The sequence below is a fragment of the Seriola lalandi genome, unplaced genomic scaffold (assembly GCF_002814215.2).
Source record: "Seriola lalandi dorsalis isolate HSWRI2012SDOR001 ecotype SW California unplaced genomic scaffold, Sedor1 jcf7180002054062, whole genome shotgun sequence".
NCBI classification, from domain to species: Eukaryota; Metazoa; Chordata; class Actinopteri; order Carangiformes; family Carangidae; genus Seriola; species Seriola lalandi.
Window position 1 is genome coordinate 404,917 of NW_019524615.1, and position 138,616 is coordinate 543,532.

At 41.8% G+C, this 138,616-nt stretch overlaps 11 protein-coding genes across 22 annotated transcripts in view; 6 read left to right on the forward strand and 5 right to left on the reverse strand.

The window, feature by feature from the left end:
- Window positions 1-15,635, reverse strand: part of plekhg4b (pleckstrin homology domain containing, family G (with RhoGef domain) member 4B) — a 23,542-nt gene extending 7,907 nt beyond the window's left edge. For 3 of the 4 annotated variants that reach the window (XM_023403130.2, XM_023403129.2, XM_087173167.1), the window contains exons 1-14: window positions 15,384-15,634; window positions 10,374-10,571; window positions 8,026-9,265; window positions 4,284-4,487; window positions 3,941-4,064; window positions 3,110-3,203; window positions 2,461-2,547; window positions 2,074-2,190; window positions 1,692-1,790; window positions 1,287-1,429; window positions 1,025-1,163; window positions 790-912; window positions 520-684; window positions 1-334 (exon numbers count right to left, since the gene is read on the reverse strand). The exon at window positions 1-334 is cut by the window's left edge and continues 541 nt beyond it. In XM_023403130.2, the coding sequence (XP_023258898.1) occupies window positions 1-334; window positions 520-684; window positions 790-912; window positions 1,025-1,163; window positions 1,287-1,429; window positions 1,692-1,790; window positions 2,074-2,190; window positions 2,461-2,547; window positions 3,110-3,203; window positions 3,941-4,064; window positions 4,284-4,487; window positions 8,026-9,265; window positions 10,374-10,571; window positions 15,384-15,452 (3,136 nt within the window). In that variant the 5' untranslated portion in view covers window positions 15,453-15,634. Of the gene's footprint in view, window positions 335-519; window positions 685-789; window positions 913-1,024; window positions 1,164-1,286; window positions 1,430-1,691; window positions 1,791-2,073; window positions 2,191-2,460; window positions 2,548-3,109; window positions 3,204-3,940; window positions 4,065-4,283; window positions 4,488-8,025; window positions 9,266-10,373; window positions 10,572-15,383 lie in introns of all 4 variants that reach the window. The other variant, XM_087173168.1, reaches the window with a different exon arrangement.
- A 13,076-nt stretch (window positions 15,636-28,711) lies between these two features.
- Window positions 28,712-51,942, reverse strand: nkd2b (NKD inhibitor of WNT signaling pathway 2b). Of its 2 annotated transcripts, none has more exons than XM_023403068.2 (10): window positions 51,673-51,942; window positions 51,526-51,552; window positions 51,296-51,387; window positions 33,794-33,854; window positions 32,837-32,964; window positions 31,308-31,403; window positions 31,068-31,209; window positions 30,500-30,557; window positions 30,242-30,366; window positions 28,712-30,089 (listed from the first exon to the last, which is right to left on the reverse strand). In XM_023403068.2, exons 1-10 carry the CDS (start codon window positions 51,695-51,697, stop codon window positions 29,464-29,466), a joined length of 1,380 nt encoding a protein of 459 aa, XP_023258836.1. In that variant the 5' UTR covers window positions 51,698-51,942; the 3' UTR covers window positions 28,712-29,463. The 2 variants fall into 2 exon arrangements, with proteins under 2 accessions (XP_023258836.1, XP_023258835.1); XM_023403067.2 differs by having other exon boundaries at window positions 30,242-30,369.
- A 3,870-nt stretch (window positions 51,943-55,812) lies between these two features.
- Window positions 55,813-61,636, reverse strand: trip13 (thyroid hormone receptor interactor 13). The gene is made up of 14 exons (XM_023403127.2): window positions 61,510-61,636; window positions 61,127-61,210; window positions 60,266-60,425; window positions 60,030-60,156; window positions 58,973-59,028; window positions 58,810-58,900; window positions 58,648-58,720; window positions 58,500-58,563; window positions 58,312-58,398; window positions 58,011-58,117; window positions 57,642-57,795; window positions 57,212-57,324; window positions 57,015-57,084; window positions 55,813-56,924 (listed from the first exon to the last, which is right to left on the reverse strand). Exons 2-14 carry the CDS (start codon window positions 61,198-61,200, stop codon window positions 56,829-56,831), a joined length of 1,272 nt encoding a protein of 423 aa, XP_023258895.1. The 5' UTR covers window positions 61,201-61,210; window positions 61,510-61,636; the 3' UTR covers window positions 55,813-56,828.
- On the forward strand, window positions 61,627-67,835 carry brd9 (bromodomain containing 9). Of its 2 annotated transcripts, none has more exons than XM_023403124.2 (17): window positions 61,627-61,777; window positions 62,467-62,687; window positions 62,770-62,895; window positions 62,984-63,113; window positions 63,226-63,283; window positions 64,112-64,256; window positions 64,367-64,477; window positions 64,956-65,143; window positions 65,277-65,409; window positions 65,590-65,665; window positions 65,796-65,891; window positions 66,028-66,160; window positions 66,265-66,376; window positions 66,496-66,552; window positions 66,666-66,771; window positions 67,242-67,412; window positions 67,535-67,835. In XM_023403124.2, the coding sequence occupies exons 1-17, from the start codon at window positions 61,729-61,731 to the stop codon at window positions 67,633-67,635; spliced, it is 2,013 nt and encodes a 670-aa protein (XP_023258892.1). In that variant the 5' UTR covers window positions 61,627-61,728; the 3' UTR covers window positions 67,636-67,835. The 2 variants fall into 2 exon arrangements, with proteins under 2 accessions (XP_023258892.1, XP_023258893.1); XM_023403125.2 differs by having other exon boundaries at window positions 65,019-65,143.
- An 80-nt stretch (window positions 67,836-67,915) lies between these two features.
- Window positions 67,916-74,352, forward strand: zdhhc11 (zDHHC palmitoyltransferase 11). 2 transcript variants are annotated; one of them, XM_023403128.2, is made up of 11 exons: window positions 67,916-68,589; window positions 69,493-69,714; window positions 70,216-70,394; window positions 70,507-70,608; window positions 70,704-70,828; window positions 70,941-71,096; window positions 71,200-71,318; window positions 71,406-71,455; window positions 71,546-71,609; window positions 71,708-71,786; window positions 72,167-74,352. In XM_023403128.2, exons 2-11 carry the CDS (start codon window positions 69,493-69,495, stop codon window positions 72,307-72,309), a joined length of 1,239 nt encoding a protein of 412 aa, XP_023258896.1. In that variant the 5' UTR covers window positions 67,916-68,589; the 3' UTR covers window positions 72,310-74,352. The 2 variants fall into 2 exon arrangements, with proteins under 2 accessions (XP_023258896.1, XP_087029295.1); XM_087173169.1 differs by having other exon boundaries at window positions 71,200-71,455.
- Window positions 74,353-75,522: 1,170 nt separating this feature from the next.
- tppp (tubulin polymerization promoting protein) lies at window positions 75,523-89,379 on the forward strand. 3 transcript variants are annotated; one of them, XM_023403104.2, is made up of 5 exons: window positions 75,523-75,821; window positions 81,837-81,917; window positions 82,565-82,900; window positions 86,714-86,867; window positions 86,959-89,379. In XM_023403104.2, the coding sequence occupies exons 2-5, from the start codon at window positions 81,904-81,906 to the stop codon at window positions 87,166-87,168; spliced, it is 714 nt and encodes a 237-aa protein (XP_023258872.1). In that variant the 5' UTR covers window positions 75,523-75,821; window positions 81,837-81,903; the 3' UTR covers window positions 87,169-89,379. The 3 variants fall into 3 exon arrangements, with proteins under 3 accessions (XP_023258872.1, XP_087029296.1, XP_023258874.1); XM_087173170.1 differs by lacking the exon at window positions 75,523-75,821 and adding an exon at window positions 78,564-78,690; XM_023403106.2 differs by lacking the exon at window positions 75,523-75,821 and adding an exon at window positions 81,096-81,319.
- cep72 (centrosomal protein 72) lies at window positions 89,375-93,883 on the reverse strand. The gene is made up of 14 exons (XM_023403102.2): window positions 93,782-93,883; window positions 93,415-93,542; window positions 92,848-93,040; window positions 92,660-92,768; window positions 92,189-92,340; window positions 92,017-92,075; window positions 91,866-91,908; window positions 91,229-91,423; window positions 90,929-91,110; window positions 90,698-90,791; window positions 90,427-90,605; window positions 90,206-90,332; window positions 90,009-90,120; window positions 89,375-89,906 (listed from the first exon to the last, which is right to left on the reverse strand). The coding sequence occupies exons 1-14, from the start codon at window positions 93,855-93,857 to the stop codon at window positions 89,846-89,848; spliced, it is 1,710 nt and encodes a 569-aa protein (XP_023258870.2). The 5' UTR covers window positions 93,858-93,883; the 3' UTR covers window positions 89,375-89,845.
- An 859-nt stretch (window positions 93,884-94,742) lies between these two features.
- LOC111652753 (transmembrane protein 276-like) lies at window positions 94,743-97,775 on the forward strand. The gene is made up of 3 exons (XM_023403107.2): window positions 94,743-94,882; window positions 94,987-95,100; window positions 95,613-97,775. The coding sequence occupies exons 2-3, from the start codon at window positions 95,011-95,013 to the stop codon at window positions 96,153-96,155; spliced, it is 633 nt and encodes a 210-aa protein (XP_023258875.1). The 5' UTR covers window positions 94,743-94,882; window positions 94,987-95,010; the 3' UTR covers window positions 96,156-97,775.
- Window positions 97,776-97,896: 121 nt separating this feature from the next.
- On the forward strand, window positions 97,897-107,853 carry LOC111652750 (kinesin-like protein KIFC3). The gene is made up of 20 exons (XM_023403101.2): window positions 97,897-98,328; window positions 98,544-98,663; window positions 98,898-98,994; window positions 99,122-99,279; window positions 99,407-99,659; window positions 101,850-102,022; window positions 102,619-102,684; window positions 102,861-102,998; window positions 103,108-103,305; window positions 103,513-103,686; window positions 104,336-104,483; window positions 104,563-104,693; window positions 104,793-104,904; window positions 104,982-105,163; window positions 105,244-105,348; window positions 105,429-105,559; window positions 105,661-105,781; window positions 105,885-106,014; window positions 106,322-106,551; window positions 106,679-107,853. The coding sequence occupies exons 2-20, from the start codon at window positions 98,565-98,567 to the stop codon at window positions 106,802-106,804; spliced, it is 2,772 nt and encodes a 923-aa protein (XP_023258869.1). The 5' UTR covers window positions 97,897-98,328; window positions 98,544-98,564; the 3' UTR covers window positions 106,805-107,853.
- A 253-nt stretch (window positions 107,854-108,106) lies between these two features.
- ccdc12 (coiled-coil domain containing 12) lies at window positions 108,107-115,698 on the reverse strand. The gene is made up of 7 exons (XM_023403108.2): window positions 115,548-115,698; window positions 112,656-112,729; window positions 109,653-109,732; window positions 109,413-109,474; window positions 109,297-109,331; window positions 109,100-109,176; window positions 108,107-108,482 (listed from the first exon to the last, which is right to left on the reverse strand). The coding sequence occupies exons 1-7, from the start codon at window positions 115,629-115,631 to the stop codon at window positions 108,403-108,405; spliced, it is 492 nt and encodes a 163-aa protein (XP_023258876.1). The 5' UTR covers window positions 115,632-115,698; the 3' UTR covers window positions 108,107-108,402.
- Window positions 115,699-117,397: 1,699 nt separating this feature from the next.
- The window catches only part of nbeal2 (neurobeachin-like 2), a 32,128-nt gene continuing 10,909 nt past the window's right edge, over window positions 117,398-138,616 (forward strand). The window contains exons 1-29 of one of the 4 annotated variants that reach the window (XM_087173163.1): window positions 117,398-118,004; window positions 124,809-124,897; window positions 125,125-125,289; window positions 125,731-125,812; window positions 126,153-126,265; window positions 126,530-126,612; window positions 127,322-127,407; window positions 127,528-127,831; window positions 127,952-128,058; window positions 128,412-128,498; window positions 129,461-129,544; window positions 129,777-129,875; window positions 130,068-130,723; window positions 130,814-130,946; window positions 131,268-131,387; window positions 131,498-131,828; window positions 132,028-132,110; window positions 132,218-132,310; window positions 132,431-132,602; window positions 133,115-133,248; window positions 134,476-134,635; window positions 134,973-135,075; window positions 135,250-135,400; window positions 135,653-135,808; window positions 135,943-136,102; window positions 136,951-137,039; window positions 137,161-137,874; window positions 137,978-138,159; window positions 138,321-138,477. In XM_087173163.1, the coding sequence (XP_087029289.1) occupies window positions 117,930-118,004; window positions 124,809-124,897; window positions 125,125-125,289; window positions 125,731-125,812; window positions 126,153-126,265; window positions 126,530-126,612; window positions 127,322-127,407; window positions 127,528-127,831; window positions 127,952-128,058; window positions 128,412-128,498; window positions 129,461-129,544; window positions 129,777-129,875; window positions 130,068-130,723; window positions 130,814-130,946; window positions 131,268-131,387; window positions 131,498-131,828; window positions 132,028-132,110; window positions 132,218-132,310; window positions 132,431-132,602; window positions 133,115-133,248; window positions 134,476-134,635; window positions 134,973-135,075; window positions 135,250-135,400; window positions 135,653-135,808; window positions 135,943-136,102; window positions 136,951-137,039; window positions 137,161-137,874; window positions 137,978-138,159; window positions 138,321-138,477 (4,968 nt within the window). In that variant the 5' untranslated portion in view covers window positions 117,398-117,929. Of the gene's footprint in view, window positions 118,005-123,482; window positions 123,634-124,808; window positions 124,898-125,124; window positions 125,290-125,730; window positions 125,813-126,152; window positions 126,266-126,529; window positions 126,613-127,321; window positions 127,408-127,527; window positions 127,832-127,951; window positions 128,059-128,411; window positions 128,499-129,460; window positions 129,545-129,776; window positions 129,876-130,067; window positions 130,724-130,813; window positions 130,947-131,267; window positions 131,388-131,497; window positions 131,829-132,027; window positions 132,111-132,217; window positions 132,311-132,430; window positions 132,603-133,114; window positions 133,249-134,475; window positions 134,636-134,972; window positions 135,076-135,249; window positions 135,401-135,652; window positions 135,809-135,942; window positions 136,103-136,950; window positions 137,040-137,160; window positions 137,875-137,974; window positions 138,160-138,320; window positions 138,478-138,616 lie in introns of those variants that run through there. The other 3 variants (XM_087173162.1, XM_087173164.1, XM_087173165.1) reach the window with 3 other exon arrangements.

Here is a 138,616-nt window from a genome sequence, read left to right on the forward strand (position 1 = left end):
CGATCGGACTCTCTGCAGCAGTCTTTAAAGAAGGCGCCGCATCAGCAGCTGTGGAGCTCCGTGCTGTCGTCAAGGCTCGGGCCAAAGTCTCTTCCAGCTGCTGTTTGGTCTGCTGACATTTGTGCCACACTGTGTTCCACTGCTGCAGCTGCTGAGGACTCTCCAGGGAGAGCACCATGTCATTGAGGGTGCTGAAGTTGTCCATGGAGAACTTGGACGCCTCGGTGTAGTAATCCTGCAGGATCTGAACCACTGATGGTGAAAGTCTGACACCTGTACTGTCCAGGCTGAGTTGATGGAAATAATCCTGACAGTGATCTATCCACTGGTTCGCCTAGAGATTTGAAAGAGTGATAGTAATATAGTAGTATATCAATATAGTATTGTCAAATACAAATAAAGCCGATTAAAAGATCAGAATCCAGCAAGCACTCTCGCATTAAAGAATATTCTGAATCCTAAAATACAACTGTAAGATAACTTTGGTCAGAACGCTGACATGATTTTTTTGATACTTACCGAGTCATAGAACTCATGCAGGTTGGTTAGGACGTCTAGCTGGGCCTTCCTCTGCTCCGCTCTGCTTAGGATGGATCCCAGATGCTGCTTAAAGTCGAGGAGAGCCGAGCCTGGAAGAGACTCCGGAGACTCTTTCACGAGCTGCAGGCCGTGCCTCTGTTGGTGCTGTCAGGATAAGGGCAAGATCGATTTACCACTGGACGTAAAAACTAATTTACAAGGAACAGGTTTAAAAATTGTTTTGGGAAAATATATTATGGCACTATTTACCACAGATTCCTCCAGAAACTGGCCCAAGCTCTCTCTCATCTCCTTAATTTTGGCCACAGAGAGAGTGAGCGATTCCAAAGGTGCGAGTTGCTTCTCTCCCTCGACACTGAACCAGAGTTTGATCTGAAAAGAGAGAGGAGTTTTCATGGATTTGTTATCCACTTCTGGGCTGAGAGCAGAGAAAATCTGCAGCACAGATGACTGTATGTGGAGAGAAATAAAGTTCGGGGATCACCTGTTGTGTTTGCTCCTCAAACCTGCGCACCTCCAGCAGGCTCTCTAACTGTTTCTGAGACTTGTTGGACAGGATCACGAGCTTATGAACCTCTTCATCTACTTGGTTGTACAGTGCATTCAACACGTCTACAGCATCTCTGAATGAACAAAAAGAAAACATGGCCACACAGGTTATGAGAAGTTGGGGTTTTTTTTTTTTCCATCATCACAGGCACTGCTCATTATGACGGTTGAGAGTCCATCCCCTCTTCCTGCACTACCTGTAGTTTTCATTCTCACAGGCCTCTTCCTTCCTGATGCGGGCGAGGACAGTTCCTCCCTCGAGACGCAGTCTGTTTAGACGGGTGTCATCTAGCACACACTTCATGAGATGCCTCTGCTGTTCCATCACCTCAGACACTTCCTGAATCAAAGAAATGATATGATATTAATACATTTTCACAGTGGATCTAAACACAAATGTGACAAGAAACAACTGCTTTTTTTTTTTTTTCTTAAACTCAAAACAAAATCCTTTCAAGGTTATTGATCTCCACTGCACAAAGATCAAGGAAGTTAACCATAAAACAAAGTCCTCAGTTGTTTATTCCAGCAGGGAGCTATTGTGTGTCAGTAGAAAACACATATATCAGAAGGCCAGACTGGCCGCAAGGGCTGGGTCTGACCTTTGACGTCTTCAGGTTGCCGCTGTTGCTCAGTGTGCTGATAGACTCCTGCAGGGAGGAGATGGCTGCGCTACAACTGCTGGCAAATGGTTCAATTTTCTGTGAAAGAAAGACAGAGAAAAAGAGATTGCAGATTCTTAAAATCTGCAAGTAGAGAACTGTCCCCTGCAAGAAATAGAGGGGGCTGAAACTGATCATGTTTCAACTGGCCCAGAGAAGCCATTCCTTGCAACTATACATAACCTTGGCAAAAATAGCAATTAGTATAATTTTCTCTTTTCGATTATAAACAACAAGCATCTAACAGTAAACTGAAATCCCCACCCTTGTCAAGCCTTTAAGTAAGTTTACAAATACAGTATGTGGGATACCGTCCACCCACCTGTCTGAAGTGGATCCAGTGGTTGTGGTCGTAGTGGAAGGTGCCCTCCAAGTCTCGTGTGAGCTGGGTTTGGTCGATGTGTTTCAGCAGGGCCTTCAGAGACGACAGCGTCTCAGTCTGTTGCAAGAAAAACAAACACAGACACACACACACTCAGGTCTCAGTCACAGTGTGTTCCTGTCCTCCTTCAAAGCGACTGCATCTACCCAACGGCCAATCCCTGCCCCCCTCTAATCTCTGTCATCATGGCCTATAGAGATGATATTATACAGGGATTCATCAAATGTTCTTGCTTATCAAATCTACTTGGATCAAGCATCCAACAACACAAATACATCTTGATTTGAGATACGCGTCATCCATCTGATAATAAAAGTCTTTCTTTACCTGCACATTGATGTCTCGCTCAGGTTTAGCTGCTGCCTCCTTGTCCACCAGGAAGAGAATTGAGTAAAGTGCATTTGGTACCAAAGCCTGAAAAACATGCACATGCCATTTTTATAGTCTCTTAAAATTAAGAAAATAAAAATTACAAGACGTGTATATTTCCGAGAAGAACAGCTAAATACCGTGAAATAGGCATTTAAAGTGACTTGTGCATGTGTTGTGGTTTACAGAACTATCAGCCTTACATCAGAGAGCAACTCATCATCATAACATGATGATATGTCTCTGGCGAGTTGGCTGCAGCCAACCCACTCCCAGTGTGTGGTTAAAAACAGACAAGTAAGCACAGGCTTCTCCACAAGAGCCCTGAGGCCAGCCTTTTTCAGAAAAATGTCTTGGAAGTGGAGTCACTACAAATTTAAGGTGTGCCCTTTAAAAAACAAACAAAAAAAAACAAAAAAAAAAAAGAACACACTGTGTCGGTGACTGATGGGCAGAACAATAGGGAATGTGTAAGGAATTCCATAGTGTTGTAACTCAGAGAAAGAGAGTATCAGTATTACAGCTCAGAGGACAACAGATTCAGCAGGGCCTGAAAACTCTTTGGGCGTGTTGGAGGGTAATTACATATTTTCCACTGCGGGCTCACCTGCAGTTCAGACAGCGATGCCAACAGAGCTGGAACAGGCTGCTGCTTCCTGCTGTCTATTACAACACTCAGACCTTGATGACGCCTTTCTTTCCTGAAACCAAAGTATTAAAGTTAGTGCACTGCCTTTGTCAAACAGCTAACTGTGTGCAATACTATATTCTGACAGCTAAGCAAATTTGCTGCTGCCTGGTAAATGAGGAAACCCTGACCACAGGGGTATATGGCTGGGACATTTATTTTGTGCAGCCTTGGTGAGTGCAGGTATTACATTGCTAAGCATGAACATATATTTAGCAATGCCTGTTAGAAAGATCCTGTAAAACTGAAAACTGATGATTTTTCATTCTCAAGTTTACTGACAATACTCTTTTATTTAAATAGACTTTACTTAAAAGTACCCCTATTTAGCATTCATGAGCAGTACATGAGCATTAGTATCAATATAAAACAACAAAATAATACAATAAATGGTTTATAACAAACTATAATGTAGTTGTAACTATTTATTAAATTAAAACAGGGCTGTAATAATATAATATATATGTCTTCATAAAATTGCTGACAAATACTGTGCACTAATTAAGACTTTGTAATGTCCTTACATCTGGTTACAACTATATTATAGTGTGTTATAAACCATTTCTTCTATGTTTGTATATGCCAATAAATGACATGAAGGAGAACTTTAGATTTAAATGCTTATCTGCTTATCTGTATTCATAAATTCTGAATGGGTCGGTCGTCACCTCGGGGGCAAAGGAAAGGTGCGAAACTTACTGGAGTTATTCTGAACACAGACAAAATAAAAGCTAAGTATGTGGGACTTACCGCAGTGTGGAGTAGTAGTAGCCCAGTAAACAGGTGAGGTCATTGACTGTGCAACTCTCACCTGCCCACACCTGAGCTCTTGTGCACACCTGCAGAACTGCCCTCCCACTGCGATCTCTGTTTCCTGGAAGAGAGCAGGCCAGCAGGGGGTCAGCACTCAACACTCACAGGTGTCGACCACCACCAAGAATGAGAGCGTCTAAGCTTTACAGGCTTATGTCACTGTAGTAGACGTACAAGACCATGCAATTCTGCAGCTCTAATATGAATGTGATACCTATTAAAAAAGCTGATGGGTGGAAATGAAAGCATCACCCCCCACCCTCCCTCTCCTCTTCCCTACCTGGCAAGATCACAGCACCCGATGCCAGCAGCTCTTGATTGACCTCCGACGCCAGTTTGGGGAGGGCTGGGTTACTGTCATATGAAGAGCTTGATACTGACGCCGGCCTGATAGCGGCCCCATTGGCAGCTTTAGGGCTGTGTGACTCTTCTCCGCTATGCCTGCGCTGCCCACTCTCACCGCTGATGCCGTCGTCACGCTGTCCTGTGGAGAAGATTAGAGACGGTGAGCACAAATGGGACGGACTGTCTAAGTGATATTTACTGAGCAACTACAGAACAAAAATACAGTCCAATCAGTAGAAATTAGAAGTCTCCTTTCACCTCAGTGCTTTCTCATCTCACCGTAAAACCTCATGAAACAAGTTTATTTTCCAGTGGTAACATAGGTGTGATCTAGTAGTGAGTTGACTCTGACTCATTGTGGAGAGCAGGTGTTTAGTCAGCCTGAGTCATGGGTAACTCTGGGGTTATTAGACTCTCAGATGCTCACCTCCTCCTCTTCAGCCCTCCATACCTCAAGGCTCTGTTTATAGGAATGCTGCTCCTGACATTCCCAAGTGGTACCACGTTTTTTTAGACTTGGTCCTATTCCTGAGGCAGCGAAACAACATTCAAATCTTCACACAGCATCTGTATATTCTGTGCTGGATACTTCACTATGCCTTGGCTATACAGTAGAGCTGCAGCGATTCATCATTAGTTGACCAATAGAACAGTAACTGGCAAGAAATTTGGTAATCGATTAATCATTTTTCAAGCTAAAAAAAAGGTCATGATTCTCTGGTACAAAAACATGTCAAATGTGAGTCTTTGATAAACTGAATATTTTGGGGTTTTGGACTGTTGATCAGGCAAAGCAAGAAACCTAAATGCATCTCTTTGGAAATTACAATTTGCAATAAAAATATATAATAAAAATAACTGTTGATTTGTATTTGAGGCTGGCAATAAAAGCAGCTCTGACAGCAGCATGGTATACACCTAGCTCTGCTGTGGTTCATGTTTATAGGGCCGGAGTATAGCGGCAAAATCTGCTCAATCCACACACTCTTAGCTTTTTTTATTTTTTTTGTTGGGTTTTCTTTTGTTTGGCCAAGATAACATCGGTGCAAAAACTCACACTTGACTTACTCACTTATTGGTCATTTTAACTAATTTGTTTTAAAATATATTCATTTAATCATTGACTATACTAGTCTTGTCACAGTCTAAGAGCCGGTTTGAGGCAAAAGTTGGCACTAATATTTTACCACGCCAATAAAAAAAATACCATCCAAAAATAGAGCGGAAAGCACAGTCATAAACAAGGCTCTTCCATTTTTGGAATCGCCTTGTCATCAGAGTATTAACAGGCCTTAAACTTAACATAAAACCTTGATTGGCTGTTGTTCAACCAACTCTGCCAAAGTATCTGTGTGTGATGGGACACCTGTTGTGTGTTTTCTTTTTAAACAGTTTGAGGCCTCTTTGCATTGTCCTGCCCCGTTCTGTGACAGTAAACCCACCCAGCTCAGCCTCTATTGTCTTCAAACAGTCAGTGCATTTCCTGTGCGACTGTGTGGCCGGGCCTGTGTTTGCTGCATGTTTCCTAAATTGCTTTGTTGTCAGAGGAAGTGACAAAAGTAGAGTAAAGCCTCCTGAGTATTGTCCTGCGTGAAAGTCTGTATTTTTGTGTACTCCACTGGATGCATTTTAAAGCCGCCAAAGGGGGTTAAACCTGCACTGGTTGCTGCTTTGACTTTACTGATCATGTAAATAAAAGGTGACGTGTTTTGATACTGCAGAGTTTGCTGGCTCACATCATGAGTAATTCAACACTTGTTCAACACTTATTTTTTCAGAGCGGTGTGAGTCAGTGCAAGTTAGGTCTCGTGTTTCTGGAGTGAATGGACTCTCCAAAGACACAGCCGCAGTTTGAAAGGCTTTTTTCCCCCCGTGGATCCCCAGTGGCTGATTGGTTCACAAAGGAAACTTTTGTAAATGAGGCAACCCATCTGAGATCAGCGCAGCCCCCAGCCCCAATAACACTGTGGGGTCATCTCATTGTGGGATGCTGGGGTTCCTGTGGTTAGTTTACAGGGTTTACAGGATCTTTTGTTGCCTTTGAAATGTCGTTGTGGGAAACCTGCTTTGCAACAGCTGAAATACAATCCCCTCTGAGGTAATCTCAGCAACAGAGATGTGATTTAACTACTGTATTTTTGCTGAGTGGTTAAGTGTCCTCTTTAATGCATTTAAATAAGCAAATATATGATTTATTTCTTAAGAAATCAGGCCACACAGCTTAAACCTGGACAGTACTGGCTGCGGTCTGGCACTATCCAGGGTAAATAAATTCAATCAGTTTTCACCTCACATTTCAATTCACAGAAGAGGCTGTATTTTCTAAAAACAGCACGATTCCCAATGTGGTATTCTCCCCATTGCCGCTTTCCTGAGCTACCCAGGATGAACCGACACAAAACACAAAACAAAACACACCGACAGTGGTAAAGAAAACACAGGGTTGCGACTGATGTTCTGTTTCCAGGGTAGGGCTGTACCTGTCTCCTGAACATGCCAAAAAACACACAGTGTGGGCTTTGAAAAGCGATCCGTCACCGATGACAGCCTTAATGCTTCAGAGATATGAGCTCAGATATCAGCTCCAACCACCTAATGAACTGTTGTAACCAGTCCTGCTGCAGGGTACGATGACACATCCTGATGAGAAACCACCATTATCGAACTATTAAGAGCGAAACTGGGTTTTCACACCCTCAGGTCATATTATTTGATAAGATAAATGAGCTGTGGACTGATGATTCAGCCCTTGTTGGAAAATGCCACGCTTGTAAACACTGAGGTTTAATGTTGTGTAATAGAACATGTTAGTAGAGCAAAAATCGCTTTGTGTAAAGACGTCTTTTTGATGCTAAAATTGTCTTCTCATATCCCATTCAGATTTTTAAGTAAGCAACAAGAGTAAGGGAAACATATTACGATTAACGGACGAGGTTGCTGTTATTCTATGTTTCTATTATTGTCCAAACAATGTCAGTCCATCTGTCACTACTTTCAACTCCCTTACCCTGTCTCTGGCACTCAGGAGCATTTGTTCTATTGATGATGGAAATCTTTAAAAATTAAAATGAAATTTAAACAGCTGGGCACTGTAGTTTTTAGCAACTATTACTGAAACAGGGCAAACCAGTTCATTTAGCAGTGACTATTTTCAGCTGTGGATTAATACACATTTTGAAGTTGGCGTTTTGTCTAGTGAGCATTCATGGCAGAAACACAGTGTATATGGGGTTAATTTTTCAGTTCTATGGCACAGAGGAATAAGCCATATCAGGCTTTGGCTTCACAGGAAAAAACTTATTATGATCAGTTCATTGTTGTTTTGCTGTTTTCAAAAGGATTTCTGACAATAACAAAAAAGACTTCTGCTTAAAGCAACAGTAACAATACACCACTGTCCTGCAGAACTGAACGTACAGTGGCCACACCAAAGGTATTATCAACAAACGTACTCAAAGGTACTATGCAAAATGGCTCCTTACAGGTATTTTCAATATTGTATTAAATGATATACATATTGTATAACAGGATTATTGAGTTAATATACTTGAGCAAGTTTGAGTGCCTGTAAAGCAAATAGACAAAAGTATTTGCCCATAATATGATGAGACGATGTAAAACATAACTTCAGTGTGATTTCTGGACAAAGGGTTGAACATCAACGGAGCATCACGCACCTGACTCCTCTTTGCTGCTTCTCCTCTCAGAACCAGGAAAAGCTGCCTCGACTTCCAGCTTCCCAAAACGAAGAGCGTAGCCATTCATCAGCTTTTTGGGTGAGATGCTAGCCGAGCCTCCAGAGGAGGACCGTTCCCGGTGGCCTTTAACTTGGCCTGCCTTGTTAGTCCTCTCCAGTGACTTTGAACGTCTCTCTGCACGTCTCTCTGCGCTCCGTAACCCCCTCTGTAAGTAAAGCAAAGGTGTGCTGGGCCTGGAGTCATCACTACTGAGCCAGCCCCGGCTACCCAACCTTCGAGATAAGTGTTCTCTGGGGGAGGTCCGGGTGTCGGGGCTGCCGCCCGCTGTCAATGTTCTCTCTCTCAGGCCGGCACTGTGCTCCGAGCTTTCCTCCAAGATGGACTCGGAGCTGGACCCAAGGCTCATGGGGTTCTGCAAGGCCTCCATGTAAGATTTTCTGAAAAGTCTCCTGCTCTCAAAGGCTACAGAGTCCCTCGGGATGCGACGTCGAGGGCCTGGGTTACTGAGGTCTGTAGTAAAAGACAGCATCTTGGACCCCGACCCTCTTTCTCTCCCACCACTGTCCTCGCCCCCTTGTCCTACCCCACACTCTTCAGTGGGTCTTTCAATCTTAATGATGGGTGTAGCAGTATCCGCTGCACTGATGCTGCGTCTCTCACCGCCGGGGTCCGTGCGGTTTCTGCTCGGTGAGGTGGGCTCAGAGAAGATGGAGTCAGCCCCCTGAGAGTGCAGGGACTCTCTGGAGCTGCGGTGGCTGTCCAGAGTCCCGGTGGATCCGCTGGTGCTGCAGGTGCTGAGTTGGCCGCGGAAGCCGCCTCTGCTGCAGCGCGCTTGCATGATGGCGTCCGACGTGCTGCTGACAAACAGAGGGTTGACCACGTTCATCCACGGCGTCCTGTACACGGAGGTACCAGTGGTGAGCAGACAGTTCTGTAGCGGGTGCAGGTTCCGGTCACGTGTTACATTCTGCAAGAACTCAGCTGTGAAGACGCTGCCATACATGCTCTCTGCGATGGGGATTTCTGCAATGGCCTGCCCACTGGCCGACAAACATTTTATCACTAGCTTGGCAGTCTTGCGGCCTAGAGGGACTATCTGTAGATAGAAGTCTCCTTGCTTTAGTCGGACTTTGTGCAGAGGGGCGAGCTGCAGGACGACTTTCTCGTGGATGCAGAGAGGCCACCCCTCATGATAGAACAACAAGCCTCTGAACCTCACCTGAGAGAAAACAGAGAAGTCAGTCAGTACCCACTCCCATAAAACATTATCATCATCCCTTTGTGTCATGGCTCAGCTGTGGTGTATCTTGCATCATTTCAACAGACATCTGCAAAGCTGTGTTCAAACACATGTTTAACTTTAATGGAGAGGCGAGATGTTTTCATGGGATGCACTGACTGGATGAATCACTGTCAGTGATCATTCGACTAAAGAGGAGAACCTGTCTGATCAGGCCCGGGTTTCGCAGCAACCACAACACAAATCTTCACTGTGACAGCGTAAAAAAAAAAAAAAAACTCTAAGAGGAAGCAAAGGCATGGAGCTCAAGGGTTGACTTTTTCATCTCTTATGAATGTCAAGGCAAAGACTGAGGATGTGATCTTCCTCTGAAGCCTCTCATATTGCCTGCAATACAAAGACTCTCCTGCACAGTAGGCTGTTCTCAGGGGCTAGGCTTAGGTGAAACTATTGCTGTATGGCTATCGTCACAGTGTAATCACCAGAGAGATGAATACAGAGGAATAAAGTTTCAGTGCTTTGGTCATAGAGCCCTAACCCACAGCAATCAAAGCTTTTGAGAGAGAATATTGAGTTTCACTTTGGACACAAGAGTCCATGGCAGCCTCTCAAACAGACCACAGTTTCCCTCTGTTTCCCTCTTCAGAGAAGGATGGCTGCTTTTCAGCTTGTTTTCAGAACAATAATCAACTCTGTCTCAGTCTGGTGCTCCCCCTTCCCACTCAGCAGAGATATTAACACTCAGCAGCATTGTTCTCACATTCTTTTTCCACAAACATTTTCTCTTATCACTCCAGTCGCTCCTCTCTCAAGATGAGTATTTTTCCATGTTTGAGGTGGTTGAGGAAAGCACATGAGTTAGCTTGTCCTGACACTGTGAACCATGTTTTGGTGCTGCGTTTATTTTATTTTCTCTTCTTCAACTTCATCTGAGTCCAACAGTGCTGCAGGAAATCACTAATGTTAGTAGCAAGTAAATCTCTGACTGTGATGCACCCCAAGAGGAATTCAGAAACAAATCACAGTAAACATTCTTGGCTCCCTCGATTTAACCTCAGGTGCCCCCTCGATGATATCAGATACTCACACAGGTTTCTTGTTGGATGATCTGCAGAATCCTCTTGGCAGGGAGCAAGAAGTCGATGAGGCAGCGGAGGCCGTCTCCGCGGTACTGCCTCTCCACCACGCTGAAGAGCTGCCACAGGACGGTGGCAGCGGTGGCAGTGAAGGGGCGGTACAGGGCCGACAAGGTGCTCTGGATACAGTTGTCCAAAGACTCAGCGTCCTGAGGAAAAAAACTAAACTATTTAGGATGGACATATTTAAATCGTGTCAAGCTCGTGCTATAAATAACGTGGACCCAGGCTGTGAGCGGGTCAACCTGAGAGTGATTTTTCCTCCTCAGCCTGTTTCATTTGAGGGTTTCAGATGTGTGAAGTAGTAAAAGAATCCAGCATTTCATGACACAAAGAGCAAAAATGAGAGAAAAGCGTTTACTTTCAATCATCTTGTGACCACTAAGACTTTTCTCAGTAGCACCTTGGGGAGTCCCAGCCCCCAGGTTAATAACCAGGTTACACTTCCTACACAAATAACTAGAAAAATCACAAGGCATCTGCTTACTGTACATAAATTCAACTACATCATCATGCAGTTGCATATGCACGTGATTTACAGTGAATGATCCTGCTCAGCCAAAACAGTCGGGAAGTTTAAACATGACAGGAAACATTACATGTCAGCCATGATGGTCTTTCCATGAGAGAGAGGGGAAACACCTGGTAGGAGTGACGTCACCGCCAGCGGACACAAACAGACAAACTGGAAAGTCCAGAATGGACTCCAGTTCTGGCGGGGCTGGTGCAACGCTACCCTCTAATAACAACCATGTCATCGTTGATTTTTATCTGACCCCTTCATGCCCTGGACGACCACAGCGGTCCCCAAGCAGAGCAGATGATACGTCCGGTACCGTTAGTTACAACTTGTCCATGAGTGAGACGGGACGTTTGGGATTACGGCAGTCCTGGATGAGGTTGACCTGTTCTTGTAGTTATGTTCGCAGTTCAGGCCGTGACCTTCCTCTCAGCGGTGATAGCCAAGGCCAAACATCCCTCCGCTATCTGTCCTTCCCGAATGGAACACAACAGTGGAATAGAGACATCTGCCTCCAATGATAACCACACAGATAGAGGGCGATGCCAGGAAAAGTCCCACACTATGTCGACTGTGTACCGTATTGAAGAACGCGGGGGGTGAGGATGTAGCTCCTCACAGCTAACTTTCACTTGAATGTCTGTGCTGCATTTACATGACAATGTAAGTGTGTTTAAAAAAAAAAAAAAAAAAACGACACGCAGAAATCAAGAGATGGCCTGTGCTCGGGGGGGAATTCAGCCTGTCAGAGAGCCCATGTTTCACCCTTTGTAGGATCTGTCCTGTTGATCTAAGCAGCTCAGCACCATCAATTAGAGGCGAGTGAGTACAGTTCAGTGCATTGGTACACATGCCACCACTCTACTACAAGGCGCTCATTGTGCACTCCGCCTCTCAAAGTGGTATGTGCTGTACAGTGTTGGTGCCCTGCAACAAAACGCCCACCTCCATTAGCACTCAGCCTGCTTTTAGTGAGACAAAAATGTCTCTGGGCATTAGTCACTGTTGCACCCGGGAGGAGAAGAATAACATGGTGTTTTATTGGAGGAAAGCTAACAATGGGAGGAAAGCCCTCACTACATAGTTAGGACAGACCAGCAAGTTTCTCTTCAGCTTCCCAAGGCAGAAAAAAAAAAAAAAAAAAAAAAAAACTGTGGCAGTGTTTTTGAAGAACAATTATTCAACATAGCAGATACTCAGTGATAAATAAAACTGCTTTTCAACCAGAAGTCCATGTAATCCGATGCGACAATATGAACAAGAAAACTGCATTTATCTAAACAATAGCTGCATAACACAGCGTTTACAGTGAGAGCTGTGGCAAATAAACATTACATCATCACCCCGGAGATGATATATTACATAAGGGACAATAGATACAGCTCTCCCATTGTCAGGAAGGCATTTAAAGCTTTTCAAAAAGTGTCACCTGGCTAGTGGGAGACATATCTGCATGTCTCAGCAGAGTGACTGAGCTAAGCCGCCAGAGCTGAGCTTCCCATCCGCTCTGAGCCACAGAGGAATGCAGTGTGTATGGTTGTGTATGTCTAGCCTCAGACCCTCAGCCAGGACAGGAGTAGGAGTGGGAAGTCCCACCCTATCTGATGCCAGGTCTTTGTGAGCGGCTGCCTGTGTGATGGAGGACCGAGGTGGTAATTAATGGCTTCAAGCTCCAGGTGGGACACTTCTGTCTGTGCCGCTGGTAAACCAGCTGTTCCAAGAGGTGCACAGGGCAAGTAAGTAGGCTAAACGATGGGGAGTGGGAGGTGGGGAGGTGAGGGGGGGTGTTTGTCTTTCAGTTTACCTTTTCAACTGAGAAGATGGATTGTGGTAAAGTTTGAGTTAAGAGCAAATCTTTCAGTGTAGAGAGAGAGAGAGAGAGATCAAACATGGGAAAATGTTGTGTTAGTTGGTGATTCTAAAAGTACAGCAACTTCTAAAGCATGTGTCAGAGAGCCAAGTGGAAAAATTAGGAAAAAGAAATCAGAGTTGGGGAGGGGGGGGGAGAGAAGGGGCTACATCACAGAGAAAAGAAAGAGTGAGAGACACACAGAGACAGAAAGCGAGTGAACGCGAGGTGGTCACTGACACATTTAGTGGGTCGAGGACACAAAAGGCGCTGCCTACCAGGCCTCCAGTGGAGCATGAAGCCACCAGGGGAGTGTAACAGGAGAGCCCTGGAGCCCCCATACAGGCTGCTCACTAACCAACCTGCTAACAGCCTCAAAGGCAGCGGGGCTGACAAAGGCCACAGGTTGCTCAGACCTGCCCCGCTGCCAGGTGCCAGGACACCAACAAAGGGGTCTAGTGAGACCTCACTATTGAGCCTGCAGTTTCATTCAGCTTTTGATCTGCACCAGCAGAAATCCTATCTTATGAGAGGAGGAGAGGCAAAGACTGGGATATGAAGTCAGACCAAAGATCCGCACACTGTACTGATAAAACTCCCAATAAATTCAAGGACAACCACGATCCTCATTTCTTATAGAAAGAGAGAGATGACTGGTTACATAACAAAAATCCCTGTTAAATCAAAACATAGCTCTGTTGAATTAATTACAATATGTATCAAAATGAATTATACTTGGACAAACACACACACACACACACACACACACACATATATACACACACACACTCACACACACACATACACACACACACACACACACACACAAAAACACACTCTTTGTCTTTGTATAGACACTGGAGAGCACACGCTTCAACAGCACAATGTTAGAATGGCATTGTAAAAAGACACCTTAGTAAATGTTATAATGTTATCTCAGCAGATAAACTTTAACCCTGAGAGGCCCACACAGATTGTGTGACACAGCCAGGGCTGCTGGGTGACAGCCAGATCAACAATAATGGAAGTCTGGAGGTGATAAACTGGCCCACCCACTTGTGTACGGCAAAACTTACTATTTTTACTTCTCCTGTGATTTACATTTACATTCCTATTATCTGACTGAAATGTAAGAACTAAGAGAAATATTTCTGCTAATCAATTATATTTTTTAAATCACATTTATGGTTAATGTATTATTTTTTTCAAGCTGGGTTATAAAAAGTATACAAGCTAAATGACAGAGCAGTAGCAGAAGAACTTTCTGTTTTTTATTTATTTTTATTTTTTGTATATGAGCAGAGGAAACTATACTGCGTTCTCATGGAATAGTGGGGATATTTTTTTTTTTTTTTTTTTTTTTCCCACGTTAGTTATCAGAAAGATGTGATTTATGTATTAGCAGGCAACTAATGACTTTGTCCTTCAGGATGTAAACAACACTGACAGGATATTGTTCCTGAGCAGCCCTAACAGACTTCACAGCGCTCATAGGGAGACATACTGTATACAACACACATTCACATGTTTGATTAGGCCTTTGCATAAAAGAAATCCCAACAAGGAGGTAAAAGGTGCATGGCGATCCTTCAGCCAATCAGAGCAGTGACGAGCAGTGACAGCAGAGACAAAGGAGACTAACAAGGTCTGTTGATACCTCTGCAGGGTAAATATAGAATGGATGCATACCAAAACAAGTGGGAGGATGATAAAGAAGCCTCACATATCAGAAAGGATACAAACTTGTGTACTTCACTGACCCCAGAAATGATAAACAGCCTGTAAGTCAAATCTTATTTTCATTCCTTTTTTTTTTTGAACCCCCTGATACAACTATTGCTGATGATGGTACAGAGCTAAAAAAATATGTCTCTATCACGATCTCCAATGAAATAAAACTATGATTTACAATACAGACTATTTATGAGTACTAATCTGTAATTTCAGTATTTAGCTCCTGTTTAAGAGTGCACACTTTGTCACTGTAGAGCGTCAATATATTTAGCTGTAATTGACATTCAGTAGATGGAGAACACATTGAGGAGCAACAAATGAACAATTACACTGTCATTGCCATTACTCGAATTATCTATCTATCTGACAACAGCATTTTGCTAAAAATATAAACATTTACACACTGCGACGTATCATGTGCCCTTAATGGAAACAATTTAGACAATAACACCATGGCATACGTGGAACTAAATGAAAATGAAGGGATTCGTGTATATGTTGAGCAATAACATAATCCTAGATCAGGGTACCCGCTGTGCTCCCTCCCCCCTCACTTTATGCATGTGTAAAAAGCTGCCTGCTGTTTTGGCTGCAGAGCAACAAGTCAAAATATCAGCTGTCTACAAGCTGAGGCATTGAAAACACCATCCTCTGAATGTGCACAATAATACACACACACACACGACACTGTCGCTGAAGGTTCCCAAGAAGCCAGGTTTACAACCAACACAGAAGAAAGAGGGAAAACACAACACACTGAGCATAATCACACAAGAAAGAAGCACAAAACAGAAACTTCCAAAAAGTCCCAGTAAAAGTATAATGATGAGAAATTCAAAACCTATTTCAAGCTCGTACCTTAATACTCAGGTAGTTGTCACAACTCCGGGACTTTGCTCTGGAGTGCATTTTGCCCAGTGACAGCATTGAGACACCTGAAAAAAAATCCCAAACCTCAGTAAATAAATAAGTGTCATCAACTCCAAGCGCTAGAATCCAGTGTATTATCCTCTCTGTAAGTGCTGGAAGTCATTGCTGGGATATCAACAGGTCCATTTCTCTCCCCTCTCTTTCTCTCTCTCTCCGTCTGCTGTGGTGTTGGCAGCTGGAGCAGACTAAACTCCTGTCGGAGCGTGAGAGAGGCAGTGTGTGCTGGCTTCCCCCGTCACTCATCCTCCCTCCCTCCAACATAACCTCCCCCGCCCTGCTGCTGCTCTGCTACTGAAGCCTCTTCCAGCTGGATAACTGCGTACTGCTGCAGCTTCAGGCTCATCATTCAGAAAAAAAAAAAAAAAAGCACACTACCTGACCTGCACACCATCACCGCTGTGAACCCCAACACTCCACCCAGCAGGGGTCGGACTCTGACTAAGTCCTCTCTGCCCCCCCTGACCCTTTGCACCCCTACCTCCACCGGCAGCTCCCCTCCACCCCTCCTGCCACAATGGTCTGTCTTTGTCCTGGCAATACAAATGGACTAGGGTTTCAGCTTATTCTGCTGCTTTTCAAAAGGAAAAAGAAAGGAAGACATCAGCATAGGATTGGTGGCTCAGGTCACTCACTACAATGGCGTTCCCCTTAAATATTGTCAGGGGAATACACAATCTGTTACTGGCCCTTACAAATCACTGACACATGTGGAACATCCTCCTGTTACACAAGACAGATATGCCATCTTTAAAGCAGACTGACAAAGTGTTCTTACAAAAGCTTTTCATAAGAGCGGGGTCTTAAAATAAACTTGGTTATACTATTAATTAAAATTCCTTGATGATGACATCTGACAGGCATCACAAGGAAACCCTCACAGAGACACGAGAACACAAGAGGAGGTGAGCATTTCTTTACTGCTGGAATGCAGCAGTTTCTGTGAGAATGCATGCTTTGTGTGAAAATGTGAAGATCGCGTTAAGCCGGCTTGTGTAAACAGAGAAGGTAGTGAGGATAGTTAATTAGGTTGGTTTATATTTAGAGAGAGGCACTAGATTCTTGTCGGACGTCATTAGAGGCAGACATCACAATTATCCAACAGAGACAAGCGGACACACTGTCACTGGCTGCAGTCACACAGCACACGCTGGCTGACACAAACACACTGTAGTGACTGTCATGTTGACAAAAGTGCAGAGGGAAATGCACACTTTGATGTAGTACTCTTCTGGGAAGCACTTGTCACAAAGACAAAACTAAACTGAGAAGTTACCATGTAAATCACTGACTGCACGTATTGTTATTTAAACAGTGGATCTACATTTAGCCTTATGTATACATCCGCTGTATAATCTGCTTTATAAAAAGAGACACACGTGCACCTCACATACGCACTATGCAAATATACACTCCTCTCTCTCCAACTCAATGTTTGTGCCATGGTTGACCCTATAATTTCTGCTGCCCTTGCCTTTTCCACTAGGCTGGTTTCACTGTCAGTGAGGGCAGATTTTCTTCTTTTATGTCTCCTCCATTCCTCCCTTTTTTTCCCTCTTTTTCCTTCTTTTTAATTCTTACTTATCTAATTGGGTTGGAATTACTGCACATGAGCAACAAAATGGGTCAAGCTGAAGTCAACAAAGATCCCAGGATCGGCACACATCCAAGATGCAGACGCGTCGGGCCAACTGAGCCGGCAGGATGCCCGCTGAAGCAGATTTTAGTCCATCCTGTATAATTTTGGCAAAGGGAGTAAGGCTGCAGCCATTACACATGGTGACGACTGATGTTTTTAAGGTCTGAAGTAAATGTTTTTTTTTTAAGCTTAAAATATTATACTGTTATTCCCAAGTTGACAATAGAGAGACGACAGGAAATGAGGGGGAATGACAAGCAACAGAGGTCCCCTGAAGCTTTCATACTGGGAACTTTGTGGTCTATGGTCGACATTTTAACCCCTCGGCCACCAAGGCAACCGGATCTCAACTTAACTGCGCTCCACAATCTGTCCTGAATGTTATATTTTAAGTTTATTGAGCTCATCAAACAATGATTCGATATTTCATTTAAATGAATGCACAACTGCAATGATTGGTTTCTTTCAGCAAAATGGACATTGGAGTGGTCAGCTACTCCTATATTTTTATTTTTGTAATGAAAATATATATTTATATGTATTTTTTGATGATATCACCTTCTAAGTGTAAATTGCTATCAGTTGAGGTAAATCTCAAAAGCAGATCAGAGTTATGATACTGTACCAATCTGTATAATGTAATACAGCATTTTATATAAGACGTGTGAATCACGTTTTATTCTGTTCTCCTCAGTTTTAACCGTTAAAACATTTACTAATGTTGTTAATTCACCAAATAAAACACTGATTTCACATATATCATCATGTATTATAAGTTATATACAGATATAAGACATTCTTGATCCCATAAACAGTTTGTCATCTTACATGCTGCTTATGATTTTTCATTATTTTGCATAAATTGAGGGATTACTGGTAGGTTTAAAGAAATTTGTTATGTGTAAGAGGATGTTTTAGGACATATATGCTCTTTAATACTGTAACAGAGGTATAATGATTCAAACCATCTCACTCAGAAAAGATATTCCCTATATTTCCTCTGCTTTATACATGTCCTGTTTGGGAAGGTAGAGCTGTCGTTCCTCTGTGGCCACTAGAGGTGGCTTCTGTCTGTGTTTGTATTCCTGTATGATTTAGGTCAGGATCATGCCCTGCTGCACCGGGATAAACAGTAAACAACAGAGCCAAGACTTCTGTTTTGAATTCAGGGTGATTTAGTCCACATTGCTGCTGCCCCTGTGCTAAAGACAAAAAGTAAATCCATCAGTGGGCTTCATATTGCCTTATGTACAGTATTCTTTGATTCAAATCAAGAGAGCAGTGACGCTCTGGACAGTGGACCATCAGCTCCCTTTTACAATAATATGTTTGTACAACTACAAGAATTAAATCTTTCCTCTTGTTTTTCCATCAGCAACCATACGGCTTAAAATAGCCTCATTTACGCAGGCTTCTGGTAAACAATTTTTATGTGATCTGAGAAAATAAACAGATAGGGCAGTCCCAGGGGTGGCATGCGATCTGATAAATCCATCAAGGGAACAAATTAGTCAGATGACAAGAGAGCTGCAGTTTCATCATTTTTCATCATCATATCTGACCATAAGTCTACAGATAAAAATATAAGACAGTTTTAAGGGGGAGGACGGACACAGTGGTTGTTTGGATAAGAAGATTTCTGCAGTGAGTATGTAAACACACTCACACAGACACATACACATGAACACACACACACACACACACACACACACACACACTTTTCCACACAAACCTTACCCAGAACATAGAGGAATTAACTGGAGGAAGTATATCTTAGATTCAAGCAAACTTAGACCAAATACACTCTCTGCTGTATGTAGATTGGTGGTGTTTTGTGACGGCCTAAAAAACACACACACACACACACACACACACACACACACACACACACCAAACTGTGGAATGTGACACCTTGGTCCAACCTCACTTCGTACCAACCTCACAGTGCCACACAGGCCACCCAACAACAGTTGTTATGAAATCTTTAAACTTCGCCCCTTTACATTTTAAACTGAGACAGTCGGGGAAATACTTCATCAGTAACACAGCATTGTACAGTCATTTCAATTTACATGAATCTTCACAGCAGCAAGATGTCTGTTAGATCCATCTACATTTATTTATATTAATCTGTTGATTATTTTCAAACAAAGGGACATCTTCATATGGCTTGTTTTGTCTGACCAAGAGAACTTGACACCATCAAATGGCATTTGAATCTGGCATTTTCTCTTGTAGGTACTATCAATACTAGCATTTCATTCAGTGTTTTGAGAGTCTTGCTAACCAGAGTCTTAGCCAACTTTTAGTGTATACGAATTTTAATAATCCCAAATTCTGAAAGGATAAAGTCACTGTTAAACACAGAGGAACCGTGGGCACAAACAATCCAAAATGGGAGGAACTGCATAAATCAGCATGAGAAATCTTATACTTACAGTTCAGTGTTGGACTGAATGGTAGAGAAGCCGAGTCCATGCAGAGGACAGAGAGAGCGAGTCATCACTCTCCTTCTGTCCGCCTCACACAGCCCTGAGAGTTCACATCACATCACCATCCAGGCTCACACAGCCTGAGCTACTGCCCCTGCTGCCCCTTCCCAACCAGCCCCAGCAGGCGGGAGAAAACAGACACTGGGGTGTCTGACTGAACCGTTCCTCCTCTCACACACAGACTCTGTGGAGCTGTTGCACATTTCAGCCTCCAGGATTCAGACTGATGAGCTCGCAACACAAATGCACACAGCTACACAAACACCCACATACTGTATGAAGCCCCCCCACAAACCCCCGGTCGACCACTACCATGCAAGAGTGACTGAGACTTCAGTCTGTATGGAGATGAGCATTCACTCATTTTTTTTTTTTTTTTTTTTTTTAAAGGGGATGCCTCTGAAATCAAATGTCCAGTGTAGCCACATTCTTTTTCTGATGTTTTTGTCAGGAGTGAGGTTTACCCCCACCTACATGGCAGTGTGGTGCAGCTGTTCCACCGACAGCCCGACCATATTCATGCTCTTTACTGCGGGGAAAGCCCTGAAAGAGCATGCCACCTGTCATAGCCCCCTAATGTACCTTAGCCCCCTGCTGTGTGGATGTCTCACTCCAACACAAAAGCCAGTGTTTTCTCTGGGCACGCGAGCACAGGTGGCTGGAGGAGGCAAGGTCGAGTTACAGCGTTGACTCCCACAGTTGAAATCACCAAGGAGTCAAGGAGAGGACACACTCAGTCTGACCAAGAACACACATACTACAATACTGTAGTACTGTGAATATTTGTTGAATACACTCAAGTATGACTTACTGTTCTCAATAAAGAGTATAGGTATGGTAATAATGTTTTAATAAGTAATCCCTGTCATAAAACTTTAATAATCAAGCTTCCTCCCTTTAAAGTCAAATCTAATCCAATCAAATCTAATCTGCACTGTAGGAGAGGAGAACAGGTGGGTCATGAAGATCCTATATTAAACACACTGATGTTAGATTTTACTATTCTTGCACAGACTTGCCTGGGTACCCATGTGCCCATAAATCTGTTTCAACATGAATCTAAACTGTACATTGACTTCATACTGTAGCCTGCTTTATTATGTCATATTAAGCATGTATTTTGGCTGCATCACATTGCATTTATTATATTCTTTTCAATTACTAGTCTGTATTAAGACAACACAAGCAGAAGTAATCTATAGTTCAGCATAAGCACTTCAAGAATTAATGTATAGTATTATATTTCTATTAATTGATAATCTGGTCATGTGACAGGTTATTAAAACAATAGCCTCCAGTAACAGCCTGCTCTTTAGCTTAGCATAACTTACATTTCTGCTTAAAATATAAAAATCACTATAAACTGAAAATAATGATTGACAACCTCTACATGAAACACTGTATAGCGACAATAACGCTAATCAATGCTTTGCTTTCAGATTAAGTGCAATTAACCTCAACCTCCCTTAAATAAACCACATGCTGGTTTAATTCAGAGAACAATCCTCCACAGACAGGACAATGCCTCAGAGATCTGACAGCAGTTAATGACTCCCAAAGACCAATGAGTGCAACTCAACAATCCAACACTGAATCCAAATTAATCCCAACCAAAAGCTGTTCAATTAGTTTGAAAGTCAGCACTCACCTCACTCTGCTCTGCTGCTTTTAAAAAGTCTCCGACAACACATGGAGGAGTCGCTGGCTCTCTGGGCTCTGAGGGGCTGACAGCTGTCTAACCAGAGGAGAGGACCTGCCCCCAAAGTCCTGGAGGAACCTGACATGTTCCATCAAACGCACTGCTTTGTTGACTGAGGAGAATCACAATATTAAGGCTAGCCAGGCAGAAAGTTTCCCAGCCCCCCAGGCATCCCAATTCCTCGGCGGGGCGTAACCCAGTCGTTTTATCTGCACCCATCTCCCTCCTGTGTGTACACTGTGAGGGGAACCGAGAGCAGTGCAGCTCAACTGACCTGCCATGTCAACAAAAGTCTAGACAACTGCACTTTACCTGTGCTTTCTGATTTGCTTATGTGCTCTTTATGGTGTAAGTTTAGTTTTGACTGAAGGTTATATTAATCTACGCAAATCGGTTCTTTAATTTCATCACATTTTTCTGCTAATTGAAAAGACACTAATCAACTTAAAAGCCTGTGAACTCTCTGTTGTTCTGTCAATAATAACAATAGAGGATTAAAGGCAAATGTGACAATAAAGAGCTCAACAGCATCACACACACGGATCTATAGACAATGCCGAGCCTACAAACTGCCTCCAGTACTTCTGATGGCACCAGATGTCAGCCTGCATTGTTATATGGATTACCCAAGCCACTCAGCAAACACCTCCAGGTGTGCATTCCACACCAGGAAGGGGAAAGGTGGGAGCCGCTCCTCTGAATCAATAAAAACACGCCGACTTCTCTCTCTCTTGAACTCTGCGTGCCTGAGCAGAAGGAGACAGCAGTGGAACCTGGGTTAAGTGCTGGTGCTCCCCTTTTAATAAAAAAATAAACGTAATCTTTTCACCTTCACAGAGGCGGAGTAAGGTGCACGAGCAGCTCGTTTATGTGGTCTAAGAAGAAGGGAAGCGCGATGGGTGGCTAATCTTTGGTCTGAACTGTACACCTGGTCTCTGCAGGGTCTTTAATCTATGGAGGAAGAAGCACAAATTAGAGGCCCTCTCCCTTGTCCCTTACATTGGACTAAAGTACCAAGGGTGTGTAAACATTCACCACAAGTGAATCACTGGCAGCCGAAGCTGAAACACTAATGCAAGTCAAGCTGAAGAGTTTGAGAGGACTCAGGTTCAGATGGTGTGATATCTGATTACATGAGGACTATAGATTGAACAGAAATAAACACATCTTCTTACCTCTCTCACATTTATTATATTTGCCACAGCAAGATGACTAATGCAGAAACAATGAAACAAAATAACCAACTATCTGATTAATCCTTTATGGAGTCATAATACCAAACACTTGTTGGTACTAGCTTGTAACATGTGAAGTTTGGTTGTTTTTTCTTCCTTCTTTACAAACAGGCAGACAGATGAAGCCCAGCAAGGTCAGATGTTGTTAAACTGTCTGTGCAGCTTTCAGGCAGAAAAAAACAACAACAACAACAAAAAAAAAACAAGGCACAAACCACTTCCTCATTTCCAGTAAACGTAAAGACGTAAGACACAGCGATAACCATCACAGGACTCATTATAGACCATGCACAATGTCTCTGCACCTGATAATTTGTTCAAAAAAAAAAAAAAAAGCATATCTAAGGACAGAGAGAGAGGGGGAGAGAACGATAGGGAGGGCGAGGTGTTTCCTGTTTCCATAGCTCTAATTATACCCATCTCTTGAGGATAGGGCCTATCGGGAAGAGGAATTTTGTCATTGAGAAACTCCTCAATGACAAAATGCAGAGTTTCCGTACTCTTTACATCTATCTATAAGTGTCTATGTTTAGTTGAACGTGGAGGACGTACTTAGATTTTTTGTAGTAATACGACAATGTAAACGTACTTTGATGGTGCTGTATCAAACACTTACTTTATATTCTATATTTCAGGATTATTATTACCTGTGTATTTATGGGTAAGTGTCATTCTGTTTGTGTAGTTTCTGCTTATGTTTATCCACTTTTACATATCTGATTAAGACAGCCCATCACACAAACTGACATAACTTTGTGGTTAAAAGAAGAATCTGGGCTATTTCCCAATGCATATTTACATGGGAAAATTATTTACATTAAAGGGAATTATAAAGCGCCTTCCTGTTCTTCAGAAAATCAGAGGGATGCTTGTTAGCTGCTTTATCCCTCATTTCAAAAAGACAAAATCATTCCAAACAAACAGCAAATTTCTATGTTTATTACACTCATGTGGTGTTATTGCCAACTGTTGATGTATTTGTCTACTTTTGCAATTGAGAGCGCCTGTTTTAACATAAACTAAACACTCACTCTGTCTGCGAGTTGTTGTCAGAGTAATGATTCCTTCCTGTTTAGAGATGCAGGGGAGATAGATTCCTGGAATTAAGATGCTGAGTCTGGGGCAAAGTGTTTGTAGTTCCCAGAGACATTTCATTAGAACACAAAACAGCAAAAACAATTAAAAGACTTCCACTAGTAAACTAACTGGGTTAACAGCTTCTGAACAGACCTTGCACACTGCCCTCCTCTAGTGGCCAACACAAAGACGGATAAACCCAACCTTCCTGCAGAATACAACAGAACTAATACATGCACCAGACAATAACTGGAGACCGGTAGACTTTCTGTCTGCGCTACTTCACAGTGAATTAGGTTAAAACCTATAAATACAACTAACAACAATAGTAGAGTAAGTCCCCATAAACTTTCTGTCCGTGTAAAAAGAGCCCAAAGTGCAGAATATTAATAATCAGTTTGACAGCCCTGGTTTGTAATCAGCCTTTGCTTCATCCATTAGTATGCAGCAGAGGAGAGACAAGCTGAGAGGAGAGGTGGGGGGTTGCAAGACAGAAAGAGATGGAGAGCGAAGCCTGAGGGGGAAAAAGAGCCATCTGAGCAGCCTTCGTCCAGCAGCTCACATTGCCTGGCAACCTCAACACCAGACAGAGAATGTGTACAGTGGCCTGCAGGCCGCTTCTGCTTACTCTCACCAATAGAGATAATGGCTTACAAACAGTGTAAAACCTACAGCATGTTATAGATTTCAACATTTGAAACTCTACCTGTTCGATTTGGAAGATATTTGAGCTTACAGGGAGGTTGATACCAGCAATAAACTGAAAGAGGAGCGGTCAGGACTAATAAACTACACTGGTGGCTTTTACACAACTACCCGAAAACCAGTGTCCAACTCAAAACAAATTGACTTTTACAATTGTTTTTGTTTTTTATTGATGGCTACATACGGATGATAATATATGCTTGATAAAATAAAATAATAAAACAGTGGTTAATGACACTGATTTTGATGTAAAAGCGCAATATGCTTACATGTTGATGCTGTAATTATGCAGCAGTTAAGAAGTTGAAATATTTTCAGATGGAAAACATGTTAGAAAATATACTAGAGCCGCGATAATTATCGATCAGCAGAAAATGAATCGGCAACTATTTCAAATACAAAGATTTTACATTATAGTCACAATGAATACCTTCACAGTTTTCTTATGTTTTATAAAGCAAATGATTAATTGAGAAAAAGAAACAGTAGATTAATGGATAATGTTAATAAGTGGCAGTCCTAAAACAATCTGATGCAAGGAGCTATAGAGGCAGGGAATAACATCCCGTATGCAGCAATACATCTGGGCATCCTAAGGTTTATACAGTCTTTAATGTCCCAGAGTGAGATTTGTTTCTACAGTCAGTGCATTTTCCACATAGAAACATTGCAGCAGACCAATGCGCCACAAAAGGTACTTTCATTAACTGACTGTAAATATAAAAGACAGAAGTTTTGTCTCAGTTTTGTTATCACCTCTTCTGCCTCATCTAGTGGTGGTCTTGTCGGCCTACACATGTCCACATGTCCAGCTATATGTCACACAGAACTCTTGTCAACTTATTGAACCAGACTCAAATCCGAGCAGAGAGAACACTCTTCTTCTTTTGTGTCAGACTTGAGAGAGTCAGAATTAGTGAACCATTTTCCCTCCAGATTCAACTCTGCTCAGTTTAGGGCTTAATCAAGTGGAAATTGGGAATAGGGGGTTGTGGGGGTGGTCAGGGTTGGGGTGCAGGGTAGAATGGAGCAATTGTTCAGATAAAGGCCTCATGTTGAGCCTGCTTTGATGTTTCTCTGGGGGGATATGCTGGGATTTTACAGTAGCATTTCACTCCATTACTTTTTTGCTCACCGGTGGCGAAAACTGCAGGCTGTAGAAATGATGCAAAGCACGGCTCAGACTTCACTTATCAGTGCTATATTTACCCAAAAATGTTTACTTAGACTTTTCTAGCCCACATTTAAATGGCATAGCATTCAGAGAGGGCCAATCTCGCATTTTCATATGGATTTAATACTTCTGAAAACTGCTGTCTGCTTCGCTCACATGGACACCCAACAATATCAATATTCAAGTGAGATTCCCCTCCGTTTGCCCCACGCCTTTACAAGCAGACAGGCTCCCACTGACCTATTATGTTGCAAAGCCTTTCTCATGCATGTCTTGAATGAAAGCCAGCGTATCGATGGTCTGAGGATAATCACGTTTTCCCGAGACAGGCTTAGCTGCACTAAATAAGCCGCACAGGGGAAAAGGAAAAGAAAAAAAGGTGTGGGTCGAACAAAACTGTTGTATATTGGGAGAAAAGCTGGAGATAACCAAAAGCTTTCCCAGAAAGCTTCGTACACAGAATTGAGAAGCTATAGGCGAAAACATGTCTAAGGGAAGAGTTTCGGAAAGTATTTTCTTCAATACTTCGCCATGCTGCACTTGAATGTGGACACCATTCCTTTCCTACCTCTGTCTTTCGTCCCTCAGCAGGTGCACTGGGCGCATTTCAGTGATGCTGCAGATGTCCTGTCTCCAGAAACCGTCTCCTCTCCGCCGGTTGTCACCGCGGAAGTTCAGCCACTTGTTGCTGAATCAGTGAATCACCCTCCATATGAGAACTTTTCCGGCACGTTTCTGCATATAAAGCGACATTATAGTCTAAAGAGAAAAAAAAAAGAAGAAAAAATCAAACTGCTTTACGGCCAGCGTCTGCAGCACTCACTCACTCACTTTGGGTGGAAGTTGGTGGTTGTCAGTGTTTAGTGCAGGTTCTCCAGGGCGCACAAAGTGGATATTTGCATTAGGCCGACCCCTCCCCTCGCCTTTCATAGCTGCCATTGTTTGTCTCAGCCGGGGCTCGGATTCAGTCCTTCTCTAAATCCCTGACGACCGGAGCAGGGAATGCTGCTTTCTCTGAGCTGAGCTGGCAATTAACAAAAGCGCGTTGATATGAAGCGCCACAAAGAAACTATTATACCAACTCTTTTACTTATTTATTAATTCATAACACACAAAATCTACTAGTCGTTTGAAATGCAGGTCTGACGTAGCTGAGAATTAGTTCGTGTGTTACTGTGATTGTGTTCTTTTCTAAGTTTCCGACAGTGACAGGTGGGGCTGCCCACAAGCATCCACATGGTCACGTGAGGCAGGCGTGCTCAGCAAGGTGACAGGCTCAGGTTGACCTCCTTCAAGCTGTGATAGTGCACTCTAGTGCAATTGAATATTTCTTGAACCTCCCTTTCCCAGATGAAATAAACTGATTCTATGTAATAAAATGAAATATTAAAAGTTATTTTAACTATTTTTCTATGTAACTGAAGAGAGAGACGTGTTGTTGATTGTAGGTCTGTTTAATGGTGTGTTTACAAACCTTTAGCAACCTTCTAAATAAAAATCATAGTTCAGGTTCAAAGTTCATTGTTGACTTTGGACACACCATTTGATGAAATTATCTTATCAAATCATTGGCTGTTTGTAGTTTTTTGTTGTTGTTTTTCAACTGCTGATGAAGATTGTGTGATATGATCGAAAGCTCCAGGACAGCCACAATATGGACCTGAGGGAGGCATTGTTCAGTCAACTGCTCCTTATAAGGTTTGACAATGAACTTTTAAGCCAACATGGACAAAAAGTCCTTAAAGTTTTCATGGGACAAAGAAATTTGAACGTCTATCCATCAATCGTCTATCGATCAAAAGCTCCAGAACAGCCATTAAATGGGCCGTGAGGTGAGGCTGTTTTGTCAGTTAATAACCAGAGTTACCTCTTGTCTGGTGTTGCACTTAATTCAAAGAGACAGCATGTTCCTGTGTTTTGATGGTGGAGCAACTCTTTTGTTTACATGTGGATCAGACAGTGTCATTACTGCATTTACTGCATACTACCACATTTTGCTCCATGTCTTATCTATGAAGCAGCTCTATACAGTCCACAATATATCAGTATCAAATGTCATCCAATATTAAACAATAGTAATATGTGTCTTGAACCCTTCATTCATTAAATCAGCTGGTCAACAGCAGCACCATCCTCACTGATGTATTTCTGCTCTATACTCTGTTCCCCATTGATAGCTATTTGTTGCCACCCGGTGGCTGACTCAGGTTGATCAGCGACGTAGTGACAACTGATTTGTGTGGCCTTTTTCACAAAAAGCTACAGGTGCTAAATAATGAAATAAACAATGGCTGAATTCCCCTGTCTTTGAGGAGTCCTGTGTCAAAACCTAGCTTTCTTATTTCACTTTGTGTTGTGCATGCACGGCGTGTGCAGCTCAGTAGATCTGTCTTTAATCAAATTACGACAAACTAATTGAAACACGAGGGGCCAAATACTGCATGCACCAGAGTTATAGCAGATTGTATAAGACTATTCCCCAGGCTTCAATCTACATGGCAAATAGAAACACCGTAGAGACGTTATTAGACTACAGTGTGAACCCTTTAGGGAGGACAGCACAGTCATGTATTAAAGCTCTCTTCAAGTCCCACTGGTTTGTGTTATTATTTTTTACTGACTGAACAGTTCTTACTTAATTCGCTTAATTTCACTTAATTAAGAGACGTGCAAACGGAAACTGCTTTCAATAAGAAGGCCTTTCTGTTTGAGTCACGTGTTCCCACAGAATAATCTAATGTGGCCGGTAGTAATGTCGAGCTTTTCATTTGCCGATGATGAAAAACAAGATGGCTGTGCAGAGCTTTCAGTCGGCTTCTACTTCTTCATCTTCATGTGATAATTAAAACATCACTTCCACTAACTATCACACAGTAGGCTAATCATTTTACATCACACATACAACCCAAAATCACTGATAACACATTGTTCTGATTGATCTGATCTGGCAAAATATCAACCATGAATCCTATTCTTTAATTTAAAATGACCAAGAAAACCAAACAATCCACAATCAGGATCTTATTATCTAATCTGAAACCAGTTAGGTTTTAATTATTTATTCTCAAGCCTCAAAACTGTCTGAGCGTTAGTTTGAGTTAATGCTCGAGTTTCAACTAATAACATCATACTGATTGTGTTTTGCTGTTGTTGTTCTATTTCTGTCCAAACAGCGGCAGCAGACACATCTTTATTAAGTGCGTCATGAGCAGAAATAAACAAACCGTAGCTGCAATAATGTAAATGAACTATATAACGTTTATTAAAATATATAAAAGACAAAATACATATATGCATAATTATATCCATGATGAAATATGCATATACAGTATAATAATTATACAATAAAATGTGTTTACATATATAGAATTTTTTTATACATATAGCAAGATATTTTTGCATTAAAACTGGCAGTGGTGATTTTATACTCCCTCCCCAAACAGGAAACCCCTCAGTCCACATCAGGCCTCCCAGAGGAGGAAGCCTCTGTGAAAAGCTTGAGAGCAGCAGCACCTTTACACCTGAGATCCATGTTTTGGAAAGGTCTCACACAGAACAACACACCTACTCTGATTTATAGCTTCCTGGGACTTCAACCAACAGCATCAAGAGTGAGAGAGAGAGAGAGGATGTTAGGTCAAGAGTCCTTTGATCTGTTTCTTACTGGTATCTGTACCCTGACTGAAAACGGGTAACGATCGCAGCGGTCCCAGCTGAAAATCAAACACTTCAAAGCTGTGCCACGCATCTTTTTTGTTACACAATAACCTCAGAAAAATATCCTCTCGGTCCAATATCATCCGCCATCACACTGCGCCATTCCTCAGTACATCTACTCTCGGGATATATCTGTATAGCTTGCAAGAGGAGAGTAAAAGGATCCTGGACAGAGCATGACACACTCCCGTGGGATGACGTTAAGTCCTTCAGACTGGTGTGGTTGGTTGTGGTTGGTCCTGTACAGTTTCAGTCACTGCACACTGAGGGCGGTCATGTCTGATGGTAATGGTGGTAGTGGTGGTGGTGGTGGTGTTCGTGGTGATGGTGGTGCTCGTGGCGTTGGACCACAGGAACCACAAACCCCGGGCTCCCAGGATGGCCAGACGCCTGCTCTCTCTCCAGGCTTGGCAGTGCAGAGGGCACAGGGGGCTGCTGCTGCTGCTGGGGGTGGGACTGAGGGGACAGCGGGGTTTTGGACGGGGACATGGCTTCTCTGGCTTTGGCCCTCAGGCGCTTGCTGTGACTGTATTGCAACGGGTGCTGGTGGTGGCCGGAAGGCTGGGCTTGGTGCGGCAAGTGGTACACATCCTGACCTCCGTGGCCCGCTGCGCTGCCACTGTGCAGCATAGTTTGCAGAGGGGGGTGGTAGCCGTGACATTTAGTGGATTTGCCACCCCCGTTATTCCCTCCGCTTCCCTTGTAGTTTCCTTTGGGCGACTTGAGGAATTGCGCGCCCTTGCTTCGAGACTCTGTGGGGTTGTAGCTATCGCTGATGATCTGCGAACGGCGCTGGTGAATAACTTGGGTTTCTGGTTCCTGGGAGCGGGAGCGGCTCTGGCTCTGGCTCTGGGAGCTGCGACCGTGAGGCTCCTGGGGAGGGAAGGCAGGGGTCGTTCCTGAAGTGACAGCACAGAGGCAGGAGGTCAGTCGTAAAAATTTATTGTATTTAAAATCACTGCTGTTTTCCACTTTCAGCAATTTTAATATTTTATATTCTGGAGGTTCACAACAACAAGCAGGCTGTAAAACACAATGAAAAGATGCTTGCCTTCAAATCTGGAGGTGTAGTTCTCTATACCAGCCAGGTCCAGGTAGTGATTCCTCCTCTCTGTGTTCTCATCCACGCAGTAATGCTGACCCTCAGCGGCCGGCGCCTCGTTGTTCTGCCCTCTGCTGCTAAAAATGAATTAAAATGATGAGAACTCTGAAAACACTATCAACAGTTTACACATTTAATCTACAACAATTAATACACTACCCAAAGGCGAGCCTCTGAGCAAAGCATACTTGCTGGGTAGGTACTGACCTGATGTATGAGGACATACGTTTGTCAGCTGAGCGCCCCTCCTCCTGGTGGCTGCGATCTGAAGACAGAAAACACAAGAGCTCAGAACAGCAAAGAGTCATCAGCAACACCCACACTGTCTGACACACTGGGTTGTTGTTTTTTTTTTATATACATTCAATCCATTTGAACCATACTTCTTTGATATGTTGGCTGTTTCTAAATAATCAAATAGGCCTTCAGGGAAGTTCTCATCTTTCAGTATGTAAACAGACCATAAACCAGACATGAACTGTGAGGATGAGAATAAATAATTTGAACATCTGAAAATGTACAGAAGAGGATATGACAGTACTGGCCACAAACACAAAAACATCACAGGAGTGACTGATTGCTTATCACTGAAGATGCAAAGATGAAATAAAAAGCATTTATGGATTAACACTGACTAAACTGACTTGAGAACTGACTAAAAGGAGCAGATCTGGGTTTTAGAACCAAAACTATCCCCCCAAATCTACAGCTCTATAGGACCTGCTGAATAGACCCGCTGCATACTGGGGATCATTCTGTTTTTATTTTCTTTTACCTGTCCCTGTTTCTCTTCTGTGGCACCTCGGCTCTGGAGTGACAGTCAGTTTGACACGCAGAGTCTTGCTCTTGTTGTGGCAGGAGTGATTCACAGAGGCATCCACCACGTCATAGATGGTGTGCATCAGGCTGGACATGTCCTACAGTGACGGGGGAGAACGCAATGTGTTCTGTTGGTTTACATTTGACATATGACATCTGAAAGGGACGGGTTATAAATCAAGCAAATCACACACACCTCCTTTGTAACTTTCCCGCTGTTGTCGAAGTCATAAAGGGTGAAGATCCACTCCTGACGGTTGTCGTCCTCCACAGACACATCACACTCCAATTCCTGTGCATACAAACAAACTGAAACTGAATATCTATAATATAATAAAAACACATAAAGAATAAAAAGGGTGTCTATGTGCATTGTTTTTGTACTTTCACAGTTCACATTTCAAAGACCAAACACAGCAGTATTTACAACAACAGGGGGCAGCAAAGTACATTTGATTCACTCATCACAGCTGATGTCTTCAGTGTGATTCTTCGTCAGTGAGTGTTGTTTTGCGTATTTTGGGGTATTATATGTAACTTTAAAGACTGCCTCACAAACAGCAACAACTAAAATCCCTCTGACGAATGGTAAGGAGCTTAAAAAAACATCACTTTTGTTTTTGTATGAATTCATGCAACTCTAGCTCTACAGCAGAGCACGAAAACAACATCCTCTTTTCTACAACATCCATTCAGCTGCTTCTACCGTGTGTCAGGGGAGCAGAGAGAGCCCCTCCACTGTGACCTTCCCTTTTCTACATTATTCCAGGAAAAAGGAGCGCAACAACTACTAAGTTACAACTTTTTGGCAATAACTTTCATTCAGATGTATCTAGTAACACGGCCATAATTGGAAAAATAAACATCTGGAACATAGGCCCTGCTGCACGCATTGGTGGAGAGCTGACACTGTGTGAAAGGCGGTGTGCATTTACAAGGGAGGAGACCCCAGGGAGAGAAACAGCCCTTTATGGTTCTACAATATCTCCTCAGCTCACATAACCAGCAGTCATCTCCAAAGGGCGGATCTAAGCACTTCTTTAAAACAGTTAAGTCTAAACATTACAATCTATTTATTCTATTTATTGGTCCCTAAATTCAATCAGGATATGGTCTGGAGCAGTGTCAACATACAGACAGATGTTCTGCGCACAGGGTGAGGGCGTACAGCGGCAGCTAGGATGGAGGTTACCCATATAGGTTTTGTTTTCTGACCTATGTTTAAATAACTTTCACTCACTGAAACACAAAACAGTTTCAACAGTCTTGGCTCTTGCAGCGCATGGCTTAAGAGAGACCTTTTTCTGACCTGAAAAATCCTGTCATGTGAAGCAACACTAGTTCACTGTTGCAAGTACTGATTTCACATATTGCTTGCGACTCTTCCAGTGTTGAAATGCCAAGTGCAGGTCCTTGGTCCTTCACAGGCCTAACACACATACATGGGAACTCATGCGCCCCATAATAATTACTGTCCCAGTCCAACTGAGCTGTAATTTTTTTGGACCGCGAAGCATGTAAAGGAAATCCTACTATCAGCAGAACATGCAAGCTTCTCACAGAACAGACCTCAGCTGGTAATTTAACTTTCTTGCTAATAATTTGTGCGCCTGTCCTACTTATTTGTTACACACAGCTCATGTAATAAACTTGTTGAGTGTTTTGTCATCAAAAACTCAATCACGTCACAGAATGGCAGTGTTGCCAGGTTGTATAACTGCTTACATCCAGGCTGATGCGCTTCTTCCCAGGGGCTTTGGTGGCATCTCTAAGTATCTCTCTCTCCCCGTCCTCTGAGTGCAGATACTGCAGGTAGCTTTCACAGCCCTCAGCCTTCTCAGGAGGGAGAACCACTGTCAACACAAGAGGACACACTGAAATCAGGAACAGAAAATGCTGATTTCTCATCCACATATTAGGCAATAGCTTATGTGGTTCAGTAGCTACACTTCCAGATCTCAAGGCCTCACAAAACTATACATTTTACATAGCTCTTGATTGCTTCCTATAAATGTAGTATCCAAACATGACAGCCTTTTCAGTCCAAAGAAAACCTCTCATCAAATGCACACAGCTCTTTTGTCCATACTGCATGTGCATTAGCGTCTCTCCGTGGCTCTACATTTATTCTAGCTCCCAAAATGAAACTAAAACAATATCTTGAGGCTTTTAATTGCTCAAACTACTACCCTTTTCTTTTCTTTTCTTTTTTTTTTAGTATTGGGTATTATGTGGTAGGCCACTACATTAAAAATCGCCGCACAGGACAATGCTATCTCTGGTCCTTGAAGCTTGGTGCGCTCTAATGAAAGCTTTGTATTAACCCAAAATATCTGCCATGCACTTTCTGAACAATAAACATCAAGTTAAAGATTATAATCTTGTGATAGCATGACATATGCATCCACCAGATGACAAACCATCAACCTTTTTTCTTTAATCATCACAAAAAAATTGCATATAAGCATCCCTGAAGTAATAAATGCATACTGGCGATACTATACATAACTATATATGTCAGCTTTCGGGCTGTATTATTTATGGAATCATACACAACTAATACTCCTCATACATACAAATCTATCATACGGTGCCATGTGTGTTTCCTGCAGCATTGAATATTAAAGGATTCTTCTCGCACAAAGCTTATCAATGAATGAAAAGACATCCTTCTCCACTTACCCTCTAGGGGACAGTGTTGATCTGTGAATTGTCTGTCCTTCAGCTCACCATGTGGAAACTCCTGGGAGAAGGAAAGACATGAAGGGAGAGAGAGAGAGAGAGAGGGAGAGAGAGAGGGAGGGGAGGGGGGTCAGAGATGTAAGTGAATCTACAGTTCAGACCACAGACACAGAGAAAACAAACAGTTCCAGCTAAAGCATTTCCTACTCAGATGAGAGGGAGAGGGCTGGAGGCTCCAGTGCGGCCAAACACTTTGAACATCTGCACGCTTATTGTGTTTCACTGTCTGGGACACAGCGAGCGCGGCCACAGCCAAGCTTTCAAGATTCCTCCAAGCCCTTCAAATGGACCCCTCTCGCATCCATCAAAAAGCCCATAATGCACTTCATCATCTGAGCTCTCTCGCTTAGCCAACCTGTTTATTCTCATGCTGCTTGACATGGAACCCGCTGAGAAGTGTTTGATGGAAGACGTTTTGTTGTATTTCCCATTGAAAACCTGACTCTGAGAAGTTTGGTTTATTTAAAGCAAACCTCACAATGAGCTCTCAGCAACATGCGTGTATTTATTTTGAATGGAGAATAATTGCCAGATGGAAATTTCCATGCAGATAGGATGGGACTGATTAAATACACAATTCCATAGCCATAAAACAAAAGTGGGACAAAGGGGTGGAAGGAAAAAAGGCTCTGCTGTCATATGTGAATAATCTATATCCTGCATAAAACAGAACCACAATGTATTCATAACCATCCCACACATGTGCTAATGCAGAGGCACACAGAGGCAAAAGCAACAGGGTCTCCATGCGCGCACACACAGCCATTCTTTAATTACAACTGGATTGTGGAAACAATGAAAATTAAGTGCAGCACAGGCCCTAAACCACAAGTATTTAAACAACAAATGATTCATCTTATTTACGTCATTCTCAGTCCTCTAAGCTGCTCCACACACACTTTGAAATAAAATCTCACCAGATTGAATCAAGGAGGCCCACTGAAACGAGACAAATAAAAAACAGATAGATGCTAGAAAACAAAAGAACTCCATGTACCTTCAACAGAGCCGGGGCTCAAGTGAGAGTCTGAACATCTGCATGCGTTTAGGTGAACGAGCCCCCCTCTTCCTTCCCCTTCCCCTCTTTCTCAGAGTAATGACAGCGCCAGGGCCTGTGGTTCTATTTAACAATCTCATAGCCCGTGATTATTCCTCACTTCAGAGGATGATACCTCCAGCCTGTAATCTGGTCCTGACCTTCACCGCTGAAGGGGTTGGAGCCGGTTGAGTCTCAGGGTCAAGGCTCGGACACCCCCCCTGCAAATTGGCCACCGGAGACATTGAGAGAACACAGCAAAAGAATGGGAGTCGTCGAGCCTTGGGGAGAGGAGGGGAGGGAAACAGGAGAGGGGCAGGAAGTGAGCGGAAGGAATAAAGAAGAAAGAAAGGAGCAGAGGAAAAAGGGCACAAAGGGGGAAAAGAAGGAAGGAAACATAAGAGGAACAAAGATAGGAGAGGAGAAATGCAGATAAGAGTAAAGGCAGAGGAGGATGTGGTTTGTTTGAAAGGAGATAGGGCCTATATATTGCCTCCTCCAGTCACTGTGAGCTCAGAGGGAGAAGTGGTGGTGGGTTTTTTTTTTTTTTTTACAGACTCTGGAAGGCTTCTGAGAGAGGTGGAGACAACTGGTACCACTCCCTGGGCCCCAAACAAGCAGCATTCATTAATCACCAAATACACACAGTGGAAACGAGAGGAGTGTATGTGCATCCCTACACAATCCATCTTTTGTGGTTTCTGCCGCCAAGTTGTTGTTTCCTCTCTGCGCTGGATGCTTTTATCTCCCCTCTTTGTACCGCAGTCCCTTAATGAAGGGCAGTATGTAAGGAGGAGGGAGTTCACACAGACACACTGTTCCGCAGCTCAGAGGAACATCAAAGACAGCCATTGATTCTTCTCATCCCCGTTCCCATGAGGGTGCAGAGCAAGGTATAAGCACCTCTAAATGAAAGACAGGATTCAGCGTTAAATATAATGAAGCGAATCAATCAACCAACTGCCAAAAGTGAATCTTGTCTCTAATTAAAATTCAGATATCAGGAGACGCCTTGCTGAGTGCACAAGGAGGGGATCAGCAGGGCTTGTGTTGAACACATGGCTCCCCCTCCTCACCACCACCACCACCACCTCCATTACATCCATTGGGGGAGCTAATGAGAGAGCAGCCTGGGTCTGACCGCAGTCTGCAGTTTAACGTCTAAACACATGGCATCTCCATCCCCATCGCCCACGGTGTCGGGCTCAAATCTGCCCACCACATGTGTAATTAACTGCGTTCTGGCAACTAGCAGCTCTCATTCTTTCACTATCAGATCACAAGCTGCTCTGTAGGCGACGCAAATGTGTTAGCGTTTTGGAGCAAAGTGTTCCTTGTTTTCCACCAATGGCGTACACCTGAAACTCACGATATGCACCTCTCCGCAGTGTGTGTGATATTATGGCATGGGAAAGACAGATGAAAAATATTGCATGGGTGTGGGACAGGCACTTCAACCAGAGTGACAGGGAGATGATAGGGTAATAGATCTCCCGTTGTCTTAAAAAACAGTGCATTGGAAATATGCACGGACAGTGTTCCATGTAAACAGGCTCCGACTCCCAGACGTCTTGACATAAGAGACACACAGACAGAGGGGTGTGTGATGTTTGTTCCTGTTTAATGCAGCAGTTCTGCCAAGCTTCCCTAAAGCCTCAGCCTACTGCCAGACTTTTATGTGGGATAGGGTAACCAGGAGAAGCTTTCATAGCTCCCTACCAGGTGACATCAGACATCCCCCAGCAGTCTCTCTCTCTCTCTCTCTCTCTCTCTCTTTGCCTGCCTACCACCCATCCTCCCACTGGAAAACACTGCACATCTTTGTTCTCACCCCCCACCCCCCAACCCCCACCCTCTAGCTCAGCCCCTAAATATAAGTATACACACTTCTTTTAGTCCATTCTTCAAACCATACGAAGCACAAGTGATTTTGAAAATGGCATCTTCAGAAACAAGGGAAGCTAACATGAAGATTGTTTACACAGTTCCTCTAGCCTCGGGGTATGAAATATGGCAACTTGATCAGATGTGTGGATGTGTATCCAAGTGCAAACATATGCTGAAAAAAATAAAAATAAAAAAGAACAGGATACTGCCTGGAAGCTTCCTCATAATAATTTCAAAGCTATGTGGTTTTCTGAAGAACTTCAGATAGCTTATTTTTATATAAAGTTGTAATAAGCATAAAAATAACCTAGCTGGCAATATACAGTATAGTAGGTGCAACTATTGTACATTTAATTCTGTTTCTGTCTCCTTTTTTCAAAAATAAAGTTTCTTTGCATTGTCTGGTGCAGTTACTTGTCCAGAGCAGGCCAACAATCTCAGTTATTTCCTTAATTTGATGCAGAGAGTGACTCGGGAGACAAATACTGAGCGGTTAACAGTGGCAGTCCTCCAGGATGTACAGTCTCTAGCAACGCAAAGTCACCTGGAACTGACACTAAAAAGGACGCCACAGGAAAGCCTTGATGACCACGAGCCAACCGGCATTCCCGCTCCCGCTGGACTTTAATTGGGCATGATTGTAGGGTTCCCCAGTAATGAAAATGAGAATTGAATAGTATCAGTATAAAGAAAGGAACACCAGTTCGTAAACAAACTGCATACTCTTCACCACAGAATGAAACTGGAGAGGGAGTGGGGCCATTGAGAAATAAAAGCCCTCCATTCCAAGAGAAACCAACCTGGCCTTGACTCAAAACCAGATGTGAGCGGTTATACTGAGGAGAGGCAGAGTAAAAGAGAGGGAGATGAGGAGCGGAGAGAGGAGGGAAGGGGCTGGGGTTGAAAATATGAGGGAGCTACAGAGAGAAGGCCGGTTGCACAACCTCTGTCTCTTCTCTTGCAAGACAGCAAATGAACAATCTGTTGGTTTCTTGACGGCTGAACAGAAAGCCCCCTCTCCTTTTGGTTCATCAGGCCTCAGCTTTCATTCCAAGTCAGGGTAATTATGGTGCTCAGAGTCAATAGAGCACATTGGCCTCAGCTGGGAGTGAGTAGCAATATTAAAACAAACAGTGCTGCACATACTGCTGGATTTGAGCTAGCCTGCCTTATAATGTTCATTGTGTTCACAATATAAACACAAGCTAAAAGCATTTTTTATGATTCTATTATCATGACTGAGCCAAGGACTCAGTAAGGATTTGGAGCATTTTCATGTTCAAGGTTCAAAAATCATAACCTTGCCTTTTCTATACTTGTCATTGACTAGAACACTAACATTTGCCTTGGTCCACTAATTTGGTTATTTTATCTATGTATCAGCGTGCCATGACACGTCCTGCATGAATGGAAATGAGATCAGCGCAGAATGCCATCCTGTTATCTGGACTGGCCGCATGTGGCCACGATGGCCCAGATACAGGGTAGTGGGACTCTCTCTGAGGTCAAACAGGAGGCGAAACCTCTCCCTTGGCAGGACATGAATCAATGGGGTGAAGCCTCTTCGGTCCTAGTATAACAACAGCTGTGGGGAGAGATGAGCATACTCGCCTGTCTTTGGGCGGCACCTAAACCACTGAAAGTCACCCGCTCCCCTTCAATCAGGAAAGACTATCTCCTAAACTCCGCACGCCCCTCCAAACCCCTCCTCACCATATCACTGCTCTTTCTCTCACTTTGATTATGACCTGCTAGACGGCATAAACAAAGATTAGCATCACTGGCTGACCACCCTGCATCTGTCACCGGCGCAGTAATCAGCTTGCCTTCATTAAAGTGGACTTTGATAGGAGTCTGATGTAATGGAGTGCCCTCCTCTCAGCTGTCACACAGGCAGCTACTGTAGGGACTTAGAAACCATGTGCTTCATACCAGCGAGTGGAATCACACTCATGAATCTGGGTTAGGCAAACGTATTAAATTAAATATGTAGTGGATCATAACACAGTTAATGTATTTGATCAGTTACTGGAAAGAGAAAAACACAAAGTGGCTGTCATGGTTCACTATATCTGAAACACAAAAAAAACTAAAACCTGGTGCCACACACATTATGACAGCACCACAGAGAGCATGTTGTTTTAATTCAGAAGTAACAGAGCTTGGTGGTGTAATGCAATAGTCTCTGCGTGGAATTTTATATGACTAACTCCATGTGTTATATGCACTCGAACATTTAATGATCTGCTCGAACAAAAGTATAGTAAAATATGTTCCTTTAACAGTCACAAGTGACATCGTCTTTTCATTTTTATTTTGTTCTGGGATTTAACAAGTTAAAACTCGAGACGTGTTTTGAATTTAAATCTGAAGTCAAGTAGAGTTTTAAAAGGGTGAAATCTCCATTAAGTCAAGTCTTACAGCGCTGAGTAAGTCCATGTCGCAAGTCTACATGTCTTATGATAAGTAGGTGTTAAGAACTAAAACTAATTCAACTTAATAGGTTAAATAAAGGCAAATAAACTCAGTGTAATCAGTAAGCCCATAAATCTTCAGAAAATAGTGAACATTGCCTGTCACAACTTCCCTGAGCCCAAGTTGACATCTATTTTTTTTTGGTCACAGTGATATAAAACAAAGAAAAGCAGCAAATCGTCACATTTGAGAAGCTGGAACCAGCAAATCTGCTGTGTTTTTGTTTGACAAACGACTAACTGTTCTATCGCTAATCAAAATTGTTGCAGCTTCATTTTCTTTCAGATTATTATTCCAATAATCTTTCAGAACTAAAATACACTACATTACAGCAGCAGACGTCAAGAAAAAAAAAAGACATACACGGACACTAGACAGGAGGCACACAGAACATATTTTGAGTGTGCACGCACACACCCTGACAAACAAAAAAGCGGTGAGTGCACAAGACGGTGTATCAAAGCCAGTGTGGGAGAGGCGGTTAGACTCAAACAGGATGTTCCTCTGTTTCTGGCCTCTGTGTGAAATTCTGTAAGCTCCCGCGCAGGCCCCTGGCTCTTAAGCTCGGCCAATGGGGAGCGCGCCCGGGCTGATAAAGCTGAGGGGATTTGTTCCACATTCCACAGGCCCTTTAAACAACACAGTGGATCTCAGAACGCCAGGTTGCGGGTGAGGCGGCTGCGACGCCAATTCCATTATTGTCCAAAGCAACGCCACCTCTCACGCGGCGTCCAGCTGAGCAGCATTTGAAACTCATCAGCTGCAGTGATCTCAACCGGTCGTCTGTCAGGTTACAGTCGCCTCTCCTCCGCCTTGTCTGGTCCTGCTGGGTGAAAACCATTCCGGCACAGTCACTCTCACCTGTAAGGGCGCTTTTTGTGTACTGTAGTTAGTGTCAGGTTTCCAGCTGTCCGTCTTGTATTGAGATGTCATTTATAATTGCTCTCACCTGTGAGATAACCACCAACACCACTGTTTTCGCTGCTCGTTTTGTTAAGCTGCGAGGGATTTGAGTCACGGCTTTGAAAGCCCGGCCTGGCAGTTCATAGGGGCGCGGCTCTGTGGTTGGAGGCTGGTGGAGCTACAGGCGTTGCAGTGCTCCTGTGGGTGACTGAGAAATGTAAACAAACCATGTTGGGGAAGGGCAGCTGCGCGCCAGTGTGGAGGAGCAGCAGCAACATTGCCCAAGCTTTTCATGTAGAGTGGTTCCCAACCGTTTTAGTCTGATGTAGCCCCAACAGCCCCGTCAGATGAGCTCAAGTGCCCCTTCATCAACACTGCCTGTCATGTTCCTGTGAGAGGATTATAGACTGGATGTCAAGAGGACATTGTTACAACAATTCTTCTTTAAAACTGAATTGCCAGGGTGCAGGTTGCTTTGGTCAAGGGTGTATTTGTACTGCTAGTGACAGACTGTTTTTTCTGTACTTTTTTAACGCATTTTTTGCATAACTTTCAGATGATGCTAACTTTCGCAACTCTTTATCTACATAGTTATCTAACTATGGCCACCGTTTGTCCACTTATTATCACAATTACAACAGTTAATCCATTACCTTAACTGTTTCATCCATTTATCCATTACATGTGGCGTGTTAAAAGACTTTTTCAACTTCTCTGATCGCTTGCTGACTAGTTTTCACCCGCTCTCTGTTGCAACACGTGGACTGGCTTGTATCAGAACCATGCTTTCCTGCTTCATACTTTTTAAAAAATTTTTTTTATAGGATCACAATTTCTATTTGTTACTTTAGTTAGTTTAGTTTATCTGAGTTAAGTCTGGTTTTCCACATACACCCTGGCAAAAGCGGAAGCACCCTATGGGTTACAAGTTCCTCTGGTTTGGAATCGCTGGAGTATAAACTTGAATGATGCTCTCTGTCTAATCCACAATGAATTTTCGGCTGCTCACTTAAATCTGAGGCACCCCTGTTGTTAAAAGGCTTGTGGGTTGGTAGATGAGCTGCCTGCTGGTTTCCTGAACATGTCTTCCAGCAGGATAAGAACAGGTTCAGGGCCAAAACCAAAGCTCTACAGCCCACTTGTTACTGCTCCCTATGGGTGACTTGTACGGAGAAGTGCAGATCCATATGACCGACTATGATAAGAGGAGCTCATGCAGCCATGACCAATCAGCCAGTAATGTAGCATGAACTCTCAACACATCCATCTGGTAGGCATATTGGGCAAACAGAGATGGACGGCTGTTGTACTGTACTATTACTGCCTTCAGCCCTCAGGGGGAATCAGGTTTGCCGGTTAGAGGCAGCCAAAATACAGAGTTCAGTGCAGCAGGATGCAACAAATAACTAAGGTAGACAGGCCAGCACACAGACTGAGCCTCTAATAACTCATCTGCTATAGCCTCACTATTCTCAATGACACTTGCCAAACCTCAGGTCCTAGGAGACACCACTTGTTTGCATAATTGGTACTGTTCCTCCTTACTATGAAATATTTAAGGCTTGAGGCCACCCTGCCAACATAGTTTGGGTTAAAAAAAAAAAAAAAGTCTTGGCTTTGCAGACTGCTGCACAGTTTTTGGCACAAAATATCTTAAATCTGACATACAGAAAAAAAAGAGGTGTTACATATTCAAAGTGGCTGCACCTCTTTTATCTCCACTCTCTCTCTCTCTCTCTCTCTCTCTCTCTCTGTTTGTTGTTGTGTAACTCTCTCTGACTGTCCGGTGCTGCTGTCTCCTCCAGCTGGTAGGCATTGCCAGTCTGAAAGACCACGAGAATTCTCGACACTGCAAGAACCGGCTTAATTCCAAGCTGTGAAGTTCCTCACAGGCCTGGAACTGGGCAGGGGGTCATCCCAGGGTCAACACCAAGTGTTTTCCTGAGGATTCCTAAAAATACACTCCTGCTGGGTGCAGGAAGCAGAGGAGACTCCGCGATCTTCAGATGATGAGAAGGAAGCCTGGATATGTCAAATGGCCCATTGCCAAAGGGCCACTGGCTGTAATGCTTTGGCATATGAGACGTAACTTCCCATGAAAAAGAGGACAAAGTTGAAAGCTGAAGATGAGCTGATGAGATGTAAAAAAAAAAAGAAAAAAAAAAAGAAAGTAGCACATGGGCCAATTACTGATGCACCAAAATCATGCAAAGCTCATTCATATTTCTGTTGAATTATTCTCAAAGAAAATTGCTGGTCAAAAAAATAAAAAGGATACGAGGGTGTGCATACTTCTGAAATCATAGCTACAAGACAAGAATTTTAAAACCTCATGGTGCAAACCGTGAATTACAATTTTATTTTTTTGTGACACATCACAGAAAGATGCCAAGTAGAGATTTTCAGGCCGCAGTCAGCGAAACTGTAACATCTGTACTTCTTCCTTTTGGACTGAAGCTGCCATGTGTGCACTTTAGTGACCTGACAGACTAGCTGTGTGTTTCTGAAGCACAGTTCCCCAGTGTGAAATTCTGGAACGTAATTCATCCATGGCACAAGCAGAGATCAAAAGGCTATGGTGCAGAGGGCAGCTCAGCTCAGCTCCACCTCCTTCTCCAGCTCAGTTTGTTGCAGCAGAGCGCACAGAGAGCTGCTGCTTTCACAGCCATAATTAATGGAAACCAGGGCTGTGAAAGCCATGAAAAAAAACCTACACTTAAATATGAGCTGGCTTAGCTTAGCTTAGCTGCTTGTATGTTCTTATCTTATCTCAGGTGTAAAGCTACAAGCCCGATGGAGCCTTGCTCTCTATCACACACAAGTCTGGAGGCAGTCCACTTGAAAGCACTAAGTGTGACACTTAATGTTTGATAAAAAAGTTCTTGAAGGCGGATTTATGCTTCAAAAAGCAGAGGGTGCAATAACATCTTAAAAGCTATGAGATAATCAGGTGCTACCAGGATAGAGCGGTTCTCACAGCTGAGCACATGGCACTGGGGGTAAAAGTTCAGATATTCTGATACACTGGCATTCTTGAAGTGATAGGATCAGTCAGCCCTTATCAACACAAAGAAGTAGGTGCTGGTTAGAGAGTAAGACCTTGCAGAGCTACTATATTGGAGAATCCTGCTGTATTCATTCATTGCCGCCACCAATCTTGAAAAGCAGATTCTTACACACTGTAAACTGAAAACTTTTTTTTTTTTTTTTTTGTAAAATTCACTCTACATGAAATAAAATCTAAATTTAGAAAAGTGCGTTATCTTTGTGAAGCATCGAAGTGGACGGGCTCAGGAAAGAAATGGGTGGGGGAAGAAAAGAAGGCTGCCTTTAGAGGAAATGAGAACAGTGGCCTCTTTCAGCACTGTTTCATCCTCTCCCTCCCTTTCTGTCACATATAGAAAGAGCACAAAAGGTGTTTGGGTGTATAAATACACCAACGCAGGGTGTGAACCGCCGAGTTCTTATTTCTTATGAATACATAAGAAGAATTATTCTGAAACCATTATTTCCTAAAATTAAATTCCCCTGAAAAATTACCACCTATGACAAAAATAAACCACTTCCTTTGAATGGAGACCCATTGAGGGTTTTGATGACGGGAACAGGTTTGTGTAACAAAAGCAAGTTTGCAGCCATCCCCCATTGGAGAGGAATGTGATGTGCAGAAGCAGCGCCAGGCCTGTGCTGTCTGCAGAGCTTGGATCCAAGCTTTGAAGCTGCTAGTGTGTTTCAACAGCTAACCACTTTCAGATGGGACTGTGGCGTTTTATGAGCTGAGTAATAGCGATACCTACACATGTGCAAGCTTGGGGTCCCAAAGAGGGGGAGGCTCGGCTCAGAGCAGAGGGAAAGATGCCTAACTCCTCGGGGGTCTGGGTTTGGGTGTGTTTGATAAATCTTGCGCTATGGCATTCTGTATATGAAATTGGATGACAGGGAGATGGATATTGTGTGAATTCTGTTCAACTATGAAGACTACTCTGCTATAAATTCCTCTTTTTTTTTTTTCAAGGTTACCTTGAACATCAAATGAACTTAAGGTATCGACTCCTTGTATGGAATAAACACTCGAAACATGGCGATACTCCACTTAGAGAGTACAACACTGAGCATAACGGAGCACGCCTGATTAATATGTAAAGAATACTTTGAAAAAGGAGCAGAGACTTTGCTTCAAATTAGCACAGCATCACAACAATGAGTAACAATGCCAGCAGCTCTGGGTACCCTCCACTGGGCTTTTTTTTTTTTTTTTTGCCTACAGGAAGCCAGGGTTTGTGGTGTGTGTGGTGTTCCACTCCCCAGCCTCAAACCTAACAGGGCGTCAGGTTCAGGAATGTGGAGCAAGGATGAAGTTTCGAAGCATTCGGGGGTGACTCTGGAGGCTTTTTATACACAGAAAGTGAATGGAACCCACCAAAGATCCACAAGAAGGTGCACATTGCATCACAACATGAGCAGCATTAACGAGTAGCTCAAAACCACAGTTGCATGGTCTGACTGAATTTTATATACACTTCAGTGATTATTTTTATTCTGGCGTTGCTGTCTTCTCCTGTTCTCGATTTTTTTTTTTTCTCACACAAACAAAAAAAAAGGAGAGGTATTCATGTCTAAAATTTATAACTATCAGCATATGTTTGCTGCATGCTGCTCTTTAGTTTCCCCAGTGCTTGTATTGCGGAATATATGTCAGCATCTGACCTTTTGTGAAGAGAATCTCAAGTTTCCACTGGCTGAATTCATAGGATAACAAACTGGTGTCCAAAAGAGGAATCCCCTGTCCTCTTTAAGCAAACAAGCAAAACCTTAGTCTTCCCTTTCAATCTGCAAATATTTAAGAAACAAAATATTGAACAAAAATAGATCTGCAACGTCTCTTCCGATAATGTTTAAGTTAGACTTTGAGTTTAAAGCGTCCTGTGTCCTCCTCATGCACTATACTCACTGAAGATGTAATTAAAACAATGTCATCAATTAACAATAGCTACAATGACAGCATATAATAACACCACCAACAACCATAACTGAAAAAATACAATATTCCCCTGGCCGCTCTCAGGCTTGCGAAATGAAGTCCACTTGGAAAAGAGCTAAAGCTTTCTAAGGGGGAACAGGGGTTTATGTGGAAACATACCTTACACACTAAAATGTAATAACCTTTGAGTCTCCCGGTGTTTTACTTGGCTGGGAGAAGCACAAGATCAAACACAGACTTGGATCCAGCAGCCGTTGCCAAAAATGTCAGCGCTAAGCACTGGGCTCCAGCTTCAGGTATTTTCTTTCCCCTGGCAGGGAGCGAAAGCAAAGACATAGACCAGTGTTAACCCTCGGCAGGGCTGCCCCGAACAGCCACCAGCGCACTAATCATGCTGAGGAAGTGAGGTCTCCCTGCTGTCATCAGTGACCATGCACGTCCAGGTCATGTTGTGTCACTGAAAATCTGGGATGGGCTTCATTCAGGAACTTCAGATATTGACATACGATTTTGCTGCAATCCGGTCCTGTGAAGCTACACCGCTCTCTCTGAAGTACGCAATCGGATCTCTCATAAACATCGTGAAAAGCAGTGACAAGAAGGAAGCGACTTCAAAGAGGACAGAGCTTCATTCCATGTGTCTGTGGATAAGAACTCCATTAATGAAGGAAGCGGAGCGACTGTCATTCCTCTTGTCTAAATATATACTGTTCTCCTTTGAGATGGAGGAGAAACTTAAATCATTACAGATACCATCAAACACAATCAGTGGTATGGAGTATCTGTGGATGAAACGCTGTAATGGTACGACAGCAGTTGTCACAATGTTGTCAAAGAGTCTGTCAACAAGCAGTAGTTGTGTATATCTATTTTGATGCGTGACGTTGCGTTGCATTGCATCAAAAGCTGGGCTGGGTTCAACTTTTTTTGCCAGAGCCCCCTGCGTTGGCACCCCCTGCTGCGCCGCTAGAGAGAGAGAGAGAGATAGAGAGAGAGAGAGAGATAGAGAGAGAGAGAGAGAGAGAGAGAGAGAGAGAGAGAGTTGTGGGTTTTTTTTCATGCAGAGCTAGTGTCGGTCTGAATGTGGCCTTAGAGGTGTGTGTAGGCTGATGTTCTTATTTTTGGACAACATCAGGCCAGCTGTTTCCCCATGTTCTCAGCTTTTGCTGAGCGTAGCTGCTGACTGTACTGTCATGTTTACTGTCCAGATATGACAGCAGATTCAACCCTCTCATCCAACTCTCAGCAAGAGAGCACATCTGCGTATTTCCCAGAATGTCGAACTATTCAAGACATATGAGAGACAATGTTGAGATTGTACCAGCCGCGAAAAATGGGAAACCGCCTCAGGAATAAAGGCCTCAGGTTCTCTGTGTCACAATGAGTGTGTAGTAATTTCATTAGCCTGATTGCAAAATGTAAAACACAATTAATAAGGGACTTGAGTTGGCTCCAGCATTTACCTAATCTTGAGGACTTGTCTTGCGGAAGGGCCCAGTGTAAAATTCTAGTTTTCACTCTAAAAATTCAGGAGGGTGGGGGTTTATAAGGCGCCCATAGTTCCTTTTGCCCAAGGTTAATACAGCGCTTGATTTGTGCCAAAAGGCTTGTGAACCAATGTGTGATGTCTCTTTGATTCCTCCTGATGGCCAAAGAGAGGCCCTGCTCTCTTCATGAGCACAGTTCACAGGGGAATTCGGGTGAAAGTGAGCAAACTGCTTCAAAGTACTTCAGACAGTATAAATATCCTCAGAAAAATAAACATTTAATCTGCCTGCAGTGTTGTAATGTCTTTTTCCATTAGGCACAGGCCACACAAACCACCCTTTGCCTCTCACTCACTCACTCACTCACTCACTCACTCACTCATTCACTCACTCACTCACTCACTCAGTCCCTCACATACAGACAGGGTGAGAGAGGGACTCGACCTCTGACTCACAGGCGAAGCCATGTGGTGACACACACTTTAACACTCGAACATGAAAGAATGGCTAACACAAGCATCTCGACACTCGTGCCAACCAGGTGATAATGTTTACACGGCTCTGGACAAATTGCAACCAACATAGAGGAAGAAAAAAGAAGCAGTCCCAGGAGAGCGGTGTGATTTGCATGTTTAACAGCTGTTAGAAGTTAATCTAGAAGGTAAGGTGAGATCAATGGTCAGCTCCTGCCCAAACAATGCCGTGGACTCTCCGTTACTCCCCTTCCCCCCACTACCTTTAAAGCCCCTCAAATATCTTCCCCAAGAAAAAAAAAAAAAAAACACCCTCAAACCCACCACTCCTCCTCCTCCTCCTCCTCCTCCTCTTTTCCTACTCCCCGCCACACTCTCTCACCCCCTTCCCACCACAGCCCCTCTCCCTGCTCCAGGATTTTGCTGTACAAACCAGGAACAGATGTCTGCCGGGGCCGTGCTGAAAGACCCCGCTGTTCTGGATGCCAGCCACATGCTTTTCATTCAGAGATGAAGGCTCACAGCTCGCCTTCTTGTGAAGCCAATTCCAAAAAAAAAAAAAAAGGGGTGGAAAAAAACTAACTCTCCAAATGCCTTCAAGTCCCTTCAAAAGCAGTACATATATGAGCACACCTTTTTGTCTCTCCACCATGTATCACTCCCTGGTATTGCTGCAGCAGGGAAGAACTTTTTTTTTTTTTTGTCATTTGTGGTCGTAAGAGAAGCAGAAGTGAGAAGTCATGAGATGTTGATGATGACAATGTTTCTTGAAAGAAGTCTTTTAAGTGCTTGAAGACCCCAGGAGCTGCACAACTCTATCCGCTACACACAACTCAAAAACTAAAAAGAAGTGACCTCAGTTTTAAACTTGTGGCTTGTGTACTGAAAAATAAAATGTCATTTAGGGCCACGGCCTTAAGATTACACAGATATCCCAGCCTCAGATCCAAATCAAATACTACTCAAAATGAACATGGTGACTAGAAGATATACCCAAATGCCCAGCGGCGAAATTGTCCAAACAAAACATCCATTTTGAGGAGGATCGCCAAATGAGGACTTTTATATAAGGGGAAAATCTTATTCACAGATTCCAAATGAATGTTAAAAAAACATTAGCTTACAATTAGTTTAGTGAGCTGCTTGGGAACTCTGCTCTTAAACTTAATTTATTATTGAGGGGTGAGTGCTACGTAACTCTCCTTAAGTCAAAATAAATTTGCGTCTTGGAGCTTTTGGCACACTCCCCCTTCACAGGCGATGTCTGTGGGAAGTTTTGAGACAAAAGATGGTGCTGAAAGGCTGAATTAGGCTGTCATTATTTGGGCATCCAAGCATGTCTGTTTGAAGCTCCAAAATGAAGCACTGTGGTTGTGTGTGTGGGTGTGTGTGTGTGTGTGTGTGTGTGTGTGTGTGTGTGTGTGTGTGTGTGAGGGTCTGGACTGTTGATGTGTTGATGTTTCCAGAGGTGAAACACAGTGAACCTTCACAGAGCTCTTCCACTAATGAACACAGGTTTGGGTAAGTACGGGCTTTGGAGTTTTCTGCATTTTACATATTCAATAACTACAGACTACGCTTGTTTTTTGGGGGTGAGGTGGGTGACTACACCTTGGACTGCCACTTTGATCTCTCCTGTGGTGTTTCTCCATGACACCAGGTGCCTGGACAGGTACGACTTGTCTTGAACACCTGCAAAATAGCGTCTAAACCTTGATGAGTGTAGCCAGGATGAGCCAAGTCCTCCTGCTGAATCACGTTCTCTTTGTCCACTCATACCACACCTTGAGGAGACTATAGGATTACATATTGAGGGCAGCCTGCCAGATGCAATCTTGGAGCATGGATTGCAGCAATATCAATATTTAAACAGGTCTTTTCATCCCTTGATCTTTTATTTCTTGCTAAAGTGTGGCAAAGCATTCACAATTTGCTGGATAGATGCTTTATTGAGGAGATTAATGGTTTACAAAGCATGGTGTTGGGCATGGGCTCTGTTAGTGCTTATTTTCTTTGTTTTTTTCCCCCCAGTGGTATACTCCATCCCTCAGCCCATCCCCCAGAGACAGGACAGGGGGATAGAGGGGTGAGGGTTCGGAGGCTCCACTGATATCAGAGCCCTTTTATAACTCGCAGCTCTGTGCTTTGAAGTCACAGCCAGACAGCTCAGGAATCCTACTCCCCCATTTGACAATGAGGAGGGGGGATGGTCAAAACTAAACAGTGTGTTTGGCCAATCTCTTCCTATATGAAATCATAAGTAATTTTAACTGTCACTGCAGCTCATCAACCAGGAGTGGTGAAACTACTGTCCGGTGAGAGCCATATGCTCAAATGCTCAGGAGGAGAAAATGTGTCTGATATTGATCTACAAACTTCATATCCCATAAAAAAACCTATATCATATATCATATATATATATATATATATATATATATATTGACTTGGATGTGATTAATCATGATCCAAACCGAAGACATCCAAAAACCCATTATCCAATAATTATATCTGGAAAAGTGACAATGTAATCCAATCCTAGCAAAGAATCAATTAACAGTATGTGGGATCAAACATGGAAATGGTATCACTGTTTTACAGCAGAAATAAACTCTATCCATGCAGAAAGACTGTCTCTTTGATGGGAAATGAAACAGCATGAAAAACATCCCTGGGGACATCATCTATCTTTCTATTAATGTAGGCATGGACTGAGCTGTCACTGAAGCCTCAAGTGACATTTTGAAATTTCTATCGTTGTCCAAACATCAATCCAAAACCCAAAGATGTTCAGTTTACTGTCACATGAAACAAAAAAAAGCAACAAAAGTGATGATGGCTAATACAGAGTTTCTAAGAAAGCCGGAAGAGCCGGTCAGTTAAATGCTGATGGTTATCCACTTCTGGTCTGTGAATGAGCCTCGAATACAACCAACTAATGACACAACATAAATCAGAGGCATGACTTTGATAGAGGTAAGGGAGGGTGGGACCCACCTACTAATAAGAGCCAAGCGTATGTCTTTGGTGGTTTCCCTTCAGGGGAGTGTGAACTCAGACTCCTCTGAAGCAGAGTAAAGTTCTCTTTTAATTTGCCATGAGTGGGCGGTTTATAGCCCTGATATAATCCATAACTCTTCCACTATTACAACCACCCACCTCACAGATTGTCAGTACCTCTGTGTGAACTTCTCGCACTTTCTGTCTGCGAGCTCGGGACTCTCTCGCCCCTCAAAACGACACGCTAATTGAAGTGATGTAATGTTATGCCACAGAGGGCTGCCCACTGGGAGCCGCGCTAGAATGGGAGGCATTGAGGAAAAAGACACAGCCCTGAGTCATGATGCCAGCAGCCACAAGAGCAAACTTTATATCCCTCACTCTGAGAAACGACTACCTTTCCATCCAGCCTGTGTGTGTGTGTGTGTGTGTGTGTGTGTGTGTGTGTGTGTGTGTGTGTGTGTGTGTGCTTGCTCTGCCAAGCCACCTCACACACAGGGCTCATGGCTGTCATAACCCATCCAGTGATGCTGGCAGGGGAATAACCGCTGCAGTGTTGTCCCGGAGCCAGACATGACAGAAAGAACAACAGCCTACAACTTTGCAAAGACATCAGCGTGTCTTCACACATGCTTGTGAATACAGTTTGCTTCCCCTCAAAGTCAAGAAGTTCTCAGCTCATCTTTCAGGAAAAGGGAATGTAACAGCCTCAGCCAGACAGCTTTGAAGTGCTTGACAGATCCGTCCCATCAGCAAATACAGGCACACAAATGCACGCGCGCGCGCGCGCACACACACACACACACACACACACGCACACTGCACACTTTCCTTCCCCAGTGAGTTTTGTTCATGTAAATGAACATGAATGATGTACATATAACATAACAAGAGGGAATGCAATCATCATTTACATTTCCATGTTTTATCATTTGCGGCATCACTGGATTAAAAAAAAAAAACATGTTTGCTAAATAAATTATGGAACTTGTTTGATTTTCTTTAAATTCCATTAAATTCTTTGTGGTCAGTCATTACAATTGTTTCCACAAAGTCTTAAAAATCAGTAAAGGGATAACTTAATAGCCTGAGGAGCTTATCATTTAATTTTCATCAAAACAAGCTGCTTTTGTTTTTGTTGGCTTGTTGTCACCAGGAGGAACAATTAATATGAGATAAAAAAATTGTTAAAAATTCAGATACCTGCATGTGCTTCAGCTTGTGATCTGTCGCGCTGTACCTCTCACACTCCTCCATCCCTCTCCGGAGGAAGGCGTTCACAACAAAACTGTCTCCTGAGACATGAAGAAAACATGTCGATCAGCAGCTATAATTCTCAACCTGTACTTCATAAGAACATCATCATTAATGAATCTTATGAATGTATATTAATATTAATGAATCATCATTATATTAAAATGATCTATCCTCACCTTCAGGGTTTTCTCTGCGCTTACACGCTTTAGATCCCGTCACCAGAAACAGGGATGCAAAATAGACAAGCGTTAGTTTTTGTAACATTGTAAAGGAAATACTTCAAAATGTTGATGTTCAGTGCTTTCAGCTGCATCGTCTCTTACCATGTTTTGACTGAAGTTTGCCCATTCTTAAGTCCCTCTTCCCTGGATCAATAAAGGTACTCCGAAATCCGCCAAGGATAAAACAGTCACTGACTCAACATGGTCACATTGTGTTTGTTTTGCAGGAAGAAAACTCCAACTTCATCCAAAGGCGGGTGATTAAATCGCCTCTTCATTGAAGCATCAGTTGTCTCTGTGCAGAAACGAGATAAGTGTGTAAAGCGGTCAGTGTGAGACGAGGCGCGCTCTACTGTCTGTCTCCAGACTTCACTTGAGTCCAACTGAATGTGGAGGCGCTTTGACCGCAGCAGAGAACGAGGCGCGAGCGTCAAGTGGAGTGAAACAGGTAGGGTACATCCGCCTCAGGCTTTAAAAAATAAAACACTTAATTGATTAAAGTGTTGCAAGCAGATTATGAGCAGTAAAACATTAAGTCAAATGTGGGGAGAGATGTGTAGAATATATATAAATAAATTGAATTGGGAATTTTTCCCCAGCCTGTTGGCTACAGGAAAGCACTCCACCTTTTGTTGGTGGCCACTTCGGTCTGGTAAGTCTCCTGATATCAAGTTATGGTTTTGTGAAGGTTTAGTATGTATATTTTTGTATTTACATCAACCAAACATAGCCTAAATAAAAATCAGTCAGTGAGCACCACCCTTTTTTCCCCTTTCATGTTTGTTGTCCTTGATCTCAGAAGTACCTAATTCAGCTGCACAAAGCAATAATAAATATCATTTGATATAGAAATATATTTTTTTTTATTTGATTTGATTTGATTTGCATCCAATTTTGTGTGAACCAACTTTGTCTTTTATTCCAACCAAATGTAATGAAACCACTGAGTAGAATATTTCAATTAGATTTATCTATTGTACATGATTGTTCCTGTACACCTAACTGCTTTCATTTTTGTTTTTTCCAAATCAACTATTATTTTGAAAATCCCATTCATTTGTGTTCCGGTTCCATTCAGGTTTTGTTCAGCACTGAACACTGGTTTGGCTCCTCGTGTGTTGTTGAACGTAAAACCGCGTCCTCTGTTGGTGTAATTTTCAACTCCATTCATGGTTTTTAAAGCAGATTTACAGTTATAACAAGGACACTTATTATTATTTTATGAACTCATTTCATTATTTTTATTAATTTCATTGCTTTGAAGGCATAGTTTATATCTCAGATTTTTCTCTCATTCAAACTCGTCAAAACACCAAAGGTAAATTTTTACCACAAAAGTCACACACCAGTTAATTAAATCTATCTCCACATAGGTCTATGATCATATATAAACTAGATTAAGAGTAACATCATTTAAGTTACGATGTTTCAATCCAAATGACATTTTTGGTTTGTTAAAAAAAGTGAGTTTCCACAACATTTCTTGTGTGTAGAGAAACACAAAAGGTACAATTAATAACAACATTATCATAACGTGACTGACTATGCTCCTGTCTGTACACAGAAATTTCCATTATTTGTTTTTGGTATGTGCACAACAGATGTTAAAGATAAACCATTTGTTTATGAAAGAGAACCAGGAAGAACATGCTGTACTTCAACCCACCAGACATCAAAAGCTCTTCAGCAGTTTTATAGCTTGTTTCCTTTGGCAGGGCGTTAAAACAGGGCCCTGCTGCAGAACACATGCCAGGAGTTATGAATATTCATTTACTTAGGCAACCTTTTGCTTAGTATGAAAACATGAATGTGATGTTAGTGTTTTGTAAATATTCCACTCCTGTGCAGACTGTATTCAAAACTAGAAGAGCTGTTACTTTGATCTTTGCATGATATTGAGACATAAACTGTTATTACACGCTTGGTGTCAATCGCTCACTCATTCTCTCACTGCTCCAAAGTGCTGCTGTCATATAAGAAATTACAGCCCATGCATGCAGCCCATCTTTATACTTTATTACCTGAACAGTGGAGCTCTTCCTGGAAGAACATAAAAGATTTTCCTCCCTCTGTGTTTCTGGAAGAACATCTCATTTTCTCTGAGAATGGTACTGTATAATATTGTCCCAGTTTCACTGTCATACCTTGATTAATGTGGAGAGTAGCTAGAAAGCTCTTCCCGTCAATTTGTCTGCCATTTGACTCCTCACAGACACAAGACTCTCAGATCACCGTCTATGGCTGACAGGACGAGCTGACATTTGCATTGCTCATTGATGGCAGCCTTCTTTGATCCTGCTCACCGTGCCTAATTATCACCACTTCTTTATGTAGCCTGCCTCTCAGGATTCTGCCTCTTTACAAGGTATCTCTCCCTTATCCTCTTTCTAACATCCCACTTAAATGGATGACAAACATATGGGGACACAGAAATACCTGAACTCAAACAGAAATAACTTTTCAGTTTCTGACAGGATAGTTTAGACTGGGAACAGAGAGTTGTCTTTTAAGATCGATGTTCACTTGGATAAAAGTCCTGGTTTATCATCAAAGGCTGTCATGTAGATGAAGAATTGAGAAGCCCTGACAAGCTTCACTTTAATGGGCTCTTGTTATGTATTAGTACAGAGGTGGTGGATCATTATACTGGCAGAGGTGCAGGATCTTCCTAAATTTGTGTCAATCAATCCAGCACCACACAAAAAAATGACAGCATAAACCATATCCTCTTTAAAACTTAAATGAGTGTTAGTCTCCATGGTTTTTGGTTGCGGCTGTGTTCAGTTTCCTCTTAGCGTACCTATAAGTATGTGTGTAAGTTAATCCCCTCCCTATGTGAATCACCATTGGCACATGCATTCATATTCCATTGCTATCAGCCATGTACCTGAACAACGGTTGAGAGGATAAACATCAGACTGTTTGTTTTGTTTGGAGTTTTCTGACATTTTCAAACAGCTTGAAACAGTGATAAAACCCTGTAACAATAAGGCTTTTGACTTTTCTTCCTTCACCATCTTGATTGCCTTTTAACAGCTGCCTGGTTTTGGACCAACTACAGTCAAAAGAAAACGGCCTCCAGACAGAGCAATTATGGTTTTATTCACAATGCCCGTTCCTACAAATTTCCTTTTCTCTATCTGCCTTCTTTCTCTCCACTTTGTGATCAGTGATGACATTAGAGAAAAGGAGAACTTCCTCTTGTGATTCATCTCACATAAAAACTCCATTGACAAATGATAATTGAGGACGCCAAACAATTAGGTGTAAAAGATACTGTGGCATTAAAGGGATAATTCACGCAAACAACAATTAAGTTTCCTCAATGAAATGGGAGCTTTATGTGCGAGGGGAAATCCATTCTGGGTTTTTTGTGAAACCCAGTACTTAAAAAAAATTGATAAGAGTAAAAAGAGTATAAATCTTTTGTTTGATCTTAACGACAGACTGTTACCAGTAAAATCAAATCCAAACAAATTTCATGTGAAAATGCGCTCAATAAAACACCAGACAGGCCATCCTAAAGGTGACAGTGATATGATTGAGTAGGCATAAAGGCGTGTGAAGAAAGATGAACTCAATGTTTGCTTTCCTTTCACATTCAGGAACAGACGACAGAATCCACCTTTGAAGTGGTGGAGTGAAAAAGCTGTTGCCCAACAACAAACAAAGGGCACATTGTCTGAACCCGGCAGCTGACATGCAAAGCAGCAGAGCATTCACAGAATGCAAAACATGTTCATACGAACAATGGAGCCACTGATCTGTTCATGTAAACTGTGCGTATGACTGATACACTTCATAACCAAATCATCTTTCAACAGTTGTTGTTGTAAGGGCAAAACAACGCCCAAACACACACCGTCAGACATAACCATACATCACTTTAAATCCACATGCTATGGTGTTAGCTGTTTGCTGCAAAAGTTCCTTTTACGCTTCCAGATTTGCTCCCTTACATTTTATATTTGTGGAGGTTTCTGGTTTTACTCTGCAAGATTTAGATAACATTATTATCCTGTTACATGAGACAAGCTCAAGGTCAAGTGCAATCTGGTTTTATTGCTGTGGGCATTTTTCCTTATTGCCCTTGCTATGATTATCATGTATCTCATAAAATACACTATATAAAATCAGTCTTTCCATGTGTAAAACTGTATGACAGCGTCTGTGCGCCACCAAGTGGTGGCCTAAAGGCTTTGTTAAAAATCTGCAAAATGCATCTGCTTCAAAAGACATAAGTATAAACAATATTGTTTATTACAAATTTATATACAAAATAAAGTTGTAATGAGCACATGAACCCCGAGTTTAAAGACGATTGGTTGTTAGCATAAATATAGAACCGACAATGAAATAAACAAACATTTTCTTTGAACTAATGAATTAAGAGAAATGGCCCTTTTTTAAAAAACAAAAAAACAACATGAACAGAGTACAAAAACATGCATGTTAAGGAGACAGTTCAAATTTTTTGACATAAGATGGTGTGCTGTACATTAGCTCGTTCTATAGACTCGTGGAGATATCTCTGCGAGCCTGCAGCTGGTCAGACAGGAATAAGCAGTTCCAATGGAGGCAGGTTAATGGAAAAAAGGAAAAAACTTTAATCAACAACAAAGGACTCAAAAATGTTAACCTTTCACAACAAATTGCATTTGCCTTTCTGTATTTCTGATGTTTCACTGTCCACCATTAAGGAACTGCTTTTTCCTTTGTATGTCAAGCTGCATTTCAATGGGATATCTCAAAAAAAAATAAAAAATAAAATAAAAAATAAACTATCTACGGACTGAGCTAAAGTCTGTGCACCAATGTCACTATGAGGAAAGTAATTAATGCCAATAAATATCCAAACTATCCCTTTAACATGGGAACCAAAAACAAGATGGCACTATTGAGGTTAAAGCTGCATGTTACATAAAAATATCAAACACTTTAAAGATGAGAAAAGAGTAAACAGTTAATAGCATATAGAAAATTCAAGCATCAGGTACGCCAAGTTACCTTTGCCGAAACTGACTTGGTCTTGTAAGGTAGTAGCACCAACAATATTACCTGAATAAAGATTTTGATATTATAGATAGCACTTGTTAAAACAATGTTACTTGCCAATAATATATTTAACGTAGTGCAGCCAAATTAATTCATTATGCTTTATAAAAAGATGTAAGGGTTGTAGTTTTCCAAACTACAAACAAACAGGGACTGAGAGCTCATGAACAATCATGCGTCAGCCTTTGGGCTTTGTAATAAGTTCAGACACCGTTGACCAGGTTAGCTTTTTCCTCCTTCTGTTTATCCACCGCTTGGTCCATAGCCTCCAGAAACCTCTCAAGTGTCACTGTCGGTGACTGCAGGCAAACAAACTACATTAAAAAACAATATGACTCTTTTTTTTTTTTTTTTTACCTACACTCTGTCGAACAAAATCAAATACTTACCTTCACAAACAGTGCATGCGCTAGAAATGGTAACTTCCTGAGTGCTCTTCCACTCAAACCTTTGCTTTTCCTAGAAATGAAAAGAAAAATAAAACAGTAGCCTCTGGCTGTTTCAGTTCTCACTGACGTTCGATGTAATGAGCACAACACAGATGCTGTGATTTGGGTGCTATTGCATTTTGCGAGGCTGTACTCACAGAGCAATGTTCCTCAGGTTCAGACTGTGTTCAGACACCTCACTCTTAGCAAACCCCATTGTCTTGAGCTCAAACATGGTAAACAGCTGCTGCCGGGGGTAGATGATCTGGCACTGTACATAACCACAAATCATGAAGCAAAGACACATAAATTGAAATGTACCAACTCACCTTTTTGAATTAAAAGTTTTGCTTCTACACTGTTGTTGTTTATGACTGTGCTCTTACATTGTTGTTGCTTTGTTTTCTGAAATTGTGATTTCTATTTTGTTAATGTTTTGATGATAACTGGAATAAACTGGTATGCAGTGATTCAGTCCACACACACACACACATGCACACACACACACACACACACACACACACACTTTGCATTATAAGTACTGAATACTCGCTAATAATGAGAAATGTTGCCAGATTGTTTGGTCACCTTCATCAGCTCCTCGAGGCAGGAGAGGTAGATGTTGTAGATGCCCTTCTCAGACGGGGGTCCAATGTACTGCTTAATGTCAGCTCTGTCCACAAATGCCAAGTCAATCTTTTCCGTCACATTGGAGGTCGTCAGGATCACAACGTTTGAATGTCTGAAATATGAGCCCAAAAGTCAACACAAAACAAACCTGTGTGAGCAGCACAAATGGTAGGATTTTTACAGTGTAAATAGTAATCAAGAGTAATGGCAAGAATGATAAATTAAGGCTTCTAGTCTAACGAGTTCCAGGAATGATATCTAAATATTGTGTGTGTGTGTGTGTGTGTGTATATATATCTAAAAATTGCATATGCTTTGCTTTCTGACCGTTTGATCTGATCCAGCTGAGTGAGAACAGAGTTGACCACTCGAATGGCGTCAGAAGGCTCTGTTCCTGCCTGGCAGGCATTCCTAGCTGCTGTCAGACTCTCCACCTATTCACAGTAAAATAGGTTCACAAAATGAGCAGCCCGAGTGTACAGCAGAAACACTCCTGAACAAGGAATAAGACAAGATTCTGTTGTAGTGAATGTGGAAGCAAATACACATGCACTGACTAGATTCATTTCTGGGGCTCAGACTAGACTAATGCCAATTTCAAAATAGTTTCCAACAAGTGGATTTTTACCTCGTCAATCAGAACAAACACAAGAGCGTCTTTGTCATCAATCAGCTGTTGGATCTTTTGAAACATCTTCGTCACCAGTTTGCCACTCTGTAACAAAGGGGCATTATTAGCTACCAAAATATTATCAGTTTAATCTAGACGATCCTCCAATTAAACATATAATCATAAAGAGAAGAGCCCAGGTGTACCTCTGAGAACCATTTTGAGAACAAGCTGTGGCTGTTAATCTCAACAAATTGGCCATAAGAATACCTGCAGGGAGAGGAGTGTACGGTAAAATGAAAAGAGGAGTTATTTACTGCTGAAGCGGTTTCACTAAAATGAGGATTGCCTTACCGACTCGACAGTCTGATTGACAGCTTCTGGGCAAGAGCTTTGCACAGTGACGTTTTCCCTGTGCCCGGGGGTCCTGAGTGTGGCCAACACAAAGTGATAAATCAGTTATTTTACGTCACGACCTCAATCAATAAAAATAAATCACTGTTACTAGTTGTTTACCATGAAGCAGCACAACACGGTTCCATGAAATCAGGTTGCTGTCGACATTTTTGTCTGAGAAGTAAATTGTGGTTGTGACATAATCCAGGAGCTGAAAGAAAATGTTTAGCAGTATGAGAAAGTTATGTAATCATTTTCAGCCGCTATTATGTATTTTTTTTACCTGGCTTTTGACTCCACTCTCATATACCAGACTCTCCCAAATCCCATGGAATTCAGCTGTTAAAAAAACAAGACATCAAGTCATTATATAAGATCGAACTCTAATTAGCCAATGGTTAAGAGGGTCTTTCAGGCAAATCTGAAATGAAAATACAACAAATATACAAACAGGATGTTTACCGAGCTGATAGATACAAATCAAAATAATTAAGATAGAGAAAAAATGACTAGCTTATCATTATTATTGTAACCTTGCCTTTACATTAATGCTTCACCCTGCCTTCAATTATTTTGCGATTATATAATACTTAAATCTTGTAAGTTTAAAGGGTGCTCCTGAAACAATTCTAGTTTTCTCTATAAAAGAGCAAGGAGGCTTTGGTCAGGTTGGACACAGATTACAATAGATTCTGAATGAATTCTTGGTTATCACAGTAGAATAGAGTAAGAAAACTTTCACAGACACCACTCAAACTCATTCACACTGCTCCTGCAACATTATCCATGTTTCTAGTGTCCATTCATATTCTTAATATGTCCCAAACACTATACCACAGGCTCCTGCTTGCAAGCTCCATGCGGTTGTGCATGTGTACTTATTTGAGTAAATATATAACACAATTGTTTGTCTCTCTTCTCAGTGAAGTTTGTCTCTCTTCTCAGTGAAGAACTACAAAGTTTTTACAGCCACCTTTTGAAGACTACAGGGCGCATCAGTTGCTGCCCTCCAATCATTTTCTCCCACTGAAGTTTGCTTTTGTATTTTTTTGATTCAGCTGCACATTGCTGGAAGGTGGAAGGACAGTCCCATTTCACTTACATGGAAAGCATTTCATACTCAAAAGACATTGTGGGATGGGTGTCACATTTAGTAATACTGAATATTATTCTGTATGTCTGTGATGCCTATGATAACCCACTGGTTTACAATGTAGAACTCTTTCTGTATTAAATCTTACCTCACTGTCTGACTTCAACTGGAAATACATCAAACTAAGACAGCAAGATCAACATGCTGTTCTATTCAGTGCACTATCGTCCACAATGCTCATTGTTACCTGCTGGCAACAACCAGTGATTTGCTGCTGAAAGCTCCTCATCTTCTTCCAAACTGAGCGTGCTGGGTCCATCCTCATTCAGAGTGAAGATGTGAACGGAGACGGAGCAGCTTTTCAAATCAAGGGGCTGAGTGGGGAAAAAATGAATAAACAAGTGCAAAGCATCATTACCTCTTTATGAGAAAACACACTTATACATGATTACAAATATTGACCAAAAAAAGAAAACAACAGACCTGTGTTACCATTTCCTCTAGATCAACTATAGCAACAGACTGCACATGATTTTGGAGAAAGTCTTCATCAAACTCTGTCCATCTGTAGTTTCCAAAAACCATGCTGTGGCGATTCAGCAGAGCCAGAACATGCATCCTCACCTCAGACAGTTTAGCTGTGCTGAAACATGGACAAGAGCAGAAACATACATTGTATGAGAATGTATGGCTGCAATTATGTGATTTCCTTAGCATGAATATACCAATATTCTGAGGTACAGTATGTAACTAGAAAAAATAACTTCTATTCAGTATAAATGTATATAAGTAACAATAAATACCCCAAACACATTTTCTTACTACATATACAGCATATTAGTGAATCTCAATCTACCTGACTGTTCCTCCCATGAAGTTTGTAGTCAGCTAAACTGAATGTGTGCCTACGTGTGTCTTCTCTGTATTTGTGGAAGGATCTGTGGCTTGATCTGGACTCATGGCTGGATTTTCGCTCCTTGAGGGGCCCTGAAGCAAACTGCTTTTGTTGGGCTCCTATCAACCCCCATTATACATGACAGCTTCATCATTTCTACAGGCACCAGGACACCAAACAATACTCCAAAGCTGATATAATTAGCTGATCAGTCAACTAGTTGTTCGAGAGAAAATTTACTGTAACCATTTAGATAACAGGTGAAGACTTTAAGTCATTTTTTAAGCATGTTATATGTTGGGCTTCAGGGAATAAAGATGGGCCTTTTTCAACAATTTTTTGACATTTTATTTACAGCTCAAGTTATTAAAGAAAATAATTTTCAGTTGCAGCCTTACTACTGTGATGGCTAAATAACAGACACAAATTACTCAGGTATGGTAACCAACCTGTGAGATTTAACATGGACCTCCACGTTGATGTTTTCTTTCTGGTTTCCCACCTCCATTCTGTCACCCTCCATTCCAGTAAAACTGTGGACACCAGAGCAACATTTACAGCTTTGACAGCAGCACAGGACAGTGTAGTGTGTGTGTTGGGCAGGTAGGTGTTCAGTCTTGTACTCAACGAAGAAATTTGCTCAACGCAAAAACCTCTTTTGCATTTCGTTAGCAGAGAAAGTTGGCGACGTTTGATGTTGTAGCTAGCTAACATAGCTGGTTAACATTGACGTCCGCCAAAACAGTTCCCTACATTACTAAAAATTTAAACCAAACTTAACTTCTACGTTGTCGAGCGAATTAATTGCAATAACCAAAGTTGTGATACTCACGAAACTAGCGTCGGTCCTCAATGTTGTCAGAAAGCCGATAGTTTGTTGAATTCAGCGCGCTGAGTCGTTACACCGGACATACATCGTTTGTGTCGGGGAATCACATCCGGCTGGCGTTAGCTTTCTTGTTGCAAAGATTTGTTACAGCCAGAGCGACGACAGCGACCTGCATCGACATTATTGGAATAAACACAAGACCTCGGATATAAATACGGAGAAATGGGGAAAAAACACAAGAAACACAAGCCGGAGTGGAGAACAGTTGATGGTACCTGAATGCACCGTTTACCATTTGTTTTTTTTACCGCACCGCTTTTGTTCCAGCTAGCTTTGTTGTTGTTAGCTATCTTAGCCTAGCCTGTTGGTATATTGTTTTGCTGAAATCCTAATAAGTTAATAAGTAGTTTATTATAATTTAAGATATACAATACATTTTTTTGTTTGTTTTCTGGTTGTGCTAGTAAGTTAGTGTTGGCGAAGGCAGCTGGTTAGTAAAGTTATATCTGATTGTCCTATTTGTATCATCATTTTGACATTTAAATTTAATTTGGTGTGTAACTAATCACATAATCAGTCAACAAAAAGTTAAAAGGTCAAAAATTGTGTCAAGGTGTTTAACCATGATACATGAAATGTATCAATGAATAACATTTATCAGTCAAAAAAATCCCAACCAAACACAAACATGTCCTATGGGATTACTTTCAACAAAACAGCACAGAAGAACACAACCCATTCACACAACATGAAGTAGAAGATTTTCTACAGACAGAGGAGCTACAGCCTTAAGTCTGCTTTCTTCTTACAATTTCTGATATAACACAAAACATACAATTCTGCTATCATACCAATGTCTATGTCATCCCACATGCTCACCTACTCCTTCCACAACTTTTTACCTTACACCACGATTCCTGCCACTAACTGTGGCCTTCATCTCCTTTGTTTTGATTGCAGACTATGAGGACAAGGCTCTTGAGAAGCCCCTAAAGCTTGTGCTCAAAGTTGGAGGAAGTGAGGTGACAGAGCTCTCCGGTTCGGGCCATGACTCCAGCTACTACGACGACAGATCGGACCACGAGCGAGAACGCCACAAAGAGAAAAAGAAGAAGAAAAAGAAGAAATCTGAAAAGGATAAAGACAAATATGTGGACGATGAGGAGAGACGACGGCGAAAGGTTAGTGGGCAGAAGAACATTTATCTGCCTGATAACTGCATTGTTTGGTGCTATACGTTAAAAAAGATCTTTCATCACACAGGAGGAGAAAAGGAAGAAGAGAGAACGAGAGCAGAATGAATCAGAGGCAGCAGCTGCGACTTCTGCCAGTGTTGGTGTGCCGGTTGAACCTTTCACGTTGTCAAAAAGTTTAAGCATCGGATTAGAGGTGAGAAATTTAACCCTTAAAAATATCACCATTAAATTCTTATTGAGTACTTTGACAAGTCACCCGCATCTTGTGTGTTTCTTGTCAGCCTGAAGAGAAGAAAAAAAAGAAAGAGAGGTTTGAGATAGAGTCTGAAGTGGAGGAGTTTCAGCCCAGTGTGAAGGTGGAAGTAGAGCAGCAAGGAGACAGACCAGTCAGAGCGTGCAGGACACAACAAGGTAAAACAGCCTGTATACTGGCACATCAGATTCCTTTTGTAGGCGATTTCAGCTATTATTCACTAGTAAATGTCTTTATAAATAGTTGCATATTTGTGCTTGTCTACTGCAGAAAATGAGTCCACTCCTCGTCAACAATTGCTGGAGCACTTCTTACGTCAGCTGCAAAGGTGAGGAATTCACTCTGATTTCTGCATCCACTTTTTTCGTTGCCCCTCTGTCCTTTTAATGCCACAGAATTGCTCCTGAAGTGTTTTAACTAGTTACAATTCATATAGAAGCACAAAGACCCCTTCCAAGTCTGACCACTCTGATAATAAACTTTTTAAAGATGTCATAGAGTCTGAGAGGATTGAGATCCTAAAAAAACAACTTGATGTCCTGACACTGTCCCCTAAGAATGTTTTTGCAGAACCCCATTTCCTCTAATACTGACACTATCGAGCATATGTACACAAGAGATATCAGAAGTGAATATGCATATCGCCGTGAAATTTACTCAGCACAATCATACTGTCCGTTTTGGACACTCTTGAAAACTGAACTTTTTCTTACACCACTTTCAGGTTAAAATGTCATATTTGCATGCAACATATCCCATGATCCAGTTGGTAGAGTGACATGAAATTAGCTGAGTACATACCTCTTTCATTTTCATAACATTCCCTCACTCCCCAAAAGAGCAAATCTTGCTTTTGTTGTTTGTGGGCCTTTGGTATACAGTCTATTTGACACTATTCAAATATGGACAGTAAGTCCTGCTGTGGCTGGAAACTTTGCAGATGTATCAACCACAGATTGCAAAATATGAAATTATAAAAAGGCCATATCATGATTTGGTCTGGTGCATCACGTCACAGCATGAGCAAGATATATTCATATTGATCATATTGACCTGACAGATAACGAACTCTTCCACATGAACAGACAAGGCTAAACAATTGTAAAGGCTGCGTCTGGACTGAATAACACTGACAGTGCATCACTTGTCTTTCCAGGAAAGACCCCCATGGATTCTTCTCATTTCCAGTAACAGATGCGATTGCTCCTGGTTACTCAATGATCATCAAACATCCAATGGATTTCAGCACCATGAAAGACAAGATTAGAAACAACGAGTACAACACAGTAACAGAATTCAAGGTGAGGATCGTTTTCAACATGTTCTTTTGAGAGTGTCATCAAGTTTAACATAGCAGTGTTTGTAAACAACATTTGTCCTCATACCTGTTTGAAAACGTTTTGGCCTTCAGGCGGACTTTAAACTGATGTGTGACAATGCGATGGTGTACAACCGACCAGAGACGGTCTACTATAAGGCTGCCAAGAAACTGCTGCATACAGGATTCAAGATGATGAGCAAGGTAATGTAATGACGTGGATGAAAAACAAAAATCAGAAAAATATATATAATATTAGAACCTTTATTTTCCCTTTGCAACTTCATTGTAACAATCAGCCAGCAATTTCCACAGAATTAGATTCTGTTTGTTGCGTTAGCTGAGGGCGGCTGTGTATAAGGCACTCCACTGCAAATATTTTGCCAAGTACTTTGTGACAAATAAATAACTGAACAATATGTACAACCTGAAGGAGGGGCTGAGCAAATCAATGCACTGTGTGCAGTTCTACAGTGAAGTAAGATTTTACCCAAATGAAATAGTGAAAAAAAAACCCATAGAAAATCAATATGTGGTGGTCAATGTTGATATTGTGGCGGCCCGCCACAAATAAATCAATGTATGGGTAACACTGTCAGCAACTACTTCCCACTGTCCCTCACATTCATTTCTATTTAAGCAGATTAAGTGTTGCTCCCTTTTTCTTCTGCTCTGTGTATAGGAGCGGTTATTGGCTCTGAAGCGCAGCATGTCTTTCATGCAAGACATGGATTTCACCCAGCAGGCAGCCATTTTGGGAGATGAAGATCTTACAGCTGATGTGACTCCTCCAGAGATAATCCCCATCCCAGTGGAATCGGCAAAGAAGTCCAGGAAACAACCAGTCAAAGACATGAAGGAAGTCATCAGGTATTCCTTATTTGTAACCTCTAAATTAAATGTGTTTTTTTTTTTTTTTGTATACACCCAAGGGCTGAACTGTAGTTGAAAAGCTCCCCGTCCGTATAACAATCCAGTAACACTATCACATCTGTTATCTCAGCTACCTGTATGAACCAGAGGGAAATGCTTGCAGTTTGACTGACAGTACAGCAGAGGAGCATGTCCTGGCACTGGTTGAACACTCTGCAGATGAAGCTCGGGATCGCATCAGCCGATACATGCCGAACTCCAAGGTCTTCTTTACTTATTGTGTATAAATTTCCATTCATACATAATTTCTACCAGCTATGGGTGTATGTTATGACATAAATGACTAAGCGATAGTAAGACTTCCACACTCAAATATGACAGGGAGTAATTTTCCAAATTGCGACTTGATGGAAGTATATTGTTTCTCTTGTCTCTGTTTCCAGATGGGTCACTTGCGTAAAGAATCAGATGGTTCTCTCATATATACGGTTGTAAATCAGCTTGATCCTGATGCTGAAGGTTTGCTATCACCGCACTGCTATCTTTCAAAGCCCAATGTTCTCACAAGATCTGAACTATGTTTGCAACATATGTAATATTTATGTAAGAAGCATTTTTTTTTCTTCTTCTTCTTCTTTTTTTTTTGCAGAAGAGGAGACCCATAAAGTGGACCTGAGTTCTCTGTCAAACAAGCTTCTGCCTGGATTAACAACGTTGGGTTTCAAAGATGACAGGAGACACAAAGGTATGCCATTAAGTGCGCTTTTGTTGTTTTAATTCACATTGCTCACTTCAATCATCTCTTTCCATTAACAACAGTAAAAACTGCCATGAAAGTCTATGGCTTTGATTTATTGATTGATTGTGTTTTGTCTGTGTAGTGACCTTCCTGAGCAGTGCCTACAACACCCAGAGCCTTCAGAAGAACTCCGTCTTTCCAGACCTGCTGCCTGATGAGGTGGACATGCTCTATTCAGCCTATGGAGACGACACAGGGGTACAGTGTGCTTTGAGGTAAGGGATTTTTTTTGTCTCATGTAAAACTTATCTTTATCTCTTTGTCTTTCATTTCAGCTTGTAATTTCTGTATCTCTCGCTCTTTTTTATCACTCTTTAAGTATACAGGAGTTTGTCAAGGGCTGTGGAAGTGTCACCAAGCGCTGGGTCGATGGTCTTCTGGACAAGATGACCACAGGCGATCACATTAAAGCGGTCAATCAGATTCGACAGGTATATGATATGTACTTACACTTTATGTGAATGAGATTTATCCATCACCCGCTCCCAGTGAGATTGTGTTGACAATGCGATGCAGGTCTGTGTGAATGATACTCATTTTTACGTTTCAGAAAAGAAACATGATGCTGAAACCTGATGAAACCAAGTCCAATATTTGTGACATACAGGTATGCTATAGCTCAGAAAAGACGATACTGCACTTAAACAGTTTTTGTGAAATCATGTTGTGCTTGGCTGCTTTCGCTTGAGTATCTGACTCACACTGTGTGTTGTCCTGCAGATGGCAGATAGCACTGGCCTGGGGGAGAGCGGCTCAGTCCTGGATTTCATGTCAATGAAGAACTATCCTGATATGTCTCTGGATATTTCCATGCTTAACTCACTAGGTGATTATCTTCTATCACCACCCTGGCTGCATTTACATGTACACCAGTAATCCAGTCATAACACACTTAAGTTAGCAATGCAATAGTGCTAATATCTGCAGTAAGCATAAGGGCAGTTACACATTTGGCTATTAAAGGGCAATAAAGTGCAAAATAACCATGTAAACATTTTAATCCCATCAAAACCCTCAAGTTTTTACTATATCTTTTCCTGGGACAGTATCTTTGTAATGCTCTACTATCCTGAAGCTAGTATAAACAGAACAGCTCAAAACACAATTGTATCACAATTATCTGTTATGATGCCACTCTCGTGCACCACAGTGGCTGTTTTGTGGCTGTGGCAAATCTTATATACCATTAGAGTTAATAGTGTGCACATTTCCCCTCTTTCCCAGTCTGGTTTTACTTCCCTTTATTCAATTAATTTTCTACAGTGATCTACAGTACCTTCCCTCTTTCTTTATCAGGTAAAACAGTGAAAAAAGAGCCGGGGAATGAGGAGGGCCAGCAGCATTTTGACGATGCAGACAAACTCCTGCAGGAGTTCCAGGAGGCTCAGGTGGACAGAGTTGGCTCCAGGCCCTCGTCCAACCTGTCCTCTCTCTCTAATGCCTCAGAGAGGGACCAGCACCACCTAGGTATATAAGCAAGACTAAGAATTACTGCTAATACTTTTAAGTTACAATTTTACAGTTTTGTTGTATTAAACATCATATTATTGTGCAACAACAATAAGAACCATGTTTTCTTTTATCCACAGGGAGCCCATCACACCTGGGTGTTGGGGACCAGTCGGAAATGGTTCATGATCCCTACGAGTTCCTGCAATCTCCGGAACAAGAGAGCACAGCCAACAGCTGACCACACACACGCCGTTTTGTTATCCTGGTGTTAACAGCGCTGTCTACTCAGTTGGACTGTTTAAACACTGTGCGGACAGCAGGAGCCTCTGACCTGTTTTAAAGACTGATTATGATTGTACAGACTGTTTGTAGTGTAATTGTATGGTTTTGTATGAGTGCAACACTTGAAAAATAAATGCTTGCACCTGTATTTATAAATGTGTGTTGTTCAGTAAGAAAAACTATTATCAGCTGCATTGTGTTCACTGTGGGAGCAGCTCAAAATGCATGTTCTGTAATCAGTAATTTCTGATTATTGTAAGATGTTACAATGTGGGAAGACACAACGGGGAAGTGAAAATAAAACCGAAATATAGCTCTAGATGATAAAATCTAGGATGAAGGCCAACCATAAAAGAGAGCGTTTGAAAGCAGAAGTGTTATGTGGTCTGTGTTTGCAGTTCCCTCTTGCTCTCACGTTAACAGAGCATCGGTTATTTTTGAGGATCTTATATTCTCCAGGGTTTAAAAGTGTGAAGATGAATTTGCACGGACTGAGTTAGACAGGAAAGCTGTATGCGTTATTTATTCCGCCCGTGAAGGGCCGCATTAGAAAGCTGGGCATCTTGAGGGGAGCTGCGGTGCACATGCGCAGCAGGGGGACAGTTTCCATAGCGCTGCTAAGACCCGCTGAGTGAGTTGATTCTTCAACTTCTGACTCACGTCCTTCGCTGACAAACACCTAAGGGCACCGAACGATTTTACCCATGTTTACCTCTGATTTTTTTAATTGTTCCGCGTTCTCCTGCCGGTCTGTGTTTGTTCATTATGTAAATTGTACTTTTTGAAGCACCTGCCGGCTGACTGACTGATCATGGCATATCAAGCGGTGGAAATCTGCGTTTTTATTTGAACAGGAGCGTGTATATTTATTTATTTTTAACCTAATGGTCGCTGTGTTTCACCGGAAAAAGTAAGTCATTCTTCGTACGATTAAAACTTTGCACACACCTGTTATCCTATAGGTTATTGTTGACTTCATTGTTTATTTTAAACCGTGGACTGTGAGTGAATAAAGCAGAAAACCTTTAACTAAGCGTTAGCTCGAGTGTTTAGTTGTTAAGGAAAAGAGAGACAACAAAACCAACAGCCAGAGAGGTTTATTCCCCTTTCTACTCTGCAGCTAGCGTTACATTTTTACATTTAGCGTTACATAATTATTGATTACTTTTTAACGGTAAAAAGCACTAAAATCGTTTATTTTTTTTACTGATTTGTAGTTAATATGGTGAACTGAGCATGTACCAGGCATAAGGCCAAGGGCAAAACATGTGATTACAAGGCTTTTCTCACAGAGGAAGGGATGTTGCACTTTGTGTGACTCTTTTACCCTGAATCAGTTTTCTGTAAGCTATGTGGCAATATCCTCCTTATTTATATGCAGTGTTGCCTTTGTCATGTCTGAAGATGAATAGGACCTTCAACCACCCTTATCATTGTAGACACGTTGCCAAGTTATTGGTTACACAAAAACCCAGCAATAAATCCCATCCTCATGAAGGTTACCATGTTCTGTTTTTTTGTTGTTGTTTTTTTGAAACTGGTTAGAAAGTATTTGTTAAGTCTATTTATAGCAATGAAGCTAGACTAAAACTACACCTTGCTAAAACTAATGCAGTCTGAGTCTGGGTCCATGAGAGAGTGAGCAGCCACTATCATTATGCTCAACTCATTTTCCTAACTCATTTCCCCTGCAAATGTGGCCACACACTCTGCTGGAGCTAGACCTGCGTTTAGCGATGTGTGGATGGATTTTCAAAGATGCCTGGAGGACACACTCTACAGACTTTGTCTATTGTCTCCTTGTACTGTCTAGATGAACTGCTTCAGTCATAGGCTGAGACGCACATCTCCCGTGCAGGGCAGCAGCAGCAGGAATGAGCTGGTCACCTCCAAACCTCCCAGGATGAACGGATGGTCGTGGCCGCCTCAAGCCTTCCAAGTGGTCGGCTGGTTGGTGTACAGCTACCTCGCCATAGTCAACTTTGGCATCTACATCCCTCTTCTGCCTCTGCCGTGGAACCATGTGCTCTATTCTGTATCCTTATCACACAGCTGCAACTTTGCTGTCATTGTAGCTGACTGTTGAGTGTGCAGCAGTGGGTCTTTCAGATTTGAATATGGAGCAACCATTAGCCTCTGCTACAGTTTTGTTTCGACTGCTGGTTATAAGACAAGGATTGTGTTGTGTGTTCTTTCTGTATGGGCTCCAGTCACACCAGACGTGACTCTGTCTCTGCTTCTGTGGTCTCTATTAAGCCCAAAAGACATAATCACTGGTGTTTTTGTCACATGTTGAATGCTGCATGATGTCAACACACTAGTTTCTTTAACTGAAGCTTCACTCAGCTGTAAAGACAGTTGATTTCTTCAGACCCGACTTTATTTCTCACACAAAAGATCCACTTGTGCGCAACAGTTTGCAGCTTCTTGTACATATACTACTCTGCATTTTATTGCACATTTTACACATATTTGTAGTTTTAAAGTATGTTTTTCTAATATTAGTGCTATTTTCCTTGACTCCTCCTGTGTACAGCTTACAGGCATAACATTTATTGTACACTTTTTCACCCATATTGTGGCTGTAACTATAGACCCAGCAGATGCCAGTGTCAGGGCCAAACAGAGCTACTCCAGGCCAATGCCACTTTTTGACCACACAAAGCAACGACATGTCATCCAGGATCTACACTGCTATCTATGTGACGTCAAGGTGTATGTATCCAAAGCTGTAATGTTTTAATGTGATTTCACTAGAAATATAATTTGGCAATTTTGGCAAAAAGCTGTATTTTAATGGTGTTAATCTTCATTGATTTTCATGTAGTGGCCCCAAAGTTAAACACTGTGGCATTTGCAACAAGTGTGTGGAAGACTTTGATCACCACTGCAAATGGCTGAACACCTGTGTGGGTGGCAGAAACTACTGGTAAGAACGTTTTGGATGATTTCTGGATCTGACCGTGTGAAATGTGGCATGCTACTGTATAAAAATTAACATCATGGTTTGTGTGCTGCCTTCAGGTACTTCTTTGTGGCACTGTCCTCTGCTACACTAGGTGTCTTCCTTCTCGTCGTTGTCATCTTGTTCATCTTCATTCAGCATTACCTGGACCCAAACAGTCTGCGGACCGCTCCACAGTTTAGTAGTGAGTCACCACAATCTTTAACTTTCTTTATCTGACTGAATAGAAACAGCTTTGCAAATATTTTTGTCATTTGCATCATCACATGGAAACCTGTGTATGTGTGTTTGCACAGGTATACTGGGGAATGGGACCTGGCTGGTGTTTTTACCATTAGCACCCATAAAGACTACTTCGGCTGGTCTCATTATATTAGCCTTCGTCACAGTCATGCTGAGCATCACCTGCCTGCTGCTGCTCTGTCATCTGCTGGGTTTTCACTTTTACCTATGTGAGTCACAATCTCCAAAGCAGACTTTTCATTTGGCTCTTTCTCCCCATTCATTAGTTCTCCTAATTTCCCTGTGGTGTTTGTTCTCCACTTGTCTATACAGTTTATAAAGGCATAAGCACATTTGATTATGTAAAGATGCAGCGTCAAAAAGAAGCTAGAAACCGAGACATTGAGGCAGAAAAAGCTAATGATGCCAAAACCCATAACAAGGCCCCACAGGTGAGACTTGACGTTTGCCTCTCACTGTCAATCACTCGTTCCTGCCACAATCTCAGTAACAATAAAAACATATTTTCTCCTTTACAGAACCAAGAGAGCTCAATTGACTGTGAGCCGGCGTTATCACAGAGTTCAAGGTAAAACGGATTTCTTACAGTTCTTGTTAAACTACTGCTAACGCTACTTTTGTAGAGAAGGATATTAAAGCTCACTCTGGTTTTCCGCAGTACCTGCAAATTTGACAATAACGGCCCACTCAGCAGCCGACTTTCAGAGTCCATATGCACAGAGGTAAGCATGTCTTCTTACAGTATATCTCCTTTTGAATGATTTTTACATGCACTAAATAGGTGATATTATATTGCATGAAAATTTTGTTTTTAATCTAGATGGAAAACTTGAAGAAATCAGCAGGAAAGCAGAATAGCTTTAATTATGGCACAGAAACTCCAGAAGAGAACACAGAAAGTACGTATTTGATTGCACTTACACCTTTTTCTGTGTACATCTCATTTGCAAAGACAGAGGAGCAGAAATATTAGAAATGCCTTACAAGATAATACAAACAGTATCTACAGTATTTTTATAAATGAAGTTTATAAATATAAAATATATATATATATGACTCCATATATATATATATAAGTTTTATAGTATTTATAATGGAACTGTTGTACTGTATTTTAGTGTAGGGGGGTTTCTATTTTCAACTGTGAAAGTGTGCATACAACATCTGTTAGATACAGATTAAGGGCCTTTTGTTAGTGAAGCGTATTAATACAGATTCAAAAGAAGATTAGCTCATGCAGTCTGTAAATAACACTTTTCTTGTTTCCTGTGTGTAAAAGGGGAAATGTCTGTGAGTGACATCAAAAGCTGGAAGCCTGATGCTGATGAAGAGGCTCAGTGGCCCAGCGTGAAGTCTGCTGACAGTGTTCCTGGAGTGCAGGACCCTCTGGGCAGCTCAGTTATGACTCCAGACAATACTTAGCTGTGACTGATGTCTGCATGACGGCGCATCAGTATATGTTGCTTTCAGGAACTATCAAGAAACTATGCTTCATGAAACCAAGCCACGAGAACATGGACCTATTGTTGACATGGACTGAGGACATTTTGAGGACAGCACCGTTTGATACACAACACGGAAGAGTTTTTTTCGTCTATTGGGCATTTTGTATGCAGACTGAATAACTGTGGACCTGTTATTGTGTTTTGTTTCGTTTTTATCTACACTATGTGTTTTTATGACAGCTGAATTATTTAAAGCATTGTTTTCCAGCGCCAAATCCAGGTTAGCCCCTGTTCAACTACCCTGAGTCAGATACAGTGTGTGTATTTTGGCATCTCCCTGAAAATTTGAAACACGATACTGGAGGTTACTGATCATATTCTAAGCCAGATGGGTATCAAGCACTGTACATCATGTCATTTTATTTCAAGACCAAAGAGACCAAAACCTCACATACTTTGTCTAACTGAACGTAGGGGGAGCAGACGCTAGCTTTTTTAATTAACTGTTGATTTCACAAAGCCAGCAGTGTTTTGTGCCTGTTTTTAGCTAAATTTGATAGTAAAGAATATGAATACACAATATTTGCTCCGTTATTTTTTTTCTTCTTTAGGTACTTGACCACAAAGCGGCACAAAAGAAACACCATCTCCAGAATAGGTATCCCCCAGTTGGATTTGGCACAAAATATGAACACTCATTCATCATCTACAGCTTTGAAAGTTTGCTTATAGCTGAGACGCATGTTAAATTAAAGACTGAAATTCATGGAGCTGGGGGATACGTGTCTATTTTAGAGGGAAAGCTCACAAATTTCTACTTACTGCATCAGTCACCCGACTTGTGAGTGGAGCTACTCTTAAATGAATCAACATTAGGCTCTGCAGTACTTAAGCTCCACAGCACCTGGATGCTTTTATGCTCACAGCTACTGAGCAAGATGTTTTTAAGGGCCTGGGTAGTGACCTGATTTTTGGTGGTATAACAAAGAGAACTAATCTGTTGCTGAAACTTCCAGTAATAAGGTAGGATATACAGTATATTTTTTTATATTCTTTTATGTGGCATGTCTATTCAAATTCTTCATTGACAATTTTTCTTTACTTATTCTTTTTACAGACTCCTCAGATGGTTCCTACTGTGGCCTCCATATGATTCTAGCCAGCTCTCTCTGAGGAAGCTTTCTCAGTGAGTAATCTCACTAAGCCTCTCTGTGTTTCATGAGGAACATTCAAATTTCATATTGTACTTTTAAAAAATAAATTACATATCTATTTTATTCAAGAGTTTGACATATGGATTGCAGCAGAGAATTCAGGTGTTTTCTGTGTGTTCTTGGAGTAATTGTGCGTATGTAGGCCATTATTTATTTTCACCACTAGAGGGCTGTGGAAACTGGGTGGCTTGTGTTTTTTAAGTTGGTTGGATAAACCCAGGGATCTGGGTGTTTGAGTGGATTTTTGAGTACTCACTTCCTTCACAGTCACCTCTGTTTATTCTGGAGAGGACAGCCTGTGATGTGCCAATCTGCTTCTTTTAGCCAGTCTCCTCCTTCTACATCGACTTTATTCTCGTCGGTGAGAACTCTACACTTGTGGAGTAATTTCTTATAATGACTTGAATTAAATGTTTCCAAAACTCTTATAATATTGTAGATGACAGGGGCTTGATGGGACTTTTTCACAGCAGCTATGTTGACTTCACAAAGTAGGAAAAGCACAAGTGTTACTACTCACATTAACAATAGGTCTGCTCTGTTCCCTGTCATGGTTTTGGTTTCCAAATTAAGCCATGACAGTGAGTCAGCATACACAACACCAAGACAGTGAAAGTGAATCAGCTAATGGATTTCAACCATCATTAATTGTATTATTTACACCTATGCTTTACCCCTTTGTTACCAGGTGACGTGTGGTGTATTCTTTTGTAGGGAGGGTTTTGGTCTGCTACATGATTGATTGCCATTTTTGCTCTGTCTATCTACTGCTTTTTGTAAATAATAAAGTTTTATCCTTTTGATAATTGTTGTTCCGTCTAAAAGGCAAATTGTGTGGGAGTAACACCAAAAACTTGAATCATTACTCAGTGAAGTTTATCGGTATGAGCTGACAAAATAAGATCATTAATCCATGTTACACTTACACAACTAAACAAGTTGTTTATAAATGGTAATGCTTCCCCCATCTATTTATTATGCACCATGAAAGGTTAAATGTCTATGAGAGACGCCGACTGCTGGAGGCCTGAGTCGGAGGAAGAGCCTCAGAGAAATGATATACAGCTCTCATAAACTATTTATGAAATTCCCCTCATTAAACTGAGTCTCATGACTGTACATCTATGGTTTATTTCTTATTAACTATGCTATAGTTTAATAGATAAAGAACATTTTTTTCAGTCCAGTGGACGTTTTCTAATAAAAGACTAGGTTGTTGTGTTTTGTTCCTTTTCACCAATAGTTTATGGCTTTATGGTAAATGGTGATTTCACAAATGTGGCAAAGAAACTGTTCAACTGCTCAATTTGAAGATAGTGAAGCAACTAAACATGTTTCCTCTAGGTGTGTGTGTGTGTGTGTGTGTGTGTGTGTGTGTGTGTGTGTGTTTTCAATATAACCTACTATTAGCCACACAGTGGCGCAGTTGAAGCAGCTTGAGCAGGAATATTATGTCATCAAGTGATTACCCTCAGTCCAGGCTGCTGTCATCACGATGAACTCTGTCACTGTTCTGAGCCCTTTCTTTTGCTCATGTTTGCATGCATGTTTTTACCACTTTCCCCTATCTTTGAATTGTGTATCTGAGAACATGCCACTACTGTATCATTTGAACATTGAGCAGAGCTATGGTGTTACATAATGTCCATCTATGTCCAGCCATTAGGCTCCCACTGGTTGTGTAACACATAAGTGTGCTGGACATCAGAGGAGCCCGAGTCAGAGGACAGACCTCTGTAGATATACATCCTTTCTGAGAGGATGTTTGCTTATTTGTTTTGAATTTCTCATCTAATTTAATATAAACACTCTAGCCACTTCCCTCTGGCCAATCACAGTCCAACGCACCAACAACCTCAAGACAGCCTGGATCAGGCTGAACTCAGATAGATATTCATTTTCCGTTCTGGTTGTTTGTGAATGGAGCTGTGCAGATCTTTCATATAGAAACCATCCACGTTCTTTGTTTACATCCTCCACCTCCGCCTCTCACAGCGCCAAACGATGCTCCGAGCTCACACCGCTTGTTTACCAGCGCCCCACTGAGCACTGAAACTCCATCACAGCCTTCAAAAACGAGGCAAGAAGAAAACAGCTCGTCGCGCTCGGCGGCAGCCAATCAGCGGCCTGGTTTCTCTTCAGCATCTCGCAGGGACTGAGCCATCGGGCAGACTTGAGCTCAGGCAGCAGCGGGGAGGAAGGAGACTTCAAGGCTGCTCGACGCGCAATTATGGTTTTGTGAAATTTACAAGGAGGTGGAGGATTTCGTCACCAGGTGATTAAAGCTGAATTTGGCTTCATTACTTTATTAGCAGAAGCTACCATTGTCTCATGGTAGATCTACATGTTTTCACATTATGCAAACAATTAAGAATTTGATGACTTTATGCCAGCCTACATACATTCAACTGATTCCTGAAGGTGCTTGTTGTTCAGGTTTCAAGTCTCTGCATGCTTCCTTAATGCTGATTTTGCAATAAGAGATGCCCTTTGACATATAAAGACGTGTTGCAGCATGCTTTGCCAATAATTGAATAGAATCGAAAGGGGTTTGCCTATAATGTCATGTCCTGGAATTGGCAGACATGCATTAGGAGCTGACAATAACAAACTGATCACGTGGACTCTGTGTGAATGTATCTAGCATTTACAAGTTTATGTAACACACTTCGCTCAAGAGTCACACTGAGACAATCTGGTTTAACCGGGAGCTGCACAGTAACATAAACACGAGCCTTTTCTCCTCTGTTTATCTTTTAAATGCGGGCTCAATGAGAGCCAGAGTGAAGGCTTCTCCATTAAGCACCATTACTGGTTAAAGAGAATGATTGACAATGCATTTGGCCTGTGGCTGCAGCCTTTGTGCCAAGCTGTTGGGTTATATGGAGGTAGTTACATAATTATACATGAAAAAAAAGTGTGCCTCTTTTATTAGCTTCCTGATGCTCTGAGCAGCAACTCCTTATTTAAGATATGACGGGTTTTACAAAAAAAGAAAAAAAAAACAGACTAATGAGGCATATGTAGGGATGGAGTACAACATGTTCTGGACAGAAATATAAATAAGTATGATGTCATCTGAGAAGTGTTGATTGGTTAATTGCAAATTAACAGCCTACTGTTTAAAATTACATCGGATTCCGTTGTGACACTGATCAGTACCAGTAGGAAAAGTAATTAATGTATTATGATGTAAATAAAAATAAAAAAAAGGGGGGGGGGGCACAAAAAGACTCTTCACCTCTCCCATAAGGAAGGTAATATGTTTATTTTCTCTCAGCAAGGCTCTGTAGCAGAGTCCTCCCTAGGTTTAATTAGGTATGCATGAGAAGAAGTGTTTGTCCCAGATTCCCTGTTCTAGGTTTCATTGCACTGGTCCAAGAGCCTTTGGTTCCTGTCATAAACAATTAACCTCAGTGTGTAAATTATCCCATTTTGTTTGTGGTGATGGCTCAAATTCAGGTCAGGTTTACAAAATAAAAGTATTGCTTTTGGGCAAAATGAAGTGTTGTAGTCTGATGCCTTTTTTTTTTTTTTTAACTACACAAAGCTGAGGGGGAAAATTATTTTTTCATGTTGGCCTTAACATTAGGGAATAATTGCAACTATGCGTTTCATTGTTTCTCATTTTGGTGTTTAGACATTAGATGGTGTTTCCAGGACATTACAAGGACTGAGTTCTATTATTAATTAATTAAGTGAGACATTACACAACACAGTCTGCCTTCCAAAAATGTTTTAACCAGACTCTACCCGAAGCTAATTTGCTGTTGGCTGAACAGGCCTTTCTCCATCTGAGCCATGTCAGGGACACTGTGTATGGCATCATCTATTCTTCTCAAATGGGGGGTTGCATAAGGACCCCCACGCTTTCTTTACGCTGCCTTATACCTCTATTTGGCTTGCTGCTGCTGCCAACAATAACTGCTGTAGCTTGTTTCAAACATCTTGTTTTTCTATGCACAATGCTTGCCAAGATCTTTGACTCATAGAGCAGTTAAAGAGTTTAGGGAGGTGAGGACTGACAGAGACAGCATGCTGGTGACCTCAGACCCGGGCTGCAGCATACTGATGTCATGCCCTCTCTCCCTGTATCTTTGGGGTTGAGGACAGTGGCCAAACTGGGAAATGGTTAAGAGGTTGTATTTAGTGGTGTCAGGTGGTACAGCGCTGAGTCAATGTTAAAGGTTACAGCTAGCATTGTTCTATATTTTTGTTATTGTTATGAGAAGAACAAAACCTATATGATGTGTTTGTCCATCTCCCTCGATGCTCTCCAACTTTCATCACACTGCCTGTGGCGCTCAAAGCCCATTCATTCCTACTAAAGATGTACATTTTTTCAAAATGTATAGTTTCATTTGTAAAAAAAAGAAAAAAAAAAAAGAAAGAAAAATAAAAGGTGCTTTCCTAAAACAGCTGGGCATTGTAGTTTTTAGCAAATATTACTCATGCATGAGTAAATGGGGCATTTGTTGGGAGCCGTAAGAGTAATACAGCCTTGGCACAATAGAGTATTTACTAGTCATATGTATACATTTTCACATTTTGCCTTCATTAGGTAGTTAACAGTGGAAATGCAGATGGGAAACATGGGTAGAGAGAGGCAACCCACTAAAACAGCATAAGTACAACTGACTGAAAATCAACCACAGTCCTTGTTAGAAGTCGTAATAGTTTAATACGCCAATGACGACAGAGGTTAATGGCACAGAGGAATAATCTACACCAGGTTCATTGGTGATTCTTGTCATGGGATTTTTTGACAGTAAGAAGAATTTTGAATATTGCCATAGCCTTGTCTTTTAAAGATGGCTCTTTGTTGATTTACACTCTTCAGTAGTGCTCGTCCCATTAATTAGTCTACAGTACGCAGCGTGGCAGTAAGCTGGCAGACACGATGTACTACATTAGATACAGATCAGTCCTGAGCAGACTGGAGGGTTTCACCGTTGCAATGATGCTCGTGCTTTATGTTGACGATTGACCTACAGTCACATTTCGGAGCAGCTGCCTGGCAACGATACCGATCTAGATCAAAAGCAGATGGGATCTCTGCATGCCCACTCACCGTGATGGCATGATAGAGGAGGCTACTGTTCAACGCTCTCCTCTCTCTCATCAGACAACATGGCCATCATTTTGTGAGTTAAACACCATCTGCCAAACCAACACTTAAACACAAAATGTTGTTTTTTTTGGTGTTTCGGCGTGCGTGTTGTCCACTGGCTGATCTCCTCCCTTGAGAATGAATAGAATGTTCCATCCATGGCGGCGTATTGTTGCTATGAATAGATCCAGTTCAAAATGGGTCAATTTATAGTTAAAGCACTCATCTGTGCAGTGTATTGCCAGAAGGCGATTGTATGTAAGCATGCTGTCATCCAGTCACAGATTTGTCTCTGGAGATCTGCCCTTAACCAAATGGCTTCTTGTGTGAATGTGGCAAATTGGGGCAGAAAAAACACACAACAGCACAAAACTGTTCTAAAATGATAGTTTTTGTCTAATAATTGTTAGAATCAAAGCATATATAACTTTGAATTACATATAAATCACTTGTTAAATCTTACAATGTTTCAGCCGGCATTTCAGTATGTATACTTAGACAAATATACTGGGCCAAAAGATATCTTCTCCAAACTCTATAATTAAAAAAAAGGCCTGTCAGAGCACTACACTTTATTTTAATCTCAGTATGTGTTCTATTTCAGGCCACTGAACTCAGCACAGTGTTAATGACCTCCTCTCTTATGTATTGATGTGATTGAGGAAGCTTGTTGTACTGAGGACTTAGACACTTGAAACAGACTAACTGACTGACTATAAATTGGAGGAGGATGAAGAAAAGGTTCCTTTGTTTCACATAGATTTTACTGCTGTGATTGACACACAAAGGAAAAAACACACCGTGTAGTTTGTCTACTTCTGAAAGGATGTTTGAAGAACGGTGGAACCTCAGTGTGGGCATCACAGGAAGCCACTGTGATGCCAAACCTACATCACATGAACACACAGCAGATTTGAATGTATCCCTACTGTGATACACATTTTACTTCTTGCATCCCACTGTAAATCTGCCGACAACAAATAAGTACATTTCCATCATATACTCATTAAACTTGTAGGATGAACCATTTAATTAAAAAAAATAAAACTAAGGTGTATTATGATCTAAAGAGAGTGATGTGATTATATTAGTTTAATAGAAAGACATTTTCCAAGAAGGCTGGATATTGGCAATGATCTAGCAAATCAATTGAATTTCAATTTCAGATATGATTTGTTTTGATTAATTTTATTTGACTCAATTCTGGAATTACATCACGTAAATACTAAAATTGAATAAATATAAAAGTGTTTTTAAGAATTTATGCGAGAAACTAGAACTTATTTCACAAGAACCTTTTCTTTTAATATGAAACAGCTGAAATCACAAGTTACTGGCTAAATTGTCAACACATTTCTCTGTTCTGGACCTAAACAGTGAACCAAGGAAATTAAAACTATAATTTATAACAAGTAATCACAGCCTTCCTGTAACATGTACTGCAAATGTGAACATATTCATTGTGGAAAGGCACAGATATAAATATTGATCTTGAGACTCAACATAATATCATTTAACTTAAAATTGTGATCAATCAGCAAATCGTTCCGTTTGACCTAGCCCTGTCCCCCTAAGTATGACCTCGTTGTAATGGCTGCCTAGTGTATGAAATACATTTTAAATAATGTTTCAGGCTGAAAATTTCTTTTGGTTGTAAGTATGAGTTATGAGAGCGTTTTCATCGCTGGATAGATTTAGATTTTCCATTACAAACGACCCCCCCCCCTAACACATGATAGATACAGCTTCAGCAACCTGTTACTCCATCTCGATTGTCTTGGCCCGAGTACTCGATGACATATGACTACAGAAACTCCTGCCATCAATAGTGGCACTCTGCGATGTCACCATGCGTGTATGTGTGAAGACATGGGCATGGGTCAGACAGAGAAGCCACTAGCACTGGACAATGGGTTCCCAGTGTGCGTAGCTATGAATGCCATTATTCATACAGATTAATAATCTCCCCTTTTTTTTGTCCTAAGAATTGACATCCTGATTATAATGGCTTTATGCAGTGTCAATCTTGGAACTTTTGTACCCATTTAAGTGTCGACTGTACTCAGGAAGGTCACATTTGTGGTTGCTTGCCACAGGGTCGTGGAAATAAAACCCTTCACTTTTACATGGTGCCATTGGGGGTGAGTGAAAGAACTTAATTGCTGACTTGAGGGACTCGCTTGAAACTGTACTAGCTGGAGCAGACGGTAAAGTCCGTGGGGATACGGCATCTCTCTCTGCTTTGCATCTTTGTATCTGTTTTAACAGCAGCGAATAGAACGACTGGCAAATAGTTTTAGAGACTTTGTTGGGGTGTACTTTGCCATGGCAGCACACGTCCTCTAACAGTGCTGAGCTGAGTATGGGAACAGCTGAAAGGTGAGCAGAGAACCATCACTTGCTACAAACATAGAAAATGATCTTAATAGAAATAGAAGAAGGCTTTTTCTTGCTTTTTTTTTGTATGACAGTAATTTGATTTTCCTGCTTCTTCCCAAATCAACATGGACTAAAGTAACTTCTTCAAGTTCAAGTGTGAGGCTGTGTCGAGAAGGTGCTATCCAGTTGCTCTGCACACACTGATGCAAATCTGGATAATGATGTGTTTAGAGAGGAATCCCTGTACTCAGAGTGAATGAAATCATCCGAAGCAAAATAATACGGTAGTAATAATCTTTATTTTTAGAGCACTTTTCTAAACCCACGTTACAAAGTGCTTCACACAAGGCAACAACTTCAAAACAAGCAGATCATCAAAAGAGAGAAGTGAAGGCAAACAAACACAGCCTTAAAGGATGTGTCACAACAAAGAGTAACTTACATGCACACGCTATCTGGAGGTAATTTGGTGTTAATGATGATTGAGGGGATTTTGATCTTGATCCTTTTGAAGTTGTGGTCGTTATTCACCCCATTCTGACGAGTTTCCTTAAATCTCTGTGTCTGCTTGTGTGTGCCAGACTGGATTAGACATGATCTCATTATTAATTGTGTTTATATTGGAGTGTGATTAAAGAGTGAAGAGTACAAGTGGCATATTGTACTTTTTTTTATAGTGATGCTTTATTTTAATTTGTTTTGATTTTATTATTTTCTGTCTTCCTTCTTCTTTCTTGCACTCACATGTGTACAGACACCTCCTCTCACATCGTTCACCCGCGTTCTCATCTTGTCCCACAGCACAAAGAGAAATCAAAAGTCGGCTAATCCAAGCACTGCGCAGAGGGAACCAAATTCCTGCACAAGCATGGCAGACCAGAGGTAAGTTTTAGAAGTCATCTACAAAACAAGAGCCTTCACCTCACATTTTGCGCGTTAGTTCAAATACCCATCTGCTCTCTTGGTTCTTGATTTGTGTGCCTTTTGAATTCCACAGAGATCTATTTATACCCTTCACCGCAGTGCCAGAACACATAACACATCTGCCCATTCACAGGCAGTGTGAGCGCAGAAACACACCTCTGGAGGGTCTAATGTTGCTTGTAACATAGATTAGCTTGCAAAATAAAGGGACAACTAGAGACAAATTTGCAAGCTGTGTCTTGACCCTAAAGCATGATGGACTGTTTAATTTCTTTAGCAGTGTTTGTCTGCTGCAAGTCTTGCAGAGGGTAAGATCAGATATATTTCTGCTGAAAACCCTCTCTTCCTTCCTGGCGCACATACCGTGACTAAATGTCTTTTTTGTTTTGAATCTGTTGATTTTCCTTCTTTTAGGCAGCCAATAGTCATTCAGCCCCAGTAACTGTTCCTCTCAAATCAAATGTTATTTTACAGGCCTCTTGTATTCTGAATATTCAGACATGTGATTTAAAGGAGTAGGTTCAGTGAATGTGCTACATTTTCCATTATATTACCTGAATAAATGGTCAGATGACACTGTAACTTTTTTTTTTTTCCCTTCTCAGAGACAACATAGATGACTTTAAAGTCCAGACAGCCAAGCATCCCAACATGGGCTCGGCACCTTTACGGCCGCACAGTGAACAGTCTAAAGACCGAGCGTCCAAAAGGCTTTCGTCTGAGTCTAATGGGACCAGCGAAGGAGGTGTGGGTTCGTCCACACCAGTGGAGGTGACCGCTTTGGAAGAGTCATTTCGGCGCTTCGCCATCCACGGTGACACTCGCGCTACAGGCAAGGACCTGCACGGCAAGAACTGGTCCAAACTCTGCAAGGACTGCGGTGTGATTGACGGCAAGAGCATCACCCTCACCGACGTGGACATCGTCTTCAGCAAAGTCAAGTAAGAAATGCACCAAATGTGTTGCTCTCTAAAGACTAAATATTGTGAAATCATTTTCAGCCTATGTGGGGTTTTTTTCCCCCTTTCGTTAATCTGTCAACATCTGAGCTCTCAGCTATGATCTTGCAACCGGCGTGCCACAACAAGACTGTCCTGTTTTAACACATAGTGTTCCAGTACTGTTGACTACAGGTTTAGTCACTGAGATCAGCACGCGCAAAAGGTCACCAACATGGAGCATTGTGGTGGCAAAGAGCTGGAGATGAGAACTGGCTCAGGACTGCACTGTTGGTATGAATGAAAAAGGCTGCTTATATTCTGTTTCATTAGCGTCCATAGGATCAAATCAATGGCATTGTCAAGAAAAACGGGCAGAGGGAAGGAGCAATGAAAACTGGCTGAATGTTGCATTGTGGGCTGCTGCTATGGAACACCATGTTTTTTGGGCAATACTGACTCTTCTTTCTTCTGTTGAGTTAGCTTAGGTGAAACTGTCCATGAGAAACAGCAGCCAGAGCAAGAGGCCAGGGTGTCTCATCCTGTATCTCCCTCAGGCCGCACTGATTTATCCGTAACTGCTTGATTTAAGTGAGGTAGAGTCTAATAATAAGCTGTGACCTCAATATTATTTCACCAAAGGAGGAAAACCTTTCATCGGTACAGCTGTGCTTATGTTTACCAAGTGTACTGAGTCTGCAGACCTTTTTGTGCTGATAACACATTGACAGATGATGTGTAGATATCTTCCACATCACATTGGATATTAGCATTGTTATAGTATTGCTCACATAGAGTAAGGTTCACACAGTTCTTCCCTGAGTGCCACATAATAAAAAGATGGTGCAAGAAAGGACAGGGCTTTCACAATGCAAGTTTGCGCATAGTTAGTTTGGAGATCTTCATTCATACACAAAGCAGACGTTTTTTTTTTTTATCCTGGTTGAATGATGTGAATAAAAAATGATTCTGCTAGACAGCACCAGAATAGAAGAGTATGGCTGGAAGCCACTCATCATGTCTTGCTACAGGAGGGAAGAGGTTGCTTGAAAATCTCACACTGATTTAGTGGATTTTCCATCTTCTGCTGATGTGTAACCGAAGTTCAACCTCAGTCATTTTGTGTACACACGTCTATACAAGAGATTCCAAAAATGGTTTTTAGTGTTAATTTTCTGTTTGAAAGTTTTTGTTCCTTCCCTGTGTTTAGGAAAGATAAAATATATATTTTTTAAAAAATGTCTTTCCACAAAACTAGGATTAACTACTTAATGACTTCTACTACCAACAAACAGTCAAGGATAAACTAAAACGGTTTTGTATTCTAATTTTTTATTTCTTGCATACCAAGAAGAAACATGCATGGGTTTTCCATTTCCAGAACTCACAAAAACATGTTACAGGAGACACAAACATGGAGTGGCAGGATTCAGTCCTGAGTTACAGCCTATCAAAAGACACACACATGGCTTCAGATGCTAGAGACTGAAACTGACTCTCATATTTGACCAGGATTACTCATGCATGTTTATACTAAAGCAGAAAACGAGCTACAGTAGTAGTCCTTTCATGATTGGTATTATTTTTGTGCTTAAGATGGACATGACATTCTCTGCTGAAAGATGATAAACAACTTGGGCAAGACAGTGCCCTTACGGTCTTGCAGGTTTTCTAGCATTTCTAGATAAACATCTAAATACATCATTATTTCAGCACTTCTTACAGCAAACTGGACAAATGTATTTACATTTGTGAAGCCAAAGAAGTATCCTTGTTTTTTGGACTTTGAGTCACCCACATCAACACCTTCACAGTTGGCATGGCAATGGGTGTTCGTGTTTACTGCTCAACATTTTTCTTGGCATGACAAGTGAAGCTGGCTGTGGGATTTAAGCTTGTTTACATCGCGCTCTATTGGTGAGCAATATTTAGAAATGTGCAAACAATATGGTGCAACCGCTTTAGACATTTAAGTAAAAAAGCATGTTCCCTGTCTTTTCACACATGCTTTTAGTCGTGAATCTGTGCAGTGTTGTAAACACATTAGGTCCTTGGTGGGTGTTTGGCCTATCGTTTGCAGGCGTTGTCGTCTGAGGCTTACAGGTTCTAATCAGGGTCCCAGATAGACCAGCATGCATTGTGAACCAGCCTCACAGAGGAGGATAGTACAGTAAAATCTGAACAAAGTGTGTGGTGTGTGTACACTTCAGAGGATAAAAAGAGGTAGGCTAGAGGGTGGGGGAAGGGCTTGTTTTCATGTAGTTTCTGACTCCGGGCAAGACTGAGCCAGGGAGGGCTGTCATGCCAGAGATGCAGATCTCCACTTTCCTTTTAATCAGTGTCAAAACTCCTTGCTTGCACACGAAAAATTAAACATCCTAATGAGCACTGGCTAATGACAGCATGGCTGAATAAACCCTTATTTATTGTGGGTATGGAGGTCTGCTGCACCTCTGCTGTGCTGTCTGCTCGAAGCCAGAACACCAGAGCTTAAACTATGGATGAGGTTCAAATCTGGCGTGGACTAATTAGTTACTAGCATGATCTTATGGTGGCTTCATTTTCTAGGCTTTGGTTGAATTTCCTCATCACTGAACATGATGTAGGCGTTGTAGGCGATACAGGAGCATTTTTTTTTATATGGATCATGTAATACAGATGGTTGAACTATGTAAATAAACAGCGGGTCAGCTACTGCAGTATTCCATGCTAAGATAACGTTCCACTTGCCCCCTAACCTTTGTCCTTTTTAACCTCATCACAGTCTCCTCTGATTCACTGTTTACACAGGAAAGTTACACAGGTTAACCATTTGTATACTTTGGAGAATTTAATAGCTCAGTATGGAGAGATCTGCAAAGGACTCACAGCTATCTGCCTTGGACAGACACAGCAGCTGGAAGTCCAGCTTCCCCTCTGACAATAGACAGCATGGAACAGGCACAGAGGAATGGAGCTCTCATATGTTCAACACTGATGGATTGCCCAAACAAAAGCAGTCACTGGATGAGTCAAATTAATAATAAACCCAAACGTCCCTGTTTACTGTAGCTTGTTGCTATGACAGCAGGTTGCCTGGGGAGACTGCAGGGTTTATAGGCTGTTGTTTAGGTGATTTATCACCACAGCAATGGCTGTTTGTGTTTGTGTTACTATGCACTTTTAACATGGAAGTGAAACAAATGGCTGGTTAGACAACTAGAGCACTCTCAGAAGGAGAATGATTGATGATGATGATGATCTGTGGCATGGTGTTATCAGTGGTTACAACAATTTGAGCTTACAAAGGAGAACGCAGTGCTTCACAACACACTTCCAGGCACTTAGCTGGACTCAGCAGGTCTACTTGTGTCTATTAGACAGCTGAAATGAAAAAAACATGGGGGCTCTGGGCCCTGAGCACTGCAGCTGAACTATACAGCTGAATACAATATGATCCATAATATGAAGAGACAGTCACATATACAGCCCACAGCTGTGTATCCAAGTCTGTGGAGTTGCTCGGACGACAGTTAAGTACTGAGACACACTGGGAGACGAGACCCAAACAGTAAAAGTTTTCTCATTGTTTATCTCAGCAGGATACCATCTCCATGCTGTCTTACATCTGCCATGCTAAAGTGATCACACATGGCTGTGTCTACACTACTGTCTGTTCTCGTTTTATGCTTTCAAACTGTACCGAGAGGCTGTAGAAAAGCCCTGCTGATAAAGCAAACCTAAATACAGCATTTTTGTCCCTGGAGGCTCAGTTGAGCAGATGTCTTTTTGGGTGTGTTATCCCATATTTAAGATCCTTTTCCATCTACATTTCAGGAAGAAATCCTCTCGCACCATCACATTTGACGAGTTCAAGGTTGCACTAGGAGAGCTGGCCAGGAAGAAATACAAAGAGAAGACTGGAGAGGAAGCCGAGGCCGAGGTCTTCAAGCTGATCGAAGGGAAGGCACCTGTAATTGCTGGAGTTACGGTAAGACTCAAAACATGAATAATGCTGATGTCATGTCCATTTTACCAGCTATAACGGAATAAACTGAAATGTTTTGCAAACATCCTCACAGAGAGCCGTGGCTTCCCCGACAGTGAGCCGCCTTACAGACACCACCAAGTTTACGGGGTCACACAAGGAGCGTTTTGACACCACCGGCCGCGGGAAGGGTAAGGCGGGACGAGTAGACATAGTTGACACTTCCGGATACGTCTCGGGATACAAACATCAAGGGTCATATGAAAAGAAAGTCACTAAACCCACCGTGGGAAAACCCATGTGAGAGTGAAGATCAGGAAATAAACATTTGATCAATTACTAGGATAATTTTCTATTAAAAAAAAAGAAAACAGAAAAGAAGAGTACTCAATGAAAGCACAAAAGAATAGGATTGCATTATATTTTTCCCAACCATCTATTTTCTGTGTGTGTGTGAGAGAGAGATGTTTTTGAGTTCCTCTCTTTGTCAGGTGTGAGAACTGGAAAACTGTTTACATCTATTTTTACAAAGTCATCACCAGCTGGTACATTCCTATCTGATAGCAAATTACTGCCAAACACTGAAGAGAACAAATGAGAACTTTTATGCTATGAATATTGCAGCTTTGTTGTTATGATAGGGGCTTATAATATTTATTAAGCACAATGAACACAACATGCCAAGAAAAAAAAAAGTGGGGCAGCGGTTTGACGAATTAACAACATTGCACTTTTTAAATGGAAATGTTTCTATTCCCATATTTAGCTGAAGAAATGAATTCTTAATTCGTATTGCAGAGTTTCGGTGTTAATTGGCTCTCATTTTTGACATAAATATTAATTCAATCTTGTGTTAATTGTTTGTCTGTCATCTCCACTTGTCAGCCGTTGTTAAGTCTGTATAAAATCTGCTGTTCATTTTTTATTTTCAAAAGCTCACACTGTCATCTGAATATTTTGCCTTTAGCTCAAACCAAGAAAGATATTCTAAGAATTTTGTCAACTTGGTTTAATTTTTTTTTTTTTTGTTAGTTGTCGGACTGAACATTTTTGACCTTTGCCATATCTGTCTGCTTCTGTGAATATGAAAAACAAAAGTCCTAGCATGCAAGTCTTTTAAAATGGCCTGCTTATGACGCTTAAATAAACATTTATTTAATAGGACTTTCCTATTACATCTTACACTGCCTCACAAACCATTTTGCCAACATGCATTTTGAATATTAAATTGGTGAATTTAGCTGAAGGAAGCTCCAACCACAGTAGATGAGCTCAGTTGTACAAGATTGTATTTTTAACATTTTACTTAAATTGTTACTTCCTCATCAGATTTCTTACAGTACTTCTAATATATTTGTGGTAAGATTGTGTATATTCTAAAACGTTATAGCCACCTGGCTTAATTTATGACACTGGCTTCGTATGTTTTTATTTCTTCCTGTATTGCTGTACTTTGTGCATGTTGTGTATATTGCATTTGATTCAGAAGCATATAGATGACTGTAGGAGTTTGTCATATCGTATCTGAACTGCTGTGCCTGCTGTGAGGACAGACTACTGGACTGACTTAATTATTTTCTTGCTAAAAATATATTAAGTGATGAAACTGTAGGATCATGATAAAATCTTGTATTGCTTGAAATCAATGTGTATCAACTTGTACATGTACAAAGTCAGCTACCCTATAATGCTATTATACTTGTCTATTGATAAAGATTTAGAGTACCTTTTATGTGTGGTACTGTCATCCAAGGCACAAATTCAACTAAATACAAAAGCAGGGATTTACTGTTGTATCCTGACATACTGCATACTGTATGAGAAAAAGGGAAAATTGCAAGTAATATACTTTTGTAGAACAATATTTTTTCAACATAGTGACAGTGTTTTTTTCACCACACTTGTCACACACTACCCGTAGTCTCAGCTGATGAAGAATCACGCATTGAGTGCGAACCTAGCAGCTATCAGTGCGTTAGTTTTTGTCTGCTGCAGTAGCTTGGGTGTAATCTGTTTCCTGTGCTTAATGCCAAATACTGTGCACCTTTTAATGTGGAGGAACAATATTGTCTTTATTTTATTTTTTTCAAATAACTTTTAATGTACTATTGTGCTCCGGTGCATGCAGCGTGTTTTTGTTCTTGTTCTTTAGACCTCTTAATGTGTGTTCATGATTTGTAGTGCTTTATTGAAAATAAAAAATAAAAATAAAAAAAACACCCCAGAACCTTTGCTGAGCAGGTTATGGGGTGCAAGTCAAAATATAATGTTTTATATTCTTATGGCTTTTTCAGCAACACTGTGAAACTCCCTGCCAGTAGCACCAGCCAGTGACCTGTAACAGTCACATAAAAATAAAAGCTGCATTCAGTTTATGTAGGATCCACATTCTAACCTGGCTTGCCAGGTCTTGCATTAGTGTCTGTGAAACGAAAATGTGTTGGTGTGTGTGTGTGTGTCTGTAGCTCTCCAGCCCTAAGGCAGAGGTATAAATAAAGTCACATTGCAGCTGGAATCTAGATGCATTCATTCCACTACAGCGTACAAAGCAGATGGAGACACAAATGGCCTAAAATAAAATAAATAAAAAAGGGGAAAAACAGCCAAGAGAGACAGAATCTTGCCACTGATCCAGGAAATAAATTATGACCTATCAACATTTCCCCCCCCCATAAAATGATCTGTCAATATAACAGCCGTGTCACACACTTATACACAGCCTTACTTGAATGAATTGCCTTTCCCGATCATTGTTTACACTGAGCTAACACAGTCTATACATATTTTTTTAAATAATGAACATTTATCAAAGGGGCTGGGAACTTCATACCCACAAAAACAATGTACCTTGCAGTGATATAAATAAAGTATGTCTTTAAATGCTGGGGCTCATGCAGTGACTGCAATGCTAATATGACATTCTGCATAGTCTTGTTTTGATATTTTCATACCGATGCGCATGTCCTCATTCAAAATCTTCATTAATGCTCCCCACTTCCCTTCAGCTCAGCTAGCAAACACTCGTTGGTAGCCACCAGGGACCTGCAGCACGTACACAGACACATTCAAATCACATAAGCAACCAACGGAGCAGCAACTGATTTAGACATGAGCGGCAACGCTCAGATATGAGCATCCTCTTACCTGTGGCTTTCTTGCAGCATATTTGATAAATCCTTGACTTTCTCAGCCTCCCGCACTTTCTCCCTCAGCCCCTCGATCTCTTTCCTCAGCTCCTCCACTTCCGTCTGAGCCTCTACAGATGTGCAAGTATGAGAGTATAGTGTAAGGAAAGCAGCAAAATGTTCATTCATATATATCCCACTGGCATTTACACCCACCTTTAATCTGAGTAATAGGTGAACTTTTCATCATAGACTTGAGATACTGTCGTTCTAATTTGATGAGCTGTTTCTGTAGAGCGACATTCTCCTCCAAGACAATCCTCAGCTGCTCATTTAATTTGCCCTACGATGGAGTAAAGACAATAAAGACTCCATCCTTATCAAAGCTTTTAAGGCCTCCTGAAGTTAAATATTTTTCGAGTGCTGAATCCACTCACAACTGCACTGCGAGTTTCCTCCAGCTGAGCAGAGAGGTTACGAACTTCAGTTTTGTGCTCTTCCTCTCGTGCAGCCGCTTGAAAGCTCAGTGCATCAGCTTCTCGTCTTAAGTTCCTGACCTCAGCCTCCCGGCTGGAAATATCATTCTCCATCATAGAGAGGATCTGGACCGCCTGAGCTAGAGCCAAAAATAGAAATGATGAGAAGATATTCATTATCTCAGGCTCCTGTAATCGGAGATCACATTCCCCAAACCAACCTCCAACTCACACAGGAAGTTGTTGTTATGATGCAAAGATTTCTCTCCCGTCCAGTGTTTGTCCACGAGATTGAGAAGCATCTCCAGGGGTTTCCTGTAACTACCCTGGGGGGCGAATTCAGAGAAACTGGAAGTTGATATCAGAAGAGAAACAACCTCAAATATGAATTGTACAAGTAGGGAGAAGGAACAATTTATGATTCAGTGCACAAATTAGTAAGAAGACTGAATTAACTCCCAACCCTTTTTTTCATTTCTGCTTGCTGCTGCAGGCTGGAGCCCCCTCCTGTCTTATTGAAGCTGGAGTACGTCAGTCTTGGAGGATGTAAAATGGGGTTAGAAGAGTCAGACAGATTCAAACCAGGACGATGAGGACTGGGAGGCCGGATGTTAATAAATGAAGAATTATGATGGTGACTTTGATCTGAAAATAATGTTGAAAACACACATTCAACAACATACCAAGAAAGCGAAATTTGGTATTTGCAGATATGTATAACTTCTGACATGGGATCTTTTTGAGTGCAGACTTCAGCTCCTACCAGGATTGGGGGTGAAATGTCCCTTGGCTGCATGTCTGGTTTGTTTGGGGAAGTCCTTTAGTTTTCCAGGCACTGCTCTGCGTCTCTCTACATAGGGGCCAAAGGACACCTTTGGTCTTTCAGACACTTTTAATGAGGTAGAGCCTTTTTTATGAGATGGATCCTTCATGTGTGCCACATTGGACTCTGCATTATCTGGTAAATTATAAATAACACAATAAAACACTGACATTAATTGACACTGGATAGTCGGACTGGCTTCTGTCTCCACCCAGTGGTGGTTTTACACATTGTCAGCAACTGAAAAGACAACAGAGGCTTCAACTGTAAACCATTTGAAGAAAAAATTGTTTTCTCTAATGTTCAGCCATCTCTGATAACTTAAAATACAGAATATAGAAATACAGAGTTTATTTACAATTACAAAAATGCAGATTTTTGATAAATTGTTCATGGATTGTGATTTCTTTGCTCCACATAAAGCTAGAACTAGAGCAGAGAAAATGACCATACAGCCATAACGTTTTGTTTCTATGGTGTTAACAGTTACAGTCTCTGTCCTCCTAATAAACCACAAACATACACACAAATCTCTGCAACTTTGACTGACTCCAAATAGAGAGCTGAAAAAACTTACCATATTTTGTGGGGGGATACCTGAGGATGGATTTAGCCATTTCCTATAAAAACAAAAACAAAAAACAGACCATACACTATATGTATATATAGATATATAATTAAAATGTGCTTCTGGTGATATTGTTTCACCTGCAGTGAGATAAAATCACCTGTTTTGGAGTAGAACTTCTCTGTTCTGTAAAATCTTTTGATTCTTTCTCTCTCGGGTCTTTGACAGAAGATGGTTTGAAATTAATAATTAACAGAAGTACAAAAGCAAAATATACATTCAGTCTGTTTCGTTTTGAGCTGAGAATTAGTTGTTGGACTTTGACGTCTCACCTTCTGCCTCCTCATGAACAGGTTCGGAGATGGTTTCACTTTGGTCTCCATGATTCATCGCCACAAAATTCAGTACGACATCATCAGTGTCAGTCATGAGAGAGAGACGCTTGGTTAAGCGGCCAACTAAGGCCAGTCTCTGATCACTGCTTCTGGGAACCACAAGCAAGACCCATCAAGGTTACAGCACTTCTTTTTCCATTTAATGCCTCTACATTGGTTCCTGTGTGGCTGCTTTCACCAAAATTCAATAGAAAGGTCACTCTCTTAACTTTCTAAATCTTAGTGATGTTCAGTGTAGTGGGAAAATAGCTTAACTATTCAAAACATTCAAAGGTTTCTTTATCCTTCTCCACTGACAAAATCAGTTTCAGTGCATTTTCCATGTATTCCTATACCTATTCCCATACCTGTGTCAAATATAATTTCAGCTGAAACTCATTTACATGAAGCATTTGATAGTCAGCATACCTTTGGTGTTCAACCTGATTTAGACAGGAGCTCTTCTGCTGAGGTAGAAGGTCAGAGGAAAACTGCATTATAGCAGCTTTGCGCTCAGTGTCTCTGACAGGACAGCTATCTGGAGAGCAATGGAGGACACTTAATACCCAAAACTTGTCTAAAAGGAGCACAATCTGGGTGAAACAGCTGTATCTCACCAAGTTTGCGTAGGTTGGGCATGGCATGCACCAGATAAGGGCGGTAGTTTGGGTCATTTTTGGTCAGAGGGTTAAGTCTGAGGTCTAGCTCTCTCAAAGCCAACAGCTCATACAGCACTTTCACCTCTTCAAGGGAAGGTATGGAGTTATAGTACAGGATCAGCCTCTCCAGCATTTTCAAGTGCTGCACCCCCTGGGAAGAAACCATTGAAGTTTAAGCAGGGGTTAGGCAAAAAGTTTCATTTAATTCATTCCTAACAATGTCACCGATTGTCCCCCCCCCAACTACAAAAGTTTGAGAAATGCTTGTAGGGATGAGTGTGTAGTGTAAGAATGGGACAGGTCACACCATTTAGACTTTCATTTGGGGTAAATACAAATAAAATGAGACAAGACATGTAGAATTTTTTCCACTTTCCATAGAAAAAGGTCTTTGATCTTAATATTTTACTGTGTAACATCATTTAGCCTCAATAAAAAGCTTGAACAAGCTGATACAAAATAAACTGCCAGACAAGACAACATGCTTGTTAGTGGGGGGTGACGTTATCTATGTTTCAAACGTACCTCAACAGAGACGAGTGCATTACAGGAGAGATCCAGAGACTTCAGACGGACAAAGTTGGTCAGTGCGTTTCCCAGATGTCTAATCTTCTCCTCATACGTTCCCGGGAGGCTCAGTGAGCGGACATCAGCTGTTTAAGAAGTGTAATATATGAATAAATAAGATCACACTTAAATAAGATTACATTGCATCACCTTGATTATGGTGCTTTGGTTTGCACCAGGTGACAGTTACTGCTACGTTAGCTGTCGTTAGCTTAGCTACCGGCAAAAAGCTACAATTTACTCTTTTTACTCTACTCAATTTACTCTTAATGTTTGCTACCATTTGTTCCTTCATAATGTTTTTATTAGCATGAAATAAAGTTACCGAGAGAGGGATGTTTTAATTGTAATCTGTCCCGTATCCATTGCTCCGTTATGGTTGTCAAACACTCAGCCGCCATACTTTTCGAACTTTTGCTGCCTTCAGGAACTGTCGGGAAAAATATCTTCCTCTCGGCCGAGTGCATTACTGCCCCCTACTGTTTTAAAGATTACAAACCAGACATACAATTATTGTTAATCGCTTGTTAAAAAACAGCTAAAAAATTTTTTTTACTTACTTTATAACGGTTTGTTGGAAACAAGCGACCAATTATTGTTTATTCTTTATTTTCCAACATACTGTCATAAAACAAACATAACATTCTGTTACTGCTATATACTACTGACTAAAAATATACTAAAAACCTCATCGTGTGTATTTTAGTTCATTAAAGTATAGATTTGCGACGTGCATACACGTTCAAATTTATTTGTAGAACACTCACATGCAAAAGCAATTCAAAGTGATAAAAAAAATAGAAAGCAATACTCAAGCTATTCATAAGACATTTGTTCAATTTAAAACTCCTATTAATTATCTAACATAGAGGAATGAGACAGATGAATGAGACACAGGGACGAGGCCACAACAGTCAGTGTAGGTTACCTGCCATGACTGGCTATTTATTGGAGCATTGTGGACAAGTAAAATTGACATATAACAATTAAAAAAACAACAGGTTTGGCTTACCAGAGCCACAAGTATAACAAGCAGTCCCAGCCACATGGAGCGAGCACAACGCATCAAGGTCTGTGTGGTGGCAGCCTGCAATCTACACACCTGCTGTCCATGAGGCTACTTGTTAGTTCTTGCCTCTTACCTTATTGGCTGTTGCCCCCTGTATAGGTCCTGGTGTCCCTGTGCCACAATTAATTTTAGTCAGTAACACTACTGGCCAAAAGTTGCGATAATTCTGCTGGCACAGTGTGAGATGTTTACGAGAATATTTGAACGCATCTTTTGGAGCCTGCGCAGTGTCCAAATCCGCACTTGTCACATGTCAAAACAAACGCGCTTCTGTTCCTGCCTAACGTTTTGTCCTCTGTGCTGCGTGTTTAGCTTTGCATTGACCTCATGAAATACAAGACGACATTCAGATACACGGTACAGTTGTATTATATAACATCAGACACATTCATCAGAAGCTAACCGACTTTCTCTGTGACCGTTAGTAACGGTAGCGTTGCTAACATTGTGGATGTTTACAGCAGTGACACTCGGTGTCAGGATCAATGGCGTCCTGTTTGGCAGAGTGGGTAACTTCATGCTCCAACATCATTTTATCTGCCACTGCACTGTACTCTTCTTATAAACTTTTTAAGGTAGGTATCACTGCATGTAGCGATATTATAATTTTGTAACTTTCATCTCTAGGTCTGAAACTATATGTGGATCAATCCATTAACTGTGAATCGATCTACTGAAAAATAATAAGCAAACTTTGTCTTTGTTTAAGTAAATTCTGTGGTTCATTAATTCAATTGTCAAGATTTGCTGCTTTTCCATCTCAGAAGTTATAGTAAAGTGAATATTTTGGGGTTTTGGACTGTCGTTTGACATTTAACATTCTATAGACTAAATTATTATTGGTAAGTAAGTTATTTGCAGCTCTAGTGTTTCTCCTCAACTACATTCACTGCTTGTTTAAATTTTATTCCTATTGGGTGTTTTAAAGCTAAATTCCTATATTCATCTGTTATATATAAATATATACATTAAACAGGCTGACACTTCTGTAAATTCTAATTAGAAGTTAATCAGTAAACCCAGCCATGTATTGTGTTTCTTACTTACTATTTTTCCACTGCCTCTGCATTTACCCCTCTCTCTGCAGGACCATAGAGCTCCTTCAGTAGGCCTTTTCCTGCTTGGACTCTCTGCAGCAGTTTGCATCTTGCATCCCTCCAGTTCATACCTGACCTCCCTGCAGAGAGAAGCAGAGTGGGCCAGCGAGATTTTGGCTCCAGCGCTGGTCTCTTTCGACTTCCTGTGGCTCAGTCAAGACCACAACACAGCGCATGTTCTCATGTGTGGCTCTTGCCTGCTGCTGGGGCTGTGTGACTGGCTCTCAGCAGATGCTCTCACAGTGATGACTCGCTGCCTGGGCCTGTCCTCCCTGTCCTGCTGCCTCACAGTGTGTCTTTTTGCTGGTAATGCTCTAGGGGCCCTGAGTGGTGTGGCCCTCAGTCTGCCCTTGCTTGTGACCCCACAGGTTGGAACAAACACTTTTGCTCCGCTCATTTCTCCAGCTTCCTCCGAGGGACTGATGAAGTGGTTTTTGAAAGGGTCGATGTCGATAGGCTGTTGGGCCTCAACGAAGGCCCTTGGCAAGTTTCTGTTGGATGTGACTGACCGATGTAACATAGGAATTTATTAAATCAGTAAATATCTGTGTGATTAGTCAGAATCTGTGTACATGTATGTACACACACATATATATATATATATATATATACACACCAAGTGCTGCAAAGACAAGTTTTGCAGATACAGAAATTTAATGTGCCTAACTTAGAAGCATTCTGAGACATTTGTGAAGAAGATTTAATGTAAATTTCACTAGAACTTAACCAGTTTGTCACTTATCGATTCATCAGTGGTCAGAAAATTAAATGGCAACAATTTTGGTAATTATTAACCAAGCAAGTGTTAATTATCAAACAAAACTTCCAACAGTAGCTGATCTGAACTTCTCAAATTTGAGTACCTGCTGCTTTTGTATTTGTCACATCAGTATGAATTAAATATTTTGGGCCCTTTTCCACTATTTTGTGACATTTTGTCAACTAAACAATCAAGCAAATAATGGAGAGATAATTAATAGTGAAAATAATCATTGGTTGCCACACAAGTTTCTACGCTGGAGGTCACACGGACTAAAGGATAACATTCTTTTAGATTTGAATGCAACATACAAGCAATGGTAATGTTGATGAACAAAACAGTAAATTAGTGTCGAGATAAATAGAAAAAGTAATATTACAGTAACCACAATATCCTAGTCATGTATTGATTCTTATAATGGTATGTGCTTAAAGTGTCAGTGTGGAAATCTACAGCTCACTGGAATATACAGTCGCTGCTACAGTTGTGTCTGAACTTCATATGAATGTAATCTGAATGTAACACAGCATTAGACAAAACACACATACTCTCATTTGCATGAGAGTACGTGACCACAGTTTATAACTGACCAGTCCACTGTGGCCTTGTGTAGCCTTTTTAGGCTTCCTGGTAGTGCCTGGTTGACATTTATTGTCATCCGATGTGAATATTTGAATGTCCTCTGTGATTGTCAGTTAATGTCTACCAGGCTGTACTTACTCTCAGGCTACTGACATCCTGCACACATCTCTCTGCTTACTGTTTTAGTGTTTCCAAAAACACCCAGCCTCAGCAGTATCTCTATTAAAATATCTGCAGTGGTCTAAGCTTTTGGCCCTGCTCTTACCTCACCATGCCCATTTGATACTTATCAGTGCACTTCTTTTTTTTTTTTATTACTTCCTTGGTTTTTAGTTGCTTTAATCTTGACTGAAACGACCTCATCTGTTTAACTCACCATTACTTAAATGTTGTGTGTATAATTTTGTTTGTCCACAGTGTTGTCATTGAAAGGTATTGATGTTCTTTACAGAGATTTGTAGTGGACACTGCAGACTCTCTTCCTGGATTTCAGAGTTGTGAACAGCCGGCTCAGCAGTTTTACTGCAGTATTTGTGCAGGCATCTGTAGCTCTGTGCCTGTCTGTGGGAAAATGCCTTTGTCAAACCTCAAGGCACAGATGACTAGTGATGTTTTCAATCTAATCTAATTATGTTTACATATAATTATGATAATTGTGTTGCCTGTTCTTTTTTATAATGCTTTATCGTTAAGTTTATGTCTTTGTGGGGGTATTTAAAAAATGTCACATTCTGTACTTTTACTTATTCTCTTATTGAATTGATTTTTGTTCACAAAAATGTTAATATGCAATAAAGGAAGATGCAGTTAACATGTCTTAAATAAATTATATGAATTATAACCCCAGTTACTGTATGTAACTTAACATGGCATTTCAAAGATTTCTTAGCTCATGTTCAGCTGTCCTGCCACTGTGCCACTTAAAGTCCTTCATCTTCATGCAATGCATCAATATTTGCAAGTGCAACATCATCATTGTCATCATCACCTGGAACCTGGCACATCTCACCCACCTCTGTCTCAGGCTGCTGGTATCAGCAGCCCAATCAGTCTCCATACTCCATATTTTTCACTCCACCACTGCAGCGGAGCAGGAAACTGCAGTGAGCATGCTCACATGCAGCTGCAGCCTGTGGATGGAGCAAAGTGGAGGAGGAGGAGAAGGAGGAGAAAGGGGAGGAGAGAGAGAACGGTTGAGAGGGAGCCACACAGGAGCTGCACACAGCACTGGGATGCTGTTGCAGCTCTGAGGAAAAGGGATGCATGGGAAGATTTGTCATTGACAACACAGATGGACTGCGAAAGAGGAATACAAATGATGAGAATGCCAAATTGTCATCACCTAAGAGAAGATATGTGATAAGGTAAAGAAGATAAAGCATTTTGCATGATGGACTAGAGTGACAGTTAAAATAGAAACAAAAGAGGTCCTGGTGTATTGAGACCAGTGTTACCTTCATGCATCATTTGATTATCATTAAAACTTGAGTTTTATAGTAATAGCTAGGTAAAAAAATATTTTTGTTTTTCCTTTACTGCTGCATGACAGACTTGAACGTGAACATTGTGTCATTTACAGGGACTCTTGGATGGTGTGGAGATGTACGCCTTCTACTCCCTTTTAGTCTACATCTTCTACACTGTCTTTAAGAGGGAAGAGGAAGAGGCATTGGAGGGAGCATGTGGAGCTTCCTCAGATGTATGTCTAGCCACATCATGTCCAGCTTCGGGGGTCCTTTGTCGGCAAAACATTTTTTTATGGGGAACATGCATGCGTTACCTACTACGCGAGAACAAAAAAAAGATTTATAGGCTCCCTTATAAAAGATCTCCACATTGGGAGCGTCATTGCATGTAATTGTGCGCATTTCTATGTATGCAATCTGTAAATATGTTGTGCATGTCTGACCCTCATCTATGATGCTGTACTCAGGAGCCAGGACCTGTTTCCATGGAAACAGGGAGCAGGAGGAGAGATGGCCACACCCCCAAAATGGGGAAAAAAGCTTGTGCTCAGCTTAGTGAATCAAGTGAGTGCTCAGATAGCGTATTTATAGAACAATGTAAAGGCTGTTCTATGATGTGTGATATGGATATTTTCTGTTAGTGCATACATCCCATTACTCTTTGTCGTTGATGTGTCTTGTTGTCATCCAGGCAGTAGCAGTGACAGTGATGAAATGTCCCCGAGTGATGAAGATGAGGAAGATGGCCCCGACATCCCAGCTTGCACTCCTCTGGCTGCCTTTTTGTCCTTCAAACAGGAGGCTGAGAGGAGGAGGGCCTCACAAGTTCAGCTGGAAACAACAGGAAAGGTAGCAAAACTGTGTCATCACCTGATGCAGGAATATAAACTCACACTTCCCCAAATAGGAGCATCTGCAGTGTCATTAAACTTTTTGTGTGTGTGTGTGTGTGTGGCGCGCTGTCTTTACTGCCCAGCTGGCAGATTCTCCCCTGGTGGCGGTGATGTCCCACTTGCTGAGTTTTCTGGAGCAGTACTCTCACTTCCAGCAGCTGCAGCAGCAGGCCGACCAGTACCGGGTCCAGCTGAAGAGACACCGTGTCCAGCACCGCCGGCAGATGAAGGCCCTGCGAGCCTCCTACCGCCAGCGCCTCAGGGACAAGAACAGCATCATCAGCAGCCTGGAGGAGGCCATCAGCCATCAGCAGACCCTCAGCCCACTGAGCGAGGGTGAGGGAGGAGGAGAAGGGTCAGAGAGAAGGAGGGGGAGGAGAGAGAGAGAGGAAAGAGGGGATGGGGGAGGGTGAAATTAAGGTGCAAGAAAGAGGTTTTCCCAGGCGGTGGGTGTGAGGAAGATGGAAAAACACAGAGGTTGAGGTCGTAGTGCTGTTTTAATAACTGCACTGATTGGTTGGTGTGAAAAGAGCAGAAATGGTCCAAAGCGAGATTAATGTTATGACACAGCTTGGATGAGATCATCTGATGGATGGAGGAAGATGCATTAGGAGGACAATGAATACAGAAGGTCACATGCTCATCATAGTAGGTGTATATCCAGTGGGTTATGTAATATATACAAAAGCGATCTGTGGTCTTATTTACATTGGTGGAAATCCAGTCATTTTCCATGACTGTGGATTTGAGAAGATCTAATATCATGGGAGTAATCAGTTTTGAAGACGTAATTCACGTCAATGTCCAATGACTGGCTTTTTCCGTTGCTGGCTCACCCAAGATTAGATTTTTTTTCAACTGGGGACACACTGTACATCTTTTAATAAAAGGGAGGAGGCTGATTAGATTTGTGTGGGTGGTGGTGTAAGTCAAGTTGGCATTGGTGACATCACAGAGGCCAGACTAACACTGTCCAGCTGACCTCAAAGCTTTCGATGTTTGTATCTGCTGTATCTCAGACTTGACCAGGTGTTTGCTTAACCTCAGAGCAGATTAGACAAAGCTTCGGCTCCACTCTCGGCTGCGCATCACTTTGCTGTGCATATGTTGAGCATGTTAACAAGTGCATGCCTCCATGAAGCTGTAGACAGATCAGATTTCCTTTCCTCAGGCTGACCGATAGAGTCTGAAATGTGTCAATATGTATGACAGCATGCATCATAACCAGACCGGGCCATATACATCTCAGCGAGTGGGTGTCTTTAAAGCACACTGACACTCAATCGTGTGCAGGACAAAGATAAATGCCCGTGTGACACATGAGTGTGTGGTATTTGGATAGTGACTCTGGCTCTCTGTCGTGAATAAAACATGGCTGTAAGTACTGTTTTATTCCTTGCAAATGCACTTACGAGGTCTGGCACATGCTTGGCGCCACGTGTTCTCGTGTTGGACTAAAAATAGCCGGGGGTCCATGTCCCAGGGTTACAAGGCTGTTGGCTTTGTTTGTTTTCTGTAAGGCAACGTGCAGGTCTAAGTGGAGGAGTGTTCCTGTGTATTTTCAGATGTGCAGTATTTCCATCACGAGCACCATTTGCCTGTTTATTTGGGTTTTTTTTTTTTTTTTAAATCTTCTATTCAGTATTTAAGCTTTTAGAATGAATGGCTAATGCTCCATTCACTGGTCATTTGTCAAGAATGTAAAAAAAAAATGTTAAGCTTCCTCTTTTATCTTTATCATTATGTTGTTCATTGTGTTCGAGCTGCTGTTTTAAAATTTACAAAGCTATCTCAGTGCCTCTGCAGACTAGAACAGCTCAGACTTTTCACGTTTCTTGCAAGCACGTTTCTATCAGCACTCCTGATTCACAGCTTTAGCCTCTCCCTGTATTTTTTTTCTTCTTCCTGGCATCACCACCTCTCCCTGCACCACTGTGACACAGCAAACCTGACACGCCGTGTTAGTGAAATTAACATAATTCCCTGCTATGAAAATCAAAGGTGACAGTGCCTGATAAATCATTGAGGTGGAGAAAAGTGATTAAAATGGAGGAGGTTCCTGTGGAACAACAGAAGAGGTTTAGCAGGTTGAAGCGTCTTCTAAATGTGAATCTTGGTTCTGCACTTGAGACAGGCTGCACGTGATAGCCATACAGGTCTTTAGACTTGCCCCGGAGACTCCAGAGTGGAAACACAGCAATGATAATGCTAACTTAACTGCAATGAAAAGTAACTAGATGGCGTGTTTAAGTGCATACTTAATGTTCATTAATATTACACACACTCACAAGCATTCAAGCATACTCTGGAAAGTGGCCTTAACTGAAAAGCCTACATATAGAAAACAGGTCAGAGGAAGTTCTGAGGATATTGGTTGGATCTATTTGTGGGTGATCTAATGTGAATATGGGTCCAAAATTTTAGAATTATTTTTTTTTGCTGATTTTGACGCAGCCAGCATTTAGACTGGTGATGATGATGATGATGATGATGATGATGAAGATAGTCTCTATTTATGTCCTCCAGGTGAGTCCAGCAGTGATGCAGGGGCACAGGCTGGGGTTCACCAGCTGGTGGAGTCTCTGTACGGCCTGCAGGGTGAGAGGAGTAAGCTGAGAGGAGAGCTGCGTCTGCTGCACTCACAGCTGGAACAGAAGGAAAAAGACCGACACTCTCGCATACAGGCCTTTCAGCAGCAGGTAGGCAGCATATTTGTTAAATCCCCAAAGTTGAATCCATCCATCCATCCATCCATTATCTATACCGCTTATCCTTATGGGGTCGCGGGGGACTGGAGCCAATCCCAGTTGATACTGGGCAAGGGCGGGGTACACCCTGGACAGGTTGCCAGTCCATCACAGGGCCGACATACAGAGACAAACAATCAGTCACGCTCACAGTCACATCTATGGGCATTATCATCACCTATGGGCACTTTGGAGTCGCCAATGGCTGTAAGTATTGCGGAAGAGAAGATGTCATCATTTCCGTCTTGTGGACACATTTTCTGTACATGCATGTCTTCATAAATACATTATGCCTTTCAAGTTGTGTGTTATTGTGCATATATGTGAATGCTGTGAATTTTTTATGTGACTCTGTGTAATCTACACTGCCGTTTTGGCAAGGTATCTACATCTATCTATTCCTGTTTAAACCTTGAATAAGAAATAGCAGAATTATATAACTTCACATTCTGCTACAAATGATTGAATGAAATCGGGAGTCAAACATGTCTATATTCTCAGATCAGACCTGTTTTAGTAAACTTTTAACTGTTCTATTTCTCGCACAGATTGATGAGCTGAAGAGCTGCATAGAGGAGCGTGAGGAGGAGCTGTCGAGACTGAGAACTGCCACTGTAAGCGCTGTGCTCTGTTGATTTAATGACTCTGTCACTTTCCACATCATCAGCAAGACTGCCACAGTGTATTCCCAAACACACAGAATTGAAAATAGTGCTGTAAAAATGCCAAAGAAGGGTCAGCATGTCTTGTTTTTAATGCTGGAATTCAACCTTATATTATATTTCCTCAGGGGGCCACAGACTCAGAGAAGCGAGTGCTGTGTCTGTCAGCGGAGAACGAGAGTCTGAAACAAAGCCTGAGCGTCACTCAAGGCCTCCTGCAGCAGCTGTCAGCCATCCCCTCCCAGTCCAGCACCATGCTCATCAAGGTGAGACGCGCCCGCACAGCTGGGAGCTCGCTGATGTGCTACCAAGGCAACCATTAGCAACTGCATACACAAATACCTGTAATTGACTTTGTTTTCTATGCCCTGCTAGGAAAACGAGAACCTCCGCAGCAGAGTGCAGCAGCTGGAGATCTCCCTACAACAACGTGCTGAGCAGCTGTCACAACTGGAGCGACAGAGCGAACAGAGCGAGTGGAGGAGAGGAGAGGAGCTGAGGAAACGAGAGGATAGAGTGAGGGAGCTGCAGCTGGAGTTGGACAGAGAGAGAGGAAAGGAGCCACTGGTGAAGGTAATTCAAATACGAAAGTGTTTTTTAAATTGGTTTGAATATTAAAGAGTGGCTTTTGATCTACAACAGCTAATTAGAGAGATTTGAATATAGATATTTGTTAGCTGGAAACACACCAGCATTAGTAATAAAGGAGCCTCCTCTTTTGTACTATATATTTTTAGAAAAGATGACAATCAGATGTTTTTTTTTTTTTTTCTTTCCCAGTATGTCACCCAGACTGTGGAGGTGGAATCACCTGCCACACTAAAGCAGCTGACTAAAGCCAGACAGAAGAACGAGCTGCTGTCTGAAAAGCTGTCCAATCAGAATATGCGGTGCAAACAGCTGGAGGAGCAAATCAGGAAGTCTGATGAATATAGCTGTAATCTGCAGCACAAGGTAACAAACAGTATTCACGCTAAACTAGTTTGCTGTGAATACTTATCTGTCATATCTGCTTTGAAGTGCACAGTTGTATGCACAAAATCTCTCTCTCTCTCTCTCTCTCTCTCTCTCTCTCTCTCTCTCTCTCTCTCTCTCTCTCTCTCTCTCTCTCAGGCAGATTAAACTGACTTATATATTATATACTTTATTACCTGTGTTTTTAGAAGTTAACACTTGTTTTTGAACATATCTCAAGCATGAAATTAATGTACATAAATCTTAAGGTGAATCACATGACAATAATGCTCCACAATAATAAATAAAAATCCATCAGTACACGAATTATTATTCTTGGCTGCTGGCCATTAAAAGGCAAGGAAACTGGCAACAAATCCCAGATGATGAAATCCTGATGCCATCAACATCAACTCTGGTTAAAAAAACATTTGAAAGAGACACAGTCGGCCGGGATAAACACCCCCCCCCCCTGTTTTTTTTAGAGAAAAGATGATCAGAAGGCAGGAGAGATTTTTCACTTCACTGTTGGAAATTCACAACCTGGATCAGTTTCATTGACAGATGAACTCATTATAGAGCAGAACCTGCACAGATTGGACACGTCTAGCTGACAGATTGACAAATTGCTGCGCTGAACCTTTTACAGATTGCAGCATATGAGCGAGAAATCAGTAAACTGAGAGAGGAACTGCTGAAAGAGATTGGCCATTTGGAGGAGAGGAAGGAGGAGGCTGTGAAGGCTGCGGCTAGCTGCTCAGCAGAACACTTTCAGAACCTGCAGGACCAATTCTTCGGTGAGTTACACATAATTAAATCAGCAAAGAAAGATATATTGGTTTCTATGCACAAGAAAAAGAAAACTGTATTTTTCAGGCTTGCAGAAGCGTCTGACGGCCCTCCCACCGACTTTACGCTCCATGAAGACAGACTACGCCAGTCTGAGGAGCCAAGTTCGAAACTTCTCAGACTTTTACGGAGCAGCTATAAATGATGCAAAAAAACAGGTGTGTACTGCTGTGTTTAGGAGACAGACGTCCAAACAAATCAACAAGCCTAGTAAAACGTTTTTTTGTTTTTTTTTTACTGTTTTATGTCTGTGGCAGATTACAGCAGCTATCAGTGAGATGTCCGAAGCCAACAAAGATCTTCTGGAGAAATATAGGAAAGAAGTTGCACTGCGCAGGAAGTACCATGAACAGCTGGTGGAGCTTAAAGGTATGCACAGAAGAAGAAATATAAATTCACTGCAGAAGATATAAAACGTGTCACTGACTGGACCCCTCTGTTTTTAGGCAACATCCGTGTGCTGTGTCGCGTGAAGCCCGTGCTGAAGGAGGACCAGCATGAGGAGGGCCAGTCTGAGGTGGTGACGGCAGACCCCAACAACGAGTCCTCCCTCACTGTGCTGAACAAAGGGAAGGGTCGTATCTTTGAACTGGACAAGGTCTTCCACCCTCAGGCCACGCAGGAAGAGGTAGTGAAAATGAACAGTGTATGAGCACGAAGGAAATATAAGCGTAACAAGAACTCTAACCCTTTATTTGCTTCCGCCAGGTCTTTCAGGAGATTGAACCTCTTGTGACGTCCTGCATCGATGGCTACCATGTCTGCATATTTGCATACGGACAGACTGGCTCTGGAAAGACCTACACCATGGAGGTATACTCTCCGGTTAACTGTCGCCATAGAGTGATGGTCTGTAATATAGGTTGCAGGCTAAGTATCATGTGATTTTTCAGGGCAGTGTGGAGAACCCAGGCATCAACCAGCGAGCACTGAAACATCTCTTCAGTGAGATCGAGGAGAGGAAGGACATGTGGTCTTACACCGTCACTGTCAGTTCCGTGGAGATTTACAACGAGGTGCTAAGGTAAGCTACTCTTTTCTTTAGATAAGCATTTAGCCTGCAATATTATTTTGAGCAAAAAGAAAGTGGTCGTTTTATTGTCTGTGTTACATTTTGTTTCCCAGAGACCTGCTGAGTAAGGACGGAGAAAAACTGGACATAAAGATCAACCCGGACGGAACAGGACAGCTGCATGTGCCGGGCCTCAGGGTCGTCGAAGTCAAGAGCTTTCAGCACATTAAGAAGGTGACATGTTTGGAAAGAGCCCGTGCTGTTATCATTTGATGAATATTGTTCACTGTTGGAGCAAATCATAACATTGAGGCTCAATATTCTTGTGTTGGAGCAGATTTTAGCCACAGCACGAAGAAACAGGATCACCTTTGGCACTCAGATGAACCAGCACAGCTCCCGCTCCCATGCTCTGCTCTGCATCACGGTTCAGGGCACTGACCTCGCCACAGGGTCCAAAACCACCGGTCAGTTGCACATGCATTGTCTCTTCTTACATAAAAAGTGTTTCAAATGCCCAATACAAGTTCCTGCTGTAAGTTTGAATCATACTTGGTATTCCTCATCGAATGCCTCTCTGTTGTAATAAAGCTGAGGGCAGTCTAGCTATTAGTCATAATGTTGAATCAAGAGAGAGGTTGAGAGTGAAAGCAGGATGAGAAAGCAAAACACAGCTTCTGATTAGGATTCAGTCAGGCGCATAAGCATCCAGAGATGGCCGTCTTCATCATTTCATCCATTACTCTGTTTACTTTTTTTTTTTTTTTCCCTTAGGCAAGCTGAACCTGGTGGACCTGGCCGGCTCAGAGAGAGTATGCAAGTCTGGTGCAGAGGGAGAGAGGCTGAAGGAGGCCCAGAATATTAACCGCTCTCTGCTGGCACTGGGGGATGTAATTCAGGCACTGAGGGCTCGGCAGACTCACATCCCTTTCAGGAACTCCCGCCTTACATACTTATTACAAGACTCTCTGGGCAAAGGCAGCAAGACTGTCATGGTGGTGCAGGTAAGATTACTCCTCCAGATTTTTTAGATTTTCAGCCTGAGAAGTATGACATATTTTCAGTACACCACATTTGACATCTTTGTCGATGCTTGTTGTGAGACATCTTGTTTCAACTTCTCTGCTAAAGGTGTCTGCTCTGGAGAGTAATGTGGGAGAGACATTGTGCTCATTGAAGTTTGCCCAGAGGGTGTGCAAGGTGGAACTGGGCCCTGCAGCCAGGAAGATCGAATCTGGTGGAGGGCAGTGCGACTGACAGCCTCAAATCACCAGGGAGCCATGACTGCAGCCGTCAGATTATCACCCACCCTACCAATGAATCATAGAGCTACAGTTCAACAAGATCAACAGCAATGCTGCTCAAGGGCTAAATCTGTGGAGGTCTGTGTGGCACATAAATGACGACCTGTGATTGAGGTTAGGTACTTAGGATATTGGCCTCCACTTTGCCATTTTCCGCTTCCGACACATGATAACCCTTTATTGTTAGATAATCTGCATGCAGTGCCAAAACAACCTCTGACTCCCCCCACGGTGTAAGATTTGATGCTTCCTTGAACTACAGTATCTCAGTTTCTTTGTATTAAATACCAAAATCCAGGATATACCATATCCTCCATGATCACCAGTGTTTAGAGCAGCATCATGTCCAGACAGGTTTAGTAAGCTTACAGCGCCACAATATCAACACTTCCGTTTTTGCAGTATTAATCATCTTGCTATAAATGTCTGTAGTTTGTGAGATTCATGTCCAATGTTGTATATTTTTGAAGGTTTTAGTGTGTAGGAGAATCTGTTTTGTAGCAAAAGTACAGGCATTTCCGTGACACTGACATCACATATTTGTGTAGTTTTTGTGAACTTCAGAAAAATAGTGATTGAATTCTTTCTGTTTCTCTTTTGAGACTTGACAATTTGCCTTTTGAGTAAAGAGGAAAGTCGTTGAAGGGAGTGGGTGGCCTTTGTCCTAGACTGGTAATATAATGAACTGTGCAATATCCTCCTTATTGAGGAGACTGCTTGGGCCTATGTGGACAGAAGATGCACTTTATTGTGAAAGGAGTGTTTCAGTTCAGAACAGGTATTTAGGTGCTTGCAATAGATATCACTAGTGAATGTCATACCAGAAACAGCTTATTGTTATCTGTTCATCATCATTCCTCTATTTATCACCCACTGAATCAAAACTAACTTGATTCAAGTGTAGCAAGACATTAATGTTGCAGTAACTACCATGCAGGTCATTTCATGATGATTAGAGTCAATTTTCAGATAACTTTCTGAATAAACACGATGTATTTGAAATGTGTCTTTTTTCTCTTATTGGACGAATGATTGATCATGCCACGAAACTGTGGAGTTCATAGTTCAAATTCCATTGCCATTCCGGCAATTTATCTTTATGAAGATATTGATGATTTTTCTGTCAGCATGATAGCAGTGGTTTGATTTGTCAGGTATTTAATTAGATTGATAGAAAAAAAGCATTTTATCAATCCAAGTTTTTAAATTGATTTTTCCACATAAAGGGAAAATACTCAAAAATAATAATCAGGTATTTGAAAAAGTCACATTATTTTACTTGAGAAAATACAAAAATTACATTAAAAATGCACCTCAATTAACCACATATACATAATGTACTACTACATATTCATATGTAATAATACAGTGATACAAGGTAGGACTTGTATATGAAGACCTGACAGGAAAATTTACTCCCTGCAGCGATGAAACCAGCCATCTCTCTAGGCACGACACCGATGTGATGGTACAGTCCCAGTAAAGTCAGGCCATCATTGTGGTGTTCCATTCATTCACTATAGTCTTACACTGTACAGTTACATCTTGGATTCAGTCCGAGTCGCCCTCCTCCACTCCTACTGCTCCCACTGCTCCAGCCAACTCCTCCTCACTGCCTCGCAGACGATCCCCTGGACACACACAAACACAGTCCATCTGACTCACTCATTCACTGCATCCTTCAATCACGAGTTGATAACGTGCACCACTGACACCTGTTAACCAAGTATCCCAGCTGCCGACAGAATAGTCCAGTATGGTGATGATATTCCACCCACAGACAGTACAGGCTCAGTATATAGCTGTACTGCTGTCTGAGTTTGCACAGAAGATAAAAACTAAACTGAAAGGAGTGACTGTTTGTTTGCCACTATAATCTGTTTAATGTTAGTCAATGACTCAAGAACTAGATTATTATGTTAACAAAAAGAACATGGTTACCTCAACTCTTCAAGCATGTAAATAAAAGGTAACAAGTATAAACAATGTGACACACAGAGAAAACCTCCTATTACAGTTAAACCTGTTTTGTGATCTCCTGAAAGCTTGTGCCTATTTTTAGAATGTGGATCACACATCAGTGGAGGAATCAGACTGTTGATGTCATCAGGTGACTTCAAGCCTCTGTGGAGTCTGGAAACCACAAAGCAATTAGCCTAATAATTCACGCCCAGCTCAGGCGCAGTTGTCTCTTCTGTCAGGAGAATTCAGTGATAAAACAGAAAAACATAAAACAAGAAATACTAACGGATGAGCTCAGCGATGGCTCTCTGTGTTCTCCTCTCCAACTTCTCCAGTTTCTTTGCCACGTCGCGCTTCAGGTCCCTCGATTCAGAATCACAGTCAAAAGACAAAGTCAGCAACAAATTATCTTTGATTAGACCAAGATTTTATGCACAATACCGACTGGAAATTTATTAAAAAAAAAAAAAAAAAAGGTCTTACCAGTCTGGTTTTCTCGGGGCGAGGTTGGCCAAATCCTGGGGAAAGAAAACAACTGAATACAGCAGGCACTGATGCAACAACAAATGAATCACATTTACACCGAAGGAGTTACTCACCACTTCTTCAATGATGGGCTCTGGATTAGCTGCCTCTAACTGGTCTTTAACTTTATCTTCCACTGCAAACCAAGAGAGGTTGCCATCAGTCATGAATCATGTATGATAATAGCAGCAGGAATCTGTGAGCAATACTCAAGGGGTGTCATGTGCTATGACCTTCCTGGAGGCCATGTATGATATTAACAAGGCTCTGAGGTAAGTTTTTTCAAAGCTTGTTTGTGTGTAAAGAGTTCTCACCTGATGCTGGTTTGGCTTTGGGCACCTGCCTCTCCTTCAGCTCTTCATCCTCTGGGGTGTAATTCCTCAGCTTCAGCTCTCTGACAAAAGAAATGTAAAGTAAAGTGAGTCTGGTTTTAGTGCTATAAACGATACATCTCTCTTATTCTGTTTTCCCACACTCTTGTGACAGTCCAGGAGGTGGCAGTGTAGACAAATATATTCCACCAGAGATTAAGGAGCATAAAAGACCATCTGCAAACCCTGCACAGCTGCACATCTAATGTCTAGAAGAGGTCGGGTATAATGTCCCTCTTTATTCCTATGGACACGTCTGATTAACATGTTCCACCTGCTCCTGGGCACAGACCCGAGGAGAGCAGCTAACAGCTGAGGAATTCTTTCCTTGATGTTGAATTACAAGTCTTTCATCACGTCTCTGCACAGAGGAATTTTTGGCAAGCCTTAACTGACATCTCTACAGATTATACAGAAAGTCCAGAGGCAGAGGTAAACTATTGTCTGACTAAACGCACACCAAGAGAGTTATCAGCTGTTGTGAGCTTAACATGGATTTGTGATGAAGCTTGAGAGTGTACACTCTTGATACATTCATCACACTCCTGCTGCCAATGGACAGACCGATGCCTTGTATGGGTACGGGCAGGAATGCTAGTCATGTTCTGCCTGTGGTTGACCAAGGTCCACTCTTAGTCCACACATCTCTCCCTCGCTTTATCTGCCTCCTGAATATTTCCCAGAGACTGTTTTAGTGGGGAAATATGTCATTCTATCCATCTCACCATTAAATTGAATTCTCATGCCACTTAAATGCCCCTGAAAATGTCTATCATCTACTCTGTTTGTCTAAAAGCTACACACAGCTCTGCTGTATGATGACAAAAAACACTTATCTGTAGAGAAAATTTTCTGTGCAATAAAAATACGACTTTAATTGAAACACTGTTACTTTAATAAAACTAATGTAGTAAACAACAGAGCTAAATTACATCACCTTTTTTTGAGTGTCAAATTTGAATTAAATGATTTAAATGGTTATGCCAACTTTAGCTTCAAATCTGGTAGGGGGAACATGGTTGTATGTCATCCCTTCTCTCTCCACATTTTCTGTCACCTCAATACTATCAAACATTCTAATAAAAATGCCCCAAAATACTAAACTAAAAAAAGGTTCTCCCTCCGGGAAGCATGGATGTGTTTAGTGAAGTCTTTGGCTACATTATTCGGGATAATGTTTGGATATTTTTGGTATAAGGCTGGTGCTTGTACAAAGGGTTCCATTAATGTAGTTGCAATTTTGCCATTATTTGTCATTTGTACAAAACTGATCATTTAGCCTAAAGATAGTGTTAGAGAAAAGAAAAAATGGACGACTGTCCTCTGAGGAGCAAGTTGTAGTGCAAACTTTATGATTTTGACATTACTTATACAATTGTGGCACAAAAGGAAAAGTCAAGGGGTCATCGTAAACAAGAAGATACATCATGAAGGCCATGGAGATCACAGCAAATGGATATTGCAATGGACAAGTAGTGCTTGTGCAAAACATTTTTAACTGGATTGAGTGAGGCAAAAGGTCAAGGAAAGTCACCCCCATCATTTGGATGATTTTCAAACTTAATTTTTACGACATCCTGGTCAGTAAATGTCAAGATATTTTGTTATAGACTAAAGGCACAGACAGGCACACAAATAATGAATGACATCGTCATCTTAAGTGCCGCCACAAAGACAAAAGACAGGATTAACAGACTGGATGTGTAAATTTTCCATCCTGTGTCAATGTTTGACATCCTACCTTTATTTTTCTTAACTGTCTCTCAATTTGATGCGTCCAAACCTTTCAAGTGTGTTTACACATTTCCACTTCAAGCACAATGTGGCATCAAAGAGAGCCAGTGATAAATTCAGAGCACTGACCCAAGTGTAGCCCTCTCAAAATGTTTAGAGCGAACTGAGACTGAGGAGGAGGTTTAGCAGAGTGCTCAAATGTTTACACTGATATCAAGGTACCTGGCCCATTCACCACTGCAAAAATAACTCCAGCCTTTCCATTTACAAGAGCCACAGAAACTGTAAGTACTAATTTAATATTTCAGAGGCTTTAGAAATTCCTTTTGTCTTATTGGCCACCTCCAAGGATATGAAATCTACTAACAGCAGCCCCAAAACACCTGCAAGATGTAACAGGAAAAGGTGCATCGTGCTGTTGGGGCCTTTTGTGGAATAGCCTTGAGGGAATGTATAACAAACAGGGAGCTGAAAACCTTTCTGCACAAGATTTATTTTCACATCTCAAACCTGTGAATCTTTCACTAATTTAAATAGGAATAACTTAAGGACTAACATGCTGATCATTTTGTTCTTTCATGCCTTGGTTTGGGAATTTGATCTGCCATCAAATTTTAATACCAATCACAAGATACATTACAGGCACATCTTGCTACAGATGTGTTTCTTAACTTGGCAAAACACAGATTAAAAAAAACATTCAGTACATTCAGCACTGATCTTTTCTTTCTTCACAGATAAATGTCTAAATTGGACTCTTAACGTCTGCTGCTATTTTCATTCTCCCAGCAGAGATCTGTCCTGTTGAACTGGAGGAAATACAGCGGCACTCCCTCTGTGCCGTCAGTGCACAGTCATTAAATATAAACAATGGAAAAATGGACAGGAAAGATGGCTGCTCTTCCTGCCGACTAATACACAAAGTTGAGTGAGCTGCAGGATATTTGAGCAGCTAATAGCACGAGGCTGTGATCCAGCCCAGTGTAAACACTGCAATTCATGACCTGCACTGACACATTTTCTGTGTTACAAGAAGATCGTGGTTAGATAAAGGTAAAGATTAATGTTCTGGTGATGGACTTCTATATCAGTTTCAGTTCCGTTTGTGCTGCTTAAAAAGCTTCAGCTAAAAGGGGCGAGCAACAGGGTGTGAATAAACTGTCACATGCCTTTATGAAAGAAACAAAAGGACAAGTGGAGTGATGAACTAACCTGTGCCTCTCCTCCGTAGTCTCCTCTAATGAAGGTTTTTTCTCCTCTGGCTCCCCATCTTCCTGCTCTCTCCCCTGTTAGAAGATCATCACACAATCATTTAAGTAACTTGACTACTATATGGGATTCAACAGCATCACTACAACAGCACTAAAACTAAACTATCTAATACTGTATTCTGCCACAAATAATAACTTAAAGAAAATGTTTGTAGCCGTTTTGTTCTTATTACAAAGCTTACACCAAGGGTGACATGAAGTGTGATGGTGGCATGACACAAAGCCTACAAGATGACCCTAAAACAAGTTTTGTAAGGTATGCTTTAGCCCATTTTAGATCTGGCACACTAAAGATACAGTTTATACATCAGGCTAAAATTTACATAGGAAAACAAAATAATAAAACATCAGTGTTTTGTGTTGGCCCATCATTTGTGAGTCAAATAACAAATTTACATTTTGAGCTTGATTACTTCTAACACAATGTTATTTAGGATGTGTAGTTTAAGAACTTTGGGAACTAACAAATAAATGAGGAAAACCAGGTTGCTGTTCTGATAGTCCTGGACCAGATGTTCCAGGACTATCAGTAAAAACCACAAAAGCTAACATGCTACCTGAACAACATTTACAGCATTTCATAATGAGGCCTACACAAAACTATACACGCGTAAACAATGGGGAGAACAAATGATGAAATGTACTTGCAGAAATCCAGAAAAAAAAAAACATAATGTTGACCTTGAGAAATTGTAACAAAGGATATCGAACCCCTCCCATCTTACATTTTCCTGAAGAGGCTTCCTGTCCACCTGCTAGAACAATTCAGAGGACTGACTCATTCTTGAAGTGCAGAACAAAAAGAAAATAACCCCAAGCTTCAGGAATGTCAGCAGCCGTTTATCAAACGTTGCTAGCCAAGCCAGTATGCTTCTGTTCAACAACAGCTTAGTGAAACATGTTCCGGTGTAAGCAGTCAGCTTACACATTGCACAGGGTTTCCTGTTGCAAGAACAATTCAGATTCATAACTGTAACAATGTCATCGCGGAGCAGAATAACTGTGTGATGTTCACATACTTCAACACAGATAGCAGGAGCCCTGCTGAAGCCCCACTGAAGCTCAGGTGCAAAAACCTGCTCTCAGAATATGTGGGTCAAGACCTAGGGTGTGTGTTGATATAAAAATGTAATATTGTACAATTATCATGGACAGATTAGCCAAGCATACAATATAATTTCCATAATAACTGATAAGAACTGTCAATCAACTGTTACACATGCTTTAGATTTAACTGTCTAGTGTGTGGTAATGGCCACAGAGAAGCGCAGTAGACATTTTTTTTGTGTGTTGCTGTGCTTTTTAACAGATTCTAATAGTTTTTTTTTGTCTGCATCGTTCATGAAACTGAGGTATCTCCATACTTCCTACAAATCCTCCTTTAGAAAAGTAAAAGTTGTGTCTTTTTAGTAAAATTTCTCCACCTTCTACCACAATAATTGTGTTTTCAGTTTCAGGTGGTTTCAGTTAGTTATTATTGTTTTCAGCGTCACAATGTCGTAGATGGTTAAGACGTTTTCAAACATCCTACTCTGTTGGGCTTGTGTGGGAAAACACTTTAGTGAAATTACTACTTTAATTACTGAAACAAAGTTGTAAATATAATGTTACATTCTTCAGAAATTACCTGATTAGTTGAAATTCACTGATAACCTCAGACTTTCCCAGATTATTTTCACACCTGATAAACATCCCTCATTAAATATCAAACAAGAGACACATTTCCTTGCATAAACACAAGGTCAGAGCTCTTATCCCTGCAGCCCCCGTCTATTCTGTACCTCTGATAGTCAGCAGTTACCATTGCCATTACCACTGTCAAACCATCAAGGACATGAGGGCTCTCCAGCAGACATTTTGAGCCCTTTATACACACTTTCCATTAGTCTGCATTTCTGCAGACTTTGCCTGAGGGAATAACCAAAGACAGTAAATGACAGTATAAAAACAAAGCCCACTGGTGATTCAGAGCCAGAACTGTGTAGTTATTTGTCCTATGATGACATGATGATGAACTCCAAATACCCAAAATGGACCAGATCTGATCCAACATTGTATTTTTTGCTTACCAACAGGGAGCAAAGGGAGGGAGTAAAAATGTACAATCAAAAGTCCCAAACCCACAATTGAATGCAAATGCTTTGGCATCATCAAGGTAACGTGATAGAAGTGCTTTCACATTCCTCTTTGTACCATTTTCAGCCTCGCGCGCTCAAACACTCACCAGGTGATGTCAATTAAGTCTGTGAGGGTTCAGGGCATAGGGCTTGGGGTGCACATTGGGATTGGGCCAGCGTGTTATTAAGGCCTCACTGTTCAATGCACTATAGAACAACCAACTCAATGTCTTAAATACAAGGAATTATGACTTCAATTCTGGCCTTATCAAACCTGAGATGCATTTTCATTGTCATGGCAGTTAAAACAAAGTTATAAACACAATGAAACCTGTACAGGCACAAAACAGAGGGTAACCACGGATGCTAATTTATTAGGATCTTTACATTACTTTATAAACGAAGACATTAACTTTTGCTACATGATTAGCTCATAAAGGTTAGCTTCGCAAATTGGCCCCATGGGCAAAAGTGAATGACTAATGACTACAACTACTACTTTAATAGCAAGTAAATTTGAACTAGATATCGATTAAATATCTCTTTGCACATCAACAGATCAACGAACCTAGGTTAAGACCGATTTGCTACATTAACCGTGCTAACGTTAGCTGCAAGCTAAGTCGGCTAACGTTACCTCACTAACAGTTTGACGCGTTTTCTACAGGCTATGTTGTATTTATCATAAGCTTAACATCACGAGACACGTAACTTACATGAAGTTGTTTATCTCTTAGTGCCTTTAGCCTCTCTTTTCTCTTGAGGGCCTGCTCCTGAAGTGACCCAACATTTCGCTCCATGTTTGTCGTTACACGCCGCTCAATTCTCTCTGAAATCCATTAGTTGTCCTGACTGAGGATGTAAAACGACCGTCGAGCACATCGATTGCAGTGGCCTGTTGCCTCATCATGTGATATTGTTTTGTTTTGTTTGACTAATTCCTTCAAAATCAGTGATTAGATTAATAGAAATTTAAACATTATTATTTAAAAATAAATCTTTAGGTTATGAAGATTTTAAGCACAGATAAGTTTCTGTTGGGGGCTATTGGATGTATTGGCACATGGACTAATGCTTCAATTGATTTAACTTTCAGTAGCTAACGGGCTTTTTTTAAAAGCCTATTTAAACCTACTTATAGACTGTGAACAGGCCTATATATTAAAGTAAATAAAGATCACACATGGGACAGAGTGTCACACTGTCCCGCCTGTTGATGGTCACACTGTCAGGTCCTGGTTAGGAATGTAGGCCATCTCCATGGTAATACAGCTGCCTCAAGCTTCACTGTGTACTTCCTCCTAATGACCGACATTGGTGTGTGACAACACAAACCTGTGTGTGTTCAAGATGTTACAAAGGTTAAATATCATAACACTTATAAATCAATAAATTACCCATAACTAACTCCTGCTATAGATTACGATACAGTCTCTCCCATAGCATATAGGAGAAGGATATCTACTGTAAACTACCCACAGAGTATAACAGGACAAACTGCATGTCCAGAGATGAAGTGCATTTCTTTCTGCTTAAGCATAATGTTGAGCAAGTGACGCCTTACCTGATATTTTACATGCATAATCATGGCAAACACATGATGAAACTAATAGAATATGTTGCATTAGTCAATATCCTCCAACAGTATACAGCATCAATAACTAGGCTCATAAACCTCTTGCAAGAATTGTGTGTTTATTATTCAATTTATTTAAAATAAATACAACTGTTTGTACTTCAAGAATAATGTGATGTTTCTTCTCAGAGAATTTAAATGTATGTGAAGTGTGAAATGTGAAGACCATAGGGTTACAGTACATGGAGTTAGACCAGACACCACCAGGACCATCTAAAACATTCCAATACTTCTTATAAGTTAAGAGGGACAATTCTTCAAAATTAGCTTTTTTACTTTTGATGTGTTTACATTTTTACTGGATACCTTAAATGCAGGAAAATTACTAAGTTATATTCCCTATTCCCTTTTATTTTCAGTATCTATCTGAGTCGCACTCCTTTTATCAGTGGAGGTCTCTTGGTGTTAACTGGTTTATTGTTTAACAGTCTTCATCAGGTATATAATATAACGATGTGCAGTAATTATTTATAACAGCCCACAAAGGCACCGGGACCCATCAGAAGGAGCTGTTAGAGTCTGAAGTTCAGCTGTTTGTTTGGTTGCCTGTCTTTATGTTATCAGTGCTGAATGTTGCTTGCTGTGCAACGTGACAGCTTCTTTCCCCCAGTTTGCAGAAATTGCACATGACAAGGTTTAATTCGAATAAAAAAAGTGATAATTTGCATACAGGTTTAGGAAGAGATTTTTTTAAATTTTAATTGGCAGATTTTACTGAAAAATACATTTGACTATATATTAGTTAATGCATAGGCTCCTGACTTTCCTTAGTCACTCAGAGGAGTCCTGTGGATATAGCTGTACGTGTGTGTGTGTGTGTGTGTGTGTATGTGCGCGTGTGCGTGTGCGTGTGTGTGTGTTTGTGGGTGTGTGTCTTTAAGAATATCAGCCTACCTGTGAGCATGATCTACAGCCAACTCTTCACTGTATTTGTTGCCTTGTTAATAGAAACAGACACCAGTTGATGGTCGCCTGCTCCTGCTCGTCACACGCCACACAGACAGGACTTGCCCAGATCCATTGACTGAACGCGGTAGCGGTCATTTTCGGTCTCGGTCGGATGGCATCTGTCGCTTCCGTGGGAACTCTCTCCAATAGGAATCATACAGCAACAAGCTTGCTCTAAATGCGGACATGGGTGTTTCTCCAGACATGCATCTCCACGCATTTTTGTTCCTGGTTTCACAGTTTCGACAGTGATCGCACCGTGGTCACGCTCACACCGTCATGTTTTGCTCCTTTTCCACGCCACTCTGATAACTTTGCGTGTCGAGGGGGAAAAAAGCACTTTTGTGCGGATTACTGTGCCCGAATTTGCAGGAATGGTTCACAGGAGCGTGCCGCGTCCTCCACCGCCTACTCCACCTCCTGCCTTTAGGAAACTACTTCAAACAGCCCTGGCTTTGACCATGCTTTACACTTTGATGCTTTTTTAAAAAAAACAAACAGAAACAGACAGATAATGAGCAACCACAAGGGCGGCGGAATGGCATCGAAGGAAAGGCTGTATGAGCTGTGGATGTTATATTACACAAAGGTGAGTGCAAGTGCGGAAGCCCTGACGGTGACACCTGTTGTCGCAGCAGGTCGTCCGACTGAAGTTTATAACATGAACCCGATCGACACATGATCGCAGTCTGTGTGATGTGTTGTGCAGCCGCGTTGTGTTGTGTGTCCTATCTCTGTCGTTTGTTGGAAACGGTTTATGAGGAAGTCGCCTGTGTTGTCTTCTTTTTTGGGTTTTTTTTTGTTGTTGTTGCCTGTTTGTACAGCAGCTGTTTGTTTACCTAATGGTGGAGGCTGCCCTGTGCAGACCACTGAAGGATACCATATCATGTCTTATAACTGTGTCACTGAGCCTTTTAACCTGTTGAAAGCAGTCAGTGGTGAGCGTATGTGAAGCTTAGTGAAGCGTGATTAATCCTGTACCTGCGATGCAGGTGTTACTGAGGCTACTTCCTCTTCCTGTTCCCCCCTCCTGTCCTGCTCCCTTAGTTGAAGCGTGTCACATTCTTGCAGCATAATGGGATTAATATGTTTCAATATGTCATGGAGCCTTGTGTTATTGTTAAGAGAACCACCATATTCTCATTTGAACGTTTGTTTTGGTTTTGCTCCCAGCAGCACATTTCCTCTATGACTCATATTAAATAAAAAAACAATATTGCATCTCTCTGTGGTGAGAAAGCTTAACCTAATTTGGCACTATCCTAAATTGAGTGTCAAACTGTTTTATGTGGTGCTTTGGTCTCAAATGTTTCACCCAGTGGGTGCAACTGCAGCTCAATCCCCCGGTTGTTCGTTAAAGTACAGCATCTTGTTAATAAGAATGAAAAGACAGTCATGGCAAGGGCTTATTGCACATGGTTTCCATGTCACGCCTCTTCTTGAAGGAGGAAGGCCGTGTGGCTGTGAATAAATTAAGTATTACTATTTAATGTGTTTGCAATCTGCTTCCTTGCCCGAGGACAGAGAAAAACAAGAGAAGGCTTTTTTCTAAGTTTGCATGTACTGTATGTTCACTGTGGGTGACAAAGACTCCTCTCCTACCATCACAGCAGACCTGCTGTCTTGACATGTATAAAGTCTACTCGTGGACATTTTTCATCACCTCATTGAATTTTGTTTTAATTCAGGACTAGTCTTAATCCCAATCTGGGATAACAGCCAGAGTCTTTAAAAGAAAGGGCAGAAGTCAAAGATGGAATAAATTCAAAAAATGCTCTAAAATGGAGCAGTGACAAAAGTGAACAAGAAGTGCATCGCCTCTCGCTGCAGCATTTACTATCAAAGTGGTCATTGTGGTCACTTTGGGCAGATCCCAAAGGAAGTGTGTATCTAATCCACCCAGTTACTTCTCCTCTGGGCTGCTGCTGCTCGTACAAATCTAGATTTGCAAAACATTCTCAGTTATGAAACAACAAAAAAAAAAGTTTGTAGGTGCTGACACAAGTAATCCACTGCTAGAAAGAGTCACTGGTGTGTGTGTGTGTGTGTGTGTGTGTGGGTGAGTGTGTGCCCTGAATCTGACTTGACAGCTGTCTAGCATCTCTATGTAAGAGACCACTTCCTTATTAAGATGCCTCTTGGCTCTAAAAGAAGAAAGTTTAAAATACTTTCTTTCTCTCTCTCCCTCTTTTTTTTTTTTTTTTTTTTAAATTCACCCCAGAGAACGACACGCAGATTTCCAAGCTTTCTTGGATACAGATTTTGCATGTGTGCAAATGACCTGCTCTTATTGCCGAGCAACGAGAAAGGATGGCTGAGGAAAGTGGTTTAACTGAGCCCAGTATTAAACGTCACCACCTTATGTGAATGAGAAAAACACAATAGGTTGCAGAAAGGCAGCAGAACCACTTCAGGGAACAAACACCTGCCTCTCCTACGGACGTCAACTGTATGTGATGTTTTTGTTGTCTGTCTGTTAGTCAAGTCAGCACAGACAATAGCTTTATTTATTTTTTTTTTTTAACTGGACACATCCCATCTTCACACCACAGGCCTTATTTTCAGATGTAGGTGTTGGCTAGTGCAAATCAGTCAAACTGGAAAAGAGACCTGAGCTCAATTTAATAAGCTTTTTGTGTGTAAACAACCCTTTACATATAGAGGCAACGGTCTGACACTTTCTGGATGAGTCACATCAAACACACCCAGGCAGCTGTTTTACACCCTGTAACAGATCTGAATTCATGTGTAAAAATATTTTTGTCTTGTGTGTCTCCGTTGATAACACTGTTTTTCTTCCAACTTCTTCCTATACTTGCTTCATACTGTTTTTTTTAGAATCATCTGTATGAAATCCTAGTAAGATTAGTGCACCTTCATTCAGAGTTTACAGCCTATAGTGAAGCTGCGATGAGTCAGAACAATTGAGTCCAACATTTTTGAGGACACATGTCAGCCATCGCTCAGTATTTGCAATATGAAAGCTAAGCTTGCTCAGGCTTGTTGGTGATAAAGGAGCGCTGCTTCCTCCGATTGTGCAAGAAGTCACACACCCTTTGCAAGGCTTTTTAGATCAGCTGAGGTTCAGGAATGATATGAAATTTTGAAAAGCCATTGTGTGTGTGTATAGAAGTGTCTACTATATCTTGTGCGAAAAGTTCTCCCAACATGAGACACTGTCAGTACAAATGACCAAAGGAACAGGCAGGCAATGATGGATAAACTGATGAGAACAGCTTCCCTTTTAGACCCGAGAGTTGATTCTTCCTAAAATTATAATAACACTGTATGGATACATTAATAAAACCAGAGACATGCATTTATTCCATCAAATAGATCAATAAACAACTTGACGGTGTAAACATACAATGTTTATTCACTAAATGCTTCTTGGTTATCAGGTTTTTGCAGGTTTAAATGTTATACCAGGATATGCTCAGTGCATATCAAGACCCTCGTGCAATGGGCAGAACATGCCCGTGTCGCTCATCTGCTGGAGTTGAAACCAGCCTTACTAGAACTATTTCAGGGCTCTATATCTCATATCTGAGAATGTTTCCCAGACCACCATGAATGCTCATGCCTGACAGGTATGGACATACACAGAAGAGTCTGATCTAATCACTGAGGGAGTAACATGAACTTGTCAGATCGTGTCTGACGAAACCCAATAAGGTTTTTCTTATAGGACGTCATAATACAGTGATACTGTTAAAATGAAAACTTTGCATAAAAACAGTTTTACATGTTTACGTTTCATTACATCCCAACTGTGGGGATGCAGCTAATGGTTATTTTCTCCACTGATTACCATGAGAATTTATTTCCATGTTAATGAGTCATAAGTCATTTGTTCAAAACTGTGACCAATTTAATGAGATGTCTTGGTAAAAAGTTACCAGAGCCCAAAGTTATATCTTCATCTTACCAGTTTACTAAGAACTGTAAAAAAAAAAAAAATATCCAGATGTATTACATTTTTGTTCCATTAAAAACAGAGAAACACCATCAAACTCTCGCATTTGAAATGTGGGAACCAGGAAATATTGAACAAACAATTAATCAAATAATCTTAAAAAAAAAACATGAAAATCTTTAGTTGCCGCCCTACATTCAGGGTGCTCTTGGACAGAAGTAAGCGGGACTTGAACATGATGATGCAGTGAGAAAGCCTTAATGTGCACAGAGCTCTTGTGGTCAACACAGTGTGCACAGCCAAAAGATAACTGACCCAAGACACACACACACACACGCGTAAAACTGCAGAACGTCCAGATGTTGTGATACCGGACGGAAGTGAGGCACAAAGAGGCATCATTTCTGGCTGCAGCGTGGATACAGTAAGATGTCAGGCTGGCAGAGAAACAGTCTGTGATTATCCTGTGATCATTAGCTTGAGAGGCTGTTGGAAGGACTAATTAAAGCCTGTAGTGGTAGAGACGGACCACAGTGACAACCCAATTTTTACCCATGGAGGCAGCTGTGAAACCACCTTCTCTGCTTGCTATGAGGAGAGAACACTTCATATTTCCTGGCTTTTTTTCTTTCTTTCTTTCTTTCTTTCTTTCTTTTTTTTTGTCACCACGCTGTCAGTTACCCCTGCTGTGCCTTTATCTCAGCCACTGATGCACATTTAATATACTGTAGAGATTCAACAACAACAACAACAACAACAAACGCAATCAACCCTGCAAGCTCACTATAACTGTCCCATGAGCGCTGTGACTGAATTCCCTCGTGTGCCTCGGTCTCCCCTGTTTACCAACACAAGGGCAGACCAGAAAAATCAAAGTGCTCTTTGCTTTCACTGGTGCAGGAAGCTGGAGCGAAGCAGAATGCCAAGCAGCAGAGAGCGACACAGCTGCTTGGCCATGTGCAGAGAGCACGGAGATAAATGACACTGTTTATAGAGGCTGGTCCTTCATAGTTGGTTTGGGACATCTGTTCTAATAGTGTCTTTAATATGCCTTTTTCTGCCAGCATACATCATACCAATTACTGAGCTAGCTCCTCTTGGCAACGTCATGGGAAACAAGTTGATAGAACTGCAAGCAAAGGATCTGGATTTCTTCAGAGGTGTTGATCAATAGTCATTTTGTAAAGGATGAATTTTTAGGATTTGTCAAGGGATGCACAAAGTAGGGTTGTATTCACTCTGGTTTTACTCTTCAATAGCAAACCAGTCTCACTTCCCTTATGTGACTGCTTTTTCTTTTTTTATAACACCCTAAAAATCTACCTGTTGCACTTCCACCCAGCTTCAGTGTGTCTAAACAACACGCCCAAGTATCTGTGCTCCACATGGAACAGATAAACTTTTACTTCTTTTTGCATAAAACTAGAAAACTAATAGCATATTAGCATATAGAAATATAGTCTGTATTCACAGCCTACACATTTGTAAACCAAAAAGCGTCATTTAATGACTGTGTCCTTGTACATTGTGAATTCCAGCAGATAAGAGTAGTAATTGATGGAGCCTCTGCACGCTGGACAGTTGTGTCATCATAAAAAGTTGTTATTATATCCTCAGTAATGTTAGGGAGGAGTCAGTCATTCAACTACTGTACATTTTATTGGATGTTGCAAATATTTCTCAGTGTCCATGCCTCTCCTGCTCAAGTGTCAAATACCTGATAATGTTGGAGGCACAAAACAATACATGCAGAGATTTTTACATACAGCATGTGTGTGATTAATGTCATTTTATTTTCTTTCATTTTTTTTTAACTTACAAATCAGATTTTGTTTTAAAAAATGTACAGTGATGGGCTAAAGGTATATGAACTAAGCTATCTCCATTAAATACAGTGGTCCTTATATTGTGACATTCACTGCTTCAAGGCATCACATTTTAGTCAGTTTGAGCTCCTGCTCAGCTCACAAACACTGTACCAGTTTCTGTTTTTATAGATCGACGGTCATATCTGCTCACAACCAGCAGTAGAACCAAAAGAGGAAGGGGTTTGACGTGCAGGCAGAGTATGAAGGAAATAAGCTTCAGTTAAAGTGACATGTCATTTCCTGGTTGTTTGCTTGATGTTGGAAGACTAGATGCGAGCGAGTCGGACGCCGTTGCTGGTGTTGTAGGAGTGATGTGCAGCTGCTGACTGTGGACTACACTGAGGGCTCATCTGAGACTGGGTTCACAAGAACCTGGCACCCTGCTCAGCTGCGTACAATGAGAGATGGACTGGCTCATAAGTCAATGCCACTTGGTAATGTACATTTAAAATGAATGCAGCATTAGAAAAGACATAGTCGAACAGTGTTTTCAGAGTACATTGCATTAGTTTTCCATTTCGATGTTGCATTTAGTAGAGGAACTGTGACTATTAACTGCATATTAGACATGCAATGAGCTGCAACACATAGCCTCAATATGTATGTTAGAGCACTGTACTAGAAGTTTTTCTCATGGTGCAGCCTTTAAAGTACGCATCAGCCACAAGACACTTGACATTAGTCCTTTTTGATCTATTTTCCTGCTGGCTTCAGGGAAGTACCTGATGAATTAGCGATACCATGTGCTGTTCACGCTGTGTTATTTGTGTACAATGAATCAGCCAGTCTGAAACCAGTCATGTCTTCCCTCACACCGCCTGCTCTGGAGAAGCTGCTGTACAGTGCTTACGTGCACACTCAGCTCATCAAAGTGTTCAGGTTGTTCCACAACACAGTACATCAGGGAACATCTCTAGATGTCCTACTCCTGTTCTATTAAAAAGACGGAAAATGATTTCCATGTAAAGTTGACTCTGTTTCTTTCGGGACCTGTGCGTCATTTGTGTTATTTAGTCTGATGTGAGATTGAGAGACTGATGTGAGGAGTGAAGAGTAGCAAGATATGTTGCGCTGCAGAGGCAGATTAAAGCCATGATAACAAGTGTTGTAAACATCCTCATACAACTGTGGCCATCTTAAATGACATTATATAAGGACATAGTAATGCAGGAATTCCTTTCTTAGAGACAATAGCATGCTGACGGTGAAATGTTGTTAATGTATGCTTACTGCTGCATGTGTGGAACTTATGACTGATGTGAACTTAAAACAAAGGAATATATTGATTCTGTTTCCTTTAACCCCCCCTGTTCTGAAAAAGGAAAGAATTGGCTCATGTGTTCCTCTCCGAGTTGCATCTCTTTGCAACATCCTGTTACTGTTATGACCTGTTTTTACAGGTCACAACATTTAGTCTGTGCTATGTTTTCAGTCCCAGTTTAATGCTCGTAGCAAAGCAGCTGAGCACAACCAAAAAGCATACTCCATTGAAATTTCTTTCGTAACCATACGCATTTTACACCTACTGTATTGTTTACTAGCTCTGTGCGCATGCCTGGAGGTGTTGAGTTGATTTAGGAATTCACATGTTCTTTCATCCCTTCTGCAGAAAGACGTGGGCTACCTGCAGCAGTGGCTGGAGGCGTTCGTGGCGTCCTTTGAGAGGCTCATCGATGTGCAGTCACTGGAGCCCCGGAGGTCAGTAGAAACTGTTATTTATTTTATATAAACTACAAAGCCAGAAGCTTCCACCGGTTTGTATTCCCCAAAGCAGAATGAACTCTGACCTTCTGTAGAGATACCATTTTGACATGTTTATGTTATGTATCAACAGTCCCTATTACAACGCCCTTTGCCTGTTTGTTACTGCCCTCCCCTCCCCCTTCCCACATCTCTTCACACATCTTCCTCTCCAACTCTGCCAGGCTGGAGGAGTCTAGCTCAGAGGTGCCCTTGCTCCCCAGAGAGGTCCTGGTGTTCCTCAGCACCCAGCCATGGCACAGTTCGCCACACCTCTCTGGCGCCGGCGAGCAAAACAGCAGCACCCCACACCCACTGCTCCTCATCAAGTTCTTCATCATAGTCTGCAGGTGAGAGGCCAGTCTGCTGTGTGTGCGCTTCATCATCATGATCGTAACATGTTACACAGTGGAACTGCCGTCCTAACTCTCCTTATTGTCCTGATATTGTGTGAAATCAAGTATAGATGTTAGTCACTTATCGTTTTATTAGAAAATATATATATATATATATATTCATTTTATGTAAACTCAGTTTACAAAATAGAGAAATTCTGTTCTTTACCATGACAATGACGGAGATGGAGATAAAGGGAAGCAGTTGAATACAGACGTTGTTTCAGCTTTTCCAGAAATTGCACTGGAGATTGTGTAAAGCAGCTGCAACTCGGTGTCGGGAAGTAGTCTCTTTAGATTCTGTAGAATCACTGTGTTTGTCTTCTTTTTTTTCTTGGGTAAGCATCAGACAGAATTTCTTAACACTCAACTGCACAAATTTCTCTCTACTTCTAGGAATATGGAGAACATCGACCCAGAGAAGACCCCTGGTTTTGTTTTTGAAGCCTTCAGACTTTTGAATTTCTGTTTGGAACAGGTAAGGCCAGTATGAAGTGTTTTTCAAACAGGTCAAAGAGTTCAGTGATTTATGATGCGGCTTAGCTCCACAGCATGCTCAGTATATCGTGCATGCAAAGATTACTTAGTCCTGATTATTAGATTAGATTATTTACAGTGAATTGATCCTGTTTATAGTAGGTTACTTCATTAAGAACTAACAGAACTAGTTTACACTGACAAGTGAAGTGGATGTTCAGTCGACATTCTCTTTATTGAACAGCAGTGAATTGTGAAGTATTTGTTACACGTTAAAAAGGATGTTAAAAACAGGTGTATGTGTGCTGAGGATGTGTGTCCACACTTTGTGTTTTGAGCAGCTAAAAATTGGACAAGGGGATCAGTCTTCTCTGCAGTTGCTTGTGCAGTATGGACTCGTGCTGTGTGAGAGTCTGTTTGACCCTTATCAGACATGGAGGAGACGCCTGGCAGGGTGAGTGTGTGTGTGTGTGTGTTTTCACTGGAGATCGTCTGCACTGAGTGTGTGGGAGGTGGAATTTAGTCATACAAAGCCCAAAAGACTTACCATATGCATTTAGCATCTTGCCCAACCTTTTGTAATGTGTAACAGCTCATCTTGTTGCCTCTAAGCCACGAAGTCAAGACTCATTAGTGCCAGCAGTATTAGTGGCAGTTGCACACTGACTAGGCGTGAAGTGAGTGGGAGTGCGGTGACTTGAGGCTTTGTGTGTTGCAGGGAGGAGGTGAGCTTGCTGGAGAGGAACAAGTATAAGTTCTCCCCGCTGGCCTTGCCAGAGGAGCTGCCTGCTCTCTTCCATGGTGAGACACTCCCGTTCGTTTGCTCTACTGCTCTACTCTGATCTCTGTCAGACCTCGCATACCACAGGAATCAAACTGTTCCTGCCGCTGCCCAAACACATTTGACTTGATTTGAAAAACACGCTGCCTTTTTTGTTTTCTAGGAAATCACCCTTTATCAAAATACTCTGTCTTACGATGAAAAGTAACTGGTCATGTGACTCTGTCAGTCTGTTTGGTTTGGGTTAAAAACGTAATTATTCATCAAGTCTCTAATTATCAGTTTCAATCAGCAGTTTCACAACATGTCTAATTATAAGAAGCGAGCACTAATCTATAAGCAATGTGGGAAATCTCAGCCTGGACAAGTTTCAGTACGTCCAAATTTTAGGAGGATTATACCGTGATAGTATGCTTTAATTGGAAATGCTAAGAGCTAATTGTGTAATACCTAGCAGATTAGTGAGGCTTAGGCTTTTCTGTGTGATGTAACCCTGAATGGCGGTGGTGGCATTGCAAGAGGAATTTTGTCGAGGCATTGTACCATGCACTTTTGACTATTTTTATTGAGTCATTTTCTGTACCAGTGTATCCTGTTCAGTGCCAGCGTGCATTACCAAAAGGGATTCTGACAGCAAAATTGTGTTTCATGTTTTTCTGTATTGCGGTTAATTGGTAGCTGGTCCTGTGTAACATTATCTTTTGGCTTGACCACTCTTGGCTTTCACAGAAAGTCTACTTGAAAGCGAACGGATCCCAGAGTTCCTCACACTCAGATTGGTTCATCTCCAGGGTGCTGTCATCAGTGGAGGAAAGGTCTGCTCGCCTATCTGTCCTCTTCATCAGTGACTATTCCACTATCTGATAAAACACTACAAGCGTAAATTAAAAGTGATTACCAGAGAGTCACTTTGTCTATTTTTCTTTTTTAATCAGAAGAATGGCCTTCTCTCCATCACCCCTCACTCTGTTGAGGACCTGTTCTCTGTTTTGCGAGCGTGGTGCTGCCGGACCTCCCCTGAACCCAAGGACATGGCGCTCCCGCGACTGACCTTGCAGTGCCTGACGGCGATGATCCACCTCCTGCACTCCAGCAGTCCTGCGGAGCGGCAGGTTGAGATCCGGACGATACTGGAGAGCTATTTCCAGCTCCTCAACTGGAACCGCCCGCTCATCAGCGAGCAGCAAGACAGACAGAGCTGGGAAGACAGTCTGATCTCGCTCCAGAGCCAAATGCTAAGTAAGAGCACGTCCACTAGGTCTCACGTCTAGCTGGATGTAAAGCAGTGTGGAGAATATTCAATTTCCCTGGAGTCTGATAAATAAAATGAGTCAACATCCTCCTGTTTGTCAATTTTAGCTGCTGTTCCTGAGATCCTGCAGTGCTCTGACAGACCAGTCCTGCAGGCTGTCTTCCTCAACAACAACTGCTTTGAACACATCCTCAGGCTCATTCAGAACAGCAAGGTCAGACCCCTGACCCCTGACCCCTGTCCATCTAAGACTTACCTGTCTGTTCTGTCAGCTCTTTATATCTTCCCTTCTGTCAACTTGTGACTGTCAGTCTGTCACCATCTACTTCCTCTTTCACATTTTTATTTAATGTCACATCTGCTCCCTAACCTCTTTCTAATTTCTCAGTGTGAAATCTCACAAAAACAAAAAATCCATTTCACCAGCTGATGTTTTGCTCACATGCTCACAACACAAGTATCCCGCTGCAGCTGTAAAGAGACCAGGACCAGGACTTTCTGTCTAATTGTCTGTCTTTTTGTGTTGTGTGTGTGTGTGTGTGCGCGCGCCTGTGTGTGTATCTGTAGCTCTTTCAGAGCAACAGGCGTAGGCCGGATCATGAGGTTGTGTGTGACTTCACCACACATTTACTCACAGAGGTCGGAGTGGACCAGGTACTCCCCCCCCTCCCCTCCACTCGGTGTCGATATGGGTCTGTCAGCAGGAAACTCAGCCTTGCCTCCACTCGTTAAATGCTGTGAGCTATTTAAACAGGAAGCTTTAGGCAGGAAGTCTGACTTACGCTCATTTGTAAATAAAGCAGGTAGCGCGGCCATACGTGATAACTGTCGTCTGGAGTTACCTTTTTTATCTGTCGCATCTGGAATGCAAGTCCACTCACAGCCCATGTCACATATCATTAACTGTTATTTGGGCCCATTGTTTGTTCCACTTGAATCCAACTTTAAATAAACGTAAGGAAAAAGCTGCTTATAGCTTTGCTGCACGTTGAAAAGTCAACATTCAGATCATCAGGATTAATCGTTGCCTGTGTGGGAGTGTTTAATGTATCAGATTCATAATTAGAGGCTGAATTCCCTGTTGACAACACTGGGCAAGGAGAGCATGCTGTGTTTTTTTATAGTGCATGAAATGGTCATTTTTTCGGCGCATGTCTTTCCTTCTTTCCCTCGTATTTTGGCTGTTGTGTCGTGTGACTGGTTTTTGTACCGGGCTTTGATGTTGCCTAATTTCAAGCAATAGTTGGGGGGGGGTCGCCTCAATCTTTCTTTTGGTGGTTGGCTTTGGTTTTTGCATGCTGGGACCTAAGTAATTAACAAAGATGCGATTGTTTGGTGACTGGTACAGCAGTTCACTTACTTTGACCCATTCTGCTCCAATGTTTGCGGTGTGGAAAAAAAAAGAAGAAGTGTACTGTATGTCCTCTTGCACTTTACAGATAATCAGAGGAGGAAATCCTTTATTTGATGAAAGATATGCTCTAAACTGACTCGTTTTTTTTTTTGGCCATGTGCAGTTTAAATCTTCACCTTTGTCGGGCTTTTGGTCTCATGATTAATACACATTTTTAGCTCTGCAATGCCACAATCATCTATACCTCCTTATTTTGATGCAGGTTTGGGAGAAAGGATCAGACAGTATTACAGTTCATGCTTTAGGAGTCCTCACAGCTATAATGAGTAACTCACCCTCTGCAAAGGTAAGGCTCGCCATTGTTAAAAGTACATTATTCACACCCCCTGTACGCACATTATTAAACATAATATGATTCCTACAATGCCAAAATAAATGAGTGCCTGAAGAGGAAAGCTGTTTTCCGTTCATTTAAGAAATCTCATTGTATTCTCGTCCAATGTATGGAAGTGTGCCAACTAGTTATCCCCCGTGGAGCAGCTTTCTCCAGCCTATTTCTGTCTCTTCCCCCCACCCAGGAGGTTTTCAAGGAGAGGATTGGCTACTCCCAGCTGTTTGATGTGCTGAAGAGTCAAGGTCAACCCACCAAAAGGCTGCTGCAGGAGCTGATGAACATGGTTAAATGCACATTTCCTCATTATCCCCGCTGACTGCGGAGACAGTAGAAGTCAATTTGCTCTTATTGATGACCTTGTTCCAATTTAAACTGTGTTAGTGCTAGTTAACCTGAAGTAATCATGTCATGTGACCATGTCTATATCTTATTTTCATTCTCTGCCTTCTCTGTTTTCGGCCCTCTTTGTCTCCAGGCGGTGGAGGGTGAGCATGCCCATGCTCATCACCTTGGCATTAGTAACGACCAGCCCTTGCTGCTGCTCCTGCAGTGGCTGCCTGACCTGTCGGGTCAGAGGGACCTTCAGCTGCTGGTGGCACAGTGGCTGGCAACCGTCTGTCGCGGCTCCTTGTCCTGTCGCACCGTAGCTGTGGAGGCAGGCATGGTGGGGGCTCTGCTGCAGGTGCTCTCCCAGCCCCAGAGTCTGGACAGGCAATGTGCAGATGCTCTCCTGGGTCTCCTGCAGCACCTGGGCTCCCTGTGTCTGAAACCAGAGGAGCTGAAGAGTCTGCTCAGACTGCTCAGGGTGGATCAGGAAAATGGCGCAGTGCTGGGCAGGGCGCACCCCTACTGCACTCGGATCATCCGAGTGCTCTCGGCCATGGCAGCCAGAGAAGGCCAGGACAGTGCCTTGCAGTACTTTGATCTCACGCCCCCTATGGCAGGTATTATGGTGCCCACAGTCCAACGCTGGCCAGGCAGCGGGTTTGCCTTTCACGCTTGGCTCTGCCTCAACATGGAGTTCCCCTCCTATCACCAACAGTTTTTCAACAACCGCAGACCTCGTGCCAACTCCGGCACAGGGGCTCAGCATGATATTGGAAAAGGGCCACGCAGGAAGCAGCTGTACAGGTAGAAAAACAGGACAGATGAGAATTATGATGAATTGCAAGCATTTCAGTGTCCACCTTCATAGTACAAACTTGTTTTCTCTCTCTAAAGTTTCTTCACAGCTAGTGGAACTGGGCTTGAAGCCTTCTTCACCATGGAGGGTGTGCTGGTAGTGGCTGTTTGCACTAAGAAAGACTACATGGCTGTCGCTCTGCCAGAGCACCCGCTAGCTGACTCACGCTGGGTGAGTGTGAACACATACTGAATAGTGCAGCCAGGATTTTGGCCAAAATGTGTCCTCATTTAGCCTGTCCCAAATAAAAATAGATTTAAATCACAGAGAAAATCACACACCATTTTTCCAAACGATGTTGTCTGGGCCTCTAACCTTGAAGCATAATTATTATAAGAAATTTGAAGCGTGTGCCTCCTGACAAGAGACAAAAGAGGTCTATTAATATGGTTGAATTAAAGACTGTTTTCCTCCGGTTTCTCAATACAAATATTTAGCTTTTCGCAGTGCTGACACACGTCTGTGTGCTCTTTAATGTCATCCTCATCACAGCATTCAGTGGCCATAGTCCACATCCCAGGCCGCCGTCCTTTTGGTCAGAACCTGGTCACCATCTACATTGATGGAGAGCAGCGTAAAACTGCTCAGCTTCGCTTTCCGTCCCTCAGTGAGGTAACTTACCTGACCATTGACATATCATATTATTACTGAGCAGTTCCCTTCTGTCAGTCTAACTTCCTCTGTCTCTCCCCCCCCCCCCCACCCCCAACCTGATCCTGAAGCCTTTTACCTCCTGCTGCATTGGCTCTGCAGGCCACCGGACCACTACCACCACCACCTCCCCCAACCTCCCCATAACCTCGTGCACCAGCCCATCCCCCGAGTTTGCCTTCCCTTCCCATGCCCCCTCCCTCATCCGTTCCCAGTCTTTCCCAGCCTCCTTTGCAGGAGGCCACTGGGGTTCTGCAGGTGACTCCCCTGTGCACACCATCCCAGCGGGACTGCAGGACACAGAGTGGGGAACACCCACATCTTTGGATGGTCTCCTGGGCACCGCCTTCATCTGCCACGAGGCTCTGCAGCAGACCCAGACGAGAGCTCTGTTTGCTGCAGGTAGGTCATTCTCTGCTACAATATAAATATTGTTGCACACAATGCACAGATTGAATATTTAATCATTTTCTTAATTCACCAGAAAATCAAATATATAGGAAAACAATAGTAAAGAAAATCACTGTCCCCAAACAGTTGAAAGAATACCAGTTGTGCCTGTATTTTTTATTAGTGATTGCGTGTTGCTTTCTGCTCACAGGCCCCAATCACGTGTCCTTATTCAAAGCGGATGGAGAGATATCTGATCTGAACAGCAAGCTTCTGCTGTACTACACTCCACAGGTGACCCACCAAAACTCAGGATTGCACTGATGTTACTGTCTAAATTATTGACAACACCAGCAAAAAAATATTCTTGTTTTACATGCTTGTATATATGTTTCCTTCAGGCCTTCAAGAACCAGATATGTCTGGACCTGTCTCCCAATCACCAATATGACGGCAGGCTGACAGGTCACAGGGTAGTGAATTGGGACATCAAGGTTAGAAATGAAAAATTTTGATGAAACATTATAATTTCAGACGTGATGGGTAAATCATACAGTGAACTTGTTTACAAAAACATTGCCTGTATCATTGCCTTTTTGTTTCCTTCCCTACAGGATGTTGTGAATGTGGTCGGAGGTATTGGGGTTTTGCTGCCTCTGCTTGAGCAGGTGTCTGAGGCTGAGCAGGTTTACAACGGCGGTCAGGAAATCTCAGACTTGCTTGGGCCAGAGCTGACCTCGTCCAGAGGCCCCGCTGCCATGCTGCTGCCGCTGAACAAATCCACAGGTCAGGTCATGCCTCACATTTGTACATTTTCTTCTGCAGGTTGTGTTTCCTACTTCCCTTCGCTCAGTTGTTATCCTATGCTAAATGCTAAACGCTAGGTATAATTTTCAGTGCACTGCAAACTCTGAACGTGTTTTGAGTAGCAGTGAGTCAGTGTCTGCATAAGGGGCATGATGCAAGGACAAACAGGGAGCGCTAAACAGTCAGAAAAGTACAGATTTTGAAATCAGCACTAATAGGTTAAAAATCAGCATGGGTATACTGAGCCATAACATGCTTGAAGCGTTGCAGTTCAGGAGCTTACAGCACATTAGTCTGTAAAAAAAGAGATAAATGAAATGAGGTAAATGGAACATGGAACTTCTCTGTGAGAAGTGAGACAAATACCACAACATATGACTCATTCTGAGATATGATAATGTCAATAAAGTGCTTTGTAATGCATAAATACAACTGTGGGTAACACAGGAAATCTTAAAAGTTGTTTTGCCCTATTTTTTTTTCTCTCTCAGAGGGCAGACTAGAGAGAAACAGCATCGCTGCTTTCCTGCTGATGGTGAAAAACCTGATTCGCCATCACCCTGTCAATCAGGAGAGCCTGTTGCACTGCCATGGGCCGAGCATCATAGGAGCCATGCTCAGCAAAGTAAGTGCTGCATATGTGAGTTTACCGCAGCAAGTGGGAGCTAATTGCGAGAAGCATCTGAAAGGGAATAGTTGACCTTTTCCATTGTATCGCTGCAAAGTAATTGAAGCGTAATGAATAGTTATGGTGTTGTAGAAACAGCAGTGGTTCTTTCAGAATGGCAGAATCACATGCTTATGTGGGGGAATTTATGCAGAGTTTGTCAGACTGCGTGGTGTCCCTGAATGAGAACAAAGGATTTCAGCCACAAAATCTGCTGCTTGAAAATGTATTGAAATTTAGAAAATCATGCATAGATTAAAACTGATTTTAGAATTACATATCATATAAAACGTGGAAGCAAGAGTTAGTTGTGATGCATTGTCATCACTCCTGATCTCAGTTCCTGTTCTCATGATTTCCCGCTAATAAAACTGCTCAATGGGTATCAAACAACCATAACTAGTTATCCTCTAGCTTTTTGATGCGGTGATGCAGACAGCGTTATCTGTATTTGATGCTGAGCCACATCAAAGACAAACTTACATAGCTTTTGATTTAGAACAAATGCCAAAGGGTTCTGAAGCAAAGATCAGTGTTGTCCTCATTCAGTGAGGCATCTGTAGTAGAAATTATGTCTTCAGATTCATGATAACGTATGTTTTGAGCTCAGAAGTTCAAGTTGTCATACAATTTTAATAGATGTGAATCTTTGATGGCTGCAGCCAATCAGGTATCGATCTGGTGCAGCACAGACATACTGGTTGTCTGACAGGATATGTTGAAATACTATATGTGACCTTGACGCTGAGCATCCTGTAATGAAAATGAGTTCTTATAATTGCATGGGGTTGCCAGGTTTGGCTGAGACCGGAGGGCTGGAACTTCACATTATTCTTATCATTGATTAATAGGCTGCATTTTTTCATGAGAAATTGATTGGTCTTTTGGTGTATAAAACATCAGAGGAATGTCCACCCCAGTTTCCTACAGTCAAAGCTGACGTCTTCAAATTTCTTGTTTTGTTCGACCAACAGTCAAAAACCCAAATATTCAGAGCAATAATATTCAATTAACTAAAATCTAACAATGTAGAAGCTGGAACCAGTGATTTTTTTGCTGGAAAAATGAACTGAATTATTAAACAATTATCAAAGTAGGTAACTAGCACACAGAAAAATCCAAACAAATGAAAACATACTTCAACACAAATACACTGTAACTCTCTGTTCCCACTCACCTCTGCAGGTTCCAGGCAGCATGATGGATATGAACGTTTTAATGGCATGTCAGCTGCTGCTTGAGCAGGTTTTCAATGAGGGCAACAGCCCACTCCTACAGCAACTCTACCAGCACCTGCTCTTTGATTTCCGCATCTGGACTAAAAGCCATTTCGCTGTTTGTCTGGGTAAGGCACAAGCAGCCCCTGTGTTGTCTTGTAACACACCTGTGAACCTTTTAATGTCTGCCGAAGCTGTTTGGCGTGCATATAAATATAAAAAGGGACACAAAGACTGAAAGGAGTAAGAGGAGGCTAAAAGCACCGTAGAGCAGAGGTAGAATACATTAATGTTTCGAGTTCAAGCTGTGGCAAGGATTATAAGTGAATCTGTGCCTGAAGCTGCACTTCACCGTCATGTTTTGCAAATTAATGCTCTTCTTTGGGCACGAGCTCTCATATTGGTTTGGCATTTCTAAATGTCAACCTGAAGGGAGATGACAAAAGTATTCTTTTCCCCCCGAAGCCCACGTGCAGTACCTGTCGTCTGTGATCAACAAAGGCAAGCAGCGCATGAAGAGGAAGTACGGGGTTCAGTACATTCTGGATACCATTCGGACGTTCTACAGGTGAACCTCTCTCTTCCACAATATAGTTTCAAATTAAGACGCAGATGTCCACTACAATATAAAGTATATGAAGAGATTCCAAACAAATTTACTGCAGTTTAGTGTTTATTAAACATTTATATTTGTTCTTATATTATTGTATAATTTATGTCTTTTCTCTATCTTTGGTCATAGTGGGGAGAAAGATGGCAGCTCTCTGTCTGATGAGAAGCAAACAATCCAGACCTCTCTGTTCGCCCTGCTGCAAGACTTCCTCAAGTCTCCGACATCAGAGGAGCTTCACAGTGTCCTCGCCTACATTCTGACTGTAGGAGAGGAGCAGCAGGTTGTGCTTATCTCTTTTACCTCTGTTTCTGTTGGGAGTTTTGTTATCACTTGACCTTTTCAGAATGATGCTTCACCATCCAATCCCCAAATTACCTCGATTAACCCGATCATCCACTCTTTTTTTTCTTTTTCTTTTTAGTGACCACTTAAAATGTCAACCTCCTAAAGACATATTTCTTTGTGCTTTGTATTAACCTTGTCCTCCTTCACATCTCCCCCCATCTTGATGATTCACTCCTCTCCCAATCAGGTGGTGAGGGCCTTGGACGTGCTGTATGAGCTGTTGAGGAGCAGCCCTCCTCGTGAGCATGTGCAGGCCGTGCTGCTGGAGTGGGGCGTGGAGCAACTCTACTGTTTGCTGCTCACTCCAAGATTCGGAGACGAGGCCAGAGAGAGGGTGTTCAGGGTGAGATAACCTGAGTGGACCTCTTCTTAAAATACTTAGGCTTATCACTCAGCAGATATTTGCCTGCAAACTCCCATGTGATATATTGGCGAAACAGAAATAAAAACCCTCACAATTTCCTTGTGATGTTGCAGGTTTTATACAAAATCCTCAAGAGCGAGCGAGTGTCTGAGCGCAACAAGCAGCGCATTAAGCTCAAGGATTTCGGTTACCTTGGCCTGGTTTGTTTCCTTGAAGACATTCCCGTCACCATGAACACCGTGCGCTGTCTGTATGAGCAGGTCCTTGCTACAGGTAATGATGAAAAAACGTCTTAAGTTGTGAACCTCTAAGTATTTCTTTTAAACACTGAATAAGCAACAATCCAAATTTAAGTTGAAGAGGAAATAAAACATGCGTAGTCATAAATTAGTTCATTTAATGATTTAAAACTCATCTCCTTCATGCGGACTGTGTGGGTACGCTTTGATTAGATTTTATTGAAAGTGGTATCTGCCAGGGGAACATAAGTAAACAACCCAACAGTCATCACATTGTGATTTGATAAGGTCAGTAAATTTCTTTTAATTTCTCTTATAATTTCCAAGGACGTTTCCTGAAAAAAAAAAAAAACTGTAATTTGGAACCAATTTGTGGTCAAATACAAAGATTGTTGAAATGAAAGGTCAGCTCAACCTGCAAACATATGAAATTAGTTTACAGGCAAGCATACAGCTGAAAAATAAAGTTTCCAATAATAAATAAATAATGAATTCATATTTACTCTGGCTTAAGTGGAGCTGAGCAGTTCTTTCAAGTAATTCCTCTGCAGCTGCCTATGAACTCAACATAACCAACTAAACATATTAAATGAACAGTCTTCTACCAAAGTTCTGTACTGGAAACTTTCAGGAAATGATTCGGTGATAGCAGACGTGTAAAAGAAAGGATTATCTTGAATTCTGATCAGTGCGTATAGTTTCAAATTGATGAGGAACAGCAGAAAAATCACAAATACTGAAATCTTTTGTACCAGTGTTGTTCTAATTTTGGAAAGTAATAAGTGGGTTTATGAAAGATCTCATTATTTATAGCAGAAAGCTGATTAAGAAATAGTTTTTCATGGACTTGAAGATGAAATTAGATTTGCTGCTGCTCCACAGATGCCAGCCCTAACTTCAGAGACCTCCTTGCTGTGGTCTGTCTGTCCCATCGAGCTGAGCTCACCGTCCGCTTGGACGTCTGTCGCAAGGTCAGTCTGCTCACATGATTCATGCTCTGCTAAAACTGGCACAGGGAGTTTCATCCTCAGCATATTTATCGTCTCAGTAATGAAAACAAGCTCTCTCTGTTCCTCTCTGATATCGCCCCAGCTCTTTCATCTGATCTACTCCAATGAGGATTATGTGAAGCAGCTCGCTAAGCAGCCCGGCTGGCAGGATGTTCTCACCAAACTCTATGTGAAAGAGTCCTACGAGTCCCACACCGCCAGCATCGCAGACTCCGGCACCCGTGGCTCCTTTGAACCAAACTATCGGCCGACGCTGCGCAGGGATCAGTCTCTGGTCATAGAGGACACCCGCCCTGCCATCTTCCTGAGCTACCGCACCTCGCAGGACATCGAGGATGAGGAGGAGGAGGATGAAGGTGGCCAGCGGGACATCTCTGAGGGATTCTCTGATTTATCCCAGTCGCCTCCAAGTGGAGGAGGAGGCCCGCTGAAAAACTTCACCAGCTCCCTCCATTTTAAGTCGTTTGATTCGGTGGACCAGGGCAGCCACTCATCCTCCATCTCCAATGCAGTTGATATCACCTCGTCTTGCCCCAATGAAGAGGGGAGAGAGTACCAGCCCCTCTCTCCCTTTGGTACATCACCCTTAGATCTGGAGCTAGGAGGCATGGGAGACACAGGCGCGCACACTCCTGCAGGTAGTCTGACAAACACACCGTCTCCTCTGGAGCACTGCAAACCATTTCCACCGCTCAGACCCAGGAAGAGCTCCAGTCTGTCCAACGTGCTGGATGATACAAGCTATGGGACAGACCCTCCGACTGGAGACACGATCTCCAATACGTCCAACCCGCAGGTATAGCTGCTTCTTTTTTTTAATTTTTAATTTTGGATGTGTGTACTATTTCAGTTCTTTTCTGTGTGAGTTTGGGACTGAGTTGTTTTTATGTTTATAGCAGACCCCTGAGGAGGAGCTGTGCAACCTCCTCACCAACATCGTCTTCTCTGTGCTGTGGATCGGCAGTGGGGCGGAGGGACCGGAGGATGTGGTGTGGAGGGAGAGAGGACAGGTCTTCTCTGTTCTCACCAAACTGGGCTCATCCTGCCAGCTGGTCCGCCCTCCCGATGACATCAAACGCAGGTCAGTGACGATGGTTTCAAACTTATTTCTCCTCAGAGAACAAACACAATCCATCTGCACTGAGCCCGTGTCGCAATAAAAACACGAACTGAACCACACCTTTTGTCCAAATGTTCAGAATTATTAGCACAACATTTACTCAAGGTTTGTTTGTGTGCCAGTTTGCTGGAGATGATGCTGGAGTCGTCTCTGTCAGACCTGAGGGACGCCCAGGGAGTGTCGCTGCCTTTCTGTCCCAGTCTGGTGCGGCTCCTCCGGCTGCTGCAGGACTTCCTATTTGCTGAGGGTACAGACAACCACACGCTGTGGAGTGAAAAGGTATGCCACATACCTCAGCTAACACATGATGTATGGACCACACACACATTCTCTTCTGCTCCTGAAAGCCTGTCTCCATCTTGGCTGGTTGACTGTAAAAACACCAGTTTTTTTATGTACTTCCTTATCTTGAGTCCAA

What these genes read in the sequence shown, in the direction of transcription:
- nkd2b (XM_023403067.2), bottom strand. Translation starts at nt 51,697, where the DNA reads ATGGGCAAACTTCAGTCAAAACATG. An exon ending in AGAAGCGCATCAGCCTGGAT is followed by an intron (nt 31,404 to 32,836) that starts GTAAGCAGTTAT and finishes TTGTATGCACAG; the next exon opens with GAATTGGAGTGTGATGTGTC. An exon ending in CAGAAGAGAAACAGGGACAG is followed by an intron (nt 30,558 to 31,067) that starts GTAAAAGAAAAT and finishes TTCTGTCTTCAG; the next exon opens with ATCGCAGCCACCAGGAGGAG.
- LOC111652753 (XM_023403107.2), top strand. Translation starts at nt 95,011, where the DNA reads ATGGCGTCCTGTTTGGCAGAGTGGGTAACTTCATGCTCCAACATCATT. An exon ending in CTTCTTATAAACTTTTTAAG is followed by an intron (nt 95,101 to 95,612) that starts GTAGGTATCACT and finishes CTCTCTCTGCAG; the next exon opens with GACCATAGAGCTCCTTCAGT.
- zdhhc11 (XM_087173169.1), top strand. Translation starts at nt 69,493, where the DNA reads ATGAACTGCTTCAGTCATAGGCTGAGACGCACATCTCCCGTGCAGGGC. An exon ending in GGAACCATGTGCTCTATTCT is followed by an intron (nt 69,715 to 70,215) that starts GTATCCTTATCA and finishes TCCTGTGTACAG; the next exon opens with CTTACAGGCATAACATTTAT. An exon ending in TATCTATGTGACGTCAAGGT is followed by an intron (nt 70,395 to 70,506) that starts GTATGTATCCAA and finishes ATTTTCATGTAG; the next exon opens with TGGCCCCAAAGTTAAACACT.
- brd9 (XM_023403124.2), top strand. Translation starts at nt 61,729, where the DNA reads ATGGGGAAAAAACACAAGAAACACAAGCCGGAGTGGAGAACAGTTGAT. An exon ending in GGGGTACAGTGTGCTTTGAG is followed by an intron (nt 66,161 to 66,264) that starts GTAAGGGATTTT and finishes TCACTCTTTAAG; the next exon opens with TATACAGGAGTTTGTCAAGG. An exon ending in CCAATATTTGTGACATACAG is followed by an intron (nt 66,553 to 66,665) that starts GTATGCTATAGC and finishes GTTGTCCTGCAG; the next exon opens with ATGGCAGATAGCACTGGCCT.
- tppp (XM_087173170.1), top strand. An exon ending in ACAAGCATGGCAGACCAGAG is followed by an intron (nt 81,918 to 82,564) that starts GTAAGTTTTAGA and finishes TTCCCTTCTCAG; the next exon opens with AGACAACATAGATGACTTTA. An exon ending in CTGTAATTGCTGGAGTTACG is followed by an intron (nt 86,868 to 86,958) that starts GTAAGACTCAAA and finishes ACATCCTCACAG; the next exon opens with AGAGCCGTGGCTTCCCCGAC.
- LOC111652750 (XM_023403101.2), top strand. Translation starts at nt 98,565, where the DNA reads ATGTACGCCTTCTACTCCCTTTTAGTCTACATCTTCTACACTGTCTTT. An exon ending in CGAGACTGAGAACTGCCACT is followed by an intron (nt 102,685 to 102,860) that starts GTAAGCGCTGTG and finishes ATATTTCCTCAG; the next exon opens with GGGGCCACAGACTCAGAGAA. An exon ending in ACAGCTGGTGGAGCTTAAAG is followed by an intron (nt 104,905 to 104,981) that starts GTATGCACAGAA and finishes CTCTGTTTTTAG; the next exon opens with GCAACATCCGTGTGCTGTGT.
- ccdc12 (XM_023403108.2), bottom strand. Translation starts at nt 115,631, where the DNA reads ATGGAGCGAAATGTTGGGTCACTTCAGGAGCAGGCCCTCAAGAGAAAA. An exon ending in ACTACGGAGGAGAGGCACAG is followed by an intron (nt 109,733 to 112,655) that starts GTTAGTTCATCA and finishes TTCTTTTGTCAG; the next exon opens with AGAGCTGAAGCTGAGGAATT. An exon ending in AGCCCATCATTGAAGAAGTG is followed by an intron (nt 109,332 to 109,412) that starts GTGAGTAACTCC and finishes TTCTTTCCCCAG; the next exon opens with GATTTGGCCAACCTCGCCCC.
- cep72 (XM_023403102.2), bottom strand. Translation starts at nt 93,857, where the DNA reads ATGGCGGCTGAGTGTTTGACAACCATAACGGAGCAATGGATACGGGAC. An exon ending in ACCTATTACTCAGATTAAAG is followed by an intron (nt 90,121 to 90,205) that starts GTGGGTGTAAAT and finishes GCACATCTGTAG; the next exon opens with AGGCTCAGACGGAAGTGGAG. An exon ending in ATGCTGCAAGAAAGCCACAG is followed by an intron (nt 89,907 to 90,008) that starts GTAAGAGGATGC and finishes TACGTGCTGCAG; the next exon opens with GTCCCTGGTGGCTACCAACG.
- trip13 (XM_023403127.2), bottom strand. Translation starts at nt 61,200, where the DNA reads ATGGAGGGTGACAGAATGGAGGTGGGAAACCAGAAAGAAAACATCAAC. An exon ending in GTCCATGTTAAATCTCACAG is followed by an intron (nt 60,426 to 61,126) that starts GTTGGTTACCAT and finishes TCCATGTTTCAG; the next exon opens with CACAGCTAAACTGTCTGAGG. An exon ending in TCTCAAAATGGTTCTCAGAG is followed by an intron (nt 58,399 to 58,499) that starts GTACACCTGGGC and finishes CCTTTGTTACAG; the next exon opens with AGTGGCAAACTGGTGACGAA.